The sequence below is a fragment of the Myotis yumanensis genome, unplaced genomic scaffold, assembly GCF_028538775.1.
Source record: "Myotis yumanensis isolate MYYU_CA2020_CCGP unplaced genomic scaffold, mMyoYum1.0.hap1 SCAF_3, whole genome shotgun sequence".
Classification (NCBI taxonomy): domain Eukaryota; kingdom Metazoa; phylum Chordata; class Mammalia; order Chiroptera; family Vespertilionidae; genus Myotis; species Myotis yumanensis.
Genome location: NW_027223754.1, coordinates 123,993,312 through 124,099,468, shown reverse-complemented (window position 1 = coordinate 124,099,468; position 106,157 = coordinate 123,993,312). Strand labels below are relative to the sequence as shown.

Below are 106,157 nucleotides of genomic sequence, written 5' to 3'. Positions count from 1 at the left end.
TAAGACCAGCTAACCATTGAAAAATGCAAACTCTTCAAGGATACTTAAGATGGTAGTCAAAAAAAAAAAGAAAGATATATTTAGCAAAAGTTTATGAGCAACTCTTGGGGAAATTAATAAAACCTTTTATTACGTTTGTAAACATTGTGTACTTTATGATCCGAAGAAAGTGAAATATAAAGTGAAGGATGACAGACTGCTCTATTACTCAACTTTAGTGAGAAAATATCAGGAAATACCCCAAACAAACACGAAATCTGAATACTGGATCTATTCTTAATTTATTCTGAGAGAAGGCCTATAGTAGTAATTATTGCTTGAGTATTGTCAAATATAAGATCAAATAAATGTTCTTCGTAATTACTAGCTTCATCTTTCAAGGTACAGTCCTGCTTCTACTATTTGCCCATGATTTTCCCTGAAAGAGTGGTGCCCCTGCAGTGGGTTTCCTTTGAGCGACCTGTTCCTGCTGCAGAAAAGGCTCCTGTGCACGATAGTGGTGGGATTTCAAGTCATAGGGAAAGATGGACTACACCAAAAATGACGTCACCTGCCATCATACATAAAATGACTAGAGAGTTAAATATTTTTAAAACCCAACTATAATGTTTTAGAGAAACTACGAGTGGACATTTTTATAATCTTGAGGTAGGGAAACCTTTCTGAGCAACACACCAGACCAAAAAGATTAATTCACAAAGAAGGAAAGCAAATAACTGATAACCATATGAATAGATACCCAAACTCCCCAGTAATCAGGGAAGTCCGAATTAAAATATTAAAATGGTGATTTTCCCTATCTGATAGCAAAAATTTGAAAAAGTTAAAAATACTTAGTGTTTGGCGAGGGTATAGAGAATTAGATATTTCTGTATACAAGTGGAGGATGTTAAATTTGAAAAGCTTTTTTTGTGAGTAACATGGCAGTAGCTATTAAAATCTAGTCCTAGCCAGTTTGACTGAGTGAATAGAGTGTTGGACTGCGGACCAAAGGGTCTGGCGTTTGATTCTGGGCAAGGGCACGTAACTCAGTTGTAGGCTCCTCCCAGGCCCGGGCCCTGGTTGGGGCCCATGCAGGAGGCAGCCAATTGATGTGTTTCTCTCACATCAATATTTCTCTCTGTCTTTCTCTCTCTCTCTTCCACTCTTTCTAAAAAGCAACGGAAAAAAATATCCTTGGGTGAGAACTTAAAATTTTTAAAATAAAATAAAAATAAGATCTAAAATGTGTACATGCTTCTAAGAAGTAATTTTAGTTTAGTTATTATTCTAGAGAAGTTACCATACCTATGCAACAATGCATGCAGCGGCCCAACAATAACATGTAACCCTATAACAATAACAATATAGAACTTACTAGGGGCCCAGTGCATAAATTTGTACCCCATGCAAGGAGCTGTGGTCCGCAAGGCTGTGGTAGGCCCAGGGGAGGGTCTTGGCCCATCCTCTGTGCCCCCGTCTGGACCCTCCCACCATGGCTCCCGGTCCCCTGTCTGCTGCCAGCAGCCCTGCTCTTGCCACTCCCACACGCTGAAGGTGCCAGCCCCGCTCGCACCCACTGATGGCGCGGAGCTATTGGGGCTGCTGCCCCAGTTGCCCTCAGGAGCAGGAGGAGGTGGATAAGCCCTCAGGGGCAATCGGGCTGGCAGCCACTGCTTGCACCCACTGATGGCGCCGAGTGATCAGACTGGCACCGGGCACCAGCAGCAGGTGTGAGCGGTGGTTCTGGCACTGGCTGTGGGTGCGAGTGGGGCCAGCACTGGCAGTGGGTGTGAGCACTGGGCAGAACTGCAGCACGCGGGAGCAAAGAATTTTTAGTAGCCACTAGAGGCTCACCCCAATGACAGCGACTGGTGCCTGCCTTGGTCTGGTGCCTCTGATCACCTGCTCCACCATCTTGCCACAGCCAATGCCCGTCATGATTCGCACACATCCCCTGGTGGTCAGCGCACATCATAGCGACCAGTTGTTCAATTGTCCAGTTGTTCCACCATTTGGTCTATTTGCATATTAGCCTTTTATTATATAGGATTAGAAGGGCTTAGCCACATGTGGTGCATCCATACTATTACTATTATGTAGCAGTGAAAACATAGGAGGTGGCTCCACATGTACTAACATGGAAAGATCCTCAAGACATACCACGTTAAAAAGTAGAATGGAGTATGATCATATGTATGTTTCTTTAAAAGATCATATTTTAATGGAAATTTATATAGTAGATGCATACACAGTAAAAGGTCAAGGGACTACACACCAACCTGTTCACAGAGGTTATCTCCAGGTAGAGTGAGGGGAGGGGAAGGTGAGACTTTCACTTTTTACTTTACATTTTTTACTTTATGTACTTGTTTAGCCTGGGTTCCCTATAAAACAGCCTGAGGCAATGTTTACGTGTTGATGTTTGATGGTAGAGGGCACCCCTAGGAAAGCAAAGTGAAGGAAGGAGGGAGAGAGAAGGATGCAAAAAAAAAAAAAGCCTCATTACTAAGTGGGCCAAGGGCGCGCGCGCGCACACACACACACACACACACACACACACCCCTTCAGGTTGTGTTATCTAGCCTCTCCAGGCAGTTCTTCTGGAAGCAGAAGCCCTGTGAGTTACCTTGGCCAGACCTGAGGGCTGGATCTGCTGTGGCTGTCACTTTGAAAAGTGCAGTGCAGTCTGAAAAAGACTGCGACACAGCCAATGTGTCAGAAGAGGCTGCAGTGGTGAGCAGGACTTAAAGGCCGCAGGAGAGCTGGCAGCCATCGCTGGGTCCCTCTTCTGGGAGCATGGCCAGGAGCCAGGACCGACCGAGAGTCTGGGGGGGCCCAGTACATGCCAGAGTGCATAAAGGGTGCTGATATAGAGCTTGTGAATTTTCACTTTTTTTTTTAAAAGGGAATGTATTCAAGTATAACATGTATCATTTTCAAAAATTTAAGATATTGAAGCAGCATTAAAATTGTGATGAGATAGTTTTTTAAATTTTTTAAATTTAAAAATATTTTTAAACAACAATCACAACTCTTGAGGGAAATGTGATAAAATAGGCCTGCTCAGACATAGAGAAGGAAGTAAACGTTTGTGGAAGTAATTAATCCAATAAGCACCAGAAATCTTTAAAACATTTGTACACTTTGATGCAGTACAAAGGTGTTCATTACAGCATTATTTATATTCATAAAAGATTATAGACCATCTAAATGTCTAGACTTGGGAAATGCTTAATTAGTTTGTACATGCTATGTATATTCTATGCAACCACTGAAAGTCATGTTTACAGAGACTGTTTAATGACTTTATTAAATGCTCAATGTATAATTTTAAATGAGTAAATCAGGATATAAACAGTGTGCACATTCACTGCCAACGCTTCCCCCCCCCACACTGTGTGTAACTGCACTATGGGACGTATTCTCTGAGCACAGCACAGCCTTCCTCGCCTTCCCTTCTGCAAGTGGGAGCAGTGCGCACTCTCAACCCAACCACCACGTGGATTAACTCCTCCTCTACTCTCAGCGGGCTCACTGTTCATTAACCACGTCCTCCAGAAACCTTCCCGGGCCATATTCTCAGGGTGTGTTCACTGTGCCTTCAATACTAGTATGTTCTTCAAGCTCCTGTTCACACCTCTGTTTTCTTCAGTTTTCACACTGTATTATAATTATCTGTTTACTTCTCTGTCCCACTCACCTAACCCAACACACATGTACACTCATGCACAAACATATACATTCACACACACACACACACACACACACACAATTATGCTTTTCTTGAAGGCAATGGTCATTCCTTATGATATTCATATTCTGAAGTCTTCACCCAAGTGCTTGGTACATAAAGGTGGCACTCATTCACTTTGCTGAGTGAAGGAATGAATATCCTCAGACCCTTGGAAAAGAGGGGAAGGAAGGGTCCCTGGGTTTTCTCTGGGGAGCTTCGCCGGCTGAGCCAGGAGAACGAGCTGCGGCCATGTCCTCTGTGAACACAGGCCAAGGTGCGCCTGTGGCATCGCAGCCCCTGAGTTACAAAGGTGGGCATTGGATCAATAAACGTTTTGTCATAATCCCAGCCCTTGTCTTTTCCTTAAGGAACAGGAAGTGTGACTATAAATTAGGAATAAGGGCTCATATTGTTGAAACACAAAGCTTTTGCCTTGTGATGGATTTTTGCATTTGCTCCCACACATTCTTTTTCCTTTTAGGAGAGGAAATAAATATAACCCTGTACCTCTAATTACTTGCGAAGCAGCATGGGATGATACACAAGGGAAAAGATATTTTTCAAATCATTGATCCACATTAAGAATGCTTTTGCCAGTTGATAGAGCATCTTGTACAGAGAGCCCCATCTTCTCTCCCACCCAGACCATCAGGGGATTTGTTTTGAAGACAGCTTTTTCTCTGTTCGTCTTTCCTGCGATGTTCTGCACCAGGTCTTCTAACAGAACATGTGGGGCTGGAATGGGCTCTCGCAAAGCCTTGTTTTAGTGATGCTTCATGTGTCTCTGTTGGAATAAAGAAAATGTGCCTTTTTTATTCAATCATTTTCCTCCTTCATGTCTTGTCTTTCCCCCACTGCTGCCAATTACATGAACAGAAAAGAGATGTGTTTCTCCTCCCAAACCCCACGTCCTCCCGAGTGGCTGCTATGCTTTAGCGCGGCAGCTGGAGAATGGCTGGTTTGGAAACAGGCAGAGAAGGAGCCCAAAGGTACACTCGATGGAAGGCAGGTGATGGACCACTGCTCACAGCCATTCTTCTCGGGCGGACCACACCATCACCGTGATGGAAGCCTTGCTACATGAACTGTGGTCTGCAGCCCAGCCGCACGAGCTTGTGGGAAATGTAGAACCTCAGGCCCCACCACAGACCTCCCACGTCAGAATCTGCATTTTAGAAAGAGCCCCAGGTGGCTCATGCACATGTTAGTCTAGAACAGCGGTTCTCAACCTGTGGTTCATGAGCCCTTTGGGGGTCGAATGACCCTTTCACAGGGGTCGCCTAAGACCATCGGAAAACACATATATAATTACATATTGTTTTGTGATTAATCACTATGCTTTAATTATGTTCAATTTGTAATAATGAAAATATATCCTGCATATCAGATATGTACATTATGATTCATAACAGTAGCAAAATTATAGTTATGAAGTAGCAACAAAAATAATTTTATGGTTGGGGGTCACCACAACATGAAGAACTGTATTAAAGGGTCGCGGCATTGGAAGGTTGAGAACCACTGGTCTAGAAGCATGGGCCCATTAGAATCAGACAGGTGGGGTTGCGGTCCGGGACTCCACTTCTTCCCCACTGTGACCATGTTTTCATCTGCAAAATGGGAGTAATAATTGCATCTCCCTCACAGCACTGCTGAGGAAGCAAATGAAAAGAAAATGTATGTAAAGTGCTTAGCGTGAAGCCTGGTACAAAATCAGTCTCCATAAGTGAGGCTGTTGTTAATGATGTTGCTACTAATCAGAATTTTAGCCAGAGAAACTTTAGGCTCCAAATTACACTTATTGTAGACTGAAGGGTACTTATTTGGTCAGCAAGCAGTAGAACTAGAAACAATGTACACTACCAATGCTTTCTTCCCCAATGTAAGAAAACAAAATTTGGATAACAAAGAACCCTGAGATATATTGTTTAAGGAAAAAGAAGAGAGATTTTAAAATCTCCATATAGAGAATGCTATCTCTGTGTTAAAGTGGAAATATGAATATCTATTCATATTTGCATGTGTAACTAAAAAAAACTTTCTACGGAACACCTTCCCATAAGATGACTCTGTTATCACCTGGGGTGGTAGGAAGAACATTGTGCTGAGGCTCTGAGATTTGGGTTCCAAGACAAACTCCACCATTTATTTACTGTTTAACTTTTGGCATTTAATCTGCCCAAGCTGTTTTCTTATTTGTAAAATAACTACTCCCTAGGATGTTGTGGGGAGTCCACATGCTTTAAAATACAGGTTTTATTATTATTTAGGTATAGCAAGGCCAACAGGTCAAGAGATGGTTGTCATTGAAAAGAGAGTTTGTTACTAAGAGTTCACAAAAGGAGCAGACACTACCAGGGGCCACATGGAAGGTGCTAGGCTCAGCCAGGAGGCGGAGGGGGAGTGGTGGCAAGAGCCTTCACTGTAGTGTCTACGGGAAGGAGACAGGTGAGGAGGCAACGTAAGCATGTTTGGGATTGGCTAGTCTGAATAATTTCACTGGGCTCCGGGACATAAGCACTGTCCCTACTTGGCCGGTATCTGCCTCTGGGATGATCAGGGTGGGGAGTGTCTGGGAAAGCCTGGTGAAGGAGGTGGTTGGGGTGTGGGCTCTGGATTGGCTGGTTTCATTTAAAATATGCATTTGTGGGTGAGTTGGTCACTGTCTCTAGGAGCTGGCCAGTCTTGGGAGGGGGAGCCCTCCAGGGTCTGCAAGTCTCCAGGTGTCAAAGCATTAGAATACAGAAAATAAAAGACACAGTTAATACACCCTTAGTCCACTCCATGGAAGCCCCTAGCAATGACGCTGAAAGAATATTTATTTACCTGCTTCCTTGGGAATTCCCCTTATCCCAAAGAGAAAAAGACGGAAAGTTCAAATACGCTATCAAGGACCATGAATAGATCCACAAACACCTATAAGATGTCCTCAGCACTAGGAAAGCTCTCTTGTCCATATGCGGCCCTGACAATAACATCAGAAAAATGTTTTCTGAGCACAGCATAGAGCATTTTAAACCAATAGTGCCTAATTCTTCATTCGCTATTATAAACAGCTACTAAACACTTAGGTGCAAGGCCAAGTACTTGGCCTTGGGGATACCAAGGTGATCAGGATGAGTGTGGTGTCTTAAAGGTGCTCTCCATCCAGTTGACTTGTATGCTAATGTTCTAGCAGCACAGGTGCTGATAAATTTTACAAAAATGCTCTGAAGAAAAATCTTGTGCTTTGACATAGAACACAAAGTCATTCTGTCATCTGTTGAGAGTTGGGGTGTTTTAAAAGTGAAGAATGTACCTGGAATGCGGGAGCTCGGAGCGCAAAAGCTCCCAGAGTACAATGAAAAAAACAAACAAACAAATCCAAATGCAGTGACATCTAGAGCTAGATGAAGGTTTAAAACTCATTAGGTGTTACATTTGCATTTTCTTCCTCTTCTGATACTCAAGAGGTGCCAGGGCCACCCATCTAGTCAGAGGCAGGGCTGGCATCCGAGCGCGTGTCCCGACTATAGCCCACTTCCTCCTCACCATAGTGCACTGTCCTGCCCTCCACCCCGTTCCTCTCCTGGTCATTTAGGACAATGTATTGGGGGGCATTCAGGAAAGACCACCACTGGAGGCAGGCACACAGTGAGGGGGAACTGTACTGAGCAGACAGGAAGTTCCACTGATGCACAGCAGGTTTACCAACTGCACTGCCAGACTCACCTCTAAGCCAGACTCCAGGGAGCTAACGATGAGAAAGTGTGCATGTCCTATAATCCTTCTTCCTCTTTAGCCAAGCCTCTTGTCCACATGTCAGCCCTACCCACCATCCCTGTCACCCAACCAGTGATCCTATCAATAACTTTCATGTCCCCTTGAATCTCTTTTTCTCTGGGTCAAATCATTCCAGTTCATTAGCAACCTGTCCTATTTTGTTTTGTTTTAATTAATTTACCTTTATTGTTGAAAGTATTACAGATGCCCCCTTTGTTTATTTGTCTGTTTTGTTTCCTATTGATCCCCTCCACCCCACACCCTCCACCTCCCAGGCCTTCACTCTGTTTTATGGATTCCCTCTTCAGTGTGGTTGGTCTCTGCACGCTCTTATTTTGAGTACATGTTTCCAAGTGCCTTGCACAGATGGAGACACACACACAGCACTGCTACTCTTCTCCAAAGTTAGTCTGCCTAATACCAGGCTGTGTGTTATAGAAAGACTGACTCCTCGTGAAATTTTCATTCCCTTCCATGCCATTTTGGTACCAATAGGACTTCAATGTGCAGAAATTAAATTAGACAGAAGGAAGAATGCTTCTGAGAGGAAAGAGTTTTCAGACCTGGAATGCGTGTTCAGTCAGTAGTGATCCTTTTTAATATGGTTTGTACAAAGAAAATGGGTCTACCTCATCCACAGATGTGGACGGCCCTGCTGGGGGACATGGGGCCAGATCAGATGACCTGTGGGCATTCCCTTCACTCGTAAGACTCTACTAAGGTTGCACCAAACAATCATCATTTAGGCTTTGGAGCGTGACATTCCAACAAAGCAGAAGAGGAAAATTAATCACCTTGTATGAAGAAGAAAAAACTCTCCCAAATGAACAAACCTCATCAAGAATCGAGAGGATGGAGGGTGTGCTGCCTCGTCAGGCTGCCCAGACTGCAGCACTGTGCATTTTCTTCATATTGTTCCTTTGTTCTAAGAGGCTCACTGCCCACAAGACACCAGCTCATTTATCTTCTTGGGGTTGTATTTTATTGTGGGAAGGACATTTCAAGGGAGATGTACAAGGGAATCCAAAAACATACCTCCAATTCACTCTTTCCTCTCTACCTACCAGTCTGGGCCTTATAATATTATCCTTTTCAAACCCCAAACTGATAACATAAGAATGGAACTGCGTGTAAAACTCTTTTCTTTGTTTTTTTACCCGAAATTTCCCCTGGTGAGAGTTTTCTGCTCTCTTTTATCGGTGACCTCAATTCCATAATTGGTCTCCTTGGACTATGTTTTACAGCACCTGTCTTAGTCTAAAAGAGTTCCATAATACCCCTGGCTGCCGAACACAGGTTGAGGTAGCCTCACCTCTTAACCATGGGCAACAGTGCGGTGAGAGCTTGGGGGTGGTATCGGGAAACAATTCTGCTTCAGTTTGGAAAAGCTCATCCTACTCATATCAGGTGGCAGAAGATTGCCAGGACGTCCAAGTGATGTCTTCCATGATGCACCACTCCTTCCAGGAAATTCCCAAGGAATGAGCTGCCAAAGGTAATGATAGCGGCAGCTACCCACCGGGGAGGCTTGACAACCAGCCTATCTCCAACACGCACTTGTCACCTTACCTGTAATCTTGTCCCTAGAGGCTCCTTCCTTAAAATTTAATAATAAAATGTTTAGTTTAAGATGTGCAAAAGGGCCCCGACCAGTTTGGCTTAGTGGATAGAGCGTTGGCCTGCGAACTGAAGGGTCCCAGGTTCGATTCTGGTCAAGGACATGTACCTTGGTTGCAGGCACATCCCCAGTAGGGAGTGTGCAGGAGGCAGCTGATCGATGTTTCTCTCTCATAGATGTTTCTGACTCTCTATCCCTCTCCCTTTCTCTCTGTAAAAAATCAATAAAATACATTTTTTTAAAAAGATGTGCAAAAGGTAACAAAATAATATAATAGACACTAAGATCAAATAGATGTTAACATTTGGCCACATTCACTTCCAATTCCACTCTTAAATGAAAAATATTAGAGTTCTGCTAGATTTCTACTCTTTATCTCCTTCTTGTTCTGTTCCCCAGACACACAACTAACCTGAAAGGTGTTTATCATTCCTACATGTGTTCTTGCGCTTTTACTACATTTAGGGTATCATACTGTACATATCAATTGCAACTTGCTTTTTTGAACTCAACATGTTTTGCTTATTGAGACTTAGCGATGTTGATATAGGATAGCCTGGATCATATTTTTTCAGCTGCTCTATATATTGCATTTCATGAAAAAAAAAACAGACTTTGTTCATCATTTGCTGGTTATATATAAATGTAAGTGGTTTATTCATACTGATCGTATATTCATAACTCTGATGAACTCATTATTATTAATAGTTGGTATATCATTTTGATTTTTTTGTTGATAATTATTTCATCGGTGATAATGACAGACTTTTTCTTCCTTTTGAATTCTTCTTCCTCTTTTTTCATGTCCTCACGAATGCCATTTTGAGCAGAAGTGGCAATAGCATGCATCCTATCTTGTTTGTGATTTTTAAGGCAATGCTTCTTAGATTGGACCAACAAATAAGATTTTGCTGTAGGTTTTTATTGGGCATTCTCTTTCAAGTTGAAGAAATTCTATTCAATTTAGTTTACTAAGGTATTTTTAAAACCAAGAATAAATGTTAAATTTTTGAAATTCTATTTCTCTATCTATGACACAATAATAGATTATTACTCATTTTTGCTAATGTGGTCAATTACATTAATAATTTTTAAAATTAGTTATTTTTAAATTTCTGGGACAAATTCTACTTGGTCACAATGTATTTTTAATGTACCAATGAATTTGATTTGTGAATATTTTATTTAAGCTTCTTGTGTGTACTTATAAGTAAAATTTATAATTTGCCTGTCTTGGAACTTATCTGAATTTGATATCAAAGTTGTACAGTTTTCCCTCTTTAGTCTCTGATGCAATTTTTGTAAGATAAGAACTGTTTCTTCCTTAAAGATTTGGTAGAGGTCAATGTAAAACTATATGATTATGTTGTGATTTTTATTTTGTAAGTAGCTTTTAAACTACTGATGAAATTTCTGTAACAGTCTTAAGTCTAGTTTTGTTATCTATTTTTTATTTACTCAGTTTTAATAAGTTATATTTTATCTAGGCTTTCAAATATATTGGCATAAAGTTGATCATAGTTATCTCATAATTTTAAAATCTATACTGTAAATACAATTATTAGTTTTTACTTCTATTGTTTTGATTTTATATGGTCTCTTTTATTTAATTAATATTGTCTAAGGGTTGTCCATTTTGTTATCTTTTTCAAAGAACCAGCTTTTTAATTATTTCTTTCTATTATTTTTCTTGTTTCATTAATTTTGCTCTTTTCTTTATTATTTCCTTTTTTCTATTCCAATTACCCCATTACTCTTTCATAAATTCTTGAATTAGACTCCCACTTCATTAATTTTATCATTCTTTATTTTTAATATACATCTCTGGGTGACATACAAGAGAATTCCGTAGGTACATGGACTTTAAAACAATGTATACTAGTTACATACTTAATAAAATGTGTCTTATAAAGAAATACAGCCCTGGCCAGTGTGGCTTAGTTGGTTGAGCATCGTTCCATGCACCAAAAGGTCACTGGTTCGATTTCCAGTCAGGGCACATGCCCAGGTTGTGGGTTCAGTCCCCAGTCGGGATGTGTATGGGAAGAAATCAATAGATGTTTCTCTTTCACATCAATGTTTCTCTCTCTCCCTCTACCTTCCCCCTCTCTCTTAAATCATTAAAAACATACCTTAAGAAAAAAAGAAATGTAACCACCACCTCAAACTTAATAGTCCGTAGATGACATTGCTTAAGATAAAAGGCAAGTAGCAAGTTAAAACAAAAATATTAATCAATTTAAATAAAAATGAAAACAGTAAAGTTGGGCATTGTTTTATGTTTGATTGAAAAGACTTTGGCCCTAACCGGTTTAGCTCAGTGGATGGAGCATCGGCCTGTGGACTGAAAGGTCCCAGGTTCCATTCTGGTCAAAGGCATGTACCTTGGTTGTGGGCACATCCCCAGTAGGAGGTGTGCAGGAGGCAGCTGATCGATGTTTCTCTCTCATCGATGTTTCTAACTCTCTATCTCTCTCCCTTCCTCTCTGTAAAAAATCAATAAAATATATTTTAAAAAAGAAGAAGAAAAGACTTTCTGTAAAAAAAGACTATGTTTTCTAATTTGGGGTGCAAGATTTTAGATATATACATTGGGCAAAGGCTGTAAATCATGTTATTCAAATTTTTTTTTTTTAATTAAATCTTTATTGTTCAGATTATTACATTTGTTCCTCTTTTTTCCCCCCATAACTCCCCTCCTTCCAGCTCCCACCCCACCCTCCACCCTCACTCCCCACCCACTGTGTTCATCCATAGGTGCATGATTTTTGTCCAGTCACTTCCCGCATCTCCCACACCCCTTTTTCCCCCAAGAATAGTCAGTCTATTCCCTTTCTATGTCCCTGATTCTATTATAATCACCAGTTCATTCTGTACATCAGGTTATTTATTCACTTGATTCTTAGATTCATTTGTTGATAGATGCATGTTTGTTGTTCATAGTTTGTATCTTTACCTTTTTCTTCTTCTTCCTCTTCTTAAAGGATACCTTTCAGCATTTCATATAATACTGGTTTGGCGGTGATGAACTCCTTTAGCTTTTCCTTATCTGTGAAGCTCTTTATCTGACCTTCAATTCTGAATGATAGCTTTGCTGGATAAAGTAATCTTGGTTGTAGGTTCTTGGTATTCAGTACTTTGAATATTTCTTGCCATTCCCTTCTGGCCTGCAAAGTTTCTGTTGAGAAATCAGCTGACAGTCGTATGGGTATTCCCTTGTAGGTAATTGAGCCTCTTTCTCTTGCTGCTTTTAAGATTTTCTCTTTGTCTTTTGCTCTTGGCATTTTAATGATGATGTGTCTTGGTGTGGTCCTCTTTGGATTCCTTTTGTTTGGGGTTCTCTGCGCTTCTTGGACCTGTAAGTCCACTTCTTTCTCCAGGTGGGGGAAGTTTTCTGCCATTATTTCTTGAAATAGGTTTTCAATATCTTGCTGTCTCTCATCTTCTGGCACTCCAATGACTCTGATATTAGACCACTTAAAGCTGTCCCAGAGGCTCCTTACACTATCTTCACACTTTCGGATTCTTTTTTCATTTTGCTTTTCCAATTGGGTGTTTTTTGTCGAATCTTTGGTTTGATTATTGTACTCCTCTGGTCTGCTATTGGGTATAATATTCTTTATTTCAGTCCGTGTATGCTTACTTTCTAATTTCTTTATCGTAGCATCGAGGGTCTCATTAGTTTTCGTGAGGCTCTGCACAAATTTATGGCAAGCCCTCAAAATTGCGATTCTTAGCTCCATATCCTCCATTTCTGTCATGTTTTTTTGCCTCCGCATCTTTTATGCTTTCTTGGTGCACCCCCTTGTGGTCTCTGTGCGCAGTCTTGTTCTAGCCAAGCCTTAATTGTTGTAGTTAACACTAGAGGGATTTGACCCCCAGGCCGACTGGCTATAGGAATCAGCTGTATGGAAAACGTCTGCCTTCTGGGGAGGTGCTAATCCAGCCTTTGCCTGAGGCGATCGGCAAATGGCTGTGCGCAGGCTTTGGGCGGGGCGGGATCCACAGGGCGGGCGGAGGGAGCAGTTATGGCCACGCTCAGTCCCGTTCCCAGAGGCTCTGCTTCTCAGATCCCCGGCAGCCGCTGCAAACCTCGGAGAGAAAGCTGCCCTCAGGTTCCAACTGATGCCGGATAATCCCGCTTCTCCCGTTTGAGTCTGGGTCCCTAGAGACTCGCCCGGATCTGGAGCCCAGAGTCTGAGACTCACTCCCGACAGAAAACGACAACCGCGCCCTCAGCCACCAGCCCGCTTTGCGCGCGCACCTCGGTACCTTTGTATTTTCCACACTGCGCCGCCTCTGAGCCTCGATTTGCTGTTCTCTTTCCTTCTAGTTGTAGAGTCTCTCTTCAGCCAGCCTTCCTGTGGTTCTGGGTGATGTCCGTTCAGTCTTTTAGTTGTATTTTTGAAATGGTTGTTTGCGGCAGCGGTCTCCGGTGTTTACCTACGCCGCCATCTTGGCTCCTCTATTCAAATTTTTTATATGCTATTGTTTTTACATGTTTGACTCATTAGTTTCTATAAAGGTATGCTAAAATCTTCCACTATGAATGTATTTGCCAATCCTTTTTACAATTCTCACAATAGTTGCATTATGTAATTTGAATTGTTGGGTGTAATTAAGCTTAAAGTTATTATATATTCTTCATGAATTATTCCTGTAGTCATTAAAGAATGACTCCTTATCTCCAAAAATATCTTTCTTCTAGGTCTTTTTTGATTGCCATCAATATGGCCACCCTGGCTTTCTCTTAGCTGTTACTTACTTGGTAAGTATTTTTCCATCCCTTTATTTCCAACCTTGGTCTGTCATTGTTTTAGCATCACCTCAGGCTGTTCTTTTCCTGGTTCATTCTTCTCCACTGAGTTCCAGAAAGCTAGTGTGTCCACATGACACATATCCAAATATCCAGATGAAAACAAGAAATCTTTAAGAGCAGTTAGGATGTTCCTAAAGCAGATTAGAGCATCTGGAGACAGGGAGTAGTGAGTATGAGCTCTGCAGACCCTGCCAGCCCAGGGAGTCTATGGATAGCTAGGGAGCAGTGGCCAAACTCGCCCCAGGAAGACTCTGGTTCTAAAGCTGGGTACATGCAGCTCTTCTGCCTTCTGGTATTTATAGCTTCATGTAGGTGGCGATGCTGCTCTTTGAAACAGAGAGAGAACGTCTAAACCCCAGGGAAACATGTAAACAATTGTGGGGACCCTGAGTGATTGTTGCCCAAACCTTAGTTCCTGGTATCTGGGATAAGGCAGAAGATGGCAGGCAATGAACAGCCTGTCTCTAAGCTCTGATGGCGCTTGTCATCTACTCTTAAAATAACCTGTGAGTCCTGCCTCCACACACTGCTCTCATTGAGTAGGCAGAAATAATTTGCTTTTTCTAAAACATACAGGCAACAGAGAAGGTCCTAAGGCTCCAAAAAAACTCTTTACCTTCTTGTTTTGGATTCACAGAAGAAAAACACACACTCTGCAGGGTGAGAAATGTGTGTCCAGAGGAATGAAGGGGAGGAGTGCCTGCCCTTCAGGGAAAAGAGGAAACAGTGGCTCACTCCTGATAAGACCTCAGCCAGTTGGGGACCAGGGAGGCTGACCAACATCCGTCTCTAGTGGGGGACGTTGGGGGAAATGGACCTGGAGGGAGCAGTGAACATCACAATTCTTGTCCAGCGTCAACCTTTTCTTCTATTTGGGCCTCAGTTTCTTCATCTGTAAAACAAGAGGAATACACCAGATCAGATTTTCCCAAACTTTGTTCATTTAGTAACACTTTGACATTTTTGGATATATACATGTGCCAACTTTTTTATTCACACTCCTCTTTACGCTGACTAAGTTTGTTTTACTTACTACTTACCTTGTCTTAATCAAAACCATTTGTTGACAGATGAGTTAAATGTAACAGTTAATACATTTTTCTAAGACATTTAATTAAATGCACAGGTAGTATACATTTTTGAAGTCCATGTAGCCCCTGAAATCTCCTTGTATATCACCAGTTATATAATAGATCATGCTTGCATGATCCCGTTTTAGAGTCTATATTTCCAGGAAATTGGCCTTAATCCACATCCCTAAGACCCCAAAGACACTGGAGGAATGTTGAGTGACAGGCCCCAGCATCAAGATTGCCCATTGCTTCTCCTGCTTCTCCTTTTTGTTGGCTTCCTAGGAACTCTGTGACAAGGTTCCTGCTGCTGGAAGCACAGCCTATGAGATCCAAAGCTCACCTTGGCACTTCCAAATCCGGTTTTATGGATGGCTCATCCAAACTACACAGAAAACCATAACCAAGACAGGGGTCTGGTTTGGAGAGTTCAATTTGGTTAACATGTAGGTTTGGAGGCAGCATTAATCACTACCAGATTACACACTAATGCTTGTCACTTCTTACCCCAATCAAATGCATGAACCCTGGACTCTATTAGTTGTTGATTCTCAACTAATTAAGAGTTTATACCTTATGCTTCCTTCATGTAGCACAGATGTCATTCCTCACCTTCAGAGAAGTGCACTGTGGGCCTCTTGCTGACTGGTCACTTTCAGAGCTTACAGGGCCTGAGAACATTATTCATGCAAATAAGCCTTTTTGGTGACAACAATGAATCACTCAGGGAGAGCATTCAGAAAGCTGCTAGCTGTAAATTAGCCATGAAATAGATCTTTTCTTGGTTGTTAGTTTGATTTGGGGTTCTGCTTTATTTCACTTGATAAAGACTAGTTGGACCTCCCATTAGGTAAAGGGCATCTGACTGAGAACTCATAACTAGCATAGTAGAAAGAAGAGTGACTTAGAATTAGATGCCTGGATTAGAACTAGAGTTTAAGTTCCATGTGACCTTGGAAATGGCCCTTATCTTTATGGCCCTAAATCTTCATGGTCTTGACTGCACAGCTATACACTGGCATTTATAATCCATGTTTTATTAACCTCACAGGCATGATGGCTTTTTGTTTTATTGCCTGCTTATTGAATACTGCTTAAGCACAAGCCCGTGATTCTGAGGCCTGAAGAAAGGGGATCAAAATCCTATAGAACCTGGAGGTCACAGGTTAATAAACTGAACAAAGACAATGACAAGGGGATTAATAACGTAGGCCCTATGCCTGGTCATCATGGAGATGCCAGGCTGTGTGCTAGTTGACAGTGATGCACCTGATCAGCATCAGGACAGAGCCCAGGTGCTGTCTCCTCTAAGTAGGGGACTATATACCTGGTAACTCGTTGCCCAAACTGGGACACTTTTGAAAGCAAAAGCAGGCACTACTTATAATTATCCCTGGGCAACTGGTGGAAACCAGAGCTGTCCTGGGTAAACCAGGATGGGTGGCCATCCTATGCGTAAGTTGAAGAAATTGTGGGAGTTATTTTCCCTCCACATCAATGGACTTCTCTTTGTACATTTGGTAGAAGTGTTAGAAAATCCATGATAGACAGGCCAGAATGCCCTGGGAAATGAGAGGAATGGAGCCTACCCTCTGTAGGGACCTGCTGCCTTAAACTCCTCAGCCTTAGACCTAACACTTCTCAAAATACCAACCAACTCAAAGTTCCTGGAAACCCCACAAAGCCTCATAAATGCCTGGCGCTCAGGTCCGGACAGTCTCCAGTTCGGGTGCCTGAGTCACTTGGATGAGCAAAATATAAATGAATCACAATGGAGTTACCCTCCAAGAGCTTAGTTCACATGAAGTTCCAGATTCACAACCATTTCCCAGTGATGAGGACAGAGCTGTCGTCAATAACAGGCGGCTCTACAGTACAGGGCTGAGATTCCAGTTCTAGGCTTGGGAACCCCCAGTGTATTACCATCCTTTTAAAGCAGCTCTCAGTTACCCACAAGATGCCTCCTTCAGCCTGTGTTTTTAAGGGAAAGTATAGAGGACCTCTCATTATCACCAATTCCATGGACACATGGTATCTTTCCAGGAACCTCAGGAATGTGTGCCAGACACTGCTATGAGTTCACCAAATTCAAATCTGGTTTCCTCTTCCCCCTGGGCACTTCATTTCCCAGTCTCACTTGCAGTCAGCTGGGGCCATGTGACTAAGTCTGGCCAATGGCATGTTATCTATCAAGAGTGACTAATGCCCCTTCTAGGGCTGGCCTTTAAAACTATTCTGGGAATCGTACTCTCTCCCCCCCGCCCTCTATCCCTCACCTTCCAGCCACAAGCAGTGGAGAATCATGAGACCTAGGGAATGGCAGGGCCTGGATCCCCGAATGACTGCATGGAACAGAGCCTCTGCCATGCCTTACTCTTTCACCAACTCATTGAACTGTGATGACAGTGAGAAATATACTTTACTGTGCGGAGCCCCTGAGACTTTTTTATTTGTTTGGTACAGTTCTTTCTTAACTAATAAAAACAATTTTCCAAATTAGCTTGTGCCAAAGCAATAAACAGGGCATTCTGGTGTCAAATGAAAACAATGTCAGTGGGTTGCTCATAGCTGTGGATTTCCAGGCTCCCTGTGTTCCTTCATGAGCAAGAATCACATAGGTCAAGGGAATGTTTGACTGATTATCAAACCCTCAAAGGAGTCAAGGATTTCCATTTTCCCCAGTTTTCTTAGCTCCGTTGAGTGGGATGGACTGCAGGGTCTAGGCTGGGACAGAGTCACCTGCATCAGTTACTCACCCCTGAGCCAGCAGCAGTTCTATTCCCAACCTTCCTACCCACTGTCCAGAGGAGTGTCACCAGATGACCCCTTAAGGCAGTGCACTGTTTCTCAAACCTTCTAGCGAGGAAGTTCTCACCCTTGTCTGATCTAAATTCCTCTTTCAACAGAAAAAGCCCTCACGCTTATATATTCTCAGGAGAATGGCTCTCAAGCTCTTACCTCCAGATATGTGTGGTTACCCTTCCCCCAGACCCCTGGCCAGGCCGTGTCGCCAGGCTGCCCTGGTATCTGCCTGCAGATCTGAGCCCCTGACTTCTCTTCCCCTACTATTCATTCTGTGCACCTGGCCAAGAAGCAGCCAAAGCCCTTTGGAGCAGGCGTAGAGGGAGCCAGAGAGACAGCCTCCAAGCTTTCAGTTACAGCTCTTTCCTTGGACATTGCTTTGCTTGTCCAGATGGCAAACCGGGTAAACAAGAAGTCCCTGTTCTCCATCAGCATGTCAGCAAGCGCTTCGCTCTCGGGCATCTGCTGAGCTGGGGGTATGATCTCGTTTACAGTTTGGCCTCCCTTAGAGTGCCCAAAATGTGCCCTTGTGTAAACACTCAGAGCACTTTCTCCAGGGAGGACACATGAACAGGACAGTGAATGCCTCGCTCCTACTGGCATGAGAAGAACAGAAATACCACTCTGCTCCCCCCAGATTCCCACCCAGCTACCCTAGCCCATCAGCTGCCAAACTGCCCCCAAATGCATGGAGACACCTAACTGATTCCATTTCTATCAAGTCCCAAGTGCTTGCCAATTTCTCTGAATCTGCATTCAACTATTACCCTCTCATCCATGCTGGCTCTGCCACTTACCAGCTGTATGACGATGGACAAGTGACCTAATCTCTGTATCTGTTTTCTCAAACAAATAATGGAATAGTAACTCTTATCTCACAAGTTTCTCTTTTTGCCACTAGGACATGAGAATATATATTTGGAAAACCTCATACAGTGCCTACTGTACACAGGGTCTCTCTCCATATGTCAATTCCTTTCCCCTTCTCTGGTCCACCTTAGGATAATCCCCTACCTGGAATTATCTCTTATCCCAACAAAAAGTGGGTAAAAATCTGACAGCTGGGTCAGTCTCTTGCCTCACGTTCGGGTCTTTTGTGAGCCAGGTTCTCTGCTCACTGGTGCTGAACACCTCCTTCCTACTGCCAGTCCTGAGCACCTCATCTGTTGGATCTCAAAACTGCAGTGTCAGCTTCATGCTCAACGTTCATCTCGCATGCCGGGAGTTATGGTCTACTGTCTGCTCCCGTCTCTCACCTGTGACCTCTGATTTGTCAGTACCTAACTGGTGACCTTTCTCTTCTGTGGCCCATAATCTCCACACTTCGGCTCCCAATTTATGTCAGATGAATGAATGAATGAATGAATGATTAAATGAATGCCAGGGTGATATAAGCACTATGACAACTGAAAAATGGTGCATAATCTAGCAGTCACTGGACTTCAATTCTCAAACTTCATCCATCACTGTAGGGGATTTGTACTCACCATTAAAAATTTTCCATGACATTAATTTTCTAATTCTGGTAGGAGGTTGTAATATATGTGTCTTAGAAGCCAGAAGAAAGTTTTGCTTTCACTGAATGTAAAGTCTCTTCTGAAGGGGATCCAGGCAGAGATGAAATTTTGTCCTCCTAAACAGAGCCTGCACAACACATGGCCTGGGAGCGAGGAGCCAGTTTCTATCCCTCACTCCAGTCCCGAGTCTCCACGTCTGTCAGCCAGCTGAGGCCTGGACAGGTTTCTCTGCCTCTCCTATAAGAGTGGTGGGAGTTCCCTCAGTGTCTGTGTGAATACAGGTGAGGGGAGGACGCTAAGCTGTGGGCAGAGGTATGATGGAACCGGCTCATGCTGGCTTGATCGAACCAATTGTTAAGTTTTCAGGAATTCTGTTGTACATTACATCCCTGTGATTTATTTATTTTATAACTGAAAGGTTGTACCTCTTATTCCTCTTCATGAGGAAGTAATGTACAGCACAGGAAATATAGCCAATAATACCATAATAACTTTGTACAGTGACAGATGGTTACTAGACTTATCATAGTAACTTATCATAAAGTCTATAAATGTCAAATCACTGTGTTGTACAGCTGAAGCTAATAGCATATATCAACTATACTTTAATTTTAAAAAACATAATAAATAAATAAATAAATATTTCAGGAATTCTGTTGGTAGCTTGAAGTCAACCATAGTGGGGTATTTATGCCAAGGGAATTTGCAAATGCTCCAAATCAGGGCTTTTCCCCCTAGAGGGGGCTTGTTAAACATTTGCCAACACACCACTGTCTGCATCAGCATGCTCCCTCACCTCTGAGCGCTAAGGGAAGCTAAATGGCAAGGAACCTAGGAGCCAGAACTTCCAGCTCAGCAAAATGAAGGGACTCACCATTGCTTCCCACCTCCCAGGCAGGCACAGCCGCATAAATAGGCAGGAGAGAGGGCCTTCCTGGTGGTATGGCTTGAAGGAATATGGATAGGATCACCCCATCTAGACCTTATCCTAAGTACAAATTTGATCTTGCCACTTCTCTGCTCAGAAATCTTTGATGACTTCCTATTGCTTCCAGGATAAAGTCAAAACATGATCTCCCTCACTATCTTCTCCCACCTATCCTCTCGCTTTCCCTCCTTTCACCCCCTCCCACACTCTCCACTCTCTAGTCACAAGTTCAGGCTATTCACCAAATGGGCCTTACTGACAGCTCCAGTCAATATTGCTTGCTCACTTTCATTGGACATGAGCACCTTCAGTTTTGGAGGAGAGTTGAGCCCATTACCTGGACTAAAGGTCTGGAACGTGTGAGGGACAATCAGGCACTAAAAACCAGATAGGGGCACTGCTTCAAGGCTGGGACTCTTGCATGTGAAGCTCAGTTCCATTGCTTACCTGCTATGTGACCTTAAGCAAGTTACTTACTTCTCTGAGCCTTGGTTTCCTTCTCTTGATTATTGCACATCAAGGGCTTAGCACAGTGCCAGGTACAGAGTTAGCATTCGATAAACAAAGGTGATATCATCATCATCATCATCATCATCATCATCATCACCATTGTCATCACCATCGACATCATATTTATCATTAGATCATTCGCCTCAGGTCATCATCATCACTGTTCCCATAGCAGCATTTTGGACTATAAGTAAGTCTCTGCCCACACAATCCTTTGTGTTCTTCCGCATTTGGTTGGAATCTCTTTGGAGCAGGAAAGTCTCAAGGAACAGTTGGTGGCCTCCGTCCATCCCTGCCACCCTGGTGAGGACAGACTTTGGAGATTCCTGGGGCCGTGTTAACAGCCCTGACTTTCCCAGTCCCTTATAAAAGCCCACACTATGGTCAAATAAATACCTTAATGGACAAATAAGAAAACTCTGTTTAAAACATCCAGAGACAGGGGGAGTTTCTTGCAGGATATCTAGCCTAGAATTCTCCCACCCTGCGCAGCTCTGCTCGGTGTTAGCTCAGCAGAGCGTTTTGCTGACAGCACATCCTCCCAGAAGCTGTGTGTCTCCCAACCAGCAGCTCAGTGTCAGGCAGTTCTGCTCCCGAACTTGCCGAGGCAGCAGAAGCGCCCAGGAGATCTGGTGGTCCATCACAGGAGACTTGAAGGGGCGGAGGATGATCCAGTAAAAGCCAGTGTTGTGAGACGTAGCAAATACTCTCTGCATTCTAATGCAGCAGTACACAGCCTTCAATGACCCCTACGGTCCAACACATGCCAGGCAAACTTGCCCATCCCTCCCATCTGACTCATCTCAAATATCAGCTGGAGAACAGAAACTCATTCTCCACATATTCAGACCCATCTGCCCATATCTGTAGGACCGCTAAGGAGAACCTAACACAGCAGTTGATTGGCTTGAGAAAGGCTGCAGTGCCTGCTTGGAATAAATGGATGCCAGAGATCAGACCACTTCCCATCTAAAGCAGCAGCACAGCATTAGCGGGGAAGGGAGGGGAGAGCCCCTGTCCTGTGTGCGTCACAGATCACCCAGCCCCAGGACCTGCCCCTGGGTTCTGGCTGGTGGGGTGGGGAAAGGGAAAGGGACTGGGAAGCAGGGAGTGGGAGCTGCTTCACTGAGCTCTGTGTGAGGCAGGGAATGCAGAGGCATGGACTGCTGAAGTCGGCTTTCCCAGTCAAGGTGACCTTTGGGATGTTTAAAGGCAGGGATAGAAGCTGTGCCTGGAGCTGGAGGAGGAATAGGGGAGAACCAGGAGAGGGCCTCACAATCGTGGGCTCCAGTGGCATTTGAGGACAGCAGCAGTGGGATCTGAGCATTCGCTGCCAGGACAAATTCTTAGAGCACAGGAAGTGTTTTGGGAACACTCACCACCACCGGGTGCCTTGGTGGAACAATTTCCTCCTAGAACATGTGGAGACAGGGCCCAGGAAGGACCCCAAAGTACTTGTATGCATGCATATAAGCCAAACCAATGGACATGGACAACAGGGGGATGAGAGCATGATTGGGGGGGAGGCGGGGGATGGGGGTTAATGGGGGGAGTGAGGACACATTTGAAATTCCTTAACTAATAAAGAATTTAAAGATTAAAAAAAATGACTCTAGTTGTTATCTTATATGCATCCAGGTTGTCCCAAGTCCTGAGGAGATGGGATTGTGATTATTCCCACAGCACCCCACGTTCAAACCCTGTTCCACCCCTTACTAACTGTGGGTGGTTTGCCTGAGCAATTTACCTATGTTCTTTGAGTCTTCGTTTTCTAGGGCAGATGTGAGAATTAAGTAGATTAATACCTGCAAAGTGCTTTGAGTGGGACACGGTGAACACTATCAGCTGCATCTCCACCACCACTGTCATCATCCAGAGAGTAAAAGAATGGCAGAAGGGTCCTGCACCCAGACTGTCAGGGTTGGAATTCCGGCCCCACCCCTTAGAGACTGTGAGACACTGGGAATCTAGTTACTCTATCCCAGTGTTTCTCAACCTTCTGGCCCTTTAAATACAGTTCCTCATGTTGTGACCTGAAAGGACAGAAAGGGACTGATAGCTGAGTCCCTAACTCGTCTTCCAAGAACAAAAGCCATAGAATGTATCAGTTACTCAGCCTGCCCTTATCTCAGCCAATAGGAATGCAAGGAAACTAGCCCAAGGCCAAAAGTATGCTAGCCCACCCTCCCCCACCCCCGCCCCGCTTTGTGTAACCAGACCGTAGCTGCACCCTGCCCAGGCCCTCACTCAACCAACCGGAATTGGCCAAATCAGTGGTTCCGGTGAGCCCTCACACCCCCACCCCACCCCCCAAGCCCTATAAAGTCTTTGTTCCTCCAAAACTCCGGGCTCTCTTGTTTCCTACTGCTGGAGGCAAGGGGGACCAAGCTAGCTTGAATAAAGACTCTATGCTTTTGCATCGGACTCAGCGCTCCCTGGTGGTTCTGTGGGGGGTCTTAAAATCTGGGCATAACAGACCCAACCATAAAATTATTTTCATTGCTACTTCATAACTGTAATGTTGCTACTGTTATGATTGTAATGTAAATATCTGATATGCAGGATGGTCTTAGGCGACCCCTGTGAAAGGGTCATTCGACTGCCAAAGGGGTCGCGACCCACAGGTTGAGAACTGCTGCCTATCCTCTCTTCTATACATGAGGTTAATACTAATACCCATCCCTTAGGGCTGTCCCAGAGAATCAGTGGCTCCCGTAAAGGGCTCAGACCTGCGTCACAGGGAGCACTCTTAGCCGTGTCCAAAAGAATAGCTGTTATTCAGCGCCTGGTCGGTCTGGCAAATGTCCTTGCACTGTCTTCAGCCCACCCCACCATGGGGCAAGGCTCAGCCTCAAGGCCGCACATTAACCAACCCGCACTGCGCCCTGCATGGAATACCCTCGCCTCTTCCTTTTTGTGTTTTAAGACCTGATTCAAGCCCTACCTCTTCCAAGAAATTTCTCTCCATCACAGTGGCCTCCCCCCGCCTGACCTCCGACCTAATGAGCTCCCACACAAAAAAGCACCCAGGTGTTCTCTGCCACAGGCACCTGCTACTGAGAACCTACTCGGTACTGGATCCCATGAAGATACAGGGGACAAGGTTCTGGATTGGAAAGGTCCCTTCCCTCAGGCTCATATTAAGGGGAGGATAGATAGATGAGGGGACATTTGCATCCAATGGACAAATGTTACCACAGGAATAAGCTCAGGGGCTGATGGGACATGGAGAGGGAAACTAGCAGAAATTCCCAGAGAATCAGGCAGCTGTGCTGAGTCCTGGAGGGTGCGGGGTGGCAGGCTGAGGTAGAGGGATAGAGGAGAAGGGCTCCCCAGGCTGGACTGTTTTCCAAGACTTGCTATAGCATCACCACATGTCCGTGGCTGAATGGCAGAATCTGTTGCTCCCATTTCTAGAGGCCCAACGTCTGAACTCAAGGTGTTGGTGGGGCCCTACTCCCTCTAATGACTGCAGGGGAGAAGCCTTCCTTCCTCTCCTAGCTCCCGAGGGCTCCAGTCTTTCCAGTCTTCACATGGCTTTCTCCTCCTCCTGTCTCTCCTCTGTGTGTGTCTGGTAAGAATACTCACCATTGGATTTAAGCTAGAATGGTTGCATTTCAAGATCTTTAACTTAGTTGTATTAGCCATGACACTTTTCTCAAATAAGATCACATCCACAGGTCCCAGGGGTTAGAATGCAGACCTGTCTCTGTGGAGACCCCTGCACAGCATGAGTAGGGGCTGGAGCCAGGAAGTGAGTTTGTTTTTCACTCTCCCACAGGCCCTCAGGGACTCGGAGTCCAAGACACCAACAATGACTGTGGACCCTTCTCGCCTCCTCGGCATCCTTGAACTCACCACTCCTCTCATGATTGCCAACCTCTACAGTCCTTCCTGTCTTTGTTCTCCCATCAGCACTGCTATCTCCGCAACTGCCCCCAGCACGCACATGCTGTTGGGGGAGGAGGGGACAGGTGGTGGGACCAGGCCAGGCCAGGCCAGGAGAGCCCCTGAGGAGTGGGCCTTGAGGCTGGGGTGGATCAGCTGTGCTGGACTGGACGCTTCTTGGCAAGACAAGGTTATTCCAGCTCCTGAGGCTGGCCCTGACCAGGCTGGCATGTTCCATGGCCAAAAAGGCACATTCCTTCCCCACTCTACATGGGGCTCCAAGCTGCCTCCCCAAAGCCATCCCTGATTAAGCCCACCTGGCCAAGAGTGGGAAGTTCCAGCTTGGCCACTTACCTGTGGAGAAACTTCAGATCAGGGACTTAACTTCTCTGAATTTCTGTTTCCTTAACCATAGGCACAGACCATAAATCCTTAAGCTGTTGGTCTCAGAAAGCACGTTGTGAAGATATGCAGCATAACGGGTGTAGAACAGCACTTGGTACATTAAATCGAATCACCCTAAGTCTGTTTTGGCACAAGTCACACATGCAAACATATGCACACACATACACACACACACTCACTTTTATTATTGATTAACATCATTGCTCCATGGTCTCCTCCTTTCCTAGTTACCCGGTTGCCATGATTCTAATCTGTGCTGTGGATGCACATATGTTATAATGGTTCCTGGGTTCTCCCCACACGAGACAGAGTTCCTCAGAGCAGGGACATGGCTGCTTCTCCAGAGTAATGGGGTTCAGTGCAGGTGATGGCTGGCTGACGGACTGCTGTCCCCAGAATGAGGGGTGCTTCAGTGCCTGGTCCTCACACAGCTGCCTCTGCTGACAACTCAGTGACTTCTACTCATGCCACCTCAGGAGTGGGAGCATGCAAGTGCAGCCCTCTGCCCGACCCCGCAGACTACCCTTGGTGAGGACGCTGACTCCCTAGGAACGAGGGTGACACAGCCCTGATCACTCCCTGGGAGCAGAGTGTCTGTCTCTTTGCTGCCTCAGTTTCTTTACTACTCACAGTGTGGGTCCTGTTGAGAGTAGCCGTCTTCAGAGGCAGGTTTTTCCATGGCCTCCCTGCTCCCCTCCAGGTGGCTGAGACCCTGGGGACTCTGTTTGCTAACTTGTTTGCCCCGAGTTTGGGAAGAAATCTTACCCCATGAAGAAGGAAGACATTTGCCTCCTTGGCCTGGGAGGGAATGTAATATTGTTGTCATCTTTTAAAGCAGAGAGGGTTTAGCGGCCACTGAAACTGCTGAAGTCATAGCCTGGGAGCAAGGAACCTGGTTCTGCTCAGTCCCTGATTAGCTGTGTGATTCTGGGCAGGTTGCTTCACCTCTCTGGGCTCTAGTTCCCTCTCCTGCACACATGTGGGCTGAGCTCTGATGATTTCTTCAGCCTCTCCTGCTGAGGTTCTGAATTGTTTGTTATCCTGGAGCCTACACTGATTTCTGCGTGTCTGCTGGGTGTTGGGCTCTATTTTCCCGCATCACCTCCCTGAATTCTCTGCTGGCCCTGAGAGTCCACTAGGAGAGCCAGAGAGGAAACCTCCCAGGATGCTTACACCATGGCCCACTTTGTTCTTTTTTATTCATTAATTCAACAAATATTAAAACATGGTCTAGGCACTGAGGAATTTGTTGTGACAAGGGAAATGAAATCCCTACCCTCATGGAGCTTAGGTTAGGAGACAGATAATAAACAAGGGATGGAAAGATACTGGTATGCCAGATGGTGGTAAACTAAACATTAAGCAAGGAGGGGAACAAAGGGGTGCCAGGAGAGGGAAGATGGCAATTTCAAATACAGGGGCAGGGAAGGCCCTACCTAGAAAGTGATCACTGATAACAAACCCGAGGGTATCACAGGGATGAGAATTAGAGGAGGGATGTCCCAGGGCTCTAGGCTTTCATGGAGCCTGATATAACAGGCACAGAGGGCACGGTGAGCTTGGCCTGGGTCTTGGGCAGGTAATGGTGGAGAGGCTATGAGTGTGGGGAATGTGAGGGGCTTTTGGGGAGCATACAGAGCTCTGACCCTTGTCCCCGTGATGATGGAGCCAGGAAGGAAGGCCACGCTGAGCTGTGGGCAGGGCTGAGAGCCAGGCCAGGCCTCAGCTCCCGCCCCGAGAGAACAGCCTTTCCCAGGAGCCTACCAGCCCCAGGCGCACTGCGCAGCAGCATCTCCACCGGCACCTGTGGGGACAGTCATGTGTTCATGTGCTAGTGAGCTGGATGAAAGACTCCCTGCTTCTCTGCCTCCTCCCTCCTCTCCCCTCTCCCCTTGTACAGCTGGAGATGGGGGGAAGGGGTCTGGGGGCAGGTGGGCACCAAGGACCCTGATCATCTGCAGGGCAGTGCCAGGTCCCATCTAAGTGCAAGGAGGAGAGGGCAAGGAGGGGTGTGATCAGCTAAGCTGGCAGAGAGGCTCAGGCCGCCCACAAGGAGGCCCTCTGCCAATTCCCTGCGTGGAAAGCAGAGGTAGGGAGGCCTTGGTTCAGTTTCAGAGCACATGCACCAACTGTGTCTGGAATTTTCCACTCAGGCCTCTCGCCCCACCTGCTCCATCCAGGTCTTGTGGATGCCCCCCTTTGCCCCCCCCCCCCCCCCCCCCCCCGCCCAGTCCCAGAGGCCTCGCAGTGGAAGGCTAAGTGCCAGGCATGGGGCTTGGGGGGAAGCGGCGTCTATGGGGCTCTTCAGGAGGCCACCGCACCCCACCCGGTTAGCAGCTCTGCCCAAGCAGCCCTGCCCTCTGAGGCCTCATTTTCTCTTTTCTTCCTCTTCTTCTCCATCTTGTGGAGCCTGTGGCCACCAGAACTCTGCCTGCTGCCTTCTCCCCACTGACTGCGGAGGCAGCCCTCTGACCCCGGTGGTAGTCTGTGCACACCTGGGCCCTTCTCCTCCCCCAGAACTGGCCTCCTGCCCAACCCACTGTCCAGAACCTTCCCCAACTCAGCTTGCCTCTGCAAGGTGCTATGGTGGAAAGGGAGGTGGGGAGAGACAAGAGACGTGAGTGTGGACATCCGGGAAAAGGAAAGGCAAATGCAGTGAATCAAATCAATTGCCATGTTGGAAGGCAATGTCATTGCAGGGGCTGGATGACAGAGTCCGACTGCCTGGTCCCGAGCCCTGGGTGGTTAGAGGGAGGGGCCTGGTGGGTCTTCATGCCCCCTCCCCTGCCTGGGATCCAGCTTCTGCCAACACTCCGTAGGCCTCTACTGACCACCTCCATCTACAGGAAGACGCCCATCCCCACGCCCTGGTCTCTCCCACCTACCTCCAAGTCCCATGAGGAGCACTGCAATATTTGGGCTCCGTGAGGGCTTTATAAATAGACTGTGGATCCCCTGCAAAAAAAATAAAAAAAATCCCTGGCTAAAAATAGCTCTCAGCATCTAGGGGAGGAAAAAAGAAACTGCAGCAAAATTCAACCGGACCAGTGACTTTCCTGCCTCTGATGTTCCGAGTCAGTTCCAGCACCGACAGGGCGAGGGGACCGCAGGCGGGGTCCTTCAGGGCAGGGGACAGGGGACGGGCCTGATGGCAAATCCAGAGGAGACGCTATCTCTGCTCCCTGGCTTTGGGTCATTGGACCCCACTGATCCCAGCAACAAGGCAGCACTCAAAACAGCATCAGGGGCCAGCCATGGCGGCCCACATAGAATGTTGTACAGGGTGGCCAGGGTACCGGGGGCAGGCACAGCAATGTCCCCCAAAACGAGAGTTTAGGGGAGCGGTAGGTCAGGCTAGGGTCTCATGCTGCAAGTACCTGTCATCCAGACAGCTGCAGAATGGCTGAGGGGTGCGTGCAGAGGTGCTGGCTCAAAGAGCTACTGCTTTTGCACTCAACAAGGGACAAAGAAACCCTTTTGGAACATGTCATTAGGGAAGTTAGAATATATGTCCAGGACCTCAGCGCAGGGGAAGAGAAATCCCATGACCTCATGTAAGACCCTCTCCGTGCTGGCAGTACGCAGAGCCGTGTGGGACTGGCACAGCACGGAGATGTGGATTTGCTTACTGAGAGCACTTTAGGAAGAGTGTTCAGGGTGGGAGCTTATAGCGTCTCACACACACACACACACACACACACACACACACACACACAGCTCCTTTGCTAATGCCAAAAAGCTAGCACAGGGAGCTGGAGAAAGCTTGTGCTGCAGCCTGAGAAGACAGGGTCTGGCCCTCCACGTGGTTGTAACGTGGCCTGTATCTGACCCACTGGTTTGCCTGTGTTGGTCCCAGGAACAGAAGAATAACCAGTGAATTATTGAGGGCCAGGGGAGCACCCCTGAGGACAGGTATGGGTGGACCCAGGAAATACACACCATGTCCCCAAACTAAATTTTTACAACTGATGTTCCATCACCGTAGAGGCTGTACACTGGCATGCACACAAAGGCACACACTTACATACACAGAAACATGTAGAAATGTGTTCCTCACATGAAGTAGGGTTCAGAACACACACCTAGCCCACTGATGATTCCACATGTCCCAGTGTTCCCTGGACTCATATATTTTCTTCTAAACCACTAGGTGGCCACTTTCATGCCCAGAAAAGAAAGAAAGGGCTTTTTGATGACTAAAATGCAAACCCCTTCCAAATAACTTGTAGGAGATTAAGCTCTTCCCAAAGCGCATTCACACTTTAGATGAAGAGGATGTAATGAGAGAGAAGGAAGAGGCAGGGATGCCACAGAAATGTTAGGTGGCGAGTTCGTGGTCAGAGGTTCTAACATGCATGTTCCCAGATGGGATCAGCTAACAGGGTGTGAAAAGGGGACATCTGAGACCTCCTACACTGCACGTCTTTACAAGAGCAGAGTAAGTAAAAGGTCCTCTTGGTCATGTTATCTTCTTAGCTTCGAGGACTGCCTTACTCAGTCTTTTTCTCCCTAAAGAATCCCTTTGCTTTCCCCACCCCAGGGATCACAGCCTGATCAGCACCATGGCATTGGGGTCAACAGAGGCCTCAGAGCTGGCCAGCCTGCCCCAGGCTTGCATTCCCTCCACAACACACCTGGGCAGGAAACGTTTTGATCGAGCCAGCCCAGCCCGACTTTACTGTGATCTTGCACAAGCCCTTTCTCTCTCTTCTTCCCTTGATCTATCGGCAAAATTGGGATGGCAATCTTCATTCCATCTCATACTTACAAGTCATCTATTGCATAACGCGGTTAACGTGAATGCATTGTGAGACAGAGGGAGGAAAACCAAACAACGTGAAACAGAAACAACCCCCCTCCCCGCTGAACCCTAGTTCTTGATGGTGCCTGCGCCCATGGAGATTGTAGTGGCGTGTGCGGCTCCACACGGAGAGCTGCAGCGTTCTCTGAAGGGCTTTGCTCACCCTCTCCAGTATTTTTCCTCTTCTCAGCCCCTCAGTCCTGGCTCCCCCTAGTGGCCAGTAGCCCATAGCACTAACCTGGGATGCTTCCCGCCAAGGTGGTAATTAGCCAATAGTTTGATTAACAACCACACTTTCTGTAACTAACGTGGGAGAAGGGGCCATCTCTGCTTCCTTGAGGATTCAGCTATGCATGCACCCATTGCATTGACTGCTCCCTATGAGCTCGAAAACCCCAGGTTATTGTCTGTATGTTGCTCACTGCACTGGATGTAGATGACAACCTGGTGTCATCACTGTGTTCTAGACCAGTGCTACTCGAAATGACGTGCCCTGACCTGCAGCATCAGCATTACCTGGACGCCTGATAGAAATGCACATTTTGGGGCTCCTTCTCCCACCAACTGAATCAGTAACTCTGGGGTTTGGAGCCCAGGAGTCTGCATTTTAACAAGTTCTCCAGATGATTCTGAGAAAGGTCTGGCTTAGACCAAGCAAGCCCTCATATTTTACTCCTATTAATGTCCAGTACCTTTTCTTAACTACTGAGGCACTGGACAAAAAGGACACTGAAAGGTACTTCTTCCTTATTCTAACCAATAATGCATTGATTGAAGTAATGTATTGATTGGAATAAGGAATACCTCTCCCAGGTTTGCAACTAAGGAAACTCTACATCCCCCTCCCATTGTCACCCACTTTTTTTCCCATCAAAACCCAGTTTGAAATGAAGTCTTAGTCATTGAAGCATCTTTGAGCAATGCTTGGAAATTAAGAGCAATGAGGACCCTGTCACCAGGATGTGAGGCAACCTTGCAGAACCCCAACAAGCTGGCTGCAGCCGTCAAAAGTAAGCATGACTGAGAAAGAAACCAGACAGTAGGCAAGTGATTGCTGACACAGAAAACGTAAACCTTAGCCCTGTTTTTGGACTTTTCTAGCCCTTTGCTGTGAAATGTACCAATTACTGTTGACACGGCTAAGCGCAGAGGGCTCCGAATCATTTTGATGAGTTGACTGGTTCTAGGAGGTCAATCTAATTTTAATTTTACTGGTATTTTTAAAAGATGCTTATGCGGGAAAGGGAAATGACTTTTAACATGTTTCAAGTTTTTAAAAAGAAAAGAGTTCGTGATAAATGAGCCGCAGTGCAGGACACCACACTGAACTGGCCCCTGCTCCTTTCAGGCGGGATCTTGGAGGTCATCGAAATCAACCTCCTGTTTGACCGAGGAGGAAACTGAGGTCGAGAGTTGAAGGTTTACCCTGGAGGCAAAAAAAATTGTGCACAAGGTCCCCTAACCACCTACTCCCTCCTAACCCCAGGTCCAATTAGCTGGTAGGAGTTCAAGATCACTCAGCCGGATTCTTAGCCTGGCGAGATTCTGGAAAGTCTCTGTGACTGGGTAGTATTTGAATTGGGAAAGCATTTTATCAAAAGAACCTGATCTCTTGTCATGTCATGTCCCAGCCTCAGTGGATAATTTCCCTCCACAGAGAGCAAATTGGGAAAAGAGTTCCCAGGATTCCAGGCTTCAGTGTGGAATTTCCAGGGCAGTTGCTTCTGGCTGCTCTCTTGCCTCTTCTGGGTGGTTGAGGACACCTCACAGGCAAGGGTTGCCCACCAGACTTCACAGACCAGGAGACTGGGAAGCCTTTGAAACCTGGGCTTCCCTTACATCTGCCCAGGATCTCTGAGCAACTTGTTTACTACTGCACATGGCACCTCCTCTTTGTATGAACAATGGGGCAGGCATCAGCCAGTTCACTGGACATCCAGCCACACCAGGGCTGCTGGGGAAGAGACCCTGGCGGCCCCAGAGGAAGGGCAGGGCAGACTCATGGCCCTGAATGGATTCACACAGTATGTTTGGTTGGTCATGCAAAGACCTCATGGAATGACCCAAGTGTTGCCTCAGGAGCTCTTCCAACCAGGAGGTGCCATGGACCCCCAAGGGCAGCTCTGAGGGCCTTTGTTTCCCATCAGGCCTGTGGAAGAAATAAAAGTGACAGTGCTCCTTCTAGTGGAGTTGTCAGAAATGGAAGGTGGCTCTGAATCTTAAATGAAGAAGGCACTTGCTGGAAGATACTGAGCTGAGAAGGTGGCCCAAAGATTCTTATGCATGTCATTTTAAGTAACAACTTAAGTTCTTGGAGGAAGTCATTTTGTTTTGTCTTTTATCACCTCCAGCATGGAAGGCTGTGGCTGCTGGGACAAGCAGTCTTGAGCTCTGGCTGTAGGCCTCAGGGTCAGTAACAAGCCAGCAGCCAGTGGGCCAGGAGCACTAGCCTCCTACACAGGAAGTCTCTTCCAGCCTTTGCAACACTGGGGACAAATCCCTTTCACGTCTCTGGGGCTTGTTTTTCTCCATATGTTGGTGGTGGTGGTGTGCAGGTCAACCAGCCTCTCTCCCGTATCTGAGATGCTCTAAAAGGCCGTGACTCTCCAATGAACTCACAGTCTATTGCTCATCCAGGAGGAAGCTGCAGCTTGACCTCCTCTGCTTGGAGAGAGCCTGACTGTCACCACACAGCTTCACAAACATCACGCACTTTGCTCCCATAATGACCATCTAATGCACATTATTCTGATCTCTCCATCTGCCCTGACCACCATGTTGACTCTGTCTTCTGAGATTGAGCTCAAGAGATGAAGGATCCCCTCTGAGCCACAGAGCCAAAGAGTCTCTAGAATCTAGATCAAGAGTTCAATCATGTCTGTTGGCTTGAGCTTAGAGCCAGTGAAAGTGAGAATTTTACTCCTCCTTTGCAGAAAAAGAATGTCCATGTGATTCATCCCATAATAGTTAAATAATGATGATGATGATTAACACATCTATATTTACTATAGACCAGGTACAGTTCTAATCATTGCATTTGCATATTTACTCATTTAATCATCACAACAAGCTTATGTCATAGGTAATCCATAAATGTGCCATTCTTGCCTGAATACCAGAATAATTTTAACAAGAGCCAAAGTCACCTGGTTACTATAACTGCCTGCCACCAGCTACAGATGCTTAAAATAATTTAATCAACACAGACCTCCCTAGGCCAGTGGTCAGCAAACTCATTAGTCAACAGAGCCAAATATCAACAGTACAACGATTGAAATTTCTTTTGAGAGCCAAATTTTTTAAACTTAAACTATATAGGTAGGTACATTGTTATTAACTTAATTAGGGTACTCCTAAGGCTTAGGAAGAGCCACACTCAAGGGGCCAAAGAGCCGCATGTGGCTCACGAGCCGCAGTTTGCCGACCACGGCCCTAGGCAAAAGGAGAGGGTTTTTCTTTTCCATCATAAACCTGGAAATCAGTTTGTCCTCAGTTACCCGCGTGATGGAGTTAAAAATCTCAGAATTACGAGTTGGGAAGAGTCATTGGAGATTATTTGGCCTAATTCTCCATTTCTCAGATGAAATGGAGGAATCAAAGGTGAAACGTCTTGCTGCTTCTCACACAGTGGGTTTAGTGGCGGGGCCAGGACTGGTTCCCAGGTCTCCAGACTTTCAGCTCAAAGCTCTTTCTGCTGTCCCATGCTGTGGCTATATACATGAGCTGATGCACAGCTCCGAGACCTCCCTGCGGTGGCCCTGTGAGCTCCCTGGTCTTCAGCAAGCACAACTGAGCTCAAGAAGTACAATCATTCTGATACCAGCCTAGGGCACCCCAAAGTGGCCTGGTACACCAGTCCTGGGCCACCTCACCTAAAACAAAGACAGTCACCCTGAAATGGTGCATTCCAAAGGCAGACAGATGGGAGAGCAGGGACAGGCTGAGGGCAGCCTATGACATCAGGCCTTCTGCTCACAGCACGAGGGGTGACCTCTTCCTTTATCCATCCACTTTGCATGAGGCCTCCATGGTCCCACCCTAAGGGCTATGATTTGGTTGGTGGTCCCCTGATCTGAGGGTGCTTGAGAGCTCTCTGGGCACTTGGCTCTGGGTGGTCTGTCACTTGGTGGAGAAACAGACTCCCTCTGCTCTAGTTTGAGAAACGTGCAGAGGGTAGTGAATAAAATCAGAGGGTGGGTGTATAGAGGGAGGGAAGAGTGAGAGCCTGAGCATGAATCACAAACTCAGACCAGCCCATCCTACACGTGGGGTCAGGAAATCAGACAGGGCAGTGATGACGACTGCCAGTCTCCAGTGGCTTCAGAGAGAAGGCTGAGGGCCTGGGAGTGGGGCGGGCACACTCTGCTGGGCTTGCTGAGGTCAGGGAGGAGAGCCTGCTCAGCTGAAGGAGGCCAGCCCACAGGCCAGCTTGCGGGGGCGTCACCAGGCTTCCAGCAACAACCAGAAAGGGTCCAGCCTCCAGTCTTTCCTTTCTCCACACAGCTCTCAAACCCACACCCCGGGAGCCTCCTTGCCTCACTCTCTCTCTCACACCCACATCCAATTCGTCCTGCTGGCTCTCTTCACATTCTCCAGAATCTGCCCACTTCTCACCACCTCTGCTGTGGACAGACTGGCCCATACCACCATCCACTCTCACCTAGATTATTAAAACAGCTTCCTAAATGGTAATTCTCTTAAAATTCATGTCCAATTATGTCACTTTTCTGATCAGACCTGAAGGAATGGCTTCCACTCCAAATCCAAGTACAAGCACAGTCCTTTTAGGCATCTATAAGGCCCTGTGTGGCCAGCACCGCCCTCTGCCACCCAGCTGTCATGGGCCTCATCTCCAGCTCATCTCCTGCTTGCTCCCTGCCCTGAAGCCATTCTGGCCTCCTTGCTGTTCCTAGACGGAGCCAGCAAGACTCCCACCTCAAGGTCTTTGCACGTGCTATGCCCTCTTCCTAGAGTACCCCCTCCCCCCGCCACCTCCAGGGACCTACATGGCTCACTCTTGACCTCGCTTGCTCTTTACCGAACATAGCCTTCTAGGTCAGGCTTCCCCCATCTCCCTTATTTTAAGTTAATCTCCCCCCCCCCCCCTCCTCCTGCTGTATTTTCCTTTATTGTATAAAATACTTATGTATAAAATAATTTATTAATTATTTGTTGTGCCAATTGCCTGCCTCCCTAACAGAACCTAACCTTCATAAGGGTATGGGTGCTTTTTGGTTTTATTCATTGGCCCAATGCAGAGTAGGCACTCAATGAACATTGTTAAATACAGAAACTAGCACATGAAAGATACAGCTTAGGATATAGACCTTCACACAGGAGATGTCAAAGTAATGGCGTTTCTTTACTTAGAAGAGAATCCTGGGAAAGAAAAGGGTGTATGTGTGTCTGTGTGTTTTTCTGGGGTGTTTGACAACCACCTTCACCTGTAGTAAACAATGTGTGAGTTCTTGGTAATTTGTACATCTGATACTATGAGTTATATAAGAAACACATATTTGGTCTTTGTCCCTATTTCTAGCATAGAGCTCCTAAATCTCTTGGAATTTCCTAAGCGATGAGAGGGATGGAGGTGTCTTGCTATGTGAATGAGGTGACTTTTGGAAAGCACCTATGGGTAGGGGCTGGTGGTCAGGAGAACCAACCATGTGACTAGAGGGTTATAACTTTCAGTCCCACCCCCTGACCTCCAGGCCTTTGTGCGAAGCCTCCACAAAAACTCATGGGGTTCGGAGAGGTTCCGGTTGGCGAACATGTGGAGGTTGGGGGGAGTGGCTCCGAGAGAGGTCATGGAGGTTCCGCTCCCCTTTCCACACACCTTGCCTCATGCCTCTCCGCCATCTGGCTGTTGCTGGCTTATATCTGTAATGGTACACCAGTGGTCTAGTAAGTAAAATGTGTCTCTGAGCTCTGTTAGCTGCTCCAGCGAATTAATTGAACCTGAGGAGGAGGTTATGGGAACCTCTGATTTACAGCCAGCCGTCAGAAGCACTGGTAACAACCTGGACTTGCAATTGGCATCCAAAAGGGAGTGGGGGGAGAATTGCTTGTTGGTGTGGAGGAACCCTCTCCCAGCGTTGGAATTGGGTGCAGAGCCCTTTCAGTATAAAAGTGTTTTAACTGTATCTACTAACCAGAGTCAACACTTTATCCACTCATGTCCTCACTCACTGGTTCACTAGACACTTTGTGAGTGATAATTCCATGTCAGGAGCTCTGCTGGACATCAGATGGGTATGTGGCTAAGGCTCAGGTCCCGGCTGCTGAGACATCTGCAGCATGGTAACGAAGCCCGGCACTCAGAAGATATCTGGGGGTTTCTTGACATGAAAGTGGACCGTAACTGCAGCAACACCAAGGGGAAAGTAAATTCAGGGCAGGAAAATCAACCTTGTGTTTTGTCACTAAGAGGAAAAGCTACTTGGGTGAGAGTCTACTAGTGGGAGCAGCCTGGCAGGACCTGAGGGGCAGTAAGTGGGTGAGAAGGAGGGACTTCCCAGAAGTGACCTTGCTGTTCTTCCCTGAGGACCGGCCAGGAGGGAAGGGCTGTCGGTGACAAGAAGAGCAGTGTGGGTCACACACTAGGAAGCAGGCCCACCTGCTACCGGGAGACCCCGCACGCAGTACCTCTGGGCCCTGGGAGAGCCATGAGAATGGAACTCCGACCTTGACATTTGCCTGCAGTCTTGTACATATAAGAGGCAGACAACTCCTGGACCATGGGTTACACATTTTGCCTTCTTGGAGAGTGTCCCCTGTCAGGGCGGAGGCTGCTGCCCAGGGCAATCAAGCACCTATTCTGATGATCTGTAGGCGGCGCCGGGAAACTGGCCAGGTGTCTTAGCATGCTGGAGACCCGCCTGATTTTGTCATGCCTACTTAATTTGTCTGCTTAACTTAGCCGTTGATGTGTTCATGCAGCAAAACACATAGCCTCTGAGACTTTGCCATATATTTATTTGTTAGCCTTCCACGGCTACTTTTTTCCTGGACGGGTCTGTGGCATGCACTTTCTGGCATCCCTTGACCTCTGACCTCCCCGTACCTGGTCTGTTGCCCACACCACCAGCTTTCACTTCCCCATACAACCTCACTCCAACATTCTGGGCCATCTTTAACGCTGGCGGGCTCGGGCTCAGCTTTTCGTAGTCTGTCACTGCTGTGAGAGGCCACGGAGGGGTGTCAGGCCAGATCGCCTAAGGAGGGATCCTGTCTTCTGAAGAAGTCAAGGGTCCAGGCCCTCTGTCCAGCCGCTGTCAGACCTACGTGTAGGTGTCCTTGCTTGGACCACTGTGCCAGCCTTTTCCCTGTAAGGGAGGAATCAGAACATAAGGAGTGTAGTTGGTGACATGAGGGTGAGCTGCAAGAAGAATGGCACCAAGAAACCTGGGAATGCCTCTGGCCTCTTCCCTCAGCTCCCCTGGCATTTGAACAGTGGTCCCTTACTCAGCCCCTATTCTTGTTTGCTCAAACCCTACCTCCCACATCACGGGCCCCACAAGGGCCCCTGCAACCCATCGGGCCCTGCTGAGCACATGCAGCCGGAAGCCGTCCTGCGGAAGTTGCCTTTGTATACTGCGTCTTTAGCTATCCTCCTTTAGTGGCGCCTTCATCCTCCAGGGATAGCACTCAGCTTGACTCCAGGCCCTGGGGAGTAAGGCTCCATACAATCTACCCAGCTGGGGCCCCTGCTGTCTAACACCCAGCACCGTCCACCCTGGTCCCAGGACCCATCTCTGACCCTCAGTGTGTGTCAGGCATAACCTCCCTCCGGGGGAAGAGTTCTCCCCATGGCCACGGCCTGGCTCCTCCCTCAGCTCTCCCACCAGAATTCTTGTTTCTCCCTCCCACGCTGCCTCGTCCCACCATCCTCCAGCCCGGCCTCGTCCCTGACGTCCGGGAGCTCCTCTGGCCACCCCAACATGATCGATCTCTCTCTTTCCTGATATCCCTGATATCCTGCCGCCTTTACAGTCGGCCCCCAAGACATTATACGTGATTGTTTTCTATTAGGAAGTATGTGGAATATGGGACCTAGTGTCCTGCGCTCAAGGTCTGCCTCTCCCAGGTCCTGGGCCAAGGACGTTGGGCCCCTCGCTTGCCCATCTGCATATGATGTGTGTGACTCTGTAACTACCCCTATGCTCTTCGAGAGCAGGCCAGAGTTTGGCTAAAAACAAATAAAACCAATACTTGCTTGCAATTCTATTCCCACACGTATAAAACAGGGATGACAATGTGAGGTGTGTTCCCAGATTCTTAGGGCTACCACAAGAACCAGATGTTTGTGAAACCACTTTAGGAAAGGTAAAGATTTACAATAGGTATTATTGTGCCTATGCAGTAAACTCCTGTGAAATGAAAAGATTTAACATTTGTAATATCAATTATGTGAGAGCAAGCCCCAAGATCTGTCACGTGGAGTAAGTAATGGGTAATTTTACTCAAGCACAAAGGTGACCCAGACACGTACTGTAAGCTTAGGGTTCCGGGGGCAGCAGCCTGCTTGCAGCCAAGTGTCACTGACCATCCGGCGTTAGAGTCACAAGGACATCACCCAGTGCTTTCCTCTGGCTTTATCCATATGCAATAACTTCTGCAAAGTGTTTAAAAACAATCAAACAGTGGAATTTTCTTTGTGAAATTCCACTGGTCATCAAGTGGAAGGTAACACTTTAGCAAATGGTAAAAATGCAGTTTTTTGTTGTGTCAAAGGAGAGTGAACAGAAATCTGCTTGCTTTTCTCACACACTCATGTTTGAAAGAAGCCTGTACAGGCACATCTGCATTCAACTGTGGAGCTGTGTCAGGTGTCTGGACACAACTTCCAAATGCCAACGGCCTGCGTTAGGCCCCATTCTCAGGATGCGGGTATAAACACAGTGGCCTTTATCCCAGGCTGCCCTGATGTTCATACCACAGTGGATTAAGAAGTACATGGAGAGTAAAGGTGCATGGTGTAAGAAAGCGAAATCCTTATCTTTCATGAAGAAGTCAACTTTTCTGAGACTTGATAGATAATGGAAAAAGAAGGAATCTAAGTGTATCATTGGGAAACAGCTAAACAGTTTAAAGAGATTGTTTCTGAGAAGTGAAGATAGGGATGGGAGGGGTGGAGCTAGGGACTATTACAAAAATAACAATAAATAACCTGGGTTGTTAGCCTTGTTGAATATGTATCTTTCTAAGCTCAGACCAATATTTTAATTTAAAGGAAAAGAAATAATACATGAAAATATTCCTAAACTAAAAGACGCAAGTCTCCGAATTAAAGGCCCAAGTTCCACCCTGGCTAGTGTTGCTCAGTGGTTAGATTCCCAAAGGGTTGCAGGTTCAATTCCCATTCAAGGGCACGTACCTCGGTTGCAGGACAAATCAATGTGTCTCTCTCACATCGATGTTTCTCTCGCTCGCTCTCTCTCTCCCCCTATCACTCTCTAAAATAAATAAATAAATAAATAAATAGATAGATAGATAGAAATTAGAAAATTAAAAGGCCCAAGTTATAAGTTTGTCAGATTTAACAAAAACAAATCAAATAGAAACGGATATCCAGTTAAATTTGAATTTCATAAACAGTGAGTAAACTTGTGGTAAAAGTATGTTCCAAAAGTACTCATAGTTTATCTGAAATTTAAATATAATAGGCATCCTCTATGCGGAATACACGCAGACCAAGGTACAAAGTCATGATATTGCAACGCACCAAGGATAAAGAGAAGATGTTAACTCCCAGATGGAAAGAAATATCACATACAAAGAAATCAGAAAAGTATTAACTTCTCATGGCAAGGCCGGTGTTCAGAAGCAACAGAGCAATGCCTTCAAAATTCTGAAGAAAAATGACATCCATTCTGAAATTTTGCACCATCTAATCATTAATGAAGTTTGAGAATTAAATAAAGGCATGCAAAGTTTCAAAAATGTACCTGCCCTTTACCCTTTCCTATAAAATGTGTGGAGGGTTTGCCCCACCAAAGGAAGAAACACCACGGAAGAAGAAAAGATGTGCAGGGAAGCAGAGACTCAACACCGGAGAGAAGGCAGTGAATCCCAGGACACAGCGGTGCTGAGGCGGAGACAGCAGGCAAGACTGGGAGGCTCCGGAATGCAAGACTCCAGGGGAAAGGAACCCGGAGAAGCCTAATGCTTCAATCACATGGACAATGGTGTTTAGATGGGCTTTCCAACTCTGTTGGGGAGTTTGGAAAGAGTTATAAATACTAGTAGGTACAGAGAAAATTAAGCAGGTGAAGAAAATTAGGGAATTATCAACAAAATGTTTACAAGAGATTAAGTGAACATGTCATAGTATACTGCTTGGCAATGCAGAAAATAATATTTGATAGTAATGATAAATATATACATTAAACATAGATTTAACCAATCAATTATGTTGGAAGCAGAGAAAGTGGGCACATAGTTTCATACAAAGATAAAAGGTAGCCGAACCGGTTTGGCTCAGTGGATAGAGCCCCGGCCTGTGGACTCAAGGGTCCCGGGTTCGATTCCGGTCAAGGGCATGTACCTTGGCTGCGGGCACATCCCCACTGGGGGGCGTGCAAGAGGCAGCTGATCGATCTCTCTCATCGATGTTTCTGGCTTTCTATCCCTCTCCCTTCTTCTCTATGGAAAATCAATAAAAAATATATTTAAAAAAAAAAAAACAAAACAAAAAACAAACAAACAAACAAAAAAAAAAGATAAAAGGTAATGTCCCATCACCCAGGGTAAAGTCAGTCCTTATAGCAGCCCGCTAGGCCCTACGTAACAGAGTTGCCCCAACTTTGCATTCTAATCTTATTCCTCATTGCTGTCCCCTTGACACCTTGCTCCAGCAACAGGGGCTACTTTGCTGTCTGTTCCCCAGTTACACCTTATGTCCTCCCACTGCAGGCCTTCGCACTTGCTATTCCCTTTGCTTAGAATCTCCTCCCTCCACACACCCACAGGGCTCTTCCTCCTGTCCTTCGCGTTAGGGATAAAACACTTAGCCCTTCCACCTTGCGCCATGCTTGCCCTTTCCCTTGTTACCCCAGTCTCATACTCACCACGTTCCCCGACCACAGGGCCTTTAGACACGCTGTTCTCTCTGCCTGAAATGCTGTTTCTAGAACCTTTCCCTATTTACTTCCTGTTCATCATTCAAATATCAGCTAAGGAGCCATTAAGGCAAAGCCCCCTATCTTAGGTTCTTATAGTACAGGTATGTGGATCTCTGTATTTTGTAACACTTGCCACAATTGCAATTTTACATTTAAGCTTGTTGGATTAACATCTGCTTCCACCCCCACCATCGACACTAACACCCCCACACAATCATAAGCTCCATTAAAGCAGGAAATCATTTGTTTTATTCATCATTATATCCTTATTGTCTATACATAGTAGAGGCTCAATAAATACATATGGAATAAATTGTTGAAATACTTCCTTTTATTACTGCAACAACCAATATGTACTGCTTGGGTATAGCAATTAGTCATCTGTCTCACTCTAGGACTAGGAGACCGCATGCTATTTCTCTAAAGCCCTGCCGCTCACTCTCTCTAGACGTCCAGTTCCCATCTTCACACATAAAGTCTGAAAATGTGTATTCACATAAAATACACAAAAGACTATGTCCTGTATGGGGTTTCTATCCTGGAGAGCTAACATATTATGAACCCTTCCTCACACTTTGCCATTTAAACACAATCATTCACGATATATCTCCTGCACTTCACATATGATCTTCAAATACATAATCTTCCTTCATACTTCAGCTCAGACTCCATTGGCTGAATTCCAGAGCACAACTGATTGAGGGTGGAGATTCCCCATTGTAAGCAAAAGCGATGATTTTTATCTTGTCTCAATGCTATAAAGTTTAACACCTATGCTCTGTTTCCCCTTATTTTTATAAAATAAGGGCACAAATGCAACAAAAAGAGAAAAGATGGTGACACTGACTGGCTGACAGGGCCACCATGAGAATGACCATTTGTCAGCAAATGAGCAAAATTCTAAATCCAGCATAAGGTAGAGGACTCAGGGGTTCTAAATGTGAGCATCTAATGTTGAGCTCACTTGTTTACACTACCTGATAATCCAGTACTAATATAAGCCTTTGCTGAGTAAAACAAGTTTGAATCTATCCAGTTTTACTTCTACTTATTTAGAATTATATGATAAACCAAATATTCTTAAAGTTCATTCTAAAGAACTAGAGACTTGGTGCAGGGATTCGTGCACTGGTGGGGTCCCTCAGTCTGGCCTGTGGGGATCAGGAGAAACCAGCAGTTCTACATCCCCTGAGGGATGTAATAGTGTGCGAAGCAGCAGGCAGCCGGGGAGGAGCCCAAGCCCTGGCAGGGCACTGTGTTGCTCCCACTCATCCCGGCCCCACTGTGCCTGCCACCGCTGCCATTCAGTAGGCTCGCTGCCGCTCCACTACAGTCTTCACACACCCATCCTAGAGCAATACTGGCACGTCCATAACCAAGAAGAGGCTGCAGGCTCCCTCCCAGTCAGTCCTGATCCTGTTCCCGATCCCAGCCCTGGTCCGAATGGGGAGGGGCACACAAGGGGAGTGTCTGAGGGAGAGGCTCGTGCTGCCACAGCTGTGTTTGCCAGCCATGAGCCCAGCGTCTGGCACCCATTGGGTCAGCTGAGTGGCGCTCCCACTGTGGGAGCACACTGACCACCAGGGGACAGCTCCTGTGTTGAGCATCATAGCTACCGGTTGACCGGCTGAACTGTCACTTAGGATTTTATATATATAGATAAGACTATCAAGTTTCTTCTTTTACATTAACTCCCCTCAGACACAAACTAAGGGAGTCTTAATTTTTTTATGTCTGCATTATAATACAATTACACAACTAAAGCTGAGAGTTTTCATTTGTGTATTATTAAAATACTCCTTCCTTTGCCCCCAAAGCAGTCTCTGGCAATAGCTATGATGGATCATGTCTTCCAATGGGCTGCAGTCCCAGAGCGTGGACCTTGCCACATCAACAGGGGAAATCTGGGACCACAATCTGGACGCTTCTCCCTCCTGCTGGACCCAGTGTGAATCACTGGCCCTCTCAATCTCCTGTCTATACTCACTGCTCTTGTCACTGTTTTCAGAGTTAGACTCAACAGCTGTTTCACAATCATTCTTGGCATTTCTGTGAGTGATGTGGAATCTGGCATTCCTTGAAACCTTGAGCTTGATAAAATTTTGTTCCCCTCGGGTACATCACCAAATCCCTGTGCATCCCCAGAGAGGTGGAGAAGTGGCATGTGGCACATTGGGGACTATGGTTTATTTGTAGACACCCACAGAAAAATTGTCAGGATATTCTCCAGGCTTTGTGTCCACCACTATATATGTTTTGCAGTTTTATTGATATAGTAGAGGCCTGGTGTATGGATTCATACACCTGTGGGGTCCCTCGGCCTGGCCTGTGGGGATCGGGCTGAAACCATCTCTCCCACATCCCCCAAGGGGTCCCAGATTGTGAGAGGGTGCAAGCCAGGCCAAAGGACCCCACCAGTGCACAATTAGGGTTGGGGAATGTCCTTGGGAGGGCTCCAAGGCGTGTCTGGCCTGTCTTGCCCAGTCCCAATCAGTTGGAACCCAGCAGCAAGCTAACCTACCAGTCAGAACATCTACTCCCTGGTGGTCAGTGTGCATCATAGCAACTTGTCAAATGGTCAAACGGTGGAACACTTAGCATATTAGGCTTTTATTATATAGGACAATTGACATACAGCACTATATAATTTTAAGATTGACTTCCATATATTGTGAAATGATTACCACATAAGTTTAGTTAACATCCATCATCTCATATAGCTACAAAAGAAAAGAAATGCCTTTTTCCTTGTGTTGAGCACTCTTAGGATCTATTCTCTTCACAACGTTCAAATCTACTATACAGCAGTGTCAACTGTAGTCATCATGTTGTACATTACATCCTAGTACTTACTTATTTTAAAACTACAAGTTTTTACCTTCAACCAATCCTTCTATCTTGCCTCTGATAATCACTAATCTGATCTCTTTTTCTGTGAGTTTGGTGTTATTTATTTATTTATTTTCTATTCCACATGTAAGTGAGATCATACAGTATTTATCTTTCTCTGTGTGACTTATTTCACTTAACACAATGCCCTCAACGTCCATCCCTGTTGTCACAAATGGCAAGATTTCCTTCTTTTATGGCCAAATAATATTCCACCATTGTTTTTAAGACCAAGTGTAGGTTATAATCTATATATATAAAAGCCTAATATGCAAATTGTCCCCTTGGAAGTTCAACCAGGAGACTGGGAGTTCAATCGCTTGCACTGACCACCAGGGGGTGGTGTGGAATGAAGGAAGGCCCTGGTCAGCAGCTGAATGCCCCTATTGGCCCTGATAGCCAGCCAGGCCTAGGGACCCTGCCTGTGCATAAATTTCATGCACTGGGCCTCTAGTGGTCAATAAAAATGCAAATTAAACAAGATACTATTTCATGTCTATCAGATTAACAGTCCCCCTCCACAACTAGATTATTCAGAACTGGTTGGATAACATAAACACTCATTCAGAGCTGGTGATTTCTTTGGTCTGTTTGTCTCTCAGTTTCTATAACCAGCATTATCCTTTTTCAAGATGGAAATAATTATTTCTGGTCCTAAAAGACACTCTCATTGCAAACAATTCAGGCACTGCATAAAATGTTAAAAAGAAACTGAAATTCATGTATATCCCTTCAACCCAGAAAATAACACATTGATTTTGCAATTGCACAGAGCTGGTCTTAGCCCAGTCACTTACTTGGCACCTCATCTGATAAATGGGAATAATGATTGAAGGTGCTCACAGTGCAAGGATTTAAGATAATATTTGTAATTGCTAGCTGTGACCATTACTATTATTGATATACTTCCAGTCTTTTTATGCATAAATACATAGATGTCATGTGCATTTCTTATGTTCCCACAGAGTGGCTTTTGTGTGACAAAAAGATTATTTAGCAAATACATTACTTTGATAAATAAATAAATAATGTACTAAGGTTCTAAATCTTTAAATCAAGTTCTTCCTGAAGTTTTGAGTTCAACTGACAAATTTTATGACTCTATTCATAAGCAGAGGTTGCCTCTTTTGTTTTTCAAAAGCCTGTGCTCCTAGAGAGAGTTTGAAAGCAACAAAGAGAGAACTCCTTGAAGCGTTTGTATTATGGATTGAATGTTCATGGTCCCTAAATTCATATGCTGAAGCCCTAATCCCCAATGTGGCTATATTTGGAGATGGGGACTTTAAGGAAGTAACTAAGCTTAAGTGTGGTCATAGAGTGAGGCTGGTCCCATGGGATTGGTGTCCTTATAAAAGAGTGAGACACTGGAGCTTGCACAGAGGAAAGGTCATGTGAAGGCACAGCAGGTAGGTCAGAGGTCAGCAGTAAGAAAAGAGCAGGGATCCAAACACCACTAGATGGTTAACATCCCTGGAGATGGGCAGAATTTGGAGGGTTGACTTTTGGGTGCATACATTTGTCCAAACCTGAGGCTCGGGCTCCCCGCCGGGCAATGAAGCTGCATAGACACTGCTGGGTTTGTGAACTGAGATTTACCCAGTCCTAGAGTTGTCAGATTTAGCAAATGAAAGTACAAGAGCTGCAGATAAATTGCAGTTTCAGATGATTTTGGAATATTTGCAACATTCTTATACAAAAAAGTGGTCACTGCTTTCTGGAATTCAAATTAACTAGGCATCCTATATTTTATCTGGCCACCCTACCCAGTATGGGAGCAATGATCTGAAGGGCATGTTAGTAATGCACATCAAAACGGTTAAGCCATACGAAATTGTTAGCACGACAACTCCACTTCTAAGAATTTAGTCACAAAAAATCATTAGATGATAGATAAACACATACAGGTAAGCATATTATTACCATATTGCTTATAATGAGTGAGTACATAGGGTATTTTTCTTCAAATGTATACAGCCTTAAAATGTTATTTTTTAAATCTATATTTATTAATATGAAAAGATATCTAGGATTTAAGATTAAATTTAAAAAGCTAATAAAATAATTTTAAGTTTGATTTTATTTTTAACTAAATCTTTTATATGTGCAACTCACACACAAAAAAAAATCTGGGTAATTATACCAACATGTTGACAGGAGTCACCTCTGGATTGTGAGATTATTGGTGACTTTTACTTGGCTCCATATGCCTTCATGCATACATTATTTTAATAATCAAAACAAAACAATAATGCTATTACAATTTTGAAAGTAAAAGTATTAGTAACTCTCCAAAAAGAATTATGCAAAAGTATTCTTTGTTATTTATGTAATCTTACAATCTGAAGCAGCGAGTCCATATGTAGATAGATTCAGGACCTCCTTACCTAAAGTCGTGGATGTGTTCCTCCTCCTATTTTGGTGTTGATTTATCTAAGCTATGTCATCTTTCTCTTGCCTAAGCCACAGAAGAACCTGGATGTATATTTGCTATTTTTGTTTATTTGTGTTTTAGGGGGAGGTGTTTCTTCTTTTTCTTTTGGCTACCCTATATCTGTGTTATCCCTTCTTGTCATTACAGAGCACCAATATTCCTCCGGAGAAACCCTCTCCACACCCCATACTCACTCCATGTGCTGTGGGTAAAACTACGTCCAATCTTGGCTCCAGGGGTGTACATGTAGCCCAGATATGTCCAATCAGAGCATACCATTCCCCTGGCCTAATAATCTGCCCAGATAAGAGGATGAGGTGGAATTCTGACTGGTGGAAATCAGATCATGGATTTTTGGGGGGTCAAGAGAAGCACTCTTTCTATTGGACCAGAACCTGAGAGGCTATATGTCTGTAGTTGCTAGCCATCTTACCACCCTCTGAAGCCAACACAAACAGCAGAATTGCATTAATAGAGAGGGGGAAAGTTTACCTCCTGGATCACCCTGTACCTGAAGCCCAATTTTTTTTTTTAAATATATTTTATTGATTTTTCACAGAGAGGAAGGAAGAGGGATAGAGAGTTAGAAACATCGATGAGAGAGAAACATTGATCAGCTGCCTCCTGCACACTCCCCACTGGGGATGTGCCCGCAACCAAGGTACATGCCCTTGACTGGAATCGAACCTGGGACCCTTCAGTCTGCAGGCCGACGCTCCATCCACTGAGCCAAACCAGCCAGGGCCCTGAAGCCCAATTTTATTTCATTTTTGAAGAAGTTCATTATTTCCAAGTAACTTAGCATGGACCTTAGATTTATCATGAATTCTCCAACAAAGGCTATAGTTAATTTAATTGATATGAGAATAAAATTAATTGGTTCTACTAGTACTAGGTGAAAACACTACTTATAGGTATGAGTAGAATTTTTTAGGTGGAAACACCCTTATGAGTAGGGTTGGTAAGCATCCTGTATATACAAAACAAGTCTTGTATTTAATGATTTTGCCTTGCTTTCTGTATTGGCTTTCTCAGGACACCCTAAATGTCCTGTATTTGGCTTTTTTCAATAAATTCCAAAAATTCAGCAGTTAGAGCTATATCTCAAATTAATCTGGGCATTTACTAAATTTGGTGGCTTTACTAAGCAGTCATTCAATTCCTACAACCTCCCATGCTTCACCCTGCTCTATAGATCTCTGCCAACTGAAACCCAAGTTTAGACAGTTATATGAGTTAATAAATTTCCCTTTTTTGATTAAGTTGTTTTAAACCTTATTTACTCTCTTATAACCAAAAGAAAGCCAACTGGATCCAATTAATTACAGGACCATCAACAACTAAGCTTTATAATCTATAATAATAAAAGAGTAATATGTTAATTAGACCAGAAGTCTTCTGGACATCCTTCCTGATGAAGCTGGGGCCGAAGGGAAGCCAGCCCGGGTCCTGGGTGCCTGCAGGTGGCAGGAGGAGGGAAGCCCAGGTCCCGGGTGCCTGCTGGCAGCTGGAGGAGAAAAGCCCAGGTCCCGGGTGCCAGAGGGAAGCTGGTGCAGCAGCAAGGGGAAGGAAGGCCTACTCTTGCATGAATTTTCATGCATCGGGCCTCTAGTCTAATTAGAATAATAGCTACATTTTATTAATCACTTACTGTGTCTAAGACATTTTAAATACATTATCTTATGCATAAGGCTACCCATTCTTTGAAATAGACATTATTTTCTCTATTTCACAGATGAAGAACATGAGGCTCCATGAGGTTAAATAATTCACCCAAAATCACTCATCTAGATGGATGGAACCAGGATGTCAGACTCCAATCTAAACTCTTCCACTGCACCATCTAGTCTAGACTTTGGATTCTGCACTCAGATCTCACACCACAGAAAGAATTCTTTTCCTGGGCTTGGGTTCACTACCAGTTGAGCTAAAATAACCACTAGAAAATCTAACTTCCCACAATAGCTCTGATTTGAAGCCAAGTATATAAAAACTGCATAAACAGAGCCTCAGTTTAAAGTGGTCAAAGGAAGTCACCTTATTACTACCATTTTCTCTAATTTCCAATCTTCTCTCATTTTTGGGTGAGGGAGGCAACCTAATTTTTGGAGGTCTTGCTTTGGCAAGGCTGAAAAAAGTAAAAAAAGATCCAAAAGCAACTAGTTGGCTCACCTGAGTCATGTTGAATACCAATCAGCATCATTGCAATCTCAAAGCATTAATTAAAGTCAACTCCATTGTTGAAGTTAATTGGATAACTGCAAATTTTCCACTTCATATGAACACTGCCTAAAACTGTACAAGCTGGACATGAACATATGCATGCAGACCTGAGACAAGGAAATCACTAGATTTCCAAGAAATAATTTGTTTCTTATCTATATTATAAAAGACCAGAGGCTGTAACACCATAATGACCAAATGACCAGTTGCCAGGAGGTTCATTGATGGATCTCATGGTGCGGCGGGTCTGGGTCTTGCGGCGCAGCAGGAGTCCAGGTCCTGCCGGTGCAGCGGGGGTCTGGGTCTCGCGTGAATTCACATGCTGGGCCTCTAGTAAATATATAAAAATCCTATATAATAAAAGCCTAATATGTTAACTGTCCGGTCGTCTGGTGTTCGGTCAGCTAGTGACCAGTCGACTGTTCAACCAGTCAAAGTGTAATATGCTAATGACATGCTAAGGCCACTCAACCACTCGCAATGATGTGCACTGACAACCAGGGAGCAGACGCTCCGACCGGTAGGTTAGCTTGCTTCTGGGGTCCGGCCAATTGGAACTGAGCCCGATGGGCCGGACACGCCCTGGAGCCCTCCTGTGGTTCCTTTCCGGCTGGCCAACCTCCTGCGACCCTCCCCAGCCAGCCCCAGCCAGCCGGCCCCAATCGCCCCGATCGGACTGGGTGAGATAGGGTTGGACACGCCCTGGAGCCCTCCCGCAGTCCCTCTCTAGCTTCGATCGTGCACCAGTGGGGTCCCTCGGCCTGGCCTGTGCCCTCTCACAATTTGGGACCCCTCGAGGGATGTCAGGGAGCTGGTTTCACCCGATCCCTTAAGCCACTCCCCTTGGGAGGGTGCCAGACGCAGGGCTCATGGCTGGCAAGCGCTGCTGCGGACCCCACCCATGCACGGATTCATGCGCCGGGCCTCTAGTATATAAATAAAGTGATTCACGCACATTAACCTGTAACCTGACATTCCATGTGCAATCATCTTGTGTTAGTTATTTCTCACAATAACCCAACATACCTCTCAAGAAATTCAGGTACAGCAGGTGGAGGATTAGTTAGTTCTGCTCAAAGTCAGATGGTCAATAGCAAACACATACAACCAAGTTTTTCACTTTCCAGAAGTGACTGAGTCCTTTGGGTCATCAAATCACAGTTCATTGTGCTCTTGCCGTCCTCAGTCTCTGCTCTCCTCATTTGCAACCTGGGGTGTCAGTGGCATAATGCTGCTACTTCCCCTGAAAGACAGCAAGGGCGGGGACCAGGGGCTCCTATAGAAGCCTGGAGGGATGGAGGCTGGCAGGCCAAGCTTTTTGGTTTGTTTCTGAATAAATCTATTTGTCAAACATCTCCACTTGCCAATTCCTGGCAGCCCTGAATATTTTATGGAGGAAGTTCCAGGAACAAAAGAGACGTTGTTCCTTACAGCCCCATCCCAGAGGGCTGGGGGAAAGCTGCAGCCTCCTAGAGAGGGTCAACAGGCAACCAGTGTGGCTGAAGGGGATGGAATTTGTGACACTACACCCCCAAGGTCAATAGGATGATGACAAGCACCCCACCCACCCCCACTCCACGCCTCCTAGTGCACAGGCGTGCTTTTCACTGTTGAGAAATGGAGAGAACAGTTTCTGCAGCCTGGCCTAGCAATACCTCAAATACAAAGGTTCTTTGCAAATCCACCTCTGAACTTCAGGGCCCAACTCAGCCCGTCCACCCATGAGATCCTAGCAGATGCTCAATAAGTGACTGTAACCTCTTCTACCTTGATTCCTGCAAGAGCCTTCCATCAGTGGCACAGCAAGTTCAGTGCGTTGAGAGAGGTCTGCCCCACACAGGCAATAAAGGGACGCATTGTCCACAGAGAATTTAAAAACGAGAATAAAACTGCCTTTTTTCACACGTTCCAGCAATTACAAACAATGTCAGTGATACAGTATTCCTCCAGACTACAGTGGACCACCTCTCCCCGCTATGGCGCTGCCAGATACTGTGCCCACGGGGTCTCCACCCTCTCCTTCCCACTCCTAGTCTCACTTCGGCCAGAAGGATCACTTCAAAATGGGATCTGAGCATGAGAAGCCCGTGGTTTAACACTCTTGCTTTCTCCCTCTGCCTTCAGAATGAATCCAACCTCTCACAGCTTCCAGCTCTTCCCAATCTGAGTCCAACCGATTTTTCAAGCCTCCCCTGCATCCTTTCTCCCTCCTCACGTGTCCAAAAGTCCTGGTTCATTGAACATATCAGCTCGTTTTCGGGCTTCCATGCTTTTTTTTTTGTTCAAGCCATTCCTTCTATTCAGAATTTTCCTTTTAGTAATCTTGCCTGGAAAACCTCCCTGACTGCCTCCAACCCAGGAAGAATTCATCATTCTTCCTGCCTCACCTGGAGCCCTGCTCCATGCCCCACTATCACTTACTGCATAGTCCACCCCCTCTGCTTCTATTGACTACAGTTGACACCTGTGCTCCCCCCAACGAAGCCCCATGCAGTGCCTGGCTACTGTGATTTTCTCCAAGTCTGAGCTGAATGAAGGCTTTCCTAGGAGGTTATTTGTAGAGGTGTCCCATCTCAGCCAAGGGAATAAGTGAGCTAACACTTGAGACTTCAGAACCAACTCTGTCATAAAGGAGCCATGATAGTCATGTGGCCTTGAGCCAATCAAATGATCTCTCAGGACCTCAATGATTTCTTTCATTTATAAAAAGAGAAAGTGAAGCTGAATGGTGGAGCAGACCCCTTTCACCTCCCATGGCTGGGAGGTTTTCCACAGAGAGGCTAGCCCAGGCTGAACCAGAACCTTCTGTCCTAAGTCAGGGCTTCTAGGAAAGAGGCTCAGAGCGCCTCAGCCTCCGCCCTCCACCACGTCAGAGGACAGGTCAACAGTGCCAGCTTGGCTGCTGGAGGCCCAGCTTTGTGGGAGACAGGGCAGTTAAGGAAGTGCCTGTGAAGGGCTCTTGGACCCTTTGAAAACAATTTTATCTGATGACAGCCAACCAGAATGCTAAAATTTCACCACGCCAGCCATTCTGGGCCATGGAAAACTACACCACTGCATCCTTTGCTTTGGGGAAAAGAGCTTGTCATTCCTATCTTCCTCTTCCTTCCTTCCAATCCTCCCACCTGGCAGAAAAGCCACACAGGGGTGGGGGGCAGCCTTCCTAGAAGGTGTTTCTCCAGAAAGTCATTGTGGGTGGGATGTCAAAAGTCATCAAGGACATTGATTGATCCTCGGCACTAACCCAGCAAATCAACTTAACAAGCCACGGTGGGCAGGCCCTGGGAGAAGGGAAGAATGCTATTGCTGCAGGAATCTGCTGGGTGGTGGCTCTATCTCAGTCAGGGGGCTGCTCAATGGGTACATAAAGGGAAGTCAGGTGTATCAGTATTTGACCTCTTCCCTCCTGGTGCAGCATGCAGCTCTGCTGCCTACATTGCCTGAGGCAAAACCCCGCCTCCTCCCGTCCCTCCTCCCAGCACCCCAGGGAGAGAATCTGCAGGATTCTGACAGGAGCGCCTGCAGTCTCTGGGAGCCTCTCCAGGACTGGTCTGTGCAAAGGACAAGGTTTGAACAAGGAGAAGAAGAGTGAAGGGAAACAGTCCTTGGTTTGAGTCAGGAGAGAGTTTGAGCCAATCGCTGGCTGCTGGTGGAGGATGGTAGAGGGTGCATGCGGTGACCTGGTTAGATTTTTCTTTGCCTAGTTAAGCTCAAATCCATTCCAGATGTCCCGGCTGGGGACGCAGCACTGCAAGGGCCTCCAGCACTCAGAGCCGCCTCCCAGGATGGACACAGGTGGGCTTTCAGACTACTTGGGGCAGGGCGGCAGGGCAGGGGGGTGCAGGGGAGAGAAGTTTTAGGTGGTGAATGAGAGAAATTATTCGGGATGGGAGGTGACAGTTGAGGATACTGAACTTGGCCTGGGCAGTTGATGTTGGAGATAACCCTCCTTGCTCCTGCAATGGCTGTGCTTTCTGCAGCGGATAGCAGTGAGGCACTAGGTCTGGGGCTGCAGGTCAGACCGCTGCCCAGGCCTCCTGTCCTCAGGTGCCATGATCTAACTGCGAACTGGGGTGGCATTTGGGAGAAAAACCTGATTGTGCTTTGCACAAGCGGCTCCCTGCAGTAGAAGGGATGTGGCTTAGAATGAAAAGGAAGGGCGTCCTGCTCGGCAGCACTAGGAGAGGCAGCTGATGGGAGCTAAGGTGATTTCACCCTGGAAGGTCTTCGGGGGGTGGGAGATGCTCTTTTCCAAAGGGCCTGGCAGGACTGGCCTGGGCTGGCAGAGAACAGCTGCTGCTGACTGAGGGAGAAGCTGTGCAACCTTGGGCAACTCCATCAACCTCTCTGGGCCCAAGGCAAACATCATAATGTCTGCTCTACTGACCTTAGAGGATTGTTATGATGTTCAACCGTGAAAGAGATTTGTAAAATGTGAAGTGCAAGCTCTTATATCATCATCCTTAGAATTTCTTAGACTAGTGGTACCCAGCTCTGGCTGCACACTGAAATCGCTTGGGAGCTTTTATAAAAAATGCTACACCTGGACCCCACCCTAGATCAATTATTCAAATTGGGAAAGGAGTAAGATAAGACAGCAGAGGGGGTAGGAAGTACTTAAAAAGAAAAAATACTTTTTGGTGATTCTGATGCCCTGGGAAGGTTCAGACCTACTGCCCAGACTCCCCAAGCTTCCTGAAGATAAACTTGGAGCACATCTTTAAAAAGCAGCTTCTTGGCTTTTCTCAGATCCAGTGGATCGGAATTTCCAGGAGGCCTGGCAATCTGAAAACAGCGTGGACATGTCAATCAGGGGCAAGTCCGTCAGTGCTCCCCTTCCCTGCAGGATGAGTAGTGATGCCCAGCGATGCTCTTGGCAGCAGGACAGAGCAGCAGCTCAGGGGAGGGGGTCCTCCTTAGATGATGTGTGCAGACGTGTGCCTCCGGGATAAGGTGGCACTAGGTGGCCACATCCAATCTCACTCCTGCTCCCTTGGGGACAGTCCAATTATAAAATGACAAATTTCCCAGCCAAAGGGTCTGAGAGCCTTAAGATAAAAAAGAAACCATGATGAGTGTTCTATAAGTAACAGCACAGGTTACCAGTGTTTTATTGATTAGCCCATGGATTGTCCAGGCTTTCCTGCTTCACACTCTCTCTGCTGGCTCTGTCCCATTCATAAGATTATATAAACACACACACACACTCACATACACTCACACACACTCACACTCACACTCTCACAACCACAATCACACACACCACACACACTCACACTCTCACAAACATCACACTCACACTCACACACTCACACACACATTCACACTCACACACACACATTCACACTCACACTCATACACACATACACACACACTCACACTCACACACACAACTCACACTCACACTCATACACACATACACACACACACACTCTCACACACACCTCACACTCACACACAGAGACCGCAACCTCGTTAAACACACAAAAGGGGGGGTTGAAGAGGATTAAAGGAGCCAGAGAACTGATACCAGGCAAATGTGTTACTTGGAAACATCGCGAGTGTAGAAGTGAAGAAGGCAGATATGTTAGGACCGAAAGGGGCCTTGGGGGTTATGTTCGATTTAGTTCTCTCCTTTCATAGGGGCAGCATTAGCACAGCAGCTCAGAGCCAGGGTTCCAGAACCAGAGGCCTGGGTTGAATCCCACCACCTCCTCACTGGCTGCGTGCTTGGGGCAAGCGGCTCCTGTGAAATGGAAATACCATCGGGGCTGCAGGAAGAGTAAATGCGTTAGTGGATGCAGAGGTCCCAGCAGTGTGCCTGGCACATGTATGCTGAGAGGTGGTGGCTGATCTCAGTTGCTATAGCTTCTGTTATTTTATGGTAGGCGAGGAAGCTGAAGTCTAGAAAGTGATTCATTCAATTTGTTCATACTTTTTGACTCTCATAGGAATACAACCTAAGGAAATAGTCATACATGTGAACAAGTATCCATGCTAACAATGGTCACGGCAGCATCCTTTAGTTTTAGAAGAATAAACTGAATGTCCAATAAGGGGGGTAGGTTACCAAATTATTGGTGCATCTATAGGATGGTTATATAATAAGTAAATGCTTGAGAAAGTTAGAGACATAATACAAAGTTTCTAAAATAAAATCCAATATGATCTCTCTAGGGATGTAGATAAGAGCTAGTCCAGAAGAAAAACCCAATACAATGCAAACACTGAATGTCTCTGGTTGTGAGGTCATGGGGACTTTCATTGTTTTCCCTTATACTTTTCTGAAGTGTGCTAACTCTTAAAGTCAGAAAATGTTTATTTCGGGCAATTGGCTCAAGGTGCGGCAGTGCCTCAGCAGCCCAGAGGGCTCTCCATCCCTCCCAGGGCCTGCTGCTTCAGCAGCCTGTGCTGCCAGGAGGAAAGGACGCTGAATGGGTGAGGGGGGTGACCGAATACCAAAAAGCACTGGGACCTGGTGCAGCCAGGCAGGACTGGGACCAGGCTCAGAGGGGATCCTGGCCTGGACCTGCAGAGCCAGATGCTTTCTATCCAGCTGAGCCTTTTCAGTCCAGGGCCACTGCAGGTCACAAAGGGGCATTAATTCAATGCCTGCCCCCTGTGTGGCCTGGGGAGGGGAGTCTCTGCTCTTTCCCAGAAATGGCAAGAGCCAACTTCTACTCTATCTGAGGATACCAACAAATTGTACCAACTTTCTTACCCTTTGTCTGTTAACAGACTCCATTGCAGTGGGCAGCCAGAGCCCCAGGGAATACTGGTTAGCACCCCTACCGGTCTGCATTCTCCTGCTGCTTTAAGATAGAAATGCCTTTCCTTTCTGTGCCCAACATTTTTCCAATCATGAGGCCAAGGTGCTGACACAGCTGAAACCAAGGAATGTTTATTTTGCAACTTTAAAGTAAGAAGAGATCTGGAATCACTTAATAACTAAGATGGACCTCATCAAAGAAAAATAGGCAGGCAGGAGGGAGAGAAAGTAAGAGCAAAGCAGAGCAAAGCAATGTATTACATAAAAACTTTACATCTCTTTCAAAATGGCGCTATAAACTGCTCAGTATATTTTTAAGTGTTAAGTTCTGATCTTTGTCTAAAAAGCTGGAGAAGATGAGCTCTGAAATTCAGTGATTCTGTGTAAAGTTGGAATTTTAGTAACTTCAACTTCCTTTTTAAAAGATCATTCTGGCTCTGGCCAGTGTGGCTCAGCGGATAGAGTATCAGCTCACAGACCGAAGGGTTACGGATTCAATTCCTGGTCAAGGGTATATACCTGGGTTGTAAGTTCAATGCCCGGCCCCAGTAGGATACGTGCAAGAACCAACCAATCTGTGTGTCTCTCTCATATCGATATTTCTCTCTCTCTCTTCCTCCATTCCTTCCTTCCAGTCTCTCTAAAATCAAAGGGGGAAAAAATATCCTCAGGTAAGGATTAACAACAACAAAAAGATCATACTGGCGGCAAAAGCGAAGTAATGAAGTGTGCCAAGTCATCAAGGGACCCAGCTGTACATTTAATGAATAAGCTGAGCATCCATAGACTTATTTGAGCAGAAATTCAAAAGTTGTCTGACCCAACCATCTCACTTTACAGATGAAGACAATGAGCCAGAGAATAACACTAACGTTCACCTTGCTGCGTGCCCGGCAGGCAACTTGCTCAGGGTCATACAGCAGGTGAGCGATGGACCCAGAATTAGATGCTATTCCCACTTTCCCCATAGTCCACCTGCTCTAACTTTGAGTGGATTTAATGATGAAAGAAGCAACCATATATCAGAAACTCCTCCTCAGCCCAAGATGTCCAGAAAAGGATCAGGTACCAAGGCAACAGCAGGTCAAGAATAGCTACATCCTCTCTCCTTTCATCTCTGAGCACAGTAGGGAAGCCCTGGAAGAAAGAACTGAGTCCTGGGCCAGCTGGTGGAGGAGCAGACAAGAGCATCAGACCTTCCTGCGGGGAGCAGACAACCCACAGATGCAGAGCTGGTGGCTGCAGCCACCCTTTCGCAGGAAAAGCCACCTGTGAATCCCGCTCCTTGCTCTCTCCCCTCCCCGCGGGCAGGATCAGAGTGACATCTCATTATATGGCATCACACAAGTAGGAGGTCATCCTCAATAGGAAATACCCGCACACCAAAGTTTGCCTGTTTCTCATGTTAATCACTTTAGGTGGAAATCCTTATTTGCATCACACACCTCCCCGCCTTCTGCATCGGGCAGAGAGCACAACTGAGCACGTGCCGGTTCCCAGGAGGCCCCTGCTCTCCAGGCCATCGCGTAAGTCTGTCCCTGGGGAGCTGTGACTGTGCCTCCGCAGACTGCCAGCCTCACTCTGCTCTCACTGTCTGTCTCTAACAGCCACACCTGCTTCCACCCATTTAACAGTCCACTGTGACTCCGTGAAATGGCATCACCCAGGAAGGCCTTCGTGAGCAGGCTCTTGCACGGGGTCCACAGAGTCACCAGATGAGGCAGGTCGGGTGCAGCTGCCCTAAACGTGGTGCCCTTCCGTCTGATTTTCTAACCTGTAGTAGAAATTCGCACAGAGGGAAGTGTTTCCCACCGACAGGAAAACAACTGTGGACTCATGAAATGACAGATGGCCCGGCCTCAGTGGGCGCGGGGCTAAAGACAGCCCACACCCCATTGAAGGGGCAGCTGCGCTCAGCTCCTGCTGGCTGGTGTTGCAAAGTCAAAATGCAAGAACAATGAGGCCAGACCTATAGCTTTTCAAGAAAAAATAAAAATCTGCCACTGCATGTGAAATATTCCAACATTTATTGTATGTTTTCCCGGCTTTAGTGAAACGTGATTGTCATACTCAGTATTTATAACGTCGTGTCACATTGGGCCGGGAGCCAGTGACCCCAGCCCTGGTGTCAGGAGCAGCCGGCACAGTGTTAGGCTGCGCGCTCTATGGCTGCTGCTTGGAATTCTGCAGGCATGTAAAAGTATGAATCAGAGATTGCAGATGCAGATAAAATAAAATAAAACAAAAAAAGAAACACACTTCCAGATGGGAGAGGGTGACCACCAGGAGCGGAGTCTGGCCGGGTGTGAGTGAGGGCCTGGCTCCCCATGCGCACATGCTGAGCGCAGAGAGCAGTGCTGTGGGGCACACACGCTGTGTGTCCAGCACGCCAGACTTTTCTCCTCCCAGCCGTGCCAGCTGCCTCCACAGCGCTGGGGAGCGCCTGTCTGATTTATGGCTCAGCTACCATGGCTTCTGGAAACCTGGCTCTCCCTGTGATTTATAACAGATCTGTAACACAACAGTGACTTCTCTTTTTCTACCAGGACAACAAAGGGCAGGGAAGAGCCTCGAAGCTGACTCTGTTCCCCGGGCATCAGAAGCCGGCACTCGTGGGTAAGATGCTAACTTTCCGCATTCCTTCCTTCCTCTCTAAAACAGAGAAATCTGAGTAACCTCTGCATTCCCAGTTTCCAACCTATGACAGTGTCCTGCAGCCCCGCCTGGACACTTAGCAGAAAGAGTAAAGGCCTGAAAGGTTAGAGCCCCTCACTCAGTGAGTTTGGGAGCTGAGGGCATGCCGCCCAGGCCAGAGCCCGGGCCCAGCCTCTCTTTGCACAGGGCAGGTACCTTTGGTACTCTCCCAGTGGTCGGCAAACTGCGGCTCGTGAGCCACATGCGGCTCTTTGGCCCCTTGAGTGTGGCTCTTCCACAAAATACCAACTTCTGCGCATGGGCCATGAAGTTTCAATCGCACTGTACATACACGCCCGCACGTGGTATTTTGTGGAAGAGCCACACTCAAGGGGCCAAAGAACTGCATGTGGCTCGCGAGCTGCAGTTTGCCAACCACTGGTCTAGACTGAGGGACAGTTATTAATCCTTCCTCCAACATCCAGCAGCTGGTTATCTGATTAAGGATTCCTCTAGCCAGGCCTGCTGCCTCTGTGCCCAGGAAAGTCAGGGAGGAGAGATGAAATATAAAAGCACTGAATACCATTTCCCGTGGACAGCGCAGGTAAGGAGTTTGGTTGGGTAGGAAATGAATAAAGTTGGCTTAAAAAAATGGTTAAGTAATCCCTAGGTTTCTGTTTTCTATGAAAAAATATTCTGACTTCAGAGTCAGAAAACAGAGTCCTAGACTCAGTCTTGCCCCGTCGCCTGTGTGAGGGGAGGCTAGCATCCCACTTCCTGGCCTCAGATTCTGCTTCCATGAGGGAGGCATTTACGGCCCCTTCCAGCTCCCACACTCTGTCCCTCTGTGGCCTCAGCACTGTCATTCCCAATGCTCTGGTGCTCCTGAGAAGCGGCAACTGAATCTCTCATTCTACTTTGGTTGAAAACTATTAAAGAATATATCTATATATATAAAGGCCTAAGCAACCATTACGACCAAAAGACCAGAACGACTGGAACGACCAGTTGACCAGTTGCTATGATGCACACTGACCACCAGGGAGCAGACGCTCAACGCAGGAGCTGCCCCCTGGTGGTCAGTGTGCTCCCACAGCCAACCTCCCGTGGCCCCTCCCCCCAGCCAGCCAGCCCCCATGGGCCCCTGGTGCTAAACCATTCATAGAGACCTGCTTCTGGGTCGGGGTTTTGTACGTAGCAGAGCAGCTCCCTCGCAGATCTATTGAAAGTCAGCCCTCGACACAAGGGTTTGTCTCGCTCCCATCCTCTCCCTTCCCCTGGGGCCGCCTGCCTGCCGTGGTAGCAGCTCAGAGGTGAGGGAAGGAGGAGGGGGGGAGGCAGGGAACCACTCGGTGGTGGGGTGCCGATGATGGCAATGGCGTCTGATGTCCGTTCCTTCCGTGCCTGGCCCGACAACAGTCAACTCCTCTCCCAACCCCACTGGGGCCTTTGGGCCTAGGCTGGGACGAGAAACCAGGGGTGGGTGGCAGCGAATGCGGCCTTTTTCCCAGGGGGGCCAAAGGTTGGCTCCCTCCTTGGGGTGGGGCCAACCTCCCATTGTCCGTGTCCCCCCAACCCGGAACCCCCCCCCCCCCCCCGCACGAATTTGCGCTCCGGGCCTCTAGTTACCAGTATATCATTCTATCCTTACAAGATATATTCAGACTGCATTTCTACATATCACATCACATGGTAAGTGCAATTATTTAAAGAGATGCTGCTGTGAATCCTTAGGCAAAGAGCCTTCTGGTAAAACAGCTAGCTATCTTGAGTTGATTTTTTATGTCATGTTTGGTTTCAATGTGTATTTGAGAGAACAAAGCTGAAGTCGCAGGGACCCTGCTTTTCTCTGAGAGTGCAGGTGGCCCAGCCCCACCCCAGTGGCTATTCAGAGTCTGGAGCGCCCCCCGGCCCCCACCCAGCTGCCTGGCGGAGGGAAGAGCCTACTCAGCAGAGAGTTTATTTCCTGCTAAACCCTCTCCCTTGCAGCCTCGTGTAAGCCTCACAACCTCACAGAAAGCAAATGGAATTAGCTTTCTTATTTTGCAGATGACAAAACTGAAGCTTGGAAAGGTTAAATAAGGTGCAGCTACTAAGCAGTGATTCAGACCAGACTCCTAAGGCAAGCCAGCCAAGAGGCTCTGAGCTGAAATGGGAGGCAGTCCCTCCTGCTCCGCCCTCCTGGGCTGGTCCTTGTGGGAAGCTGTGGGGACGAGGTGAGCATCAGCAGAGCCTTCTAGCCTGGTGGGACCCCCGATGAGGCTAAGGAAGTTCTCTAGTCACAGTGGAATCAAAGGGACACAGAGGAGTAGGGGGAGCCGGCTTCTCCTGACCCCGGAGTCTCCTGTCTCCTCCACCTGAAAGGAGGAAAGGGAACCTGGGACACACCTGAGGCATGTCCCAGGGTGTCCCCACCTGCAGTGAGGGGGAGGGTGCAGTGGGTGTGAAGGTGACCGGGGAACAGATGGGGGTGTGCCTAGGGGGTGCCCAGGATGAGAACCAGGGCAGGTTTGGAAAGCCACTGGAACAGTGTATGAAAAGTCTGAGCCAGGGTCTGGCTTACGGATTCTGTCCCCAGGGCTAACTGTGAGGCCCTGCATTTGTCCCCAGGAGGAAGATGCAAGAAAATGGGTGAGGAAGACTCTGGTGGAGTGCCAACCCCTGGGAATGCTAAGTTTTGAGGTGAGGGGAGTGTGAGAGTAGTGAGAAGAGTCATGGAAAGATGTAGAGACAGCTACGGGCTCTCAGAGCCCACAGGGGGAAAAGCAGAGCACACACACTGGTTCTCCGTTGGAGAGAAATTGGCATGTAAATAAAAGCTCATATATACTTCCAGGAACCACAGGTCCATTACGCCTGCTTGCTTGCTGCCAACCAGACCCTCACTGCATTCTGTTCTATTATATCTCTCCTGAGGACAATGGACCACACATGAGCTACTGCCCTTGATGGTGCCCTCTAAGCCTCAACTGCCCCACCTGCCGAAGAGGAAAACAGTGCCTCACCCACCCACCTCCTGGTTGTTGTAAGATAACAATGACAATAACAGCCAATCTTCGTATAGTGCTTACACATTGTTCCATATTACACTATGTACCTAGTGTTACATATTACATAAACATTATACATATACTAACTCACTTAATCCTCAAAACTGCTCTGTGAAATTGGAACTCTTACAACCCCCCACCTGACAGAGAAGGAAACCGGTGAGATTTCAGAACTTGTTCAATGTCAGCCAGGGGGGTGAGTGGCAGAGGTGGGATGTGAACCCCAAAATCTGGCCCGAGTCCATGGTCCCAACCTCTTTGCTGTATGACATGCTGTGCATTTTATTTTTAAAAATATATATATGTTTTATTGATATTTTACAGAGCAGAAGGGAGAGGGATAGAGAGTTAGAAACATCGATGAGAGAGAAACATCAACCAGCTGCCAACTGCACACCTCCTACTGGGGATGTGCCCACAACCAAGGTGCATGCCCTTGACCGGAATCAAACCTGGGACCTTTCAGTCCGCAGGCCGACGCTCTATCCACTGAGCCAAACCGGTCTGGCATGCTGTGCATTTTAAATGAACGGTGGTCCTGTTAGAACTACTCCCATTAGGGAGGGAAGCAGAGGGAGAGGACTGCACCTCCAGCCTTAGAACTGGCCCAGCTCCCCGGGGCTGGGCTTCCCAGGGAGGGGGAGGAATGGCAGGTCTCCGGCCCTCCAGTGCAGGGCTGTCTTCCTTATGCTCTTTTTCGAAGCAAAGTGTCTCTGCTGCCAAGAGCGGGTTTGTCCGTCTCTTGGAGACAGCGGTTGTCAAGCCCAGAACAGCAAGCATGTCAAAAATAGCAGCGCCAGCAGACTGCGTGGCTGCAATTTCCTTTTGAAATGTCGGCTTCGCTCTCGCCAAAAGAGCCGGGGTCTGTCTATGCTCCCTGCAGCGGGCAGCGGAGGTTGCTGAAGGTTCCAAGACGGGCCGGCGGAGAGTGTCTGCTGGGGAAACCCTCTCCACGGTAACCATGATGAGCTTGGAGTTGTGTTTAAAAGTGTTGTTGTTGTTGTTATAAACCCCACCAAGGGTAGCCCCAGATAGGTGAAGTGGTAGCCACGGTGAGACCAGTATTGATGGTACTGGCTATAGTGAAGGCCCCTTTTCTGTTCTGGAAAGAAGTCACTGTTCGGTTTGGATCAGTTACCGCTAGGTTTAAACCACTCCCCTCAGGGTCCCAAGGAGGTGAGGATCAAGGAGGGATGGAGAGGCAGGGTGGACACCTTTCTCTGGGAGTTCAGAGCTAAGGGCTCTGACACTCCCCAACCCCACAGAGTCCTCGAGTCCAGAAGAGGGAGTGGTTCATGGTGAGGCAGGGCAACATGAGAACCAAGAGCCCATCTGCCTATTCCCGTGGCCTGGTCCTGGACGCTCCGTCTCCGCTAAGCCCAAGCTCCAGGCCTGAGCATCTGTGCAACCTGGGGCGGGCGGCGGGTCTAAGTGGGATGGAGGGAGGCGATCCTACAGCTTAAAGAATGCATGTCTTTTCCTCCCCTAAGAGATCTGGACAAGCTAGAGTGAGACCACACTTTGCTTCCTGGGGCAACAACACGCCGTCAAAACCAATCAGAGCCGGACACCAGTTCCAGCCAGACTGTCCCGGGAGGACAAAATTCTCTACTTGGCATTTACATGCAGGTGCTGGTGACAGAAATACTGCCAAGAGCCAGGGCTCAGCCAGTGGAAGGAGGAAAGATAAGCCGCAGGACTAGAAGGTGTCATGTGAGGAAAAGCACCAAGGGGAGGAAAGCAGGGATTCGTGAGCGAAAGGCAAGTAAGAGCCAGAGAGAACTGTCTGCGGGAAGGCGGCTACCCCACTTCTGTGTGCAGGCAGCACCCCACTGCGGGACCCCACCCGGGGGCTATGGAAGGGAATGAGTGCCCCAGGGAAAGGGAGGAGGCTGGGGAGTACAGTCCTGACTCCTGTGCAATTTCTTCAGGAAGTCTGTGTTCACAGGTGCAGAGATTGGGCAGGGTTTTGGTTTGTTTGTGGAGGTTTTGTTGTTTTTATTTTTGTTTTGCCAGCAAAGTATAAATCCCTTGGGCAAATTCACTGCCTTAGTCCCGTGTAATAAATAATGTGCAACATACTTATTGTAGTTTAATGATGCTAATTATGCTCTGCATCTACCAAAAGCAGTTTGACCTATTGTTAGAGCAAAAACAAACAAACACATATGCAAATCCCACCATGGTTTGATTGTATTAAAAAAAAACATCAGTCCTTGGCACTGTACATGAGGAGCAAGGAGCAACTGTATGGAAGGATCTAAAGTGTCCCCCTGCGGCAGAAGGGAAAAACTGTTATTCCATCCTGGATACTCAGTCTGGTCCAGCTTTAAAAATGCTGCACTTCTAGATTTAGGAATCCAAGCCATTCCCCCAGCCACGCTGTGACTCTCCCAGGTATTAGCTTTGTCACTTTTTTTTCCCACAATCAATGATTTTTTTTTTAATTTATAGAGTTGTACAACTCTTGCCACAATCCTGATTTAAAAAACCTCCAGTCGCCCTAGATCAGCGGTTCTCAACCTGTGGGTCACGACCCCTTTGGCGGTCAATGACCCTTTCACATGGGTCGCCTAAGACCATCCTGCATATCAGATATTTACATTATGATTCATAACAGTAGCAACATTACAGTTATGAAGTAGCAACGAAAATAATTCTATGGTTGGGTCACAACATGAGCAACTGTATTTAAAGGACCAGAAGGTTGAGAACCACTTCCCTAGATGGTTTGGCTCAGTGGATAGAGCGTCAGCCTCTGGACTGAAGGGTCCCAGGTTCCATTCCGGTCAAGGGCACATGGCCAAGTTGCGGGCTCCATCCCCAGTAGGGGGCATGCAGGAGGCAGTCTATTAATGATTCTCATCATTGAGGTTTCTATCTCTCTCTCCCTCTCCCTTCCTCTCTGAATTCAATAAAAATATATTTTTAAAAAATAGAAAACCTCCAATCCCACCCCCAAAGTCCCCCCATGTCCCGCTGCAGGTGGGACTTACCCTATGCTCTCCGACCTCCAGCAAGGAGAGTGCACAGCTCTCTCACAGACTGGTTGGGGAATCTTAATTCAGCTGGTCAAGGAGAGGCCCCTGCACCTCGCACCACTGGGTTTCATGTCCTAGCTTCTGTCCTGCTTTCAGTGCATAAGAGAGACCGCTGGGTACTGTGAGAACCTTCCAGTGAACTAAGGCAGTTAGAGGGTCAGCCCTGAGTTAAGGCTCTTTCTAGGCTAATTCCCATCTTATACCTTCCTAAGTCATCTTTTCTCTGTGTATTTTACTATTTCTACAGTTCCTTTGTCTTAAACATCTCTGTAAGTTGCTCAAGGTTGAGGGACCCTAAGGTGAATATATTTAGTGCAATATGGCAGAGTATTTTATCAGACACTTATAAGATCCTCTCTCTTTCTCTCTGTCGCTCTGTCTTTGTCTCTCTCTCTTCCTTGCAGGTTGAGGAAATTCTGGGAGACACCTTTCTGACCCCACCACAATCTCATCTTGCTTCATAAGTTCAGGACTGCCCTCCACAGAGGTGAGCAGGGTAGGAAAAGGTGGTTTACTGAGATGCCAGGGAAAAGGTCTCCTCCGGCTGGAAAACAACAGTCTCAGCAAACACAGCTAGTCCTAGAGTCCAAAGTGTGAGCTCCACAGAAACCCCAAAGGGACTCCCAGCCACCAAAAAGGTGAAGAGGGGGAGAAAGATAGACAAGATACACGCAGAGGGAAGAAGAGATTAAAACAACACAGGGGAAATGTGAGAAGAAAAAAACGCAGAGCGAGAATGAAAGGAAGGGAAAATGCAGAGAAAAGGAGATGATTGGGAAGGGCGGGGCACAGCAGCAGCAGGGAAAGAGAAACAGAGAAGAAGAAACAAAAGCAGGTGGAATAAAATACATACACAGACTGAGAGCGAGGTGCTGCTGACGCTGTGGAAATCCAAACCCTGATTTTGCCCAAATGCATTCCCTCGCACCCTCTCTCTGCTCCTCCCCACCCTGATTCTAATTTGGCCTGAGGGACTGAGCCCATGCAACATTCCCCAACAGTAGAACCTACCTCAGATGCACAGACGGCCAGCTGCACCTTCCTCACATCCTGGGATGGTCAGGCGGGAGGACTAGCCTGCGTCTCTGTGGAGCCTAACAGGTCCAGGATAGCCTCCAGGAGCTTCTGCGGGCCGAGTCCTGGCCTGTGCTGGCAGCTGTGAGAGCGCAGCCCAGCTGTCACAGCAACATGGGGTGCTGTTCTCTTGGTGCTCAGAGCACAAATCCACACAGGGGCCCAGTCAGAGAGGGATCACTTGGCAAAATCCTCCACAGAAACTAGGGCAAGTCACAGCCTCTCGGTTTTTCTTCGACATCTTAAGAAGAGCCACCTATGAAGTTCCTCCCAGGAGCTAGACTGTTCCCTGGTGGGGAAGGAATGTCGCTTCCCTCCATCGCTCAGAGCTGGGAGGAGCCTCTCTCCTAGGAGATGGAGACTTCCTGGTGCTAGGATGGACTGAAACCACTAGGACTTCTCAAGGCCCAGGTGGCTGCCTGAGGATCAAGTCCCCTGCAACGCTCCCCTTGTCATTTGAAACAGATCATATTGACATTGGTTTAACTGGCAGTTACTTAGGATTCAAGTTTCTTTGAAGAATCGGAGGTGAAATGAGGCAGCTTCCATGTCTGGGCGGGGAAACCGGGAAGAAAGGTCCAGGCGGAAGTTGCAGGGACCTACTTTTTCAAAGGTCACACATCCCTGTCCTGGCGCTCCCAGTCCCTGGCCCAGTGTGGGGGAGGTGCTCCCACTTCAGAAGCTGGGGATATGTAGTCTCCCGGTCTCCCTTGCTGCCCAAATCAGAAAATAGAGAGAACAGTCTGGAAGGTTGCTACGGCAACCAGAGTCCCTGGAGAGCCCAGTGCTCCACAAACCCTTTACTTCCGGCCATGCTTGGACTTGGAGAAGAAATTTATCAGGAATAGTGATGAAGGTGATCACATACACACATGTGGAGATACACGCCTGCATGGTCCAACATTTGCCCTCAGCTGGGCCCTTCTCCTTTCCCCAAATACCCAGGAGAAACTGAAGAGATTTGGAAAAGTAGCACTTCATGGCCTCAGAGCAGGTTTCTGAATCATGAACTCCTCTATCTCCCACTGTATTTCAGGTTCGGAGAAGCTGAGCTCCAATCAAAGTGGCCTCCAGTCCTAAGGATCACAGTGAACCTGCCTAAAGAGCACCCTCCTTTCAATGAAGGGTAAGAAGAAAGACTGCAGCCCAGCTCAAGAGGCTAAGAAGGGATTTAAGGAGCTCATGGTCCAGAATGGCCTATTCTTGGGCTTTGGATCCAAGGCAGAAACTCTAGGGGGAGGCCTGGCCTACGGGAGGTGGGAGACAGGGTAATGAACTAAAAGTCAAGTCCATTACTAAAATTCACACATTTGCATAGAATCACCCCCAGCTTCCCAGATGAGTTCATTGAATGTTCCCCATGAGGTAGGGAGGGGAAGACATTAATGTTCCCATGTAATGGGTGGGGAAACTGAGGCATTAAGAGGATGGTGCCAGTTACCCTGTAAAGCTGTGGCAAAATCCAGACTGAGATCTGGCACTCACAGAGCTGTAGTATCTCAAGAAAACCCTCAAAAGGCCACCCCTCCTAAGTTGCTCTTCAAGAAAATAATTTAGAAAAAAAATCTTATCCAAGAGTCTTAAAGCATAGATATAAAATTAAAAATATGTTAACAGTCCTTTTGGTTTCTGAACTGTACCCAAAAGAGCTCAGAACAGTACATCACAGTTTATCAAGGCAACAAACAAATGACGGTGTTACCAGGAGGGAAGTGAGGGGAAGTGGGCAGAGTGATGGAAGGCAGGGATTTCACGATGGAAGGAGATGGCTTAGTCCAGGTGGTGGTGACACCACCAAGTTACCTTACCGGTTAGAGCAAGTCGGCTGCAGCTCGGAGGGGCAGAGCAGGCAAGTGTTTGCTTGACTCAGCCAAAAACCTCTAATAGTGTGGTTGTCAGCAAAGACATAAAGCTTCCTCCTTACTCTAAGCCAGCTATTCCATTCCAACAAGACGGGAAGACACCCACACTAGCATCCAATGTGTGCTTTACCTGTCTGCAGGTCTAAGCTGGAGTTTGTTTTAGAAAGCCTTCAACTGTTCTAAATCAAATTCCCCAGAAGAAGGGTGGAGGGCTAGAGAGGTTGGGGTAAGCGGGGGAGAGAAACTTGCCATCTGTAACAAGAGTCCACTGCCCCTCTGAGATGACAACATCTGTTTAAGTGCCACCTCTCTTCAGATGACATGGACATGCCAGCTGCCTGACTCTATTCGGCCATTTCTCCCGGCTCTGTGGTTGCCTTTCGCTAGTCCCTCTGCACAGGAAGGCACGTGCACACAGAGCATTTGGCTCTGAGAAAACCTTCCTGGAAGCGAGAGAGAGTCAAGGGCTCAGAGTCGGGGGCACTAAATGTAGACCAAAGCCTGGTGTCTACTGTGCCAGAACACACCTGGGAGAAAACATCGGCCCCTTTGATCCGGGACTCACACTAACATCCTCCAAATGGCCAAGTTTAATTGCAGTTTCTCTAATTCCACTTGAGGCTGTGCATCTAACGGGTCTTCTGCAGGATGACCAGCAGGTGTTACAGGGCCCTGGAATAAAACAGCAAGATGAGTCCTGTCTCTGTCCTCCAGCTTCTGCCAGTTACTGCCTGGCCAGAAGTTAAGACAGGTGCATGCCCCAAAGCAAAGGGCACTGAGGCAAGAAACGAGAGCCAGGAATAACCTGGTTTCCATCCTCTTGGCATCTCTGTACCTACAGCTGTTAGAAGTCTCAGACATGAAAAAACCAGAATCTTAAAGGAAAGTCAGACAGGAATCTCATCCACATAACAGAAGATGGCATGAATGGGTGGCACCATTAGAATTTCAAAAATATCACTTAGATGGCTAAAACTTGAATGCTGCAGGGGCCCAAGTAACAAGGTTGACAGTCCAGGTATTTAGTCCTGGATGCCATGCACTAGGGTAAAGGAAGGAGTCAGGGAGCCAACCAGAGCTCAGGTGAGAGTCATGGAAAACGAGAAGGCAGCCTAAGAAATTATTTGCTCAGTGTCACCCTTCTCGTGTAGAACCTGCCTGCATCAGTCAAACCTCAGTGAGCATCCTTTTCTCTGCATACATCCGATGTGGAGTGGGAAGGTAGCTGGGTCTCCGCTCCCGGGCGGCCTCAGAGAATTCAGGCTTGCCAAGTCCACCGTCGGCCACCTTCAAGTCCGGTGCAGGCTGCCCACACGTGACGTGGGTGTACTGGCCTTGCTCCTCCTGCTCTGTCTCCCGGTGGTAGAAGTAGTTGAAGTTGGAGACAATGACCGGCACTGGTAGGGCGATGGTGAGGACCCCAGCGATGGCACAGAGTGAGCCCACGATCTTGCCTCCAACGGTCATGGGGTACATGTCCCCATAACCTACTGTGGTCATTGTAACCACTGCCCACCAGAAGGCATCTGGGATGCTGGGAAAGAGCGAATCATCATCATCAGCCTCTGCGAAGTAGACGGCGCTGGAGAAGAGGATGACTCCGATGAAGAGGAAGAAGATGAGCAGGCCCAGCTCCCGCATGGAGGCCTGCAGGGTCTTGCCCAGGATCTGCAGCCCCTTGGAGTGGCGGGAGAGTTTGAAGATGCGGAACACCCGCACCAGACGGATCACTCGGAGGATGGCCAGGGACATGGCCTGCTGCCCGTTCTGGCCACCCCCTCCGTTGGCTGACTGCTGCTCCTGTTGCTGCACCAGCTCCGTGCCCAAGGTGATGAAGTAGGGGAAGATGGCCACCAAGTCGATGATGTTCATGATGTTGCGGAAGAAGGCTGGCTTGCTGGGGCAGGCTGAGAAGCGCACCAGGAGCTCAAACGTGAACCAAACGATGCACAGGGTCTCCACCAGGAAGAAGGGGTCGGTAAAGAAGGAGCCCCCCAGAGTACTTAGTGAGGAGGGGCCCACTCCCCCAGGGGTGATGCCAGGATGAAAGGTATAGGCATCGTCTTCATCCTCTTCTTCCTCCTGACTCCCCCTGGAAATTGAGGAGACTCTGCTCACGCCACCACCATTGCTTCCACCTCGACCATCTGCACGGAACTGGGGCAAAGTCTCCAGGCAAAAGATGACGATGGAGATGAGGATGACCAACACCGAGACGATGGCGATGCCCCTGGCGGGCCCCGAGCTCTCCGGGTACTCGAAGAGCAGCCACACCTGGCGCTGGAAGGGCTGGGAGGGCAGAGGCTTCTCGTCCTCGCCGCCCTCGGGAAGGCAGCCCTCGTCCTCCCGGAAGGCGGCCAGGGCCTCGTCCCCCAGCTGGTAGAAGCGGATCTCCTCCAGGAAGATGTCCAGGGGCACGTTGACCGGCCTCCGCAGCCGGCCCCCCGACTGGTAGTAGTAGAGGATGGCGTCGAAGCTGGGCCGGTTGCGGTCGAAGAAGTACTCGTTCCTCAGGGGGTCGAAGAAGCGGACGCGGCGGCCAGGGTCTCCCAGCAGCGTGTCGGGAAACAGCGACAGGGTGCGCAGTTGAGTCTCGAAGCGCAGCCCGGAGATGTTGATCACCAGCCGCTCGCTGCTACAGCAGCCCTCGCCCGCGCCAGCCTCCGGGAAGTCTCCCGCATCCTGTTGCTCGCCCTCCGGCCCGCGGACCTCCCCCGGCGCCGCCAGCGTCAGGGATTTCTCCGATCTCATGTCCTCTCCGCGGTGCGCTCCCCGCCACGGCAACAGCGCCCCCGATGCCACCTCTGGAGCGGCAGCGCTACCCAGCGCCGGCGGCGCCCTCTGTCTAGGGTGGGGCCCGCGCTCCTCCGAGCTCGCGGGCTGACCTGCGGTGGGGTCCGTGAGCCCTGAACCCCTGGTCCCTGCAAGGGTAGGTCCGGGGAGGTGCCCTGGGCGCAGAGGATTGGCCCAGCGCCTCCAGCGGTCCGCGTCTGGGGCTGGAGCTTACTGGGATACCTGAAATCGCACACTGGCGCGTGTGACACCGGGTGCCCGAAAAGACGGTGCTTCACCCCCTCACCTCCGTGCCTGAGACTGGGCTTCTGGACGCAGGGCTAGCACTCCCCGGCTCCCACTGCGCGCCTCCAACAGCTCAGCCCCTCCACTGCCGCGGGAACCCGAGCGCCAGATGCGCCTCCCCCTCCGGCTCCGCAAAGACTCCTGGCGGGGCTCGGCCTCGCCCAACGTCCACCGCGGGCTGGCTCCGTCCAGCCAAGGTCGCCGTTCCCGCGCCACAGCCGCCACCTCCTCCCTGTGGGCCTGCCCTCAGGCCTCCGAGAGGGCCCTGGGCTGCCCCGGCGCCGGAGCGCGGGGACCCACCTCCCCACCGCTCAAGCCTTGGCTGCAGCCACCGCAGCTGCAGCGGCTCGGCTCTCTGCTCTGTCCTTCTTTCCCAACACACACTCCCGGAGTGACGTGGCAGGCCCCGCCTGCTGCCCCCTCCCACCCCACTCCCACAACACACCCCTCGCCCAGCCAGGGGTGCCGCGAGCCAGGGCGCTGTGAGAATAGACACACACTAGCCTCACCGGTAATCTTTCCCGCGCTCTGTGGGCACGCCTCTCCCCTTCGCACGTTCACACTCCGGGCCCCTAAACAAGCACTAATGGCCTCACACCACACCCCCTACACACCCGCAATCAGCTTTTCTCAATGTCAGTTTACAGCGTTGACCTGCGCAGTCCATTTCATCAATAAGAAAACACACCCCACTCGCCACACGCACCGAGCACCGTGCCTCCACTCATCCAGAAATTTAATGAGAAAATCAAATCCTATTTTGTCCTTCTGTGTTTACAAATACCGATTTGCCAGCATCTCCTATCTCTACTGAAAAAAAAAGGAAAGAGGAGAGGCAGCATTTTTGAGATGTCTTGAGAGCTTCCAATTTAAATTGGACTCCATGTAAGTCCCCAGAGAATCCCATACCTCCCTTTGCAAACCTGGGAGGCTGCAAGTCTCCTTAGGCGCAGTGTCAGTAGAGAAAGGGGTAGGAGGCCTCCAGGTGTCTTTCCCATCAGAAGTTTTGACAGGAGTCCTGGGAACTCGAGCAGCAGACCAGGTAAAGAAAAAACAAACAAACAAACAGAAGATGGTGGCATCTCAGAGGTATTGTATCCAGGGAAGTGTGGCCTGGAATTCATTTGCTCCCAGCCTCCCTGGGAAGGCATCTGGGATGTCTGCTTATTGTGAAGACAAGAAAAGCGGTGAGTGGAAAGAATATGCAAGAGTGTTGATAAAAATAAATAAATAAATAACTATGTTTACTGAGCATCTACTATGTGCCAGCTACAATCTAGGTCAGGGGTGGGCAAACTTTTTGACTTGAGGGCCACAATGGGTTCTTAAACTGGACCGGAGGGTCGGAACAAAAGCATGGATGGAGTGTTTGTGTGAACTAATATAAATTCAAAGTAAACATCATTACATAAAAGGGTACGGTCTTTTTTTTTTTTTTTTTTAGTTTTATTCATTTCAAACGGGCCGGATCCGGCCCACGGGCCGTAGTTTGCCCACGGCTGATCTAGGTGCTTTCTCCCTCAGGCCTCACAACCCTATGACAAAGGTGGCCTCTGCTCTAGGTTACAAGACCCACTTGGCCATATTTGGGTAGGGACCAAAGTTTGTTGTTAAAGATTCTTCCCCGAACTCTCCGGGAGGGAGTTGGTGAGAATGGTTTTCCATCCATTTTGGCCAAAGACCGTATAGTCTTTTGTCACTAGAATAGACAGGTTAGTGTCTGGTGGAGGAGAGGTGGTCTGATTTTTAAGACTGCCACTTCCAGGTAGGCTTAACAATTGCTTCTCTGTGCCTCAGTTTTCTCTTTTGGGGGCATCTAGGGCCAAATTGGCTGACAAATACGGGGTGTTTTTGTGTCTCTTCTTCTGCATATTAGATCATTAGTAAGAGTTCACTGGAGATAATGATGGGAATGATTCATAAAAGTACTCTCAAACCACAAGATACACATAAGAATGCTTTGCATTGCACAGTGTTTTAAAACCACAATGGCTAGCTCCCAGGGGAATGAGGGAGTGAGGTTGTTGGGGAGTGGGGGAGTGGGGGAGTGGGGGAGTAGGGAACTATGTTTCCTGGATGTGTAGAAAAGAGGTCCCGTGGTAAGGGGGTAGGTAGGAGAGAGACCGGCATCTCATGGCATCTTTATTTTCCAGTCTCATCCCTCACCAAGCTTGTCTGTCTCCTTTCTGTGTTTGTACTGTTCATTCCCACTCCCTACTCTCACCTTGCATGTTTCAGTGAAAAGCGAGAGAGAGCAAGTGTTCCAAGTCACCCAGTTAATAGTTTTCCTGTTTACAGGCTATGTAATTGGGCAATTTAGCCTTCACCCAACTATGTTGTTCCATTCAAAAATAATTTTTAAGGCAAGGAAAAGAAAACCAGCAACAACGACACATAGAAGATACTCTTTTACCCTTGTCCAGTAATTTGGAAATATTTTCTGGGTTGTAAATTGATTATTTATGATTCTTTTTGTCTTTGTTTTCAAAATTTATAATGAAATATTCATTTGCATATTTGTTTTTGTTGTTGCCATTTTTATCCACCAGTTTATCAACTAGACCAACAACTCCTCCAAACAAGCCTTGGAGAAACATGGGCAGGGCTGTGCATTCTTCCAGAAGGTGCTCAGTCTAACATGGTGGCAGGAACCACCATTTGAGTGCCCCTCGGGTTAAGCCTGCCAAGCTACCAGCAGGGCTGATGTTCCATGGTTACTTTCACGTGAGGCATAAGGCTGGCCAAGAGAGGTTTTGCTGTGCACAGGGAGGTTCCCCTGGAAGGAAAAGCCATTAGCAAAGTCATGAATCAAAATCTGTTCTTAGTTCTTCTGTGGAAGAGACTCATTTCTTAGTGTTAGAAAAGCCCTTTGCCTAGATCATTCCTGCCCAGCATACAGTGAGGGTGAGTCAAATCACACCTTCAGAAGTGCCAGTTCCAGGTGAAGGAAGACAAGGGATACAGCCCCCTCCCAGCAGCATTTCCCCAGTTTTCATGACAGCACAGATTTTTCTTGTTGTGTCTAAATACACAAGAAGAATATTTGCAATGACAGGAGGGGTCATTCATTCACTTAACAAGCATTAATTGAGAAGCTACTGGGTGCCCATCATGGTGCCAAGTGCTGGAGATTTAGGAGTGACCTAGACAAAATATCTGTTCTAATGAGTTTACATTTTCATTCAATGAATACACTCTAGGTATAAAATTTCAGCAGTAAACATTAAAGAAGATATCAATATATTGTAGTAGATGTTTGAAGAAAATAAATGACAAGTTATGTCAGAAATGAACCTAAGGATTCAACCCTGAGAAAGACGGTTGGGAAAGTTCCCTCTGAAGAGAGAATCTTTCTTTTTTAAAAAATATGTTTTTATTGATTTTAGAAAGAGAGGGAGAGAGAGAGCAACATTGATGAGAGAATCATTGATTGGCTGCCTTCTGCACAACCCCTGCTGGGGATCAAGCCCTTACTCAGGCATGTGCTTGGCCAGGAATCCAACTGGGCATGGGTTGACGCTCAACCACTGATCCACAACTGCTAGACTAGATAGTCTTTCAACTGAGAGTTCAAAAGCAAGAATGAGCCAGCCTTGCTAAAAACAGGGGGAGAGCATTCTGGGAGACAAGTGCAAAGCCCTGAGCTAGAAAGGTCATGGGTGTTCAAGGATGACAGAGAAGGTGATATGCTGGGAGGAGAATGGACATCAGAAGGGACCTGCAAGACAAGGCTGAAGAGGAAGCAAGGGCTGCATTCTTGCAGGGTGAGGTGCTCAGGTTTTGCTTTAAGGGTGATGGGTGTGGAACCATGAGGGTTCTCAAACAGAGGAGAGACATGGTATGATTAACATAGAGGCTGTCCAGAGAATAAATTATGGAGGGGCAAAAATAAATAAATAAAAAAACAGGAAATTGTAGTAGTCTGGGGGAAAGATAAATGGTGACTTGGACAAAGGTAAAGGATGAACAGAGATAGAGTGGGGAGGAGGCAGGAGAGAGGGTGGGAGGGTATTTAGGAGATAAAATTATCAGGAACTGGAGATAAATAGAGCATGAGAAATAAATAATGAATGCCAGGTGCTATTTATTGAGAAAGGGGAGAGAAAGGGTTAAACAAGTGGGGATCAATCAAGATCTCATTTTTAGATGTATTAAATTGAAGAGGCAAATTAGACATGCAAATGAAGGCATCAAGGAGGGAATTGCTTATTATGATAGAGAAATTTATGATTTATAAATTTAAAATATTTAAAAATATTTAAACTCATGGCACTAAAGTCTCCTAGAGAGACGGAATATGGACAATGAAAAGGAACATAACCAAGATCAAGTTCTTCACATACTCAACAATTTACAGTTCAAGTTTAGGAGGAAGAGGACCCAGCAAAGGAGACCAGGGAATGTCATGAGGTAGAAGGAAAACCAAGAGAAGGAGATGTCCAAAACCAAGAACTGGGACCAGACCCCAGGGCTCCCATCCTCCCAGGCCAATGCTGACCTTCCAGCTGAACACAAATTATATGAGATCAGGAACACATGGTGGGAAGAAAAGGGTGCCATCAGGGAGGAATCATTTAAAGGTGGATGTATGTACCAACCAAGATGAGCGCATATAATGTGCACATAATTTGATAATTACTTATATTGTTATCTCTGCCCTGAACCTTAAAATGTACTTATTCCAGGTATAACAAGTGATCATTTTATTCTATTTTCCAGGCTTCTCTTAGTACATTTTTTACCTTGTTCTTCACATCTGTGTGTGTGTGTGTGTGTGTGTGTGTGTACATACATGTACACTCACTTGTCATTACCCCAGCAGTAAGATCCTTTCAATTTTTCTCTGGGGAGAGAAGATAGTGGTCATAAGCTTCGCCTTGCTCCTCTGTATAATCTCTGAGAATGGTTCTTTTCAGTGTCCTAGCACCCACAGGCCCCCGTGGAAGGAAAGAGTGGTAAGTGGCCAACTCCCTCAGTTCCCACTGAGTAAACACCTGTGCACAAGTATACACACACCCTCGTTAAGAAGAATTGCCTCTCTCTATTGCTTTTCACTGTAGAGGGCAAACCACACAGTGATTGTTGAGGGCAGGGTGATGAGTCAGACACTGTGTCCTTCATCTTCTGTCTCACCTCTGGGCAAGGCTCACTGCCCTACCCCTTCTGTTCTCCAGGATGGGCAATGAAGTTCCTCTGACCAGAAGACGGTCTCCCTCATGCTCCAGCCCACTTCTTCCTGGGTCATTTATACTTATTCTCTTAACCTTCCCCCACTTTCTTTGCTGGGGAGATGAGGGAAGGAGGCTTTGAATCCTGGAGTAAATGGGAGAAAAATGAGCAATTCTATAGTTAGCACAGGATTTTTGCTATTTTCCTCTTGTTCCCCTCCCTCTACACACACACACACACACACACACACACACACACACACAAATTTGGTCATCAATAAATTACATTTAAAAGAAATAAATGTCTTGAACTTTGAGGGCCAATTTCCTGCCAATAGCACCTATTGATTATTCAAACTAATTGATGTCCACTACCCATGCTTGATAGGATAACTCTTACACCTAATGTCCATTCTATTAATTTAGTCTTTGGAAGCACCAGGACCACTTCCCTCCTTCTGAATCTAAAGTGGAGAAAGGGAAGGACAAATGCAAATATATACTCTGTTAATAAGCATCACTTATAATTAGCTGCTTAGACAAAGTTTTGATGATTAGGAGGAGGAGGTGGAGAAGAATGAGGAGGAGGAGGAGGAGGAGGATATCAACTACAAAGTGCTGATGGTGATGATGAATTCACCAGAGAAAAATCTAACAGCTTTTTTCTTGAGTGAAGCTGTATAGTGAAAAAAGGAACGCATTAGACATCTGTGCCATGCCAATCACCCGGCCTGTGAAATGACTAACCACGCCAAAAAACAAATCTGTAAAGGACTCCTTATCTTTCAGGGAGCATCCCAAGAGAGCTTCTTAGCAGCACAAGTTTGCAATCTGCTTCTTCACCTCATTTCCCTACTGTGGTAGTCATTAGTGCTGTTTTCTAAATGTCTCCAGTTCTCTAGCTCACTTACGGTTGGACCAGGCAAGCAGCTCTGACTGTAAGCAGAGATATATGTGTCAATTCCAGACCAAAGCATTTAATTACCAATGAGGAAGCCTCCAGAGCTTTCTTTATCCCAGACACAATGGCCAGTGTGGCTCAAGATGGTGGCTGTTCTTTAGAGTGAGGGTGTTCCGGAGTGAGGTGACATGGAGATGGATGCCCAGCTGAAGCAAAAGCAATGTTCACGAGTGAGAAACAATCCTTTGTTCTAAGCCTCTGATATTTGGGGATTGATTTGTTACCAAAGCATAATCTAGCTCATCAAACTGACTCAGCAGTAGGACCCAGAAATGAGGAGCAGCTATAACCAAAAACCTAAACTTAGTGACATTGGTTTAATGGCCAGAAACTTCACTGGAGGCTGCTAAGGGCAATCCTTGTCATGAATGGCAAAATATTTGAAAAATTGTCATCTGTGATAACTTAGAAGGCAGATAATCTACCTGAAATTTGCATATCTTGGAAGAAGTTCAAAAGCAGGCTGTTAGTATTGTATAGTGGCTGCTATTGGCTGACTCTGACAATGTAATACAAGATATTGATGAGTTCAGAAAAACACTGGCCAGTTAGCAAGCAGAGATGAAATGGAAAAGAGAAAGTCCAAAAATATGGGGATTTTTAGGGTCGACAGAGGCAACTGCTTCTCATCCCCAATAGGAAATTAAAAAAAACAGCATACAAACAAAAACATCTCTGTGTAAGGCGGGCTGATTAGGATTCAGGATTAATTTGTGGAACAAATCAGCATAGCGCAGTCATGCCCATTGCTAATACCTCTGAATGGAATGAGGTGTTTTAGAGCAAAACCTGATTAAAGTTTTGAAACTATAGCTTCCAGACAAATCATTTGATGGACAAAGTGGTTTTGGGGTGGGGTGGGGTGGGGTGGGGTGCGGCTAGAGGTTTAATCTCCTACAGAAAACTGATACACTCAAATTTTCTACTATTAGGTTCCTCTCCAGAAGAACTATGGGTATGGTTATTGACTGTTGGCACACAGAGCTGCCTGGACAGATAGGAAAAAGCCTGAGAACATTTAAGACAATCATATTGCTAAAGGAACCATGACCTGGACTAAACTATTCATGACTATTCAAGACTTAAAAAAACCATTAGGCTCCTAAATTTTTTTGTTCAAGAAGCAAATTGAGAAAGTTGCTCGATTCCCACAGAGGCCATCACCTGCAATGCCAATCTCAGACATGACCAAGGAGACAACAATGGAGAAAAAAGAATGTTCAGGAGGGAGAAGCTAAGGGGCAGAGAACAGTGGGTGAGGAGCCCCTCCCAAGCAGCCAAATGAGACCCAATTTTGCTTATCAGGGTTTCAGAATCACTACGAATCAGCGATGGCTGTGTTTCTTCTGTCTTTCCCATTTCTGAATAGGAATATTGATTAAAGCTTTCCTTTTCCCAATCAACCATTGTTTGTTATATCTTGGGAGAGGGAAAGATACCCTGTCTTTTTTATTCCCTCCATTTCTGAATTAGGAGGAGCCACATTCATTACTGATGTAGAGACCAGAACATGTCACCCTCTAACATAACATACTTTATATTACTAGAGATCCTAGAACTGCAATTTGATGCCAGGTTGTCTCCCTTAGGGAGTTAGTACATTTTGCCGTGGAAGCCAAACATTTTGTGATTTGAAGGACAGTTGATCATTGTTGCTATTTACTAAATACATTCCAACTTTCCACTCTGGACATGTGCTAGGATTGTGTCCTTCCTGATCCACGTGTGGTTGAGTAAGATCATGTGGCTTGTGCTAGCTGATGAGTTGTGACATGTGCTATATCTGGCCTGCAGCACTCATTACCAGAGCTCTTTTCTCTGCCATAATGATCCAGAGCACTCAAGAGGGTGGAGAATGTGGCTGCCCCACCAATCTGTGACCCAGATTGGAAGACATAAAGCAGAATCTCAAGAACATCAGTCATGGATATGTACAGTAAGTCCTCACTTAGCATTGTTGATGGTTCTAAGACTTTAAGTGAAGCATCGTATAACACAACCAACTTTACCACAGACTAATTGATATAAACAAGAGTTAAGATTTATGGTATTTGTGTTACTAGAGCATAACCTAGCCTTTCCTGACCAATGCACTTACTTGCTTTCCTTCTTGGAAGATACATATGACACAGAAGTCATTAATGTTCTATGGCTACAAAAGAAAATTGAACATGGATCATGAAATTCATTTCAAAAGCTTAACTTTAGCCAACTTTTTTGTTCTTATTGTTGCTTACTTCCCACACCATATCATTCTGTATAGATTTCCCATGTGTTTATATGGAACTAGCCTACATTTTTGTCCTTTGTCCATTTTCTGACCTAACTCTGTACCACTAAGGTAATAAAACCCTGTTGTCTAATTCTGGTGTCCTAGCTGACATCTTGGGCTCATGGACTATGCTAAATCTTCATGATAAAATGTTGTGTTTGTTAAATATTAACTAAGGATAGTGATAGCTATATATATGAATTTAGTGAATGCTTACTGTATTCTAAGCACTTTTCTAGAAGGTGTGAGGCAATAACTTTCCCTAACCTCCTTATAAAAATAAGAAAACTGAAGCACAGAGAAGTTACATATTTTCCATGTTGCAGAACTAGTGAATACCAGAGCAGACTTCAAATGCAAGCAGTCTTAATGTCAGAGCTTGTGTTATAGGCACTCTGTTCTTTATTCCCAAACTGTGTTTTATACAATTCTAATTTTACATCATGTTAATAGATGTTTACACACACACACACACACACACACACACACACTCCCCAATTCAATGAGTTTTAGAATCTGATACTTTAACTGACTCAGAGGTTTACAATAGACATTATAATAGAGGCTATTTAAAAAGGCTCTGATACACTCATACAGCTCAACAAAAGGAAGACAAATAACCCAATTAACAAGTAGGTACTTCGTCAAAGAGAACATACAGATGGCCAATAGACATATGAAAAATGCTCAACATCACTAATCATCAGAGAGATGCAAATTAAAACAACAATGAGGTATCACCTCACACCTTTCAGAATGGCTACCATCAATAAATCAACAAACAAGTACTGGCAAAGATGTGGAGAAAAGGGAACCCTAACACTGCTGGTTGGAATGCAGTCTGGTGCAGCCACTATGGGAAACAGTATGGAGTTTCCACAAAAAATTAAAAATGGAACTATTTATTTGACCCAGTGAGCCCACTTCTATGAATATATCCCAAGAACCTTGAAATACCAATCAGAAATAATGTATGCACCCCTATGTTCATAGCAGTGCAATTTACAATAGCTAACATATGGAAACAGCCCAAGTGCCATCAATAGATTAGTGGAGAAAGAGTTGTGGTACACTTACACCTTGGGATACTGTGCAGCAGTAAAAATGAAGGATTCCCTACCCTTAGTAACAGCATGAATGGACCTGAAGATATTATTCTAAGTGAAATAAGTGAGGCAGAAAAAGACAAATATCACATGATCTCACTTATATGTGGAATCTAATGAACATAATAAAGTGATAAACAAAGTAGGTCCAGAGGCATGGAGGCATGGAACAGACTAACGTATCTCAGAGGGAGGAAGGGGGGAGACAGAAAGAGATTAATCAAAGAACTTATATACATATACTGTATACATAACCAATGGATACAGACAATATTGTGGTGAAGGCCTGGGGTGGGCAGGGGCTGGAAGAAGAGGGGAAGAGGAGAAAATTGGGGTACATCTGTAATACTCTCAACAATTTAAAAAAAGGCTCTGATACACCCCTTAACATTATTTAACCCAATTATGGGATCCTATTTTTCACCAAAGCTTACATTTTGAAAGATCTGTGTGTTGTAGAACATAATTTGAAAAAATTGAATCATAGAAACCAAGCATTAGGAGTGACAGTGAACATCACCTCTCTCAGCTGCATTGTTTTGCTGATGCTGGAACAGGACTTCCGCAGGAGTAATGACTTCTCCACTGCCTAGGGCACCATGATTGGAACCCAGATCTCTCGCTTCCTGTCAGCATGATGTCTCTACCCCAGGTTAGCAATAGCAAACTCTCCTGCGGTGAAGTGCAGATCAGAAAAAAGTACAAGTTCCCACAGATTCCAATCATTATAAGGACAAGGACTCTGTCTGTTATATCTATTCTTCCTGGCCTACCACAATACCCTTCACACAGCAGTTGTTTCTCATGTTAGTTGATGAGTAACAAGGAGGAACGGGAGGAGGACAACGTAACCAGAAAGAAGTTATGAAGAGAGCCCATGGCCTATGCAGAGAGTGTGTTGGTTACTAAACAGGTGACATAAAGGCCACAAGATCCAAAAGTATCTCTCTTCACATAGAATAACACCATCCTTCTCAGGGCACTGATGGAGCTAAAACAAATCCTGTAGAGCTGCATATGTAAACATGAGTGTGTGTGTGTGCATGTGTGTGTGTGTGTGTGTGTGTGTGTACACATACGGTCACAGAGCAAGGGGTTGGATGGCAGAAGAAAGGAGAGCTGGACAAGACACAGAAAATCACATCTAACTAAAGACATTGCCCCAAATAACAGGTATATAGGTAAAGGGGTGCCAAAGTCAGTCAGTAATGGAAGAACAAAGAGCCATGACTTGCAGAATATGGAAAGAAGGAAAAAATGTATTCCTGCCTTTTCCATAACCAAAGTGAAGTACAAGTTCTTTGAATAAGATCACAAAGAGATTGGTCTGGAACCTTTGACACAGTTAAAGAAAATGAAGTCTCAAAGTTTATATCTATTGTTGATTTTGCTAAATGTGGAGTTCATGGAATAGAAAGTTCTTTTGGTTCTGAAAACCATGTTTTTATATTGAAGAATGGCCAAGCCCAGGGTATGATTTGTGAAGGAGACCTTAAGACAAAAGAAATTAAACCACTTCACATCAAAAATGAAATGATTCTGGAAGCCTACAGTTATAGAAGAGAAGAAGTTAGAGGAGGCTCTCTGTTGAATAGCACAAGTCCCCAAACAGGATGGGTCAACAAGGTCTCTAAGCCAGTCCCCTGTAAGGCACTTGTTGGGTGGGATACAGAGATTGGAACAGGGATGTCTGATGTTCACTTTTAGGCTGTTCTCTCTTCTGGGCTTGAGTTCCCCTTCCAGCTTTGGGGAATGCAAGGCTGCCTCCTGAGAGGAGAAGGGGGAGTGGAGGGAGGATTCTAATAGAAAGAGGAGGCTCCACTAGCATCACCCACTCCCCTCCCCACCTTTCTTTGATGTAAACACATGGGAACAGTAAGGGGAGGCTGGGTGGCCGGTGCCCAGGCAGAGGGCCACTGCCCCTTGCCGAGTGAGTCTGAGTCGCATGGAGTTGGGCCTCCCAGATGCTGCTTCCCTTCCTGAGGAGCAGAGGGTGTGATTTAATGTTCTGGTTCTTCTGCTTTACTGATGTAATGAAATAGCTGGGCCTAAATAATGCAAAACTCCTGGCCCACTGATGGTAACTTCTCTCTTTTTTTAACTACAGATTCTAATTCACTCCAAGTAACAAATTATGTTTTATGGCCTTTTATAAAATATTCATTCCTCCTCCCAGTGCTCTGGGTAGTTCAGGAAGCCTGGTGTAAGGAGGACCTCACTTCCTCCCAGACACAACCTACAGAGGCCAGCTGGGCTCTGACCACTGAGGGGTGACGGTGCTGACCTGAGCCACAGTGCAGGTTCTGGCACTCTGCTCCCCACGGGACTACAGCCCCAGGTCACTGGGAGATGGGGACCTGGAAGATGTGCTTCTTTAGCCCTCACACTGAACAGGTCAAAGCCATGCCAAGCACCCTTCATAGTCTTTCTTCCCTTCTGCATCCTCTTCTCTGAAATGTTCATGTGTTTCCATCCAGGCCTGCACCCGAAACAGCAGTGAGGCACCAGAGTCCAGAGGCAGCGGGGGCCAGAGGCAGAGGGGGTCGTGGGAGAAGAGGGCCGGGTGAGCTGGTTGCAAAGGATGAACACTAAGTCGGAGTCCGGGAACCTGGCTTCCAGGCCTGGCACACCCACGGCTCACCCACATCACCACTTCCCTGGGCCTCAGTGTCCTTTCTTGCACAGAGAAGAATTTATAGGAGAGAACTCTGAGGCCTAAAGTAAATTATAGTCCTCGTTCGATAACCTCAGATTCTGGATACACTGTCAGAGGGTCTCTGGGCATCTGCCCAAACTGGCAAAAAGAACTGCATTTTCCCAAAAGCAACAGTGCCAGCGACTCCTGATGAGAGTTTTCTACTGACACTGGGACCCAGATGTCACCCACCAGGCCCTTCACGCCGGGTTAGGAGTGAGCTTTCTGCACCCCTCCTGGCAGGACCAGGACCTGATTCTTAGAGGCTGTGCCGAGGACACATATTACCAGCTACAGTGTACAGAGCCACAGAGAGGGAGGGGGGAGGAAGGGAGGGAGGTGGGGGTAGGGTGGGAGGGAGGAAGCTAACACACTTACCACCCCAGGTGCCATTCCCCTCTATTCAAAAGTATTCCTGTACCTTTCTGGATTGGCAGGTGCTCATCTGAGGATGAGATGAATGGTAGAGGCTGCAAGATCTTATACTAACAGCCAAAATATGGAGAGGTGAAAATTATAGTAGAGGACATTTCCAACTGATTTGTCATCTAAAAATCTCAAAGTACTTTGTGTCTCCCATTTGTTCCCAGAACTTATTAATCTGAAAAGCCAAAATTAATTATTGCAGGCATTTTACATTATCCTAGCCAATAGTGTAGATAGGACTCTGTGAGCCCTGAACTCCTCAAGCTGTATTAACTGCAAAAGAACTAGAATTCTCCACCATGTCAGGGTGAATTGAGCAGTACTTGCGTGTGTGGAGAGCACAGGAAGCAGGCTCCTTGAAAGGGCTGTCCATGCTCATTGCCTGCTGTCTCTTCCCATGCATATGGAGACTTGAGTGGAATTCATCCATTTATTCAACAAACGATTATTGAGCATCTTCTGTGCACCAGATGCTTTGTTAGGCACTGGATATACAATGTGAACAAAATAGTCATGGTTCCTGAACCCAAGGACAGTCTATCTAATAGGGGGCAAAGTATATGTACACACACACACACACACACACCCCTAGGCTTGGTGTTTCACTATCTTATCACCAGAAGTGAGTCTTTACAGGGAAAGGGTATACCCTTTCTCTCATTTAGGGAGAAAGCTTAGCTAATCCAAGAGGCAGGGGACCTTCAGATGCCAGATCTGGCTCTAGCCCTGCCCTGTAGCACAGAGAAACCAGACATAAGGTTTCAATTTGAATTCCATTTCCATGAAAAAGAAACAGAAAACTTCCAGCCTAATCCTCTGGTCCTTCCCAAAGCCAGGAAGGGGCCCTGCTCTAGGGAAGTGCCCCGCATCCTCACAAAACAGGTTCTTGCTCCCTGGTCAAAAATAAGGAGACCAAGAGTGGAGGAGCAGGTTGCAAATGGAGGGCAGGCCCAGTGCTGTCTAGAAATTTCGCTGTTGGCATTCTTGATTTTTTTCAGCTTAGGAATTGGCAAAGGAAGGGGCAAAACAACATTTTGAGCAAAGGAAAAAGAAGTGGCAATTTTTGACACTTTCCATGTGTCCAGATTCCAGTTCCCACAGCTGCTTAGGGAAATGTCAAACCACATGAGCTGCTGGGTTCCCTGAAAGCCAAGGAAAGATGGGAGTGAGCAATGGGATTTGTGTCCCAGTTTGTAACGGGGAACGTGGAGCGGGTGTGGAGTAATATACAAGGTCAGAGGCAATGTCTTATACATCACTGCAGCCCTAATACCTAACTGGGGTAGCTGATAAATAATAGACACTCATGGTTTGTTGAGTGAATAAAAAATCCCTGTACATTGGCTTGATGTCAAGTTCCTATACCTTTCAGTAAGGGGCTGGCTTGCCTGGGACCTTCTGGAAAGAGCACAGACCACTGCCCCAGATGCCAATCACCAGCTGGGTGCCCCTGGGCGCATTTCTTAACCTCTCTGAGCCTCAGTGTTCTCATATCTAAAACTTCTCTTCTTCCTAAATTAATGTGAAGAGAAGGGATTGGACAGCCCTTTCAAGGAGCCTGCTTCCTGTGCTCTCCACACATGCAAGTACTGCTCAATTCACCCTGACATGGTGGAGAATATATTTAGAATACTTTACATAACGTGGAAACTCAATAACTGTAATCCCTTCTCTTTACCTTAAGTTGCCACAGCTCTAGGAATAAAATTTTGCCATAAAAATCCATGACCCTCAGTTTCTCCATTCTTTCTGTTCCTTTCACCTCCCTGCCCTTGCAATGTTGCGTACAGATTCCCTTTGGAATGTGGGGCTATACTGAAGTGCATTTGAGGTCCTGATGGGAAGCAGACTCTTAGGGTTATGTTTTTAAGGAAGACTGTCCAAGGCTTTGAGACTGGGCCAACTGGATTTAAATTCCAACTCCTCTGTTTCAGGCAAGTTACTTCACTGATATGGACCACCGATTTCTCATCTATGAAACGGGAGCCGTAACATTACCGTCGTCAGCATTGTTGAAGGGTTGCCATGTTATGAATTGGCAGGTTACAGAGCAGCCGGCAAGAGTGAGGCAGAAACCCTGACATCCGGCCTAAACGCCACACCTGGCACAGGGCTGCTCACTGCCCGGGGAAGGGCTGTCTTTTTCTAATTTGTACTCTGTGGCCTAAAGGTGGCCCTGGGCTGGTCTGAGGATTAAAAGAGATATAACAAGAACATCACTTACTCTGGCTCACAATAGAAGAAAACTTTACAAATAGACCCCAATCTCACTCCTTTTTCTCACCTCGCTGCTACTGCTCTAGAAGTCTCTCCATTGGTGTCCTGCCAGTGGTGTGCCGAAGCTCACACTGGCTCATAAGAATCCACTGCTAAGCTTTCGGGAATTTTGCCAGTCTGCTGGTAGTTTTAAATGGGCCATGGCAGGAGCATTTACGCCACAGAAATGAGAAAATATTACAAACCAGGGTCTTTTTCTTTCTTTTTTTTTTTTTTCCAGAGAACTGGTTTACCGACATTTCACTCATTCCATGATCAGAGTACTTTAAAAATGTGAATCCATTTGCTGTTTCAAAGATTCCAGCAGCTTTCCCTCACACTATAGAGTCTGAACCCCTCCCTCGGGCCTTCGGATCCTATGTGATCTGGCTTCGCCTGGTACCTTCCTCTGCGACTCCAGTTCCTAACATTCCTCCTTGCCCTTTCCGCTCAGCCATGTCCCCACAGCTCCTGGGCCCTGGAAGCTCTCTGTGGCTTTGGGCCTTGCACTTGTTCCTTCAGCCTGGCCCGTTCTCCCCCCACACATGTGCAGAGCTTGCTCCTTCTCCCTTCAATCTCTTCTCTTGAAGAGGCCCTCTCTGGCTGCGCTATCTAAACAGCACTGATCCTTGCTGCTGCTTTATTCTCTTCATAGGGCGTAGCACCACCTGACATAATATGTATTTGGGTTTTTTTTGTTTGTTTGTTTGGTAACAGCTTTATTGAGCTATAATTCACAAACCATACAATTCACCCATTTAAAGTGTACAATTCACCAGTTTTCAGTATGTGCAGAGTTGTGAGCTATCACCACAATCCACTTTAGAACGTTTTCATCACCCCAAAAGAAACCCCTTTAGCTATCACTTCCAAAGCCTCCCCTACAGCCCCCTCCCTTTCTCACCAGCCCTGGAAGCACTAACCTACTTTCTGTCTCTATGCATTAGCCTATTCTGGACATTTCACATGCATGGAGTCATATAGTAATTTGTGATCTTTTATGACTGGTTCCTTTCACTTAGTTTAATATTTTCAAAGTTCATCTATGTATGTAGCATGTATCAAAATTCATTCCTTTTTTGTGGCCAAATAACATTCCATCACAAAGATACATATGTCACATTTTGTTTATCCATTCATCAATGAGGTTGTTTCTACATTTTGGCTATTATAAATAACTAGAGGCCCGGTGCACAAAAATTTGTGCACTCGGTGGGGGGGGGGAGGGTCCCTCAGCCCGGCCTGTGCCCATTTGCAGTCCAGGACCCCTTGGGGGATGTCCACCTGTCAACTTAGGCCCACTCCCCAGGGATCAGGCCTAAGCTTTCAGTCAGACATCCTTCTGGCAGCCAGGGACCCCTCCGGGGATGTCCAACTAAAGGCTTAGGCTCCCAAGGGAGCTGTGATGAGGAAGCTGGGGTTACAGAGGAGCCACGCTGTCCTGCCCGGCTGCCCCGGGTCAGGTTGCACACAGGGTCCCCGCCACCCCTGGTCGCAGATAGCAGGCCCGGATGGCGGCAGGGCAGGCGAGATGGTGCTGTCCCGCCCCACCGCCCCTGGTGGCAAATAGCAGGCCCGGCTGGCAGCAGGGCAGGCGGGATGGCGGTGACCCACCCTGCCTGCAGTATGCAAATTAGCCGCCATCTTTGTTGGCTGTTAATTTGCATATTGCGCTGATTAGCCAATGGGAGGCATAGCGAAGGTACGATCAATTACCATGTTTGTCTATTATTAGATAGGATGCTCCAGTGAGCATTCATACAGGAGTTTTTGTAGACATGTGCTCATTTCTTTGGGATACATATCTAGGAACAGAATTGCTGGGTCCTATAGTAACACTATATTGAACTGTTTGAGGAACTTTCAGACTGTTTTTCCAAAATAGCTGCACCATTCTACATCCCACCAGCAGTGTCGGAGAGTTCTGATTTCTCTATATCCTCACTAACAATTGGCATTTTCTGTGCTTTGTTTTTTGTCTTTTTAATTATAGCCACCTTAGTGAGTGTGAAGTGGGATGTCACTGTGGTTTTGATTTGCATTTCCCTCATGGCTAATGATGCTGAGCATCTTTTCATAGGCTTTTTGGCCATTTCTATAATATCTTTTGATAAATGTCTATTCAGATTCTTTGCCCATTTTAAAATAATTCTTTACATTCTAGATACAAGTCCCTAATCAGATATATCATTAGCAATATTCCTTTCATTTTGTGAGTTTTTAAAGACAATGACTAGACTTTATTTTTTTTAGAGCACTGTTAGCTTTATAGAAAAATTGTAGGTTGTCTTTTCACTTCTTGATAGTGTAATTTGAAGCACAAAAGTTTTTAGTTTGATAAATTCAAATTAATCTATTTCTTAAGGTGAGTGGATTGAGAAGTACAGATTAGTAGTTACAAAATATTTATGGGTATGTAAAGTACAGCATGGGAAATATAGTCAATAATATTGCAATAACTATGTATGGTGCTAAGTGGTACTGGAAATATCTGGGAGAATACTTTGTAAAGTATATGATTATCTAACCACTATGATGTATGCTTGAAACTAATCTACATATATAAAAGGCTAATATGCAAAGTAGAGACTGGGAGTTTGATTGTTCGCTATGACATGTGCTGACCATCAGAGGGCAGCGCAGAACATGGCGGGCACTGCTGGTGGCAGCAGCGGGGCACTGAGGGAGCAAAGGAAGGAAGAGGTGGAGAGATGGGGAGGCAAGGAACCTGATTGGCCCTGATCACTGGCCAGGCCTAGGGACCCTACCTGTGCACAAATTTCATGCACTGGGCCTCTAGTACAAAATAATATTAAATGTAAACTGTAATTGAAAAAAAATTTTAATTTTATAAAAAGAGAAGCACAAAAAAATTAATCAATTTTTTTTTGTCACCTGTGCTTTTGGTATTATAACAGAATCCACTGCCAAATCCAAGTTCCCAAAGATTATGCCTGTGTTTTCTTCTAAAATTTTTATAGCTCTGTGTCTTTCACTTAGGCCTTTGATCCATTTTGAGCTAATTTTTGTATATGATGTGAGGTAAAGGTGCAGCTGTGGATATCCAGTTTTCCCAGCAGATACATTTATTTTTAAAACTTGTTTATTTTCCTGTTTAGGCCATCAGCTCCATGAGGACAAGAATTATTTTTTGTTTTGTGCACTGAGGTGTATATCTCCAGCCCCTACAACATTGCCGGGCACAAATTAGTCTCAAGACTTGTTGAATAAATGAATAATAATTAACTCAGCAAATGCTATTTATTATCATTACTTTACACTTTTAATCCATATAGCCTTCAACCCATGTAACTCAAAATTCATCATATAAAACAGCCTCCCACATGAATCCTACCTTCACTCTTGTTCCTGGAACTTGATTCTTCCTGGCTATAACCCTGACCCTGCAGACAATGTAAAGGCCATCTCAGCCCCTCCTTCTACTGTCTGCCAGCTTCCTAGAACTTTCTCTCCAACCCCACTTGATCTCCTCCCTTCCTAGTCATCCTAGCCTCCCACTTCCAGGGGTCATCATTTGTGAGTGCCCCAGTCACCCACCTTCGTGACTCCTGATGCTTGCTTACATTCTTGCCTTTCACAAGATGCTCTTGAGTTTGCCTCTGGATACCCATGAGACCCCCATGAGACAGATCAAGCCCTCATATTACCCCTATTTTTTTAAATCAAATCTCTATGGTTGAAAGTATTAAGTATGTCCTCCTCTCCCCCCCCCGCCCCCCCCCCCCCCCCCGCCATTGACCCCTTCTAGCCCACCACAGGCCTTCACCATACTATTGTCTGTGTCCATGGGTCATGCATATACTGTATGCATACAAGTTCTCTGGTTAATCTCTTCCCATCCACCCACCTTCCCTCTGAAATTTCACAGTCTCCTCCATGTTTCTGTGTCTCTGGATCTATTTTGTTCATTAGTTTATTTTGTTCACTAGATTCCACATATGAGTGAGATAACATGATAATTGTCTTTCTCTAACTGGATATTACCCCTATTTTTAAAAAATAAGAACCTGAATCCTGAAAGGCTTACTCGATACTCAAGCTGCCTGCAGGCTCCACAGCTTCTTAGCGGTGGCACTGTGACCAAGACCGAGTTCTGACTCCAATGGGAGCAAATCCATCAGATTTTTGTTTGCATGAGGATGACTCTATCACACTGCCTTGGATGCCTTCCCAAATTTCCAGTCATCTCCTGGATCAAACTAAGCGTTTTTGACAGTACCAGTTAACTTTTGACCAATGATTGCTTATGTGCCAGACACTGATATTTTACATACATTATTCTTTTAATCATCTCTGTTCTCTGAAGCTCAGAGGGGTTAACAAATTTCCTCAAGTTCATCTAGTTAACAAACGGTAGAGTTGGAATTCAAACCCAGGTTTTTAACAACCACACATTGCAAACCCCTTCTATACAGAGATTCGCCACGAGGAAAAGCAACACTGGTCAAAGGGAAGGACAGTCACAGAGCTCTTCTCCACCCCACAGTGAAGATGGCCATGCATTGGTCCCAACCACTCTCCTCTCAGAAGCAAGGAGGGCTGCTTCTGAGGGCTCTAGGACTGGGATCCTGAGGCTTGGGTCCTCTGCACTCACCTGCCCAGCTCCTCCCCCACCACTCCCCAGCTTCCCTCTAGCTCCTGGGCTAATCCCTAACCTCTCATCCTCCCATTTACCCAAGACCAGTCTTCTTTTTCATGTTGCCACTCTGAAACAAAAGCCTGCAGCCCTCTCTCCCCCAGGCAGAGCAAGAATAGCTCATGGCTGAATAAAAGCTCTGAGACCTGAGACACAATCATTATTTCTCTTTAACTTGCCATGTCTTTTCTTTCAAGTAACCCCTATACATCCCTCTCTGCAGCCTGTCCCCAGCCCCCTCTTCTAACGACCCCTTCATGGACACCTTCAGAGAGGGGCTTGCTTTCCAAGCCGCCATTAGAGCCCCTCCCAGCCAGTCCCAGCCTGCAGACCACAGAGTTCATTACCGAGCCTGCTGCAGCTTTCAACAACTGGATGCTTAATGGAGACATATCTTTCCCCTGGGATGGCTCTAAAAGCAGCACACGCCAGTTAATAGTTTCTTCCTGATGTTTTTTTTTTTCCAGGGTAGGGCTTGAACTGGTGAAAGGGAGAAGAAATAATCTTCTTATTATGTCTTTAAAAAAAAACACAAACTTGTTCTAATAAAATCATCATCCCCAAAATATGCAAGAAGAGAGTGGAATTTTTCCATTCCTAATTCAGATGCCATCATCACGTAGAGGGACAGAGGACAGGGAACTCGAAGTGGATTGGAAAGGCATAAGGGCCCTAACATTTGGGGTAAACAAAGTCTTATTTCATTACAAAACATTTATATTAATGTTCCCTCTACTCTATGTTCAGTTATACAAGCTTGAATTAGTCTGAACCTTTCTCGGGCCAAATTCCATTTAATTCTCCATTAGATGAGCTATGCTGCCTTATTTATTCCTCCAAATTATCTTGTCTGGTTTAATCCACCATTCTCTCATTATCACTCTTGATTCAGCTCCCATCTCAACAAGGGGAAATTTTTGTATGTGAGTTGGGAATGGTGGGGAGGGGTACAATTAGTAGGAAAAGAGGCATCAAAGGAAGGTGAGGAACGCTGGGGACACCAGGCAGTCAGGAAGCAGCGCTCTGGCTGACTAAGAGCTCTTTCCTAAGGTGCCGTGGCTAATAGATTATTTTCTTTTGAAGTTTTTTACTGATACTAATGGACTATTTCTTACTGAATATTGCTTCCTGATTCACTCTAAAAGAAACCCTAGGTAGGACTGCTCTCACAGCCCACAACTTACGTTTCCTTCCCAAAGCATTTGTTGATTGTTCTCTCAGGCATTCTTTGCACAAACCCACATTCAACATTACCATGTACAAGAACTGCTCTCAGCACTATCACTTACTCATCTAATTTAATTCTAGAAACAATTTAACCCCTACAGTTGGATAGTCAAAAGGATTGACCAGGTTCGGTAAATGGTTCGGTAAACCATTTCCTTTCATCCAAGACACACAGCTAGCCTACATTTCCCAGCTTCTCTTGCAAATTGGGTGCAGCCATGTGACTGGGTTTTGCTCAGTGGGAAGTGGGTAAAGGGATGTGGACCACATCCTGGCCCATCAAACTACCAACACCTTAACAATCTCTCACCTTTCCCCATCTTTTAGCCAAATGGAGAGGATTCTGAGGACTGCAGGGTAGAGGGGTTGAGGGAACCACAGACAGAAGGATCCTGGATCTCTGAGTCTCAAGTTGGAGGAGAGTTATGCAGAAGAGCCACCAGACCAGGGACACGCACTATTGTGTGAGTAAGATATAAACGTTGTTGTGTTAAACTGCTAAAAGTTTGGTTACAGCAGTTAAGCTACACTAATATATCCCCTAGTCTATAAATTATGGAATTGAGTCTCCATGAATTTATGTGACTTCCCCAAGTCCAAATGGCTATGACATGGCAGAACTGGAATTTGGAGACAGATTTTCTGATTAAAAACCAGTGCTTTAGCCATTACACCACAGCTGCTTCATAATCGCTTCTGCTACATCCTTCAAAGATGCATCAAATCTGCTGAGACAAGCAGTTATTTTATACAGTTCGTTGATGTTGTCCTAATTAGGACCTTAATTAAGATGGCTCTGGGGAAAATGAGGCTGAAAGCAGGTAGGTAATTGGGGCCACGTCCTGGGCATAAAATAGGAAGAGATGCTGCAAAGTCACCTTTGAGAACCTCAAAACATCCTTAGCCAACCAGCAGCAACAGGGTTAGCCCAGAGAGGTCAGCACCAAGGGTAGAAATGGCTGTGCTGTGCTCACACTAGAAAAAGGTAGAGCATGTGTGGCCCCTGGAAGGAAGGAGGCCTGCACATGCAGGAGAGAGTCCTTGGAAAGTCATTGGGTAGAGCCAGCACCTTAGCCCACCACCACTTCTCTGTATGAAAGTCTTCAGTCACTTCCCAGTGGCCATAGCATACAGTCCAGCTTCTTACCTGAACACAAGGTCCACCATGATCTTCCCGCTCTTACCTTTTCAGCCTCAACTCTCTTCCTTAAGGACAGCACGAGCAGCGTGTGGGGAAAATGATTTACGCTTCAGCAATCTAGACTATCATAACGCCAGAGCACAGCGCTGCCTTTGCAAATGCTACTGCTCTGCATGTCTCCCATCCTTATTCCAGCTCCACTAACGCTCAGGTCCTGGGCCATCTCTTTCTCCAGTCTAGGGTCGATGCTCCTATGTACCCACACAGTTTCCTTCGCACACCAATTATAGTGCTGGTCAGACTGTATTGTAATTGTTCATTCAGCCTCCGACCAGACTATGTATTGCACTTCTTTGATTTTCCAGCACCCAGCAGAGCACATAGAACATGGTGAGAGCTCAACAAATGCTGGCTGAGGGCATAACTGAATAAATAGAATCCTGGAGGAAAGCACTTGGCACCAGAGTAGGCAGAATAATGGCCCCCAAAGGTGTTCACATCCTAATCCCTGTGACCAGCAGCGATGTATGGAACATGGCAAAATAGAATTCAGGTTGCTGATCACTGACCTTAAGACAGAGAGAATCCTGGAGTGTCCAGATGGGCCCCATGTTATCACAAGGGTCTTTAAAAGATGGAAGAGGGAGGCAGAGCAGTCAGCGGCAGAATGATGCCCTGTGAGAGACATTTGACCAGCCACCAGTGACCTTGAAGCCCAGGAATGCAGGCAGCCTCGAGAGGCTGGACAAGTTAAAAAGAAACAAACATAAAAGCAGGGTTTCCCCCTAGGACTTCTAGAAAGGAACCCATTCTGCCAACACCTTGATTTCGGCCCAGTGAGAGCCATCTCAGACCTCTGACCTCCAGACTGAAAGACAATGTCATTATGTTATTTTTAGCTATTTTCTTCAAAAAATATTTACCCCTTTTACAGCCTAAAAGACAGTTGTGTTTTAATAAACATGATTCGAATTCGTGTTTTCTGTATTTTTATATTCTTCTAACTCTTGGAAACCCAGTTGTAGTCCTCACACAGCCATTTACGTGCTGTGTGACTGGGGACTGGTCATGAATCTCTGAAAGCCTTAGTTTCTTCATGTGGAAAGTATGGATGATAACACCTGTTTTGTCAGGTTGTTAGGTGAATGACAAGTAGTATTTGCACAGCCCCCAGTGCCCAGCGCATAGTAGATGCTCAATAAATAACCGAATGGCCATCCTCCTAGTGGGGTCCACCCTCCGCCCTCAACTGGGAAGCTCTGATCCCATCGTGACACAGCAGCTCCAGCCTTTTGGGCTCCCACCTGCCATACCCAGGGAGAACAAAACTCCTTTTTCTAATATACCTCCGTCTGCCTTCTTCCCTCTCAGAACAACAGCCCCCTGTGCTGGGCTGCCAAGCTGAGGGAGTGCTCTGCTCCACCCAAAACCTGCGCCTGAGACTCACCAACACCATTTTCCACAGAGTTAGTTTCCAAAGCCTGTACTAGAAACTTCTGTCCTTTGGCAGTTGACTCCTCTAAACCCATAAATAACCAACTAGTGAAAAATGCTGGATTTCTATATAAAATATTAAATGTAAAAAGTCAAGCTCCACATGTATATAAGGGATGGTCCTAATTTTATTAAATGTATAACTATATCCAGACACAGAGTCAAAGAAAAAAGATGAGAAGGCAATAAAAAGGAATGTACATAATTAGTACCTCAAAATGATAAGATCATGTCTGTTATTTGTTTGTTTGTTTATTATTTATTTATTTTTGCCTTTATGTGTTTGGAAATGTTTACAGTGAGAGATAAAACATAAATATTTTTTAAATATGTTTTTATTGATTTCAGAGAGGAAGGGAGAAGGAGAGAGAGAGAGAAATATCAATGATGAGAGAAAACTATTGATCGGCTGCCTCCTGCATGCCCCCTTCTGGGGATCAAGCCCAAAACCCAGACATGTGCCCTTACCCAGAATCAAACCTCAACCTCCCAGTTCTAGGTCAATGCTCAACCACTGAACCACACTGGCCGGGCCATAAATATTATTTATTCATTAGTCTCCCTATGCATTACTTAGGAAGATGACATCACAGAAGACTTTTAAAAAAATTCTCACCTGAGGATATGTTTATTGATTTGAGAGAGAGAGAGAAACTTCAATTGGTTGCCTCCTGTCTGAACCCCGATCAGAGATGGAACCCATAACCTAGGTATGTGCCCTAGGTTCAAACACGCAAACTTTTTGGTTATTGGGCCACCCAGCTGGGGCTTGGAAGACACCGTTGTTGACTGCTGTGTTCCTTGCGGGCCCAACACTGTCCCTCCCAGGACTTGCCCTCATCTCTTCCTTGCCCTTTCACTCCATCCAGGCAAATTTATCTGGGGCTCCTTTCTCCCAGTTCCACCTCTCTGTTCACCAGGGTCCACATCCTTGGGACAGTCTCGGGCTTCTGGAGCAGGAGTCCGCTTCTCACTCACTCTTCAAATCACCCTGTTGGGAAGCCTTCTAAGCCCAGGAGGCACTGAGAGCCTTCCTCACGCCCTGTCCCCACCAGCTTGCCCCTCCTTCCCAGGGGTCCTGCCTCTCCTTCTGCACCACTGGAGCTGCTTTGGCCAAGTGTCAGATGAGTAGAAATGAAAGTTAGGACTGAAGGTGGGAAGGAAGGGAAATGGAGGGAATCATAAAATTGGAAAAAACTAAGTTTGCATCACTTGGCGTATCTAGGCCAGGCATTCAGCGGCTACAAAGTCTCAAAGGCAGCAGCGGAAAGGGCTTCAAATGGTCTTTTTCTCTTTTTTCTGACCCTGGTGGGAGGTGGCAGGAGGATGTGTCCAAGAGGAAACAGGGGTCCCTTCAGGGAGGATGCACTCTCTCCAAAGAAAAACACTGGGTCACAAGGTCCCTCCGGCCTGCCCTGCGGGGAAATGCCCCTCCCCAAGGTGAGCAGAGCTGTGCCCCAGAGCCACCTGCAGGGAGCTTATTTACCTGGAATTTCCTATTCTCTGACTCTTGGGTTTAATTAATCTCCTCTCTCTCTCTCTCTCTCTCTCTCTCTCTCTCAATACACTGTGTTTTCAAAGTCTCTCTCTCTCTCAATACACCGTGTTTTCAAAGTCTTTCTCTCTCTCTCTCTCTCTCTCTGTCTGTCTTTTAATACACTGTGTTTTAAAAGTCTCTCTCTCTCTCCCTCTCAATACACTGTGTTGTTAAAGTCCCAGGGGTGGCTTCAGAACTGACTTGCATCCCCAGTCTAGAGACACATTTATATTCACAAATAGCAGGAGTGTGGTGACAGAGTTGAAGGTATTACTTATTAAAATAACATTATATGAAAATCCATGATTCAGTCCAAATTTTTCTTTTTTTAAATGGGGTATTTGTCTCTCTTCATGTTGCTATTTCAGGGAAAAGAACTGCCAAATGGAGTTTTTCCATATTTGACTTGAAAGGGGGCGGGGAGAGGTAGAAGTGGATCCTTGTTATAACATTGGTGCCAACAGTTGGCCTGGAATAAGTGTTCACAGCCAGATTTTCAAATTCCAGGAACCAGGAGCCCAAAATGAAAAGACTCGTACAAATCTCTCTGAGGCCTCTGGCCAAGAAGAGCGGGAACCTTTGATCTTGTCTGGAGCCGAAGGGCCCTGAGGATGGGGTGCAGACAGACAAGGGTGCCGGTGGAGAACCAGCTGGGGGCACTTATTGGCAGCGTGTCTGCGATGAAGCCTCTCCACCACTGGGTTGGCCAGCCGCGCCAGCCGTGGGCCAGGCAGGCTGGATGTCAGAACAGTGGCCTGTTTATTCTACCATATTGCACTCAGGGAGGGACCGGCCAACTGGTCTCTTTGCCCAAAGAGGCCCAACCTGACCACAGCCGCCCTCCCCCAGGGGGCCTTGGCTGCTCCCTTAAGAACCTCCCTTCCTTGTCCTCTGCATAGAACTGGTCCTGGATGCCTTTATTTTTCTAAGCCCTCTGTAAACAAACAGGATGTTCGGAAAAGCTCAAGATAGCCAGGGGTCTGCTGTGCTGGCCATTGGTTCTCCCTTGGAAGGCAGGTCTGGACGACATCCATGGTCCTGGTACTCCAGGCTCTGGATATTGCCCAGAGCAGCTCTCTCTCTCTCTCTCTCTCTCTCTCTCTCTCTCTCCCCTCTCCTCTCCTCTCCTCTCCTCTCCTCTCCTCTCCTCTCCTCTCCTCTCCTCTCCTCTCCTCTCCTCTCCTCTCCTCTCCTCCAGGGAGTTCACAGTGGTAGAGGTAAATGGAAGAGATGCCGTCTTCAGTGTTTAAGGGGGTTTCCTACCAGGGTCTTAAGAAATCTTCCCTGCTCCCAGAGGCTTTAGAGGAGAAAGGTGAGTCTCAGAGGTGGGGACCTTACTCTTCACAGAGCACTTCTCAAGTTGCTAGAGGTTGGGGTAGGCCCCAAAGAAGATTCCTCTATGGATAACAGCCAGCTGTGATTACAGGGCCGTTGGGCGAAGGGTTCAGGAGGAAAGACGCTCTATTGCTCCCTTCTGACAGAACAGAAAGATGCACAAGAGCAGGTTATCTCACTGATCAACAGCAACCAGTGCCTGCTCCCCTGGAGCTGAGTTAATCCCAGATGCAAAGGTCCCAGCATCTGAGGACAGAGAAGAAAACCACAGGCACAGAGAGAAATCAGAGCCCTCCTGCAGGGAGGGGATAAGAGCCCTGGCAGCCTCTTCTCCTGGCTCTTGTACAGCCACCTCCCGGCCAATCCCCAGGCTCAGCTATCAACACTTTCACACTGAGCCATTGGGAGAGTTCCCTGAGGGCTGGCCAGCACTGGAGGCAGGAATAGGCCGTGCTCACCCCACCACTTCCATCACCCCACAAGATCTGCTGCCCTGCTGACGGTGTCCTAGGGCATGCTGGTACCTCTGCTGGCACCGCTGGTGCCCACGCAGCCACATCCATCCCACAGCATCCACCCAAACCAGCTTTGCAGTGCCTCCTCCCCCCTCAGTCCAGCTCCCCTGTGCCCTAAGTCATGCTGGGCAACTCAGGAGTGCCCTGTTCCAGCCCAGGGAGCAAGGCGAGGCCTGGCAGGTGGCAGTCCCCAGAACAGCAGCCCTGCCCAGGGTCCTGCAGCCAGCTCTGACTGGGGAAGAGAAGCCTTCCTCTAGGGTCAGGACCCAAGGCTGCAAGAGCAAAGTGTCTGTGCCCAGAGTTTCTGTCTCACAGACTTTGTGACACCCACCCCCCGCCCCCGCCCGCCCCCTGCACCCTCTACCAAACTCTAAGGAGAGATTCCAACAGCAGGGTGGGGGTTCCATGACAGGGCTGGGGTGGGACTTCTGGGACAAAGGGGTTCCCTGAGTTATGATGCTAGAGTGTATGCCACTCCTGGATTTCCCTTGTTGCCATTGATATTGTAACCCACGTTCCTAGGTTCTGCCCTTCCCCATGGGGAAGAGGACACTGGGAAAACACATGTTATTCCACTCCTTTTCGGTGAACTTCACCTTCAGTAAAACTCTCTAGCCCTGGGGAGAAGCTCATGAAGATTAAAAAGCACTGGGAACTAGTAGTTGAAGATCGGTACAATTATAAGAACCACTGTGTCCACAGACACTGTGTCCAGGCTGCTGTCCACGCAGCCATTGTTCTCACAACCAACCACAGCACATAGACATGCAGACACTAGGAGAAAAGACTGCGGAAAACTACTTTGTCAAAGTCATTTAAAAAAAGAAAAAGAAGAAAACATTTTTTTAAATGAAGGCAAAAATAAAGGCATTTTAGATCAATAAATGAACAAATAAAAAATAAATAAAAACATGTGGCAAATTTGCATCAACATAGATGGAACTGGAAGACATTATGCTAAGTGAAATCAGAAAGACCAATATTGTACGACCTCATTTATATGTGGAATCTGAAAATAGTCAAACTCACAGAGATAGTTAAAATGGTTGTTTCCAGTGGTTAGGGAGAGGGACATGGGAGGATGATGGTCAAAGGGTACAAAGTTCTAGGGATCTCCTATATAACATAGTGCCTATAGCTGAAAAATACTTATTGTATACTTAAATTTTTTCTAAGAGAGTAAATCTTTTTTAAAATTCTTTATTGTTGAAAGTTTCACATAGGTCTCCTTTTCCTACAGTGACTTTTCCCACCCACTCCCACCCCCTAGTACATGCTCCCACCCCCGCTGTGTCCATTGGTTGATCTCTTACCCACCCCCACCCCACCCCCCATTATTCTCTGCCTTCCCTCTGAGGTTTGATAGTCTGTTCAATGCTTCTAGGTCTCTGGGTCTATTTTTGATCATCAGTTTATGTTGTTTATTATATTCCACAAATGAGTGAGATCATGTGATATTTATCTTTCCCCGACTGGCTTATTTTGCTTAGCATAATGCTCTCCGGGTCCATCCATGCTGTTGCAAATGGTAAGAGTTCCTTCTTTTTTTACAGCATTGTAGTATTCCATTGTGTAGATGTACCACTGTTTTTTAATCCACTCAACCGCTGATGGGCACTTAAGCTGTTTCCAAATCTTAGCTATTGTAAATTGTGCTGCTATGAACATATGGGTGCATATACTCTTTCTGATTGGTGTTTCCGATTTCTTGGGATATATTCCTAGAAGTGGTATTACTGGGTCAAATGGGAGTTCCATTTTTAATTTTTTGAGGAAACTCCATACTGTTCTCCACAGTGGCTGCACTGGTCTGCACTCCCACCAGCAGTGTATGAGGGTTCCTTTTTCTCCACATCCTCACTTGTCGTTTGTTGATTTGTTGATGATAACCATTCTGACAGGTGTGAGATGGTAACTCATTGTCGTTTTGATTTGCATCTCTTGGATGATTAGTGACTTTGAGCATGTTTTCATATGTCTCTTGGCCTTCTGTATGTCCACTTTCAAAAAGTGTCTATTTAAGTAGGACCTTTGCTCATTTTTTGATTGGATTGTTTATCTTCCTTTTATTAAGTTGTATGAGTTCCCTGTAAATTTGGGGGATTAAACCCTTATTGGAGATAACATTGGCAAATATGTTCTCCCATGCAGTGGGCTCTCTTGTTGCTTTGTTGATGGTTTCTTTTGCTGTGCAGAAGCTTTTTATTTTGATGTAGTCCCATTTGTTTATTTTCTCCTTAGTTTCCATTGTCCTAGGAGATGTATCAGTAAAGATATTGCTATCACATATGTCTGAGATTTTGCTGCCTATGGATTCTTCTAAGATTTTTATAGTTTCCCCAACTTACGTTTAAGTCTTTTATCCATTTTGAGTTTATTTTTGTGTATGGTGTAGGTTGGTGATCTAGTTTCTTTTTTCTGCATGTATCTGCCCAATTTTCCCAACACCACTTATTGAAGAGACTGTCTTGACTCCATTGTATGCGCTTGCCTCCTGTGTCAAATATTAATTGAACATAATAACTTGGGTCAACTTCTGGGTTCTCTGTTCTGTTTCATTGATCTCTATGTCTGTTCTTGTGCCAGTACCAGGCAGTTTTGAGAACAGTGGCTTTGTAGTATAGCTTGATATCTGGTATTGTAATCCTTCCAGAAAGAGAGTAAATCTTATGATAAGTGTGCTTATCACACCCACACACTAACAACAACAACAACAATAATAATAATAATAATAAAGATGGCAAGAAGAAACCTTGGAAGTTGGTGAACATGTCTATGGCCTTGATGGTAGGAGTGGTTTCATGGGTGTATTCTGACCCCCAAACTCATTGAGTTGTATACATTAAATATGTACAGGTTTTTACATGTCAACCATACCTCAATAAAGTTGTTTAAAAAAACACACACACAAGGCATTTTTTAAAAAATAGAAAAAGGACAACATTTTTATAAAGGAAATCTGAAAGGAAACTTGCTTGATTGATTGTTTAATGGAGAACCCAGAGCAGTAAGTTGAGGGAGACTGTCCAGTAGGTTTCAGCAATGTTAACGTAGCATTCCCAGTAGTTTCCCAACAGATAGTATCTTTGGGATTCAGGAAGAAAAAATGAGAACATTCAGGAATTTTCAGGAATTCCCCAAATCTTAAGTTATTCTTTTAAGTATTTCTAAAATTGATTATATTCTTTACTCATTATTATGGATATCTAAAATTTTGTTTAATAAATAAATATAAATTTTATTAATATTTACAAAAGCCATAGTTTGAATACAAAAATATTCAAACACTAGAAAACACCAGCAAACATTACTATGTAATATTCAAACACTGTAGCATTCAGATATCCTGGAAAGAGTTTAACTAGGTTAACAGCACTAGTGAGAATATGTTGAAATTGCCAATTTTAGGACATATTTGCTTCCAAAACTTGTGGGTTTTTTTTAAAGAACACCATTTATACAATTTGTATTAAGTACACTATGCATAAAATATGCATTAATATGTATCTTTTATTTACAACAATTACTCACCATGAGAGGCAGGTAGGCCAGAAACACACTTATAATGGTAATTGCTATATGCACAGTCAACTGATTAGATCTTGACTGCTCTTGTCTGCCTGTGCCTGTCCTGATTTTCAAAACTATCACCCTTCCCTTGGACTCTGTGTGTCAGTGTTTCCTGTTCTCACGTTCCATTGGGATTCAATAGATTCCTTCAAACCAGTAATATCTCGGTGTTATTCGCAAAGCTTTAATTCTTGCAGGAGACTTATAGAGCTCTTTTCTGTTTTTCTCATTTTTCAACAAATTTTTCTTAGAATTTGAATTTCGAAAAACAGAAATTTCCTGAGCAATGCTGGGAAGGAACCCTCAGATGGAAATGCTCAACGGGCTGCAGTGGGGAAGAACCATCAGCAGGCTCTCTGGAAGGGAAAGCAGGGAGTTTGATGAAAGCTGGGACCAAGGCGGTAGCCGGTCCCAGGATGACAGGCCTGGGAAAACAGAGAGCAGAAGTCCATCTTCAACTTAGCCTCGGCTAGAAAATGTATTGTAAGCAGACGCCACCAGGCTCACTTAGTAGTCAATGAAGCACCTTTAAGGGATGGAAGATCCACAAAGTGCTTGGAAAAGGCAAGTCCTGACCTAGCAGTATGCCTTGCTAGAGAGAGAAGGAAGTTAAAACTGAATCTATTTCTTATCTTGTTGTGACCTATCTGCCTAGATGTTCTTGTTAAGGTAGTCAAACAGCTTTCTGATATTATTGAGAAATTTGGGTTTTATCATTCCAAGGACAGTAGACTTGAAATCCTGAGACAAGTTTAGTCCTTGAAACTACTATTTTGTCTTCGTAGTTAATAAATGCCTTATGGGGAATTACTCTGATACTGTGTATGTATCCTGTTTCTCAACACCCACTACTTTTAACATCCATTGGTGTTTCTCGTCTGATATAACTTCAGTTATGTGGGTTGTCAAATAATTTTCCAAATCCATAATTCTTCCTACAATTTTTAGTTGGCATTCTGCCATAAAGAAGAACTTTCTTTTTTCCTTGTTTATCCATTCATTTATCCATGCATTCATTTGCACAAACTCTTGGATTCTTATTTTATTGTATGGCTTGTAATCTATATATATAAAAGCCTAAGCGACCATTTGACTGGTGGCTATGACATGCACTGACCACCAGGGGGCAGATGCTCAATGCACAGGCGTGGAAACATGGAACAGACTGATGAATCTTAGAGGGAAGGGGGAAAGGGGAAGGGCGGGAAGAGATTAACCAAAGATCTTATATGCATACTAGAGGCCCAGTGCACAGATTCGTGCACTGGTGGGGCCCTCAGCTTGGCCTGTGGTAAGAGGCAGCAGGAGAATGAAGGTGGAGGAGAGCTACAGTGGGGTGGCCAAGTACGGGGTCCAGGACCCTGCCCCTATCCCCAGCAAGGCCCCCAGCAGTGCCAGCCACTACGAGCTGCTGTGAGAGAAGTATTGGTCTGACTAGGCCACTAGCCTGTCCACTGCAGATAGCATAATAGGGTCACAAGATAGGCCCGTGGTTTCCATCTAGCCAACCCTGTTTTGTGCCTTGCCAAGTCTGCAGAAACTGGCAAGTCTTTGCACGAGAAGGGAATATGCCCAATATTATCATTGCTGGCCCCCCAGAAACTGGCAAAACTACAAGCATCCTGTGTTTGGCACGAGCCCTTCTGGGCCCAGCTCTCAAGGATGCTGTTTTGAAACTCAATGCCTCAAATGACAGGGGCATTGATGTTGTGAGAAACAAATCAAAATGTTTGCCAAACAGAAAGTCACCCTTCCCAAAGGACAACATAAGATCGTCATCCTAGATGAAGCAGACAGCATGACTGATAGAGCCCAGCAAGCCTTGAGGAAAACCATGGAAATCTACTCCAAAACAATTCGCTTTGCTCTTGCTTATAATGCTTCAGCTAAAATCATAGAGCCCATTCAGTCCAGGGGCGCTGTCCTCCGCTACACAAAGCTGACTGATGGCCAGGTCCTTACCAGGTTAATTAACATGATTGAGAAGGAGAATGTGCAGTACACTGGTCTTGAAGCCATTATCTTCACCGCCCAGGGAGACATGCGGCAGGTGTTGAACAACTTGCAGTCTACTTTCTCAGGATTTGGCTTCATTAACAGTGAGAATGTGTTCATGGTGAAGGAGATGATCCAGCACTGTGTGAATGCCAATACTGACGAAGCCTACAGATTCTCGCTCACCTGTGGCATCTTGGCTATTCACCAGAAGACATCATTGGCAACATTTTTCGAGTTTGTAAAACCTTCCAAATGTCAGAATACTTGAAACTGGAGTTTATTAAGGAAATTAGATACACTCATATGAAGATAGCCGAAGGTGTGAACTCTCTTCTGCAGATGGAAGGGCTCCTGGCCAGGCTGTGTCAGAAGACAATGGCCCTGGTGGCCAGTTAGAGCAGAGAACTCATTGATTGGGTTACAAGAGTCCCTGAGAGACAGGACTCACAGCCTTCTGCTTTGGAAGAAAATGCTGCCCAGACTGGCAGTGGGACTCGCCTTTTGGTAACATGCCGTGGCCTTCCCAGTGCTTCCACACATCTCGAGAAGAATCAGCTGCGATAAGGAGAGGGGCAAATCCCAACTGTACCCCAGGGCTTCTGTGGGGACTTGAGGGGACCAAGCACAGCTGCTTTGTGCCTTTAGTTTTGGACAGAGGGCATGAAAAGAGGAAGCAAACCTGCCACTACAGGGCCAAGAGGAGCATGGGGTAACAGTGGGTGTGGTTCCTTCCGGATGCTTGTCGGTGTGGCTTCGCCACTTGGCCATCAGGGGCCAACCAGGGACCCACCAACAGACCCAGAGGCAATGTGGGATGGGGAGAGAAAGGGACCTGTGAGACACCCCAGGGACTATCCCTATCTGAGCAGAGGAAGGGCACTGGCAGGACCACGATTCCAGGGATTCTACTCATGGGGCAAACACAGAATTACTTCTCTGTTGGGGTTGTAAGATGCCTTGTGTGTCAACCTGTCATATTTCTGCGTCTATAAGGTTGCTTTAACTTATAGTAGAGCCCCAACAGTCCCAAAAATCAGAGAGAGAGAAGAACCAGTGAAAAATGAACTTGGTTACCAAGGGAACAGTCTCCTGACTGGACTAAAGATAGTCACTGAGATGACCTTCACAGTGTTCTGGTCAACGAAGGCTGGTCACAGACAGTGAGCAGAAAAGCAGCATTTCATGCAGAACTTTGGACAAGTATATAGGTGGTTTCAGGGGCAAAGAAGCCCATGGACACATTCCTTGCCTTAACTTCAGAGCAGCTGCAGGAAGCCGAGATCTGGCACAGTGGGCACCCGAGCCGCTTTCTGTTGTCCTAGCTGTGGGTGCGAGAGAATCACAGATTCCCTCAGCCAACAAGGAACACCAAAGTTAGACTAAGCAGCACAGCTTATAGAAGCAGTTCAGCAGGAAGAGATATTTAATGTATATGTAGAGTCAAGATTCTAGACAGACATTTTTAAATCTTTTTATTTTTAAACAATTTCAGACTTACAGGAAAGTTGCAAACATAGTACAGAGAATATTTGTATATCCCTTACCTTTCATCCAGATTCACTTTGCCACATTTGTTTTATTATTTTCTGCTCCAACTATTTGTTTGTCGCCCACCTGTCTATTCACTGCTATTTATCTATCTATCTGTCTATCTATCTATCTATCTATCTATCCATACATATAAAATCTCATAGATAATTCCCCCCAATCCATCTTCCAGTGAGTATTTCATAAAATCAAGGACATTTGCATATAGCTGGGGTACAATGATCAAAATCAGGAAGATAACATTGATACAGGACTATTAGCTAATCACCAAGTTTTACTTAAATTCCACCAGTTATCCCCTGCTATCCTTTACAACCAAAGGAAAAATAATTTGCCCTCAGTCCCAGGTTCTGCTACAGAATCACACATTACATTTAGTTGTTATGTCCCTCTAGTCCCCTTTATTCCAGGGCAGTTCCTCAATCTTTCTTTGTATTTTGACTTTGAAATTTTTGAAGCATATAGACCATTTATTTTTAAGAATGTCCCTCAATTTGGATTTAATTGATGTTGCCTCAAGATTATAGATTCAAGTTCTGTACTTTGGTCAGGAATACTATAGAAATGATGTATTCTTCTGGGTGAATCATTTTGAGAGGCACGTGATATCCATTTTTTCAGTAACTAGTGATGTGAACATTGATCAATTAGTTAGGATGGTGTCTGCCCGGTTTCTCCACATTGAAATTACTATTTTTTCTTTGTAGTTAATAAATGCCTTATGGGGAATTACTCTGATGCTATGTATGTATCTTGTTTCTCAACACCCACTACTTTTAACATCCATTGGTGTTTCTCGCCTGAAATAACTTCAGTTATGTGGGTTGTCAAATAATTTTCCAAATCCATAATTATTCCTACAATTTTTAGTTGGCATTCTGCCATAAAGAAGAACTTTCTTTTTTCCTTGTTTATCCATTCATTCATCCATGCATTCATTTGTATGAACTCGTGGATTCTTATTTTATTGTATGGCTTGTAATATCTACACTAATAAAAGAGAAACATGGCAATTGGCGTACGACCGCTACCCTTCCCATTGGCTAATCAGTGTATCCTTATGCAAATTAACTGTCAGACAAGATGGCGGCCGGCAGCCAGGCACTGAAGGGAGCAGGGAGGCTTGCTTGCTGCAGTGACTGCAGACTCCAACGTTCCCCGCCTCTCAACTGCAACTCTAAGCAACTATTACTATGTTGCAAATAAGAAGCTAAACAAAACCGGCTGTCAGTCAGCTCCGGACCGCAACATTGTATCGATGTTTTCAGCAGCGAGGCCTCAGAGCTAAAGCTGGCCCAGAATAAAAAAAAAAGAAAAGAAAACAAGGAGCGGTTGGGAGCTTTTAGTCAACTGCCAGCGGGAAAACAGCCCTCAGCCCCTCAGCCAGCCTGGCCAGGCACCCCAGTGGGGACCCCCACCCTGATCCAAGACACCCTTCATGGCAAACCAGCCGGCCCCTACCCGTGCACCAGGCCTCTATCCTATATAGTAAAAGGGTAATATGCCTCCCGGCACCGGGATCAGCGGAGCAGCGAGGCTCCCGGCCCTGGGATCAGCATGACAGGGGGCAGCGCCCAAACCCCCTGATCAGCCCTGCTCTGTGCCTGATATGGGGGAGCTCCCCAATCCCCCGATTGCCCTGCAGCTCTGTGTGTGACAGGGTGCGGCGCCCCAACCCTCCACCCCCACGGGCCCTGCTCTATGTGTGACAGGGTAGAGCCATAACCTCTCCATCGGCCCTGCCCTGAGTGTGACAGTGGTGGCGCCCCAACCCCCTGATCGGCCCTGTTCTGTGGGTAATAGAGGGTGGCACCCCAATCCCCCTCCACGGGCCTTGCTCTGTGTGTGACAGGGTAGAGCCATAACCTCCCCATTGGCCCTGCCCTGAGTGTGACAAGGTGCAGCGCCCCAACCCCCCAATCGGCCCTACTCTGTGAGTGACAGCGGGGAGCTCCTCAACCCCCTGATGGGCCCTGCTCTGTGCGTGACCGGGTATGGAGCCCCAACACCCCTGATGGGCCCTGCTCTGTGCGTGACAGGGGGCGGTGCCCCAGCTCCCCTATCGGCCCTACTCTGTGAGTGACAGGGTGCAGCGTCCCAACCCCTTGATCCGCCCTGCTCTGTGTGTGACAGAGGGCGGTGTCCCAACCCCGCTGATGGACCCTGCTCTGTTAGTGACAGGGGGCGGCACCCCAACCCCCTGATTGGCCCTGCTCTGTGAGTGACAGGGGGCAGCGCCCCA

General features: G+C 46.4%; 1 protein-coding gene and 1 pseudogene across 5 annotated transcripts; one reads left to right on the top strand and one right to left on the bottom strand.

Annotated features, from left to right (window-relative positions):
* Positions 1 to 14,792: 14,792 nt before the first annotated feature.
* On the bottom strand, positions 14,793 to 70,321 carry KCNA6 (potassium voltage-gated channel subfamily A member 6). Of its 5 annotated transcripts, none has more exons than XM_070409559.1 (3): positions 65,007 to 70,321; positions 49,528 to 49,744; positions 36,802 to 37,160 (listed from the first exon to the last, which is right to left on the bottom strand). In XM_070409559.1, exon 1 carries the CDS (start codon positions 69,680 to 69,682, stop codon positions 68,099 to 68,101), a length of 1,584 nt encoding a protein of 527 aa, XP_070265660.1. In that variant the 5' UTR covers positions 69,683 to 70,321; the 3' UTR covers positions 36,802 to 37,160; positions 49,528 to 49,744; positions 65,007 to 68,098. The 5 variants fall into 5 exon arrangements, with proteins under 5 accessions (XP_070265661.1, XP_070265660.1, XP_070265658.1 ...); XM_070409557.1 differs by lacking the exon at positions 49,528 to 49,744 and adding an exon at positions 38,327 to 38,449; XM_070409558.1 differs by lacking the exon at positions 36,802 to 37,160 and adding an exon at positions 48,736 to 48,831.
* A 31,357-nt stretch (positions 70,322 to 101,678) lies between these two features.
* Positions 101,679 to 102,763, top strand: LOC139005287 (replication factor C subunit 2-like; annotated as a pseudogene).
* The last annotated feature ends 3,394 nt before the right edge of the window (positions 102,764 to 106,157 follow it).

Excerpts from the sequence above, each read along its gene's own strand:
- KCNA6 (XM_070409560.1), bottom strand. The coding sequence starts at position 69,682 with ATGAGATCGGAGAAATCCCTGACGCTGGCGGCGCCGGGGGAGGTCCGC.